Genomic DNA, 127,305 nt, shown 5'->3' with positions numbered 1-127,305 from the left:
TTCAAGGTGATCAGTGTGCTCATGGTAAACTTGAAACAGCACTCAGAACTCCCAGTTCCTCATTCCCCTGCTCACACCATTAGACTACCAACGTTATTCCTGTTGTAAAGCAGGCTTTTTCTGTCCACGGCCTTCACGCATAGCCCATCCTGCCACACAAGGCCCCTCACACAAAACCCAGATACTCAGAGGAGCATGGGAAGCACAATGCAGTTTTTGTAAAGAGAATTTAACCTTACAGGCATCCTGGAACTCAGAAGCACCAGAAAATAGGGAGGTGAGCATAACTAGATAATACCCAGCTGCACTTACAGATAAGCCTCATTTAACTGTAGCTTGACCGGTCTTAGAGGCAAGAGAAAAAGAAAACATAAGGTAATAAAACACAACTGTCTCACACTAACTATGCCGCATCTGTCCTGTCCTGTCCTGTCCACGAGGGGATCACACATACATCTCATCACTAGCCTATCAGGCCCTGCCAAATGCAGAACTAACTACAAAAACTATTTTCTTTTGCTAACAAGTAATTAAGAGCTAATCTGTTTTGCATAATATACACATGTATTTCTTCAATTTTATCTGATAGTAGTTTTAGTTCCTTGCTTGTTTGGTTGCCGAGGCGTTTAATAGCCAGGGCATTCAATTCAAGTTGTTCTCGCATTATTAGATTTCCAAGCATGGCATTAGACACCGAATTTTTGTATAAAAGACCCTCTACCCCTTTGTTCGACGGAGGTTCCGTGTATTGAGGGCACGTGTCTTTTTTTGCCTGGCTAAAGGATTGATCACCCTGAAGCTGCCTCTCCACCCTTCAAATCAAATATTGGGGTGCACGAGTCCTGAGCATGTTCCGAGTTCTAGTGTGTCTTTGTGTTATTATCATTGCTGGATTTGTAAGTATTGCTTAAATGTATTAGTTATTGGTTTTATTAATAGTTAAATTGTGTTAATTTCACTGTGTAATTCTGTAAAGTGAATCCAAGTCCTGTTAACCAAATTGTGTGAATTGTATAATTTTGTGTTGTGTAATAGTGTTGTATTTAAGTTAAGTATAAGTGTTAGAAATAGAAGTCCAGGAGTTGTTAAGTTGTAAAAGTAAATTTATGACTAACTCCACCAGCTGCCCTAAAATAACCATAGAGGGGCTAGCTTTGGACAAAGTTTTTATTATCATTATATGGGCTTTGTTTTTGTATTTTTCGTTAAGCAAAATAGATATAGTAATTTAATATAAGTGAATTGTAATAAAAGAATTGTAATCAGTTAAGTATAATTGTGCCCAAGCTTTTCTACGCTGTAAAAGTATTAAGCAATTGCTAGTTTAAAAAAAACCCCATTTGATAATTGTTAGTTTTGATTAAAAAAATCATTCCACTTAATAAAAATAATTTGTTTCACCATCATCCAGTAGTTTTCACTGGGTAGTCAGCTTTAACCCTTGTGGCTCCCATTACATCACTGAACCAAGGTGTAACAATTCCAAAATAATACTGCTGTGTAGACATAGCCTCAGAGACCATTTCTCTCTTCCTATGGCCTCAGATAGCTGCAGGATTCTGGCTATTAGCCCCCGATTTAATTTGTGTTGTTACAGACTAGATTAAACCTCATTGAAACTGATGAGTATCACAGCCGCCTTTCATTTGGGATAAATGTGAGAAACAATTTTAAGGCCTCAAAACCACAAACTGCAAAGCTGTCACTGTGCAAAACTGAGGCACATATGAGTTCATGCAGGATTTTAAATTATGTGGGTGGAGGAGTTTTGCTGGGTATTTTTTGGTGCAGGTGTCTGTGTGGGGAAGAGAATCACAAGAGAAATGGCAAGGAAAATCCAGAAAGCTTGAACAAGTACCATAGTGTGGCTCTGAGCAAACTCTAGGGCTGTGGTCCCCAACACGGTGCCCGCGGGCGCCATGGCGCCCGCAGGGGCATTTTCATGAGCCCGCCGGGAGCTAGGGGCTGGCCTGGCCCCGGGCACATGGTGCGGCGCTTGCGGGGAGCATCGGCCCCGGGCGCGCAGCGCTTGCGGGGGGGGGGGGGGGTGAAGCGCCGGCCCCGGCCTCGGGCGCGCGGCGCTTGCGGGGGGGGGGAGGAGCAGCGGCCCCGGGCGCGTGGCTATGGGAGGGCCCAGCCCTTGGGCATGCGGCTATGGGGGGGGCGCCCCCGGGCATGTGGCTATGGGGGGGCGCCCCCAGGCGCGCAAGTGTCCCCACCCCCTGGCGCCCAGCAGGCGAACGGCCACGCCCCCTGGCGCCCGACAACCTCAAAAGGTTGGGGACCACTGCTCTAGGGAAAGAATGCTGTGGAGTCTTGAGTACTGACTGAAAGACACTTAGCCCTGGTTCACACTAGAGAGTTATTATGGAATAACAAGTGGAGCGTCCACACTACTAAGCCCATTATTTTGAAATGATGGGCTGGCTATTTCAAAATCTGTACTGCTACTTTCTTCAGGGAATAATGCTTATTTTGAAATTGCGATAGTATGGATGCTCTGCTGCTGCTATTTCAAAATAACTACTTCCCAGAGTAATTCAAAGTCATTACTCCCCAGTGCTTCCTGGGGCTGTAAGTCAAGGTAGCGCATCCACAATAACAGAGCCTGCCTTGGACTAATTTTGAGGCTCTCCTGAGGTGGAGACATGCACTTCGATGTTGTTATTTCAGGAGTTATTTTGAGTTTAGTTATTTTGAAATAATTTCCTAGTGTAGACATGTCCTTAGAGAAGGGAGCAAACCTGCTGTTTAATTCCTTCAGTGTTCAAGGAAACAGAACTTTGTATATTCTTTGCAAACAGGATTATATCAATGACGTGGCTGTACCATTGGTGTCTCCTCCGAATGGAAACAGCCTGCAGTGCCCCAAACTTCGACTAACCACTAGGTCAAAAAGGGATAGATAATAGGTTGCTCTTGATGTGAGGGTTTTTTTTCCCCGTCTCTGTAAGTTACCACCTATCTGTGCCTCAGCGGCTATACAAAGGCAAATTTAGGGGTGCAGTAAGATGTATCTTTTTCAATGGTTTCCTCTTGGATTGCTGTTTTCAGTTGGCTGTGTTTAGTCTATTAGTGACAGTCACCCTGTGCAGGGGACCAATACAAGGCCTGGTGATACTTTAAGATCTTTGGATTTGCTGAAAATTGTGTGGAATTGAAGTTACATTTCCCCCCACCTGCATATCTGTGCTTGAATCTCCTTATTTGTAACGTGTGGCTAATGCTATTTACCTATATCACAGCTCTGTTTGGTGATTACACTCATTCATGTTTGGGAAGCTCATTGGTACGCTCAGATGGAAAGTGTTATGCTCTGAGGCTACTCCTACACTACGAATTTTCTTGGCAAAAAATATGCTAACAAGGGACTCATTTCAATGAGTTGCAATCTCATTTTCATATTTTCGGCCAATCCGTTTTTGTGTTAGGGGGTTTTGTGCAAAAACAAGCAGGCTGTGTCTACACTTCAAAGTAGGAATAAGAGATCCTCCGGAATAGGGCTTTATTCCGGAGGATCGCGTCAGTCTAGACGCTTTTTTCCGGCTTTTCCCCAAGCCGGAAAAAAAGCGGTGGCCATGTTTATTTAAATCCCACGGGGGATAATTAAATACCCCACGGATTTCCCTATTCCCAAGTTCAAAATTAGCATGCCCCTTCCAAAGAAGGGGCCAGTGTAGACACAGCCGCAGTGTGGATGTCTTCTTTTTGCCGAAACCCCCCTTTTTCCACAAGATCCTTATGCCCCAAATAAGGAGGTATACCAATCTTGTGGAAAAAGGGGTTTTTGTGCAAAAAGAAAACATCCACACTACTTGTTTTTGTACAAAATCCCCTAGTGCAAAAACGGATCGGCAGAAATATGTAAATGAGATTGTGACTCATGCAAACGAGTCCCTCGTTAGCATATTTTTTGCTGAGAAAACTTGTAGTGTAAATGTAGCCTGAGTGAACTGAATGGAAGACAGAATAAAGCAAGTTTCTGGCAGAGGGAAACGTACCCCTGATTCAATCAGAACCAAATCACATCAGGCCATGGCCCACGTGAAGTGTGACAACAGTGGAAAGCAGTCTCTGGTAGCCATGTAACTCCAGCTACTGCACACAGCACACACAATGCTTAATTTTGTGCTGGGACGTGCCAGGGCTGAGCCCTGGCATCTCTACGCTTGACAGTTCATAGCTCTGGCTCCTCTGGATTTGCCACATCAGTTGTGAAAATTTAAAAAAATGCTTGTGCTCTTGAGCACCTCTTTATTAAAAACTAAGTCCTGAGCAAAAATGGGCAACTGACCCATGGTGCAGAGAGCTTAGGGAAGGGGGATTTATGTTGGCGATGGGCCTAGCAAATTTGAAACAGCTTTGGCAATGGCAGTCTGGGAGGCAGTATGGCCCAGTAGATATATTTGCCTAAAATACAAGAGACCTGAGTTTTAATCCCAGTTCTGGCCTGTTGAACAAGTGAGACCTTGAGCAATTACCTCACCTCAATGTAAAATTATTGTAAAATTGCAATAAGAAAAGCAAAAAAAGATTTTGAGGAACAGCTAGCCAAAAACTCAAAAAAAAATAACAAAATGTTTTTTAAGTACATTAGAAGCAGGAAGCCTGCTAAAAAACCTATAGGTCCCCTAGATGATTGAGCTATAAAAGGAGCAATCAAGGACGATAAAGCCATTGCGGATAAACTAAATGATTTCTTTGCTTCAGTCTTCACAGCTGAGGATGTTGGGGAGATTCCCGAATCTGCACCGTCCTTTGTGGGTGATGAATCTGAGGAACTGTCCCGGATTGAAGTGTCATTAGAGGAGGTTTTGGAACAAATAGAAAAACGTAATGTTAACAAATCTCCGGGACCATATGGCATTCATCCAAGGGTTCTAAAAGAACTCAAATGGGAAATTGCTGAGCTATTATCTGTGGTTTGTAACCTATCCTTTAAATCAGCTTCCATACCTAATGAATGGAAGGTAGCCAACGTGACACCAATATTTAAAAAGGGCTCTAGAGGCAATCCTGGCAATTACAGACCGATAAGTCTAACTTCAGTACCGGGCAAATTAGTCGAAACAATAGTAAAGAATAAAATTGTGAAGCATGTAGAAGAACATAATTTGTTGGACAAAAATCAACATGGTTTCTGTAAAAGGAAATCCTGTCTTACTAATCTATTAGAGTTTTTTGAAGGGGTTAACAAACATGCAGATAAGGGGGATACAGTAGATATAGTATACTTAGATTTTCAGAAAGCCTTTGACAAGGTCCCTCACCAAAGGCTCTTGTGTAAATTACATGGCCATGGGATAAGAGGGAAGGTCCTTTCTTGGATTGAGAACTGGTTAAAGGACAGGAAACAAAGGGTAGGAATAAATGGTAAATTTTCAGATTGGAGAGGAGTAACTAGTGGTGTCCCCCAAGGGTCAGTCCTGGGACCAATCCTTTTCAACTTATTCATGAATGATTTGGAGAAAGGGGTAAACAGTGAGGTGGTAAAGTTTGCAGATGATACCAAACTGTTTAGGATAGTCAAGACAGAAGCAGACGGTGAGGGACTCCAAGAAGATCTCACCAAACTGAGTGATTGGGCAACAAAATGGCAAATGAAATTTAATGTGGATAAGTGTAAAGTAATGCACATCGGGAAAAATAACCCCAACTAGACGTACAGTATGATGGGGGCTAATTTGGCTACAACAAATCAGGAAAGAGATCTTGGAGTTATTGTGGACAGTTCTCTGAAAACTTCCATGCTGTGTGCAGCGGCGGTCAAAAAGGCAAATAGGATGCTAGAAATTATTAGGAAAATAAGACCCAGAATATCTTACTGCCCCTGTATAAAACTATGGTACGCCCACATCTTGAATACTGTGTACAGATGTGGTCTCCTCACCTCAAAAAAGATATTTTGGCCTTGGAAAGGGTTCAGAAAAGGGCAACTAAAATGATTAGGGGTTTGGAACGGGTCCCACATGAGGAGAGGTTAAAACGACTGGGACTTTTCAGTTTAGAGAAAAGGAGACTGAGGGGGGATATGATAGAGGTCTATAAAATCATGAGTGGTGTGGAGAGGGCCGATAAAGAAAAGTTATTTATTAGTTCCCTAAATAGAAGAACTAGAGGACACCAAATGAAATTAATGGGTAGCAGATTTAAAAATAATAAAAGAAAGTTCTTCTTTACACAGCGTGTAGTCAACCTGTGGAACTCCTTGCCAGAGGAGGCTGTGAAGGCTAGGACTATAATAGAGTTTAAAGAGAAGCTAGATAATTTCATGGAGGTTAGGTCCATAAAAGGCTATTAGCCAGGGGATAAATTGGTGTCAGAGGCTGGAGAGAGATGGCAGAAGACAAATTGCTTGATCATTGTCTTCGGTCCACCCTCTCTGGGGCACCTGGCGCTGGCCACTGTCGGCAGACAGGATACTGGGCTAGAAGGACCTTTGGTCTGACCCGGTATGGCCGTTCTTACGTCCATCTATAAAATGGGGATAATGATATTTACCTCCATTGTCAAATGCTTTGAGAGACACAGGTTCAAAAGCACTGCACAGGATCTGGGCATGGGTTGGAGGGGTTTTTAAATATGAATGATCTGACGACTCAAACATTATGTGAACCTGGCCCTTACGTGTATGTGTGCCACCATGGATTTTCTGTTTAGAGAGAGACCATTAAGGGTTGCATTTTCTGCATTATATAGAGTTATACCCTACAAACTTCTTCTCTTTACTCCACAGGCATCAAGCTCAAAATGAGCTTCTCACCTTTTATGTTATAAGAAAATGAGAGGAATCGGAAGGCTGCTTTCCGCCTTTACCAGACACAAAGGTAGATCAGTATTGATAGCTCTCTGCCTCCATTCAATCAGGAAATGACTCGTATCCATTCATGTTAAAATTATTAAATATTCAGGGCCAATTTCAGCTGTCACAGTGGTGTAGATCTGGCATTACTCCAGATATGCACTGGTGGCAACAATAAAAGAATCTGGCCCTTTTCTTTGGTTCTGACTCGGAGCTGATATTAATGATTCAGTATCAGTGGAAATAATCTTTGCCTATTACCCACTTATGCGTCTGTCACATCTACAGCTAGACTTATGGGGACTTTTTCCTACCAGAGCAGAATTAATGACACATTGATACTGGTAGGTGTCTAACATGGACACCTCATGTAAATGTAGCTGGATGAATTTAGTCTTGTGCCAGCATAGTGGGTGGCTTTAACATAGGACTGAATTTGGCCTATTAGCATAGAAATGCTATGATAATTAGAGGATAATGGATTGTTATAAGCTACAGGTGAGGCCTGAATCCAAGAGGTATATACATCCAATGAGTTGAAAAAAAACCCCTCCAGCTGATTACCCCCTAAATTTGAAACAAAATACAGGACTATGTAGCACTTTAAAGACTAACAAGATGGTTTATTAGATGATGAGCTTTCGTGGGCCAGACCCACTTCCTCAGGAAGTGTATTTTGTTTCAGCTACACCAGACTAACACGGCTACATTTCTACCCCTAAATTTAGTGTGTCAGCAATCCCATTGACTCTAGTGGCATAACAAGCATTTACGATATATCAGGTGCTTTGGGTGCTTTTTTAAAATCCCTGTAGGAACCTTGCTGTGTCATTATGAACGTAAATACGCTTCAAAAACTCCCCCTTTAAGGCCTGATTTTTCGGAGGCATTGAGCAGACACAGTTCTAATGGAAGCTAATGGGAACTGTGGGTGCTCAGCACCTCTGAAAAATCCAGGGCTTTGGAGCGGAGCCCAGAGCTGGAGCGCGGAGCAGTGGAGCTGCAGGTTTTTGCCCAGAGCTGGAGCGGAGCCAGAGCACAAAAAAAATCTTGACTGCTCCAGGTTTTTTTTTTCATTTTCAATCCAAAATGAATGATATTTTAGCAAGAAAGTCCTACAGGTGCCAAAAAGTTTCAGATTGTATAACAATTGATATTAACATCTACTTTACCACTTTACGTAATATGTCACAGTTATTCTCACTTCGGCCAAAATCAAGATTTAATGTACAGATACAAAATTCCAAAGTATTTTGGAGATATGTTTTATTAAAGAATCAGATAATTATCACAAATCCAGCAACACTGCAGACTGCTCCCACCCTTGTGCCAAGGTTAGGCGAGTAAGTACTTACGTAGATTAGTTAGATCGGGGTTCCCAAGCTTTTTGACACAGGGACCAGTAAATCCATTCCCGAGCTTTTGGAGGACCGGTAACAGTCATTTGCATATTTGCGTATTCATTAAACAAATGATGAATATTCAACTAAGTTGTTTCTGGTCCTCCCAAAGCCTCCAGTGCCAGCACTAGCAAAGCTTTTGATATAGTCACCCACAATATTCTTGCCAGCAAGTTAAGGGACTATGGATTGGAGAAATGGACTGTAAGATGGATAGAAAGCTGGCTAGATCAGGGTTTCCCAAACTTTTTACTTTAGTTGGAACCCGAGTTTTTTTTTTCAGTACTGTTTTTTGCAGCCCAAAAATATAAACGCATATAAAAAAAGAATAATTTTCAGTGTTTCACCTGGATGCATCCTCCACCCAGCCTGGGCCAGGGCTTGGGGGACCTGGCGCCACATGGGCACTCCAGGAGGCAGGAACAGATTGGGGGTAGGGTAACTGGCTAGGAGGGAGGGTGCAAGGAGGGGTAGCGTTTCCAGGTATCCAGTTTTGTACTGGATAGTCTGGTATTTAAGTCTTCTGTCCGGGAAACCAATTGAGAAAATACCGGACATATAAAATGTCCAGTATTTTCTAATTAGGTAAGTTTTATTATTATTAGGTGTATCAGTCCTTAGCTGCAAACTGCCTGGCTGCGAGATGTGCTCAGGCTGTCTGAGTGTGTCTACTAGCCAGGCAGTTCGCAACTACTTGAGGGAGGGTATGTGGGGGTGGGGGGCAAAATGGAATCCCCGAGGCCAAACTCACTCATGTACCTGGGTCAGTCCCTCTCTCCCCACCACTTCTCCTCCCGATCTCCCCAGTCCAGCCCTTGTGCCCCTGCCCAGCCTTGCTTCTGGCAGCTGCTTCCCTCCCCGCCCCCCACCCACCCCACTGCCCCCCGTCCAGCCCTGCTTCCGGCAGCTGTTTCTCCCATCCTCCTCCTCCCCATCTCCCTCGGCCAGACCCCCGTTCAGCCCTGGTTCCACCACCTGCCCTTCCCGATCTTCGCGGGACAGCCCACTGCCTCCAACCCTGCTTCCGCCAGCCGGCCGCCCGGATCTCCACCAGACAGCCCCGCTACGCCTAACCCTGCTTCTGGTGACCGCCCACCTGCCACCCCCCATCTCCATGGGACAGCCCTGCTGCCCCCAACCCTGCTTCCGCTGCCCACCTGCCACCCCCCATCTCCATGGGACAGCCCTGCTGCCCCCAACCCTGCTTCCGCTGCCCACCTGCCACCCCCCATCTCTATGGGACAGCCCTGCTGCCCCCAACCCTGCTTCCGCTGCCCACCTGCCACCCCCCATCTCTGTGGGACAGCCCTGCTGCCCCCAACTCTGCTTCCCGGCAGCTGGTTCCCCCCCCCCCCACCCCACACAGCTCCTCCCAGCCTGCCCTGCTCTGTTCCCCTCTCGGCAGCCATGCTGAGGCCCGGTATTTTTTTCCTCACGGCCCATATTTTGGGAAACGCTGAGTTAGATAGATTAGTATGTGTTTATTTTCAACCTTGTAATTTGTAGCCTTGTTACTTCCCAACAATTAATGTTGCAGAACAGCAATAGCACGTACTAATGCTACGGCACATACCAAATTTCATTGATATATCTATATTAAAGAGTTTTTGAGATATTAATTAAAAACTTGGAAAATATTTCGAATATTTTTACAGCAAAATTTCATAAGAAAAACTAACTTGCAATTTATAAATAAAAATGTATATTACTTATGTATATTAAAATACTTCTTACTTCATTAAAACTGCAAGAAACATGTTAAAATATTAAAATATACTTTAACAGTTTTGTGTAAAAAGAAAATGTGATCATTTTTGTCCAGAAAATCCAAAATAAATTCAAAGTACCTTAAGTGGTTATGATATCACAAGCAGGTACATTATAAAAAAAATGTGATGCTTTTATTCATTGCTTTTCTAAGATTATAACAAGAAACATTTGGATGCAGTAGCAGCACAAGATTTGGCCATGGCTTCAACAAAAAAAATCAGATCTGTCCCCTATGATTGATAGCCGATTTACAGAAAAGGATCTCAACGATGTCTTTACTTTTGAATTTGAAAAACCCAAATTTGAGCTTTTGGGAAAAGCAAAGAAGAAATCAACAACGTGCAAGGTGGAAAAGGAAGTGAATGGCGAGCTCAAACCATGTAGCTTCAAGACAAGTGAAGCAAGTGCTGTGAAAAGTTTCAACTTTTGGCAGCATGTAAAATGTAAGAGACCTCAGGTCTCCTGTCTCCTAGTCCTTTGCCCCAGTGTCTCACTGCTCTCAGGATCTTCCATCACCATTCTCAGATTTTGGTTGATTTTTTGAGGTGACTCCTGGATTCCTGCATGGGATACACTATTCATACATTCTCCACTGTGCCCGAGCTCAGCCACTAGAGCAGTGGTTCTCAAACTGTGGCCTGTGTACCACTTCTAGTCTGCAGTTACTTTCCAGGAGGCCCATGGCTCAAGCTCAGCATCCTCTCCCCCTGCAACAGGGAGCCCGTGCTGGCGCTCCAGCTTTGCCCTGCCTTCTACACCTGCTGCACAGTTGGTGCACCAGCTTCCCACTGTGAGGGGGAGGGAAAGACAGCCCTGAGCCTTGCTGTGCAATCCAGCACACAGTGAAGAAGCACTCCTCCTCCCTCTCCCCGTTCCTGGCTGGGGGAACAGTTGCATGTGGACATGTTGCCTGGAGGCTTTCCCCGCTACTTCCATTAGCTGGAATCTGGCCAATGGGAGCAGCGGGAGGTGGTACCTGATGTAAAGGCAAGTAAATGCCCTCCACTCCCTCATACCCAGCCCCCGCACCTCAACCCCCTCACACAACCCTCCTGCCAAGACCCCACACACCCAGCCTGCTCCTGTATCCTCCCCTCGGCCAGACACCCTACCCACGCCCCAGCCTGCTCCTGTACCCCTCCTCCCCAGCCAGACACCTACCCCCAGGCTGCTCCTGCACCCTCCCTCCTGGCCAGACACCTACCCCTAGCTTGCTCCTGCATCCTTCCCTTGTTCCTGCACCCTCCCCCGGCCAGACACCCTACTCCCAGCCTGCTCCTGAACGCTACCTCCCATCCAGACTTCACCCCCTCCTTCACCTCACCTCCTGCCCAGATCCTGCACCCCCAACTCTCTTGCTGTCCCGCACACTGAACCCCTCATTTTTGTCCCAACCACAGAGCCAGGGAGAAAGGAAGTCCACAAAATACACTGACCCCAGAACCCCAGAAGAGTTAATCTGGCCTATGTGGGAAGCCCTGAATCTTAGTTCTCCCTGTCTCTCCCCTTCCCCTGGTGGGGCCGAAGAGCCAGAGGAGTGCAGTGTCACAGCTGGGGGGGTCATATCAAGGTGGGATGGGGATTTTTTTTACTGATTTTTCTGTGGGTCAGTGGTCCCTGACCCAGAAAAGGATACCAATCCCTGCCATAAATAAATAAAACATGGGAACCGTTTGTGTTGGACATAAATTAATATTTGACATTATTTAAAGTAAAGTTTGATTAACATGAGAAAGTTAAAGTGCTTAATCTGTTTCATAATTTAAATTAATATTTCCTTTCTTGCTGGTTAAATTAAACCCTTCTCCCTTGCTGCTGCACTAGCAAAATGGCTCAGATGTAAGTATGTAATTAATGACGAGTTTCCGTTAACAACTGGTGGTCCACAGAAAGATTTGCATTGAGCCAGGCAGGCCACAGACCAAAACATTTCACAAATATTGCACTAGAGGCAAGGAAATCAATTAACAGCATTTTCCAAGCCCTGCTGCTGTTCCTCTCTCCCCCAAGGTGGTGCTGATACACTGTGCATTGACCCTGAGTGAGAAAATTAGATTCAGCATTTCATTTCATGTCACTGCAGCATGACAGAGTCAGAGCAAGCATATGTACAAGCCCTACACAGTAAGAGGAAGAGGAAGGAATGTACAAAACAACACTGTGGTAAAATGAAAATGGTGTCCCTAGCCTCTTTTTGTCTGGAAATGGGTGACAGGGGAGGGATCATGTGAGAATTACCTCGTGTTTCTTCCCTCTAGGGCATCTGGTATTGGCCACTGTTGGCAGACAGGATACTGGGCCAGATGGACCTTTAGCCTGACTCAGTATGGCCATTCTTATGTTCTTAAAAGGCTCAGAAGGTTTTTCTTATGAAGAATGCAAAAGAAAAAAAGAGCACTTTAAAAGAGACACTTTCCAGCACATGAACTCCTATATTCTGCGCATGCAGTCAGGCATGATTGTGCTATTACAGAAAGCTATTGTTTAGCTGATTCGGACCTTAAATGTTAATTTTCAATGTCTGTCCAAATCAGCTTGCACTCTGCAGAGTTGTTGACTCGAGTCCCACGACTTGAACTCAAGTCCAACTTAAATCACCTAGGTGATTCGACTTGAGACTCGACTCAGGTTCATTGTTTGTGACTCGAGACTTGCTAATTTTATTAAATTGACTTGGTGAAAAAATTGTCCGAAAATGCCAATATTGATGGCTTGTACAAAAGTGACTTGACATGTTTTAAATTAAGACTTGAGACTCGACTTGGGACTTGACTCAAAAGTGACTTTAGGGACTCGAGACTCGACTTGAGACTTGAATTGTAGTGACTTGTCGACTTGGACTTGACAATGACAACTTGAAGACAACACTGGCACTCTGGCTTCCACAGTTCCACTCACACAGCAAATCTACATCAGATTCAATAGCCTGAATGAGAGGAATAAGGCCCCAGTTCAACCACAGGTCACTGACCACAGTGTAGAGACTAGTACAACAATAATCTCTGTTACGGAGAAGGTCAGCTGAGAAATATAAAGTCCCTGTGTAACCCTTATGCCAAGTGGAGTCAGCAGCAGCCAGGACCATGTTCAATATCTAGGGGTTCCTCTCCGTCCAACACAGAACTGGCTTGAGCCTCCATCCAGTAACCTGGGAAATTCTCTCTCAGCCTCTGGGTGCCTCTGGGAGGCAATGCTTCCCCACTCACAAGCCCAGAGTCTGAGTGTAGAAAATAAACTTTTAATAAAAGGGAGGGAAGCAACTTGGCATTAATTTGGGAAAACACCACAGAATTTATAAACATAAACTGTGAGTAGCAGTCTCACCCCAGTAGATTGGGCAATGTCCTTTCACTCTCAGGTTCTTAAGTCCAACAATGTAAATGTCCCCTTCACATGCCCAGCCTTTCTTTGCACCCCACTCACAGTTGCTGCCTTTGGTCAGGGCAGAACCAGAGTTCAGAGGTGTATCCACTGAGTTTACCTCCCATCCTGGGTGCAGGGGGGATAAAGAAGCATTTTACTCACTCTGCTGGTCACTCGCCAGCCACCTGCTCATTGCCCTCTGCCACCGCCCTGCTGGACGTTTGTCTCACCTCTCTGTGCTGCCCTGCTGGCTGCTCATTATGCCTCTCCATCGTCAGCCTGATGGCCATTCATCGAATCTCTTTGCTACCAACCTGCTGGCTATCAATCTCCATCCACTCCCATCCATTCCTTGGCTGTGACTTCTGCCCTTGAGTCGCAAATGATTTCAGCTCCCAGTGATTTCAACTCTTACCAAGCAGAGTAGAAAAAAATCACCATGCCAGCACAATTACCATAAGAAGAGAGACACCTTAAGATGCCTACTTAGCTCTGTTCTTTGAACAGTGGTGGGGGAACAAGTAGACCTGTGCTAAATAGTTCCAAATGAAAGGGCTCACCTCACCATTAGTAGAAAGAACCTTGCAAACGCAGCGGCTGGACTTTCAGAGCTCTGTGAAGGGCAACGTGAGGGAAAGTTATTCTGGGCAGGAGGCTGGCTCTCTGACTTCCCCTGCCTTTCAACAAAATCAAAACTATTCCAGGCATCTTACATCCTCTTGCAACTGGCACATGCCTGTCATGTTAAGATGTGCCTACACAGCAATTTAAAACCCAGTGTAGCAAGGGATTCGCAGGACTTGGGTCAAGGGGCTGTTTAATTATGGAGTAGATGTTCTGGCTCAAGCTAGGGCCTGGACTTTAGGAGCCTGCAAGATGAGAGGTTCCCAGAGCTAAGGCTGCATCCCAAACACAAACCTCTGCTCCGCAATTAAACATCCCCTCAGCCCAAACCCAGTGTTTCTACATCTACACTTCTTCCCTTTTGTGCAAGAGGGTTTTTGCGCAAAAAAAAGCGCTGTGTAGACAGCTCCTTTTTGTGCAAAAAAAAAAAAACAAACCCTTTTGCACAAGAGGCCGTTCTTCCTGAAAAAATGAGGAAGAACGGCTCTTGTGCAAAAGGGGATTTGTGTGCAAAAAGGAGCTGTGTACACAGTGCTTTTTTGAGCAAAAACCTCTTGTGCGAAAGGAATCTGAGGAGGAAATGCAAATGCAACAATATGCAAATGAGCACTTCATTTGCATTTCCTCTTGCGGAAAAGGGAAGCAGTGTAGACGTAGCCCTCCTGTCCTCTGGCTACACTGCAGGCAAGAAGGAGTTAAGCCCTAAGGCCCTGCTGAGCACCACAGCCCAGGGAACTTGAGTGTAGGGGCTTCAGGGAACTGGACCAAAATGTGGTGGTTCAGCAGGGGAGGGTGCCTAGGGGTGGAGCAGCCCCATGCTCCCTGGGGGCAGGATCTAGGTCAGGGAACATCATATGAAGAGGGTGCTAAGTGCCCCTCCCTGGAGGCGTGCAGTATCAGGATGCAAACAGGCTTGAAACAGCTTCCTCCCAGCCACAGCAGAGCTAAGCTGAGGGGCAGAGAAGCTTCCCCATGGCAACACTGTATGGTGCTTTGGCACATGTAGGGTTTGGCCTCTCCTGGTCAGTGCTGTGGGCCAGAGGGCACGAGCTTGATACCAGCCCCACCAGAGACAGTGGGGGAAGAAAGGAGCCTGCCAGTGAGTCTGTTTGTTAGCTAATTGATCTGACTAGGGTCTGGTTCTCTGCACAGCGCCGGGAGCAGAATGCACCCACCAGAGGAGGAGGATACGGAGGAGCAGAAAGGGAGGAGAGGAAGGAGGTTCCCTGCTCCTTCCCTCCCTCACTAGTAGGTTGGAAGTGGGTGGGAGGGCAATAATTCAGGGTATGTCTACACTACCCTCCTAGTTCGAACTAGGAGGGTAATGTAGGCATACCGCACTTGCAAATGAAACCCGGGGTTTGAATTTCCCGGGCTTCATTTGCATGAAGCCGGCCGGCGCCATTTTTAAATGCCGGCAGTTCGAACCCCGTGCCGCCCAGCTACACGCGGCACGGAGTAGCTAGTTCGGATTAGGCTTCCTAATCTGAACTAGCTGTACCCCTTGTGGAATGAGCAGTACAGCTAGTTCGGATTAGGAAGCCTAATCCGAACCAGCTACTCCGTGCCGCGTGTAGCCGCGCGGCACGGGGTTCGAACTGCCGGCATTTAAAAATGGCGACGGCCGGCTTCATGCAAATGAAGCCCGGGAAATTCAAATCCCGGGCTTCATTTGCAAGTGCGGTATGCCTACATTACCCTCCTAGTTCGAATTAGGAGGGTAGTGTAGACATACCCTCAGAAGGGGAAGGGGAAAAAGGGAGTAAGGAATACAACTCCCAGCACAGGATGAAAGAGTGGCTCCTCCGGCTGCACTGGGGATATGAGGGGTAAATTATTATTTAAAGAACATGGGGACAAGTGGATCTGTGTGTGTGGGAAGAGTAACTAAAAAGAGGGGGAAGCTCAGGCACCAAACACGAGAAGGGGGGGGCATGGGTACACAAGATGGGTGGGACAAGCAGTGGAAGGGAGGGAGGCAGTGAGGAGATGCCTGCTTGGGGCAGGGAGGCGGGGTAGAGCTAGACACTGCTGGGGGAAGGGAACCCATGGGATCACAGGTGCCTGAGTAACAGGCCAGCAACACCTGCTGAAGAGCTCAGCAGGGCAGAGGAGGGGCGGGGAGGCAAGCAGTGGGGCTGAAAATGGAAAAGGCCCCTACAGCAACTGGGGTTTGGGAGGGAGCAGCAGTAGAAAGCAGGGGAAGGGGAACCAGGAGGAGGTGAACCACCCCTTGTCCCCAGCACCACACAAAACCCACACCAGCCCCCACCCAGGGATCCTGATGAAAGCCCCTTAGTCTCCCTCCCAACACAGGGCAGGCTGTGGGGAGAGAGAACCCCAGGGGCTGCCCATAAGCAGTCTCCTTACCTCCTCTGCCTCAGGGAAAGCAGCAGCATCAGGAATGGAGTTCAGGCCTGCCGAGGTGAAGAAGAAAGGGGGGCCAAAATAGGCCCCCAAGAAGATGGGAGGGGGGCCTCCCCCATCCAAAGGCAGGGCAGCAGAGACCTCCCCACCCCACCCTTGTGCACCCAGCACCCTCAGCAACTAGCTGAGGTAAAGGGGTGGGAAAAAGCTGCCAGCAAAAAGGCAGGTAGAAAAAGGGGGCCTGGCCCAGAATGTAATAGTAGCCAGGGCCCACCTGCCACCAAAGCAGCAACCTCTCTTCACAGACACCCCCTCCCAAAAAGGAAGGAGGGTGCAAGAGAAAGTGCAGCACCCTGAGAGCAGGGTGCTGCAGATATGCGGGGACTATTTGGTGTCCGGGAGGTCCTTCTCCAAGCCTACTGGGACCTAAAGGACCTTCCCCAAGCCTACGGGGAGGGTCCACAGAACCTAGGAAACCAACTGATTATGTGGGACAAATAATGAGAAAACAGGGACAGGTGTGAGGGTCAAAGGGCTAAAACGAGGGAACCGGATTGGGATACCGAGCAGAGAACCCCAGACAGCGCCCACTGACCATTGAAGGTTTCGAGAGAGCCAGTGGACGCCACCTACTGGAACTCTGTCCAGATACGTGAGCAGATACAAGAACAGAAATACAGGCAGTCCCCGGGTTACGTACAAGATAGGGACTGTAGGTTTGTTCTTAAGTTGAATCTGTATGTAAGTTGGAACTGGTGTCAGCCGCTGCTGAAACTGATCAGTTTCAACTGCAGCTGAATCTGGACGCCAGTTCTGACTTACATACAGATTCAACTTAAGAAACCCAGGCGTCCCCAAGTCAGCTGCTGCTGAAACTGATAGGCGGCTGATTCCAGGAAGCCTGGGGAAGAGCAACTCTGCCTCGGGCTTCCTGTAGTCAGCCGCTGGTCAGTTTCAGCAGCGGCTGACTTGGGGACACCTGGGGCAGAGCAGCTGGGGTGCTGCTGGGTTGCTCCAGTAGCACGGCTCCTCGGTGCTACTGAAGCAACCCAGCAGCACCCCAGCTGCTCTGCCCCAGGTGTCCTGATTCAGCCGCTGCTGAAACTGACCAGCAGCAGCTGAATCAGGATGCCTGGGGCAGAGCAGCTGGGGTGCTGCCGGGTTGGTCCGGAGTGGCGCTGCGGGACCAACCCGGCAGCCCCCAGCTGCTCTACCCCATGGGGTAGGCAAGAAAAGCCTGGTCTCCTGGGGGGGGACACTTGCTGCACCCTCCCCCCCAGCAGACCAGGGAGACGGGGGTGGCGGGACTGCCCAAGTCCTCCACGGCTTTGCTCCGTCTCCCTGGCCTGCTGACCTGGGAGACGCGGAGCAAAGCCGCAGAGACGCGGGCAGCGGGACAGTCGAGATGCGCCACGACTGTCCCACTCCTGGCGTGCTCCAAGGCTTTGCTCCCCATCTCCCTGGTCTGCTGGTCAGACCAGGGAGACGGGGAGCAAAGCCGCGGAGCACACCCGCAGCGGGATAGCCCAAGCGCGCCCGGGCTGTCCCGCTGCGGGTGTGCTCCAAGGCTTTGCTCCCCATCTCCCTGCAGACCAGGGAGACGGGGAGCAGCTTTTCTCGCCCCGGAGGACAGGGGCGGCGGACCGCGGCGCATCTGGGCATCCCGCCGCTCCCGTCCTCCAGGGCGAGAAAAGCCCTGTTCGTAACTGCGGATCCGACCTAAGTCGGATCCGCGTAACTCGGGGACTGCCTGTAGGCCCCACAGTCGCAGGCCCCTCTCTAGCCAACCTCTTCTCCCTGGTTTTATAGATTGACAATTTGGCCATTGCTAGGAGGAGGGGGGGGAAGTGCAGCCAGAACCTCAACATGACATTCTGGAGGAGCTGAAAGAGGGGCTGTAACCTGGCACACTTGAGGTAGTCGTGCGCCAGGGTCTCCCTCACACCACAGAAGAGGCAAATGTCAAGAATGGGGATGAACCGTGCCAAGTACACGCCTGTGCTCACCGCGCCATGCAGGATTCTCCAGCCAATGTCCCCGGTGGGCCGTGGAACCAAGGTCAAATAAAGGCTGACCCACCAGGGCTCCCCACCCTCTATTGGTGGTAGAAGGTCCCACCACTTGGTGTCTGGGTGGGACACAAGGGTGGGGAAGTGGAGCGAGTGAAGCACGAGCATGTACAGGTGACTCTTTGGCGTGGTTTGGTAGGGGACTGGCTGTATCGCGTGCAGCCGGCTCGGGTGATGAGGGGCAGGCGGTTGGGAAGGTACACAGGGCTAGAGGCCGATGGAGAGATTGGGAGAGCCAGGGATGAGGGGTGGGTGGGGTGCACCCTCTCGCAGGACCTTGTTAAGATAAACCCAAGCAGTGAGTGTCAAAGCGTCCTTCTCCTCCTGAAGTACACGCCGGGGAGTATGTAGGGTAGAGAGTCCCATGCACTGAGCGAGCGCCCAAAAATCCACCCAGTCTCCCTGGTCGTAGTCCAGGAGGTCTCCGACTCTGGTGACTTCTGCCAGGACCGACCTCTGGCGCACCAAGGAGGACTCCGTCACCTGCACACGTAGATAGAGGTTGTGTAGAGGGGCTCCGCGAGGAGGTTTGCCCCCACGGTGACTCCCAAGCAGATTTAAAGGTAGCCATCCTGCAGCAAAAAAACTTCAAGAACAGACTTCAAAGAGAGCTACAGTTCATCTGCAAATTTGACACCATCACCTTAGGATTAAACAAAGACTGTGAGTGACTAGCCAACTACAAAAGCAGTTTCTTCTCTTTTGGTGTTCACACCTCCACATCAGCTGCTAGAAGTGGGCCTCATCCTCCCTGACTGAATTAACCTTGTTATCTCCAGCCTTATTCTGGCCTGCATATTTATACCTGCCTCTGGAAATTTCCACTACGTGCATCTGACGAAGTGGGTCTTTGCCCACGAAAGCTAATGCTCCAATAAATCCGTTAGTCTATAAGGAGCCACAGAACTCCTTGTTGCTTTTAAAGGGTTTGGGATTCTTTGCAGCAGAAGAGGGTGTGGGATCTGGGAGGGAGACTGAGTGGAGGAGTATGTGACCTGGCGCAGGGGACTAGGGTGCAGGAGAGAATGCAGGGGTTTGGGTTGTGGCCTAGCGCAGGAGGGGATTGTGATCTAGGGGAAGAGAGTGCAGTGCAAGGTCTGGGAGGGGGCATGGACACAGAATGGGGGCAGAGGTTTGAGTTATGTGAGGTAGGGCGCAGGAGCGGGGAGGCAAGGGGTTGGAGGGAGAGACAGGCAGGGGTGCCAGAGGCGGGCAGTGGGCAGGAAACACTTGCCTGGGTGACTCCTGCCCAGTGTCCCAGCAGGTTCCCTGACTTCCATGGCTCAGCAGGTCACCCAGAACAGTTGGCTGTGGGGCTATGTGTGTGTCTGTGTGTGAACCGCTGCAAGCCCAAGGGGAGAGGGGGAGGATTACTTTGCGAACTGCCTGTTCTTCAAATAGGCAACTCCCATTGGCCAGAAACCAGCCAATGGGAGCTGCAAGATTGTCCTGCGGGCAAGGGCAGTGTGCAAAGCTTCTCCCCCCCAGGCTTGCAGCTATTCACAAACAGGGCCCTGCAGACAGCTGCTCTGAGTAGCATGTGGGAACAGGACAGGCAAAGCATCTGACTAAGGCTGCTGCTGCAACTGTAGGCCAGGTAAAGTGGCTTGGTGGGCCAGATCCAGCCCATGGGCTGTATTTTGTCTGACCCTGCTATAGTGTGTGTGTGTGTGTTTATATTCAAACCTATAAATTGTTTTCAGTCTTTAGTGTTCATGAGCCACACACCTGGTGAAAGGAGAAAAAACCAGTTTACCTTTCTCATCTTTCCAAGCAAATTTGCTCTCTCTCTCATTTCAACATGATGTTGCTAACACCCATGCTAACCACTTTTAGGCCATGCAAAGAGTCTATGGAGTTGTCCCCGTATTGCACATTGCTGCACCGTGGAGACATGATTTTTAAAGTTTACTAACATGTTAGGTATTAATTGCCCATGTAGATGATGCTGATGTTCACTAACACTTCCCTAGTGCTTGTAATGAAGCGTTGTGGTACTATCAATGTGCATAAGGGGTCTATAAGTGCACACCAGCAGAATCTACACTGACCAATTAATGAGCTAAATGTTAGTGTGCATTAGAAATCACAGCCCTATAGAGTGCATTGCCTTTCTTTGTAGATGTGCCCTGCGTAACAGGCAGTACTGCTGACAAAGGTCTGGTTTTGAATTATTTCATCTTTCAGCAATTTGCTGCTGTTCATTAATGTTAGGTGCAACAAATATAAAAGCCAAAGGTTTATTTTAGATGTTCTCAAGCGGGTGTGACCAACACCTTGCTGAGACAGGCAGTGTAGCACTCCGAAATTGAACCCTAATGGATTTTCACACCTCCGTCCAACTCTTGTGTGATCTGCAAACAAAGCAGGACCACAGCGCACCCAGCACAGATGTGGGTTTTCTCCCTTAACCATATTTCCCAGCAGGGAGGTATGTTTAGATAATGCTGAAATATGTGTGCCTGCACTGGCTTCAGACCAGCCTTCACTTATAGCAGGGTGGGGAGACCTCAGCGTGCCTAGTCAGTCCCACCCTAGTTATTTTCTGCCACCGCCCTTCCCGCATATAGATGCATCCACTTCTGCATTCTCTTGACTAAGCCAATTTGCCTCTTGACTTCCTGTGATCCTCCTGAAGGTTGGTGTGTGTTCCTCTTTCGCTACTTGATGAAGGTCCCTGGCTTCTGGTGACCTCCCTCTGATGCTGGCTGGCCAGGTGCCAGCTCCTGCCACAGCTGCAGGTGCCAGCTCCTGCCACAGCACTAGCTAAGAATGGACAAACTTGAGGCCAGACCAGTTCACTTGTGTGATTTGAGTTGCTCAAAATAGGCAGCAGTTTTGTAAGAATGTATGTGGTGGTCAGAGCAGGGTTGGGGTACCTAATATCCAGGGGACGGATGAGGCACCTGGATTGCCTAGATCCAGCTCTCAAGGCTTGGGGTCCACCCCCCAACATTGGGAACCTATGTTGGCACTCCAGTCTCCCTCCAGTCCCCCATGGGGCTGGCACACACAGAATCTACTAGCCTGGACCCCCTGGGCTCTGGTGTGCAAGGAGAACATGAGGAGTGTTTTTCTCTCTCAGGCTAGAGCCACATCAGTGAGGGTTTGGTTGTTTTTTTGTTTTGTGTGGGTTTTTTTTGGGGGGGGGGTGAGTTTGGTGGTGAATTCCTTCACATATGTGTGACTGGTTTTTCTATGGGGCAGCAGCCCCCAACCCAAAAAAGATTCCTCACCCCTGCTTTAGATTCTGTATGATGTTTGTTAGTTGCTGCACACAATCTTATACCAAAGAAAACCAATACTATCCATAAGGAATTATGCAAGTTTTTCTTCTTAATTTTTTTGAAAATGTTTGCTTTAAACTTGATAATTCAGATGGAAGAGTCCCTTGCTTGTCCCAAAGAACTACCAAAATCAGGCGTGCCATCAATAACCAGCACAATACAAAAGATTGGTTAATGGCCTATCACACCTTGTAAATACTAAATGCAAGCAATCTCATCCTGTAGGCTTAGTTTTATTTCCTTCACTCAGTCTCTAAGGCCAGGTCTATACTAGACCTAAAAGGTCGGCACAAGGTATGCAACTGCAGCTATGTAAATAATGTAGCTAGAGTTGACGTTCCTTAAGCTGAGCTTTACGCTGTCTCCACAGTGGGAGGTCGATGGAAGCAAATGGTCTCGTTGACTTCTCTTACTCCTACCAAATCAAGGCACCGATGGAGAGGTCCTCAGTGTTCGATTTAGCAGACCCTTATTAGACCCACTAAATCAAACACCAGAAATAATCAGCGTTTCTAGTTATTCATTGCTGTGGGTAAAAATCTATGCAGTAATTGTTTTCTATTAAAAACTTTTCACTCCCCCCACCCTTACATTCCATGACCCCCAAAGGGACCTGTCCCCCAGTTTGAGAATCTCTGGATTAGTCAACGTAATGTCAATACCAGGAAAGATACTGCAACAAATTATTAAACAATCAATTTGTAGAAGATAATAGAATGATAAATTAAAGGCAACATAGTTTTGTCAAGAACAAATTAAGCCTAATCAACCTAATTTCCTTCTTTGACAGGAGTACTGGTCTAGTGGATGGAGGAAGCATTATACATGATATATCTTGATTTTAGTAAGGTTCAGTCACACATGATATTCTCATATGAAAGTTAAGGAAATATGGTCAATTAAATTACTATAAGGAGAGTACACAATTAGCTGAAAGGTTATAGTCAAAGAAGAGTTATCAATGGTTCACTATCAACTGAAGAGATGTATCTAGTGTGGTCATGCAGGGGCTTGTCTGGTACTATTCAACATTTCCATTAGTACCTTAGACAATGGAATGAAGAGAATGCTTATAAAATGCCCATGACATTACCTGGGTGGAGTTGCTAGCACTTTGGAGGACAGGATTAGAATTCAAAATAGCTTTAATAAGTTGGAGAATTGATCTGAAATCACCAAGATGAAATACAATAAAGACAAGTGCAAAATACTATACTTGGGAAGAAAAATCAACTGTCCAGCTACAATAAAGGAAGTAACTAGCTAAGTGGTAGCCCTGCTGAAAAGGATCTATCTGGAGCTTATAGTGGATCACAACTTGAATATGAATGAATCAACAAAGTGATATGGTGGCAAAACAGGCTAATATCATTCAGGAGTGTTTTTGAGGGAGTGGAATGTAAAGCAGCAAGGAGGCATTGAAAGAGGTGAAGATAAGAATAAATAAGGAGTGCTGGAAAAGAAGAGTGTGACAAAGGCTACGTCTATACTAAGTGTTTTCTCAGCAAAAAATATGCTGAGGGACTCATTTGCATGAGTCATGATCTCATTTGCATATTTTCTGCCAATCCGTTTTTGCACAAAAACAAGCAGTGTGGATGTTTTCTTTTTGCCCAAAAAAACCCTTTTTCTGCAAGATCCTGAAGCCTCCCAAAAAAGGGAGGTTTACCAATCTTGCAGGAAAAGGGGGTTTTGTGCCCAAAATAAAAAAATGTCCACACTGCTTGTTTTTGTGCAAAAACAGATCGGCAGAAAATATGCAAATGAGATTGCGACTCATACAAATGAGTCCCTCATTAGCATATTTTTTGCCGAGAAAACTCATAGTGTAGACGTAGCCAGAATGTATATGTGCTTACACTCTATCCTGTTTTGTAACCATCTCTGTACAACATATGCCATGTAAGGTATCATTTGAAAATTCATCATTTGCCATTCATTATTACCATGATAAAATGTTTGTGACAATATTGCATGTCATAGTTTGTTATAAGATTCTACTGTGTGGTGTTTAAAAATACATGCATCCCAACCTCAGTTTGGAACATGTCTATCCCAAACAAAGGAATGTATGCTCTGTTTAATTTGTGTTTAGCAGTAATCACTCTCGGAGCACTGCCAGTCTGCTACTCAACACAGGGTCTGCGCTCCTTGGGCTGTGTGTGCCTGGCTCTGTTGCTGCAGGACTGCTTCTCCACACAGCTTGCTCCTCTTAGCTGTCTCTCAGCTCTCTCCTTGCTCAGAGGGACCCAGAAAAATCCCAGCTCACAGGGAGGACAGGGCCTGGCCTCTCACTTTCCTCACTGGCCTGTCCAACCTGTCAATCAGGCCGAACTGGAGTGTTGGCTGCTTTCCATTGTCTCTGGGGTCTGTCAGTCTCAGGGCCCTGATTTCTCATGGACCCTTCCCCTTTTGACACTGGGAGCTGGCGAACCAAAAACTCTCACGGAGTTCTAGTTAAGGGGCTAACAGTCCCCTTACACATGCCTATTGGAAAAGTAGTCTGACAGATTAAAAGTAGTGACATATGATGGCCAGGGAACGAGGAACATGCTCGCTAAGAATTGCAGAGCTATAGTTGTTCAGTGACAAACAGCTACTGTTGTTTGATGCCAAACGGTAGCTGATCTGTCAGCTTAAGGAAGTGAAACCACAGATCACAACTAATACACAGTAAGATTTTTTTAAAACCAACCTTCCCAGACACATTGATGCATTTCAAGATTTTGGTTACAACTTAATAAACAGTAACCAACTTGGCAACAAGCTAAATAAAAGAGGGGGGAAAGGTTTATGAAGCTTTTAAAATAACTCTAAAATATCTTTGTTAAGAAAACTTTTAGTGTCCTGGATTGCTCATCTATAATTTTTCAGCATTCCCCGTGCATGCAAAATACTCTTGTTGGAGTAAGGGTTTTAGAGCTTTTTATATTTGCATTTTAGGTTTAATCATCTAGTAATGTAATGTTACTCATTTAACATTTTATCAATTAATCCCTTTAGTTAAATATACATTTCTTTGTTTTAAAGTTTAGTAAGTAAAGAGACAGGGTTTTGGTATTGTGCTTATGTTAATGAGATTAGAAATATTGAAGGCCCTGGGCCTTCATTGTGAATTGTTTTGATTAAGGTTTAAATTACAATGCCTTTTGCTTTTTATAAACACTGCTATTTGTATACCTTTGAAGGTCTCTGTCAGAAAGACTTTTTGTGTGAATGAGAAATGTATCATCATAAAGATAAGGTGTGAAGGTCAGTGTCAGAGCCAGATGGCCAGAAAAGGAGGGGGTGACTGAAGACAGACTCATCCGTGTCTTCGTCTTTGTTTCCTGATGAGACAGTAGTGGGCACATCCACCAAACTGCTAGAGACCGATAACAGAGCCCAAAAGGGGCTACTTAGAAGGCGCATTATTCAACTCCCTGTATTCTAACTAACCCATTTGGTTTGACCTTCTGAGTCTGAAATCGGTATTCAAATCAAGGTTCTCTCACTTCTGTTTTAACTGCAAATACAATGGAAACCGGGTTGACACGCTGGCACTACCTGGCTCCTATGGTGACGCATCATAACAGGCCAAACTCTGCACTAAGTTCAACTCTGCAGTGCAACTCTGATGAAGGTTCAACACTGAATTTGCTACAGAAGGATTAAATCCCAGCATGGATTGCAAATACTCCAAATTTAGGGGGTAATCAGACAGAGGGTTTGTTTCAGCTTATTGGTCTAGTCCAGGGTTGTTGGCTTCAGGCCCATCTCTAGATTATAATAAGCAATTGTTATAATTATCATAGAATTTCTATGTTACTAGGCCAAATTCAGCCCTATGTTAAATTCACTCACTATGCTGGCACTATCCACAGGGCTAAATTCATCCAGATACATCTAAAGATATTGGCATAGAAAGTATGCTTATTAAGTTTGCAGATGATACCAAGCTGGGAGGGGTTGCAACTGCTCAGGAGGATAGAGTCATAATTCAAAATGATCTGGACAAATTGGAGAAATGGTCTGACGTAAACAGGATGAAGTTTAATAAGGACAAATGCAAAGTGCTCCTCTTAGGAAGGAACAATCAGTTTCACACATACAGAATGGGAAGCGACTGTCTAGGAAGGAGTACGGCAGAAAGGTATCTAGGGGTTATAGTGGACCACAAACTGAATATGAGTCAGCAGTGTGATGCCGTTGCAAAAAAAGCAAACATGATTCTGGGATGCATCATCAGGTGTGTTGTGAGCAAGACACGAGAAGTCATTCTTCCGCTCTACTCTGTGCTGGTTAGGCCTCAATTGGAGTAGTGTGTCCAGTTCTGGGCACCGCATTTCAAGAAAGATGTGGAAAAATTGGAGCGGGTCCAGAGAAGAGCAACGAGAATGATTAAAGGTCTAGAGAACATGACCTGTGAAGGAAGGCTGAAAGAATTGAGTTTGTTTAGTTTAGAAAAGAGAAGATTGAGGGGGGACATGATAGCAGTTTTCAGGTATCTAAAAGGGTGTCATGAAGAGTAGGGAGAAAACTTGTTCATCTTGGCCTCTAAGGATAGAACAAGAAGCAATGGGCTTAAACTGCAGCAAGGGAGGTTTAGGTTGGACATTAGAAAAAAGTTCCTAACTGTCAGGATAGTCAAACACTGGAATAAATTGCCCAGGGAGGTTGTGGAATCCCCATCTGTGGAGATATTTAAGAGTAGGTTAGATAAATGTCTATCGGGGATGGTCTAGACAGTATTTGGTCCTGCCATGAGGGCAGGGGACTGGACTTGATGACCTCTCAAGGTCCCTTCCAGTCCTAGTATTCTATGAAAGGAGGTGTCCATGTTACACAACCATCTGTGGCAATCTGCCATTAGTTCTACTCTTGCAGGAAAACGTCCCCATAGATCCAGCTCTTGACACAACAGAAGAATCAGTGGCTACGTCTACACTGGCCCCTTTTCCGGAAGGGGCATGTAAATTTCATGAGTCGTAGTAGGGAAATGCGCGGGGGATTTAAATATCCCCCGCGGCATTTAAATAAAAATGTCCGCCGCTTTTTTCCGGCTTTTAAAAAAGCCGGAAAAGAGCGTCTAGACTGGCCCCGATCCTCCGGAAAAAGTGCCCTTTTCCGGAGGCTCTTATTCCTACTTCATGATACCCCTAAATGTGGGAACTGTAAAACATGCCACCAGTGCTTGCAGGGGAGACACCACCATCATTGTAAGAGGTCTCTGAGGAACAAGCCTCCCCCCTTCCAGAGTTGAGTGAACTGAGCTGGTTAAAGGGCTTGAGTTAGCCTGCTTCACACCTACCAGGTGTGAGCTGTAAGACTGGCCCAACTTGCCCCTTTCCCCCTTTGTTTTCAGGACAGACCTAAAGCAGACTCTCTGAGGAGTCTTTTCTTTTGCTAGTCTGGTAGAAGCTGGATTCCTTTGCCAGTCCAGCTGGTGGCTAAAAAGTTGAAGTCACTGAGAGCTGAAATCACTGGTTTGGCTGAGAGCCAGAATCACTGCAGCCAGCCAAGTGGCAGCGGCCAGCAGAGTGGCTGGTGGGAATCACTGGCCCACGGTGTGGCCAGTAGGAGTGGCAGCAAGTGAGGAGCGGCAACCAGCGCGTGGCACAGAGCAGCAGCAGGCGAGGAGCAGCGGCGGGCAACCAGTGGAGTATCCGGTGGCATGGGACGAGACAGCTGATGAAGCATGGAGGAGTGTCATAAGTTGCTCCCTGTCTATCCCCCCATCCCTCATTTCTACCCAGGTTGGGAGGTGAAACCCTGCAGGTGAACTTTGGGACTCTGGGTGGCACGGACCAGGGACAGAGACATTTGGGGTGTCAGACTCTTCAGACTTCAGGCGATTCTTGGCGGGGGGGGGGGGGGCAGGGCTTAGCTCATGTTTGGGTTATGAACTCTGTCTGTGGTGTTTTCCCCAAGTTAATGCCATATGACTTCTCTGTCTCATTAAATGTTTCTTTCCTACACTCAGACTCAGTGCTTGCGAGTGGGGAAGCATTGCCTCTCAGAGGCACCCAGGGGTGCGTGAATTTCCCAGATTACTGGGTGGGGGCTCGAGCCGGTTCTGTGTGAGATGGACCCCAAGATATTGAACCCAGCCCTGGTTACTGCCAGGCCTACCCGGCAGAAGGGTTTCCAACACAATCGCCAAACAATACTGTGGTGAAATGAAAAGCCACAAGAGGTTTGCTCACTTGCTTTTCTACAAATATTGCAAAAGCAAAATGAGCACCTTCAAAAGAAACACCTTCCAGCACACAACATCTCATTTCCTGAGCATCCACACATGCATGAGTTCACAGAAGGCAACTGTTGAGCTTATCTGTGACCTTAAATGCCCTTTTTCAATGACTGTCAATGTCTGCTTGTGCTCTGACTTACAGAGAGTTTCACTCACGCAGCAAAACTGCATCAGACTGTTGCTGAGTCGATAGTTTGCATAAGAGAAATAAGGCTCCAATTCAATCACAGGCCACTGACCTTCGTGCAGGGACTAGTGGAACAAAAATAGTCTCTCTTACACAGGTCAGCTCAGAGGAGCAAAGCCCCTGAACATTAGGGTCACAGAGCATAGGATAGTTTAAGGCTACAGCTGGTAGGAGTCCCTCGGCAAGAGTCAGTTACAAAGGGTAGGGCTAGGCTTAGGGCTTTGTGGCTTAGGGTTGGAGTTAAAGAAGGTGGGATGCTCTAGGGTGGGATCCCAGCCTGCCGTTAGGATCAGGGCTAATCTGGGATAGCGTTAGGTTAGGGACTATAGAGCTCCAGGCTAAGCACCTCTACTCACTTCACCTGTAAAAGGAGAAATCAAATGAGACATGGGAGAAGAAGAAACACATGCAAGAAAAGGAGCCCGAGCTCTCCCGAACAAATTCATTCCTGAGTGATGTGTGCACAGAGATGTCTACACTTTGAACTGGAGGGGTCATTGCTAGTTTGGTAGCATTGGCAGTGCATAGTGGACGCTGGAGGCCAAATCTCAAACCACTGGAGGGGGGAAGTGGCAGTGTTGGGATCCCTGGAAACATCTCCTTCCCCATTATGGCCCTGGGGCTGGAGGAACCCTCGCTACCCATCATGGCCCCAAAACTTCAGCTGGGGCTCAGATCTTTTTCCAGTGCCAGTGCTGCAGCTGGGAGGTGGGGTGTGAGGATATGCAGGAGAAGGGGAGGAACTGGGGAGACTGGCTCAGAATTCTAGCTAGAACTAGTTTGGGGCATTTGAATTTTTTTTTTTAACATGAACTGAGTGAAATGACAAAATCTCAACACTTTCCATTCCAGTAGAAAGTACAATTCTTTGTATCAGCCTTCACAAATAAAAAACATCTCTCTATTTCACACGCACACAGTCACAAACTTCAGAAGCAAAAGCCCCTTCCTCATGCACATACACAGATATGAAAAACTGCCCATTAAAAGGACAATTGAAGATGGAGCCACATGTCAATGATAGTAGCTTGGCTGTTTGATGCTTTATTGGAAGGACAACACTGAGATATCACAATCAGGGCCACGATATAAAACCGAGTTAGAACAGAAGGCTCTGTGTTAGGCACGAGTCTCTGTAAGGCTGAAAGAGATAACCCAATGTTTGTGTGACCTCTATGACAATTTCCTGCATTATTTTTAGCATCCATTGTTTTAACTGAAACGTTTTCATGATTGTGTCCTGCTCCATGGTGGAGGACTACCCGTCAGCTTTCCAGGAACTAAAAAGAGTGGATGGCAATTAAGGAAAATCAACCAGGTTGTAATTGACTCCCCCTCCAGAGAGAAAGGCTCTAACCTGGGGCAGGATCAGACTTGATTCTCCAGAGACCAATGGACACAGAAAGATATTTTTTGATCCACAGCCTGAATTTAAAATGGCATAGGGTCTTTGGTCTCATACAGCAAACAGAAAGGAACTTCTGCCTAGTGGGGGAGGGAAGCAGTGCTTAGGGAAGCATGGGAGAGATTGATATCTACCAGAGCCCTTGAGAAGATGACGGGGGTCAGGAATGATCTGTGGTAAGCTTGTTAGCTTGTGCACAGCAGGTTTTTTATTGTTTTAATAGGTTATGTTTGTGATGCTTTTACCTTAAAAATAAATGTGCTTGCTTAAAAAGAGCTGGGAGGGCACTTACACCATTCACAGCCTTCCAAGAAAAAGCCAAGCAGAGACATTGCCTGTGTAGACTACCTGTCTTGCTGGGGAACTCAGTGTAATCAGGGAACTGTGCAGCCTGGATATACCCTGGTCAGGAGGGAGAAAGATGTGGGTGTTTGTCCAAGAGAGGTGATGACTGGAGACCTGGAAGCTTGAGAGTGGGTGGCTTTGCTGGACCAGGGACAAGGAACACAGGTGCAGTTATGATGTTTTGAAGTTATGATGTTTTGAAGTTTCCTCAGGAAGTCGGTGGTATCGCGGAGGTAAACAAATTAACACTAACACCCGACCAGGAACTTTCTATCTGCTACCCAAAATACACAAACCTGGTAAGCCTGGATGGCCCATCATCATCTCAAGCATTGGCACACTCACCACAGGATTATCTGGCTATATCGACTCCCTCCTCAGACCCTATGCTACCAGCACTCATAGCTACCTCCGTGACACCACTGACTTCCTGAGGAAACTTCAAAGCATCAGTAATCTTCCTGAAAATACCATCCTGGCCACTATGGACATAGAAGCTTTTTACACCAACATTCTACATGAAGACAGATTGCACCTGATTACAGAGCTCTGCGACTTTGTCCTCATCCACAACTACTTCCAATTCGGAAACAATTTCTATCTCCAAGTCAGCGGCACAGCCATGGGCACTCGCATGGCACCACAATGCGCCAACATCTTTATGGCTGACCTTGAACAACGTTTCCTCAGCTCTCACCCCCTAATACCCTTATTTTACTTATGCTACATCAATGACATCTTCATCATATGGACCCATGGAAAAGACATTCTTGAAGAATTCCACAAGGATTTCAACAACTTCCACCCCACCATCAACCTCAGCCTGGACCAGTCCACAGGAGAAATCCACTTCCTGGATACTACAGTACAGTTAAATAATGGACAAATTTCCACCACCCTATATCAGAAACCCACCGACCGCTACACTTACCTTCATGCCTCCAGCTTCCATCCCAGACCCATTTCTCAGTCTATAGAAACTGGCGAATTCATCACTGGAGCCAACAACATAAGCTACCAAATCAAAAGGTCATTTGACTGTACATCCAGTAATTTGATCTATGCCAGCAAATGCCAGCAGTGCCCCACTGCTATGTATATTGGACAAACTGGATAGTCTCTGCGGGAAAGAATCAATGGACACAAATCAGATATACATAAAAGAAACATACAGAAACCTATTGGGGAACATTTCAATCTTCCGAATCAATCTTTAAAAGATCTGTAGGTAGCTGTCTTGTTACAAACCAGTTCTACATGCCAGATCCACAGGGAAGCATTGGAATTAGAGTTCATCCACAAATTCAACTCACGTGCTAATGGACTCAGTCGTGATGAAAGTTGTTTGAGACACTATCAACTTAACATCCATTAAAGCTCCTCTTTCTGTGGACTCCCATGTCAGGAAGGACACTATCTATTGACTTTGATTCTTATCTGCTTTGTTTTAACTACCCAATCTTCAGATACTTACTGATTCCCTCTGCTCTCTGTCTCCCACCCCCCTTTCTTTTTCTTCCCTCCCCTTCCCCTCTCCTATTTATTTTGGGTGTTCACATCCTAAACTCATAACTCCGGACATCTGAAGAAGTGGGCTGTGCCCACGAAAGCTCATGATACCATTTACATGTTTTGTTAGTGTATAAAGTGCTACCAGACCATTTGTTGTTGTTGTTTTTTTCAATTGTAGGCAGGAGCCAGTGTGGGCAGGGAGCAAGCTTTTAAGTCAGCTCCCTGCATGCACCAGCTCCCACAGAGCCATCTGTTCCCCCACCCACCATGTAACCACTGAAATTTTCCAGTGGTTACACAATTAAACACCCCTAATTTCCAGTCTTCATCCAGATAAAATTTACTACCTTCCTTTTTCTTCTAGGCCTTTCCTCCCTATCTCCCTGCACCTCTCTGGTGACCAACAGTTTTTCCTTTGCAGCTGAGTTCACAGAGGCCCTAATATTTAAAGTAACACGTAAGTGGGGTAGAAAGAGCCATGTTGGCTCTTTTTAAGACAGATTTTCTCTCTTATTTAAAACTATCTTCAGTCACATTTCTCTTCAGAAGCTTCCCTTCTCCCTGCAAGCATCCAGATAGGGAGCTGGAGCAGCAGAGCATTTTAAGGCATTCAGCATTATAGGACACAAGGTGGCAGAGTCTGAGAGCATCCAGTGTCCAGCATGAACCTACCATGTCAGCATTATTAGCACCATGCTCTAACCAGCTGAGCTAGCCAGCTACCATGGGTTACACCCCAAAACACAACATCCTCCATACATCATTATTTCACCCTATGACCAGGGACAGACGTGAGCAGAAAGCTGACGTTGCTATGTGGGAGTAAATAAATAGCCTAAGAACGGTCTGCATTTCAACCCAGGAAATGTTATTTCCCCTATTGAGTGGCAGCTGGTTGTATTCTATATCCCACACGAGGACAGCAGAAGAAGCAGCAATATTTACTCATGGTCTCATTTATCCAAGGAACTCTGTAAGTACCATCCTCCTAGTATCTGAGTGACATTTAAGATGCTTAAAGGTTACAGTTGAATGGGTAACAGCCATAAAGCTAGAAAAAGGAAAGTTTAGATTAGTCATTATGGGAGTGGAGGGAGGAAATCTTGCTGTGCAGAATAATTTGCCATGAGAACTAATCAAGCACCACCACCAGAAATCTTTAAGGATGGATTGAAACATTCATGGATTTAGTGTATATGACCATCAGGCACTACAGCAAAGGGACAGAACCAATCTACCTTATAATATGACAGTCTGCAAGGGTTTTGTTTTTATTTTAATTTATATTCAAGATTTCACAAAGATTAAAGCCCATGGTGCCAGGGTAGATTACTGTCCAATAAGATCCAAAACCAAAACCAATGCCTATGCAAGTCCCTTTAATACAGAGAAGATGGCAAAGAGGAGAAAGGAAACAAGTAAACATAGTGCAGAAAGATGATCTTACGGTAAAGACACTGAGCAAAAGATCTGATTCCTGGTGTTGCCACAGACTCTACATAGGACCCATGGCAAATTGCTTCATCTGTCTAGGACTCAGCTCCCCTTCTGTAAAACTGGATTCATTAATACATACAGGCAGGCTGCCCTCACAGGGGGCTGTGGAGATACATGTCTTTATTTTTGTGACATGCTGCTCTAATACAGCGATGTAGATCAAACAGGTACCTGTAATGAGATAGCTGCATCTCCAGAAAGATGAGCAGGTGCTTCCACATATATTCCAGTGCAACAACCCATCAGTGGGAGTAGCACACCCTGTGGGGAGTGAATTGGTTAAGCTACAACCAAAGAGAAATATAGTCGCTATCTACAAATGGATGAAGAATGTTATTAAATTGTCAAGGAGGAAAAGGTGTTGTTTTAAGAAGAGTTAAGGCTTAATACTGGGTGGGTTGGAATGGCCCTTACTGAAAGTTTGGCTAGACAGTTCTGGAGAAAATAGGCTGCAGTGTACTGCACTAGCAGGCAGATGAGGTAGCTGATTTAACAAGTCTTTCATCTCTAATTTTAAGGATGGTTAAGGACACTGAGGCAAATCTCTGTTGCTATGAAAGGTGCCATGGAATCTTTAATATTCATGCAGAGCAGCCATTACCAGCCTGGCTTTCACAAGTGCTGAGCAGCACGGGTCCTGTTTTATCTGACAAGAACTGAGGATGTTGCTCACCTTTGCCGGTCAGGGTACTAATACCAATACATTTCCAGCCCGTCAGGCCAGTGCAATCTGAACAAACTCTGTCTTCAACAGAACACAGAAAAGAAATCTGAATAATTAGAGAGGAGGGACGGCCCTGTAGAAAGAACTACCGGCAGAGTACAGGTAAGGAAAAACTGGGTGGGGAGAGGAACTGAGTCAGTATCAGTCTATTCATCTTAAAGATAGTCAAGGAATCATCTAGCACAATGGTCACCAATCAGTGGATCGGGATCTACCGGTAGGTCTTGGAGCCTCTGACAGGTGATCCTGACTGGTTTGGCCAAGAGACTATCAAGTGCAGCGCTTCAGCTGCCCCTCCTCACTACTGCTGTGCATCTCCTGCCCTTTGCCTTGGAGCTGCCTCCCCCCACTTCCAGGAGCCTCCTGCTAGTTGTGCAGGGCAGGGGAAAGGAAGGAGCTGATAACAAAGTGCCCCATCTCCCAGCCTGTATCCTATTTTCACAGAGTAAGGCGGGGGGCACTACAGGGCTTGGGATGGAGGGAGTTTTCTGGCTGCCTTTGGGAGTGGTGCCGGGCCAGGGCAGGGGTGAGCCTGCCTTAGCCCCCCCTGCACCACCTCCCAGGAGACACCTGAGGTGAGCAGTGCCCAGGCAGAGCTCACATCCTGAAACCTCACCCCAGTCATGAACCCCCTCCTGCACCCCAAGCCTCTGCCCTACCCCCGAGCACCCTGGACCAAAACTCCCTTACAGAGCCTGCACCTAGAATCCTCTCCAGCACCACAACTGCCTGCCCCAAGCTCAGCTCAGAGCCCCTCTCAAATTCCAAATCCCTTAACCCAAGACCAGAGCCTGGCCCCCAGCCCGCTGCCCCTGCCTGGTGAAAGTGAGGGAGGATGGGGGAGGGAGGAAGAGAGGATGGAGTGAGCAGGGGCAGGGGGTGTTTGAGGTAGATTTTGAATTGTACTTAAATTGTGGAAGTGAGCTCATGCTTAAAAAGGTTGGAGACCACTGGTCTAGCAAACCTCTTTACCACAGAAAATTAATTTCTAAAAAATAGGAACTTCAGGGGGGAACTCAGCAGATGAGAGGAAACAAATGTAGCAGGGGCACAACCAGAAATTTCCTAAAGAAGCAGGCCCAGCATTTTCCCTCTGCTGCTCCCCCACCCTGTCCTGAGCTCTCTCACACTGCCTCTGCACCCAGTCTGCAGTCTCAGTCCACACCCAGCTCTACACCCTCCCCACCTACTGACCTTGACCCAGCACCACGCTCTTTTCCCCACATTGCTCTGCACCCAGCTCTGAGCTCTCCCTCACCCTGCACCTCACCCCACAGTCTCTCCATCCCACAGCCAGTCCCTAGCTCTGGCCCAGAGAGGCAATCAGACTGAAGAACACCATCGCAACCAGGGACCAAGCAGTTCTGGGAGCCTTCTGTGTCCCTGTTTCCTCAGAAAACGCTAAAAGCCCAGATCCAACCCTTCTACCCATCTGGGGTTTCCCAAGGCCCCTGATCTGCTTCTCCATAAGGACTGGGGTGCCCAGTGGTCCAGAGAAATTAGCAAAGATGTACAGGGGGCAGCATAAGCACAAGCTAACAATGCCCCTCAAATCTAGTCTGGTTACCCCCTGTCATCCCAGGAGTGAAGGGGCTCTGCTGTTACGACTCCCAAGTTTGGTAAGGGGCCAAGGAGACACCTAGGCCCTCAGGACACCCCCCCACCATCAAACCCTTGGAATGTAGTTCACATTTCCAAAAAAGAACAGAAGCACGAGCCTAGCAATTCTCATCCTGTCAGGCCAACCGCAAAACTCCAGCCACCTTGATGGAATTATCAAGCATTCAATGGAAGCTAGGTGCGGAGGTGCTTGTAAAAACCCCACCAAGGGCCTGTCTGCAGCTTTATGCACCAGTGCAGCATTTGCAGTGTAGCCCTGCCCTAAGTTACTTTTGAAAATGGGACTTTGACATCTAACACACTTGAAACACTCATAGGCAATGGGAGAAGGTAGGGCTAGAGGAGGTAAAACCCCAGCCACACACCTCCTCCAGCTCTGCCCCCTAGCACTACAGGAAGGGAGGAGGAGGTATGATGACCCCAGCCTCCCTGGCCCTAGAGCACAGGTAGGGCGGGTGCAGGGAGCAGCAACACTCTCCCTCAGTACGCTTACAGTAGGCATTCTGGGGGTAAAGTATGAGCTGAGCATACCCACCGAGCATACCCACCACCCATGGAAGCATTTCTGAAAGTTTTAGCCCATGTCTCTGCCTTTGGACAGTAAAGCGCCTTGTAAAAGAGCAGGATACATTTTAGAAAAAAGAAATTCACCACACATCTAGGGTATGTCTACACTACAAAGTTAGTTCGAACTAACAGATGTTAGTTCGAACTAACTTTCATAGGCGCTACACTAGCGCTCCGTTAGTTCGAACTTAATTCGAACTAACGGAGCGCTTAGTTCGAACTAGGTAATCTTCATTCCACGAGGATTAAGCCTAGTTCGAACTTACTAGTTCAAATTAAGGGCTGTGTAGACCCTTAATTTGAACTAGTGGGAGGCTAGCCCTCCCCAGGTTTCCCTGGTGGCCACTCTGGCCAACACCAGGGAAACTCTATTGCCCCCCTCCCAGCCCCGGACCCCTTAAAGGGGCACGGGCTGGCTACGGTGCCCGTGCCAGGTGCAAGCCTGCCAGCACCCAGCCAGCAGACCCTGCACCTGGCACGGCTTGAGCCAGCCACCCGATGCCCCCAGCCCTCCCCCTTTTCCCGGGACCAGGCTGGCAGCTCCTGGGAGCTTGCCCGGGACCGCAAGAGGCGGGCACCCGCCTGAGCTAGTGCGGACATCGTGGACCTCATCCACGATCTCCGCACTAGGCACAGGAAAGTGGCCGGCTAGGGCAGGATAGCTGCCAGCCTGGCCACCCAGGAGCAGGTGTGCATGAAAATCAAGGTGGTCCACTGAGACCCCCGACCCTGAGCCCTGAGCTTACAATGGCCGTCCTGGGTCAGACCAAAGGTCCATCTAGCCCAGTAGCCTGTCTGCCGACAGCAGCCAACCCTAGGGTCCCTGGAGGAGATGGACCAAAGATAGTGACCAAGCCATTTGTCTCGTGCCATCCCTCTCCAGCCTTCCACAAACCTTGGCCAGGGACACCACTCCTACCCCCTGGCTAATAGCACTCCATGGACCCAACCTCCATGACTTGATCTCACTTCCCTTTAAACTCTGTTCTAGTTCTATCCTTCACAGCCTCCTGCAGCAAGGAGTTCCAAGGTTGACTCTTTGCTTTGTGAAGAAGAACTTTCTGTTACTAGTTTGAAGCCTGCTACCCATTCCTTTCCTTTGGTGTCCTCTAGTCCTTCTTTATGGGAACTAATGACGAACTTTTCTGTATGCACCCTCTCCACCCAACTCCTGCTTTTAGAGACCTCTATCCTGTCCCCCCTCCATCTCCTCTTTTCTAAACTGAAAAGTCCCAGTCTCTTTAGCCTCTCTTCATATGGGACCTGTTCCCAACTCCTGATCATTGTAGTTGCCCTCCCCTCTCCCACCCTCTCTCTTCCCCTCTCCCACCTCCTTTTCCCAGTCTCCCCCAGTTTTTTCAATAAAGACAGATTCCATTTTTGAACACAATTGTCCTTTATTTTGTACATCAAGAAAAGGGGCTAGGGAAGGGTAAGTGGAAGGATGTGAGGGAGGAATGGGGCACGAGCCCCCGATGGGGAGGACTGGGCTGGCTCTGCGGGCTTCTGGGGGTGGAAGCTCTCCTGCAGCCCCCCAATTGCTAGATCATCCCTGACAGATGTTTGTCTAACAAACCTGCTCTTAAAAATCTCCAGTGATGGAGATTCTATAACTTCTGTAGGCAATTTATTCCAGTGTGTAACCACCCTGACCCTCAGGAAGTTTTTTTCCCCTCTAATGTCCAGCCTAAACCTATCTTGCTTCAATTTAAGCCCATTGCTTCTTGTTCTATTCTTAGAGGTTAAGAAGAAAAATGTTTCTTCCTCCTCCTTGTGACAATCTTTTAGGTACTTAAAAGCTGTTATGTCCCCTCTCAGTTTTCTCTTCTCCAGACTAAGCAAACTCAGCTTCTTGAGTATTCTAGGATGCATTTCATCAGGCCTTGGGGAACTGGCCACATCCGTACCACTCAGAATAGAGTCACCAACCACTACTATCCTACCCAGAAGTAATCAGCAGCCAGTTTTTTCCCTGTGACATTCACATCCTCCTCCTCCCGTGGTGGTGTAGCAGCAGCCCTCTGCACCTGAGTAGCTTCCTCAGCCTTGGATGTCTCCATATTAATTGTCTCAAGGAATTCCTTGTGTGTTTGGATGCTCCTTAGCCTAGTCACCACCTCCTGTTGCTCTCTAACCTGCTTTCTGAGGGATTCCACAAGCAAGCACCTTTCACAATGAATGGCCGTGTCCCTCCCCGCCAGCCTGGCGTCTGTGAGTGGGAAATGCAGGCCACTGTCTCTGCAAAACCACACCAATATCTGAGTAAAGGAATCCATGGCCAAGTTCTCCGTCTGGATACAGGCGCAGATGAAGGAGATGGTAGTAGCATTGGTGATGAGGCCCTTCCTAACCATAGCAATTATATTGTGTGTCACTCCCACAAACTCCCTCTCAAACTTCCTGCTGTCTTCCCATACCTTAGCTCCCCTTGGTTGCTTAGCCTCTGGCTTTTAAGGCCTTCTCTCCTAGGTCAGCCAAGCCCCCTTGTTAATCACACAGTGGGACTGAGGCGGATAAAAGATGATCCAGGGAACAAAGGTGCAAACAGTCTCCAGACACATAATCCCAACTGACCTTGTAACTTAGATAACCTGAAAGGGAGAGAAAAAAAACCAAACAGCTAAACAAACTTATTTACCCCAAGATTACTACTCTGTCCTCCCCATGTTGTGCTGTGCTGCAGGTGCTGGCTGGATGCCAGACTGCCCCTCACAAATGTCTGCAGTTCAGTGTTGCTCCATTACTGCTGAAAGGTCCTAACTGGAAGGTGAACTATATTGTAATCAGGACTCGACAAATAATGTAATCTACTCACCCTGATTACAACCTGGAAGTGCCGACGCAGAGCGATCTGCACGTGCGCAGAACGCAAAACGGCGCGAAACCGCGTGGCTGGCGAGCGAGGCTTGCTGCTGCTTGCCGAGCCCTGATTGTAATGGTTTTGTGCTGTTAGAAGTTACACTTTCCATCCCCTCCACTCAGCCCGCCCCTTTCAATACAACTGTTTCAGAAATACTGGTTTCACACATGAAAGCCTAAACTGTTAAAACTGCCCTACTCTGCTTGTGAAACCACTGAATTGTGGTATTGATGGGTAAATTGTAAAATGTGGGTTCAAATCCTCTGATCTCTTTGGCCTAAGTGCATTGTTAGAGACCCGTAAACTACCTGAAGGTTCATGCTTGGATTTCCAAAAGTGACTAGTCATTTGGGGTGCTTCAGTTTTTTGGATCCCTAACTTGAGGTACTTTCAAGGTGCTTGATTTTACAAAAGTGTTGAACACTCCCCCCTGAAAATCAAGCCCCTTTAAAGAGTCTTGAGATAGAGACTCAAAACTGAAGCACCCAAAATCCACTAGTCACTTTTGAAAAATCTTAGCCTCCAGCTCACGGTGCAGTGCCGATCAAAACGGCTGCCTGCCCCCTGTGGCTCTCTGTGCTGCAGGGAGGAGAGAGCGAAGGAGGGAGGAACAGGCTTCAGCACATTGTCCCCATCCCAAGCAAAATCTCTCTGATTTTATTGGCCAGAAACCAGACAATGGGAGATTTTTTTGGGGGCAGAGGTAGCACAGCACAATTTTTCAGCTCTCATTGGCCAGCTTCAGTGCATGAAGCCTCTCCCTCCCTCCCCACTCCCTGCAACACAGAGAGCCACATGCACAGTCAGCCAGCCAGCCAGCAGTCTAGGGCTGCTGGCAGACAAGGAAGCCTGCCTGAGAGTGCTATCAGCTGGGCAACCCACTCCCAACTCCCTCCCACACTCCCTCCCTCCCAACTCCCTCTCCTAATCCCCTCTCCTCCCCCTCCCTGCCACTCAGGCCAAAATCCTCTCCTGCACCCATACCTACTCCTGGAACATGAACCCCAATCCTTTGCCCAGGTCACAACCCTCTACTTCACCCAAACTCCCTCTCAGACCCCACACTCTCTCCTGCAGTCCAATCCCTTACCCCAAGCTCCCTTCTGCACCCAACCTCTGTCCCAGACCCTACAGCTCCTGCATAAAAAGTGTAGCCCTTGACCACTTACCAAAATCTTGCCATGGCCCCCCATCACAAATTATTGCCCACCCCGTGTCACTTACATGCACACAAAAAACCAATCACAAAATAGTCTGATTGCTTCTAATTCTAATAGATTAATCACTTACTTCACATCAATCAGTACCCTAGCTCTCACACCAAAAGCACCTTCTGAAGCCAATCCTATAATAAACTAAGGGTTTATTAACTAGGAAAAAAGAAAAAAAATGTGTACAAGTTAAAGCAAGCAAACATGCACACAAACAAGTGCAATCTAACCCCTGATCTAGCAAGTAACAGTGTCTTTCATAGCTAATCTGGGGGAAAACCCTTGGGGCTCTCTGACTTCAGTTTGGGTTTATTAAAAGATAGGATCCAAGAAAAAACCGGCATGGTGCAGAGAAACACAAAATCAGAAGCTCCACTGAAAATAGGCACATCACAATCAGAAATGCCCCTGGAAATGTAAAACAAGCAAGATATGCAAAGACAGTGCAATGTTCCAGTTCTGAGCACTAAACACAGAGTCCAACATCTCTCAGCTACCTATGTAAAACTCTTCCCCATGGGGGGACAAAGATGAGCTGGATGGACTCAAGGTCCATCTTGGTCCCAGAGCCCAGCCCACGCCTGGTGCCACTCAGTTGGTGACCCATTTTTTTCCACCGTGCCAGATATTTAACTGCTGTAGAAATCCAGTTAGCTTCCACGATGGGGAACTGGCATCACTGGCCCTGTGAGAGTTTAAATGGCAAAGAAATTGACAATTTTCCTGTGTCTTCATTTTATTACCTTCATTCAATCTCTAAGGGCTTGTCTACATTACACAGCTTTTAGTGACACAGCTGCATCCCTAAGAGTCGCGCATTGTAGCAGCCATTTGTCAGCAAAATTCTTCCACTTCCAATGAGTGGCACTCACATTTTTGACAAGAGAGCGTGCCTGCTAACGGCATGCTGTTGTCAGCATCCGGCCCCTGGTTCTTAGGTTCCCCATCCCTGCTCTGACCGCTACATACATTCTTACAAAACTGCTATCTATTTTGAGCAACTCAAAGCATATACGTGAACTGGTCTGGCCTCCATCTCGAAGTTTGTCCATTCTTAGCTAGTGGATGCAGCCGTAGAAGGAGCTGGCACCTGGCCATCTAGCATCACTAGAAGCCAGGGCCTCCATCGAGAAGCAAAAGAGGAACACATGCCAACCTGCAAGTGGATCACAGGCAGGCAAGAGGTAGATGGGCTAGTCATGAGTATGCAGAAACAGGTGCATCTGTGTTTGCAAAGGGTGGGTGGCAGAGAATAACGAGGGTGGGACTGACTAGGCATCCTTACATGATGAAAAGTAACAGAGGTAGCCGTGTTAGTCTGATCTTGGTAAAACAAAAATTGACCCTGACAATAAGCAATTTCCTCCTTCCTTGTCTCTTCTTTGTCCCCTCACCCCTCCTCCCACCTTCTGTTCTAGGTAGCTGATGCATTAGTGTGCAATTTCTTTACTTTTTTCATTGTATCCCTCTGTTATATATGGTCATGCCAATTCACTTTCAGAATATAATCTGAAGAAGTGGGTCTGCCCCACAAAATCTCATCACCTAATAAACTTGTTAGTCTTCAAAGTGCTACATGACTGCTTTCTTTGTTTACGCACCCTTAGGTATTCATATATGTCCCCACTATAAATGAAGGCTGGTCCAGAGCCAGTGCAGGCATAGATTATTCAGTATATAAATATACCTCCCTGCTGGGAAACACAGTCTAAAAGAGAAAACCCACATCTGTGCTGCACTGAAGTCCCACTTTGTTTGGATGAGCAGATCAAACAAGAGTGTGAAGAGTGTGAAGGAGGTGTGAAAATCCTTTAAGGTTAAGCTTCTGAGTGCTACACTGCCTGTCTCAGCAAGGTGTTAGAGTCACACCCATGTGAGAAAATCTAAAATATATCTTTGGCTTTTATAGTTGTGGCACCTAAATTAACATCAGCAAATTACAGAAAGATGAAATTACTTACTAAACGGTCTTGTTTTTGACTTGTCAGCTGTAATACCTGTAACTCAAGAATAGTGATAGAAATGTAGCCGTGGAGACAGATCCATAGTCTCCTATAGACAACCACCTAACCTCAAGATGATTCTTACCAACCACCACAGGACATACCACACTAATACCAACCCTGGTACCTTCCCTTGCAACAAACCCCGTTGCCAGCTTTGTCCACATATTCATTCTGCTGATACCATTATTGGATCTAACCAAGTGAGTTATAAGATCAAGAACACATATTCCTGCGCATCCAGAAATATAATCTATACTATCATGTGCCGAAAGTGTCCGTCTGCTATGTACATTGGACAAACATCTCAGACACTTCGCCAAAGGATTAATGCCCACAAAACAGATATCAGACAAGATCACAAAGAAAAAAACAGTTTCTTGCCATTTTAACCAGAAAGGACACTCTCTCAATGACTTAACCACCTGCATTCTGCTACAAAGACCTTTTACATCTGCACTTGAAAGGGAATCCTCTGAACTGTCATTCATGTTAAAATTCGACACTTTCCAAAAAGGACTCAACAAACACTTGAACTATCTCACCCATTACCAAGATAGTTTCCCCAATTATCACCTCTAATACCATTAACTCACAAACATCCCACTCTCCCTACCTCTAATATCATCAGTTCACAGACACTTACCTTCCTTCCTTCCCCCCCCCCCCCCCGCTGCATCCCCCTCCTGTTCTGCAATGTGATTTGTCCTTTTCATATTTGTTCATTTTTTTAATTGTATCCTTTGGTATATATGGTTGTGACTACTTTCTTCCACTATTTGATCTGAGGAAGTGGGTCTGGCCCACGAAAGCTCATCATCTAATAAACCATCTTGTTAGTCTTTAAAGTGCTACATTGTCCTGCATTTTGCTGTAACTCAAGACACATCTAAATAGAGGAGCAACACTCACAGCATTACATTAAAGCACACTAAGTCATTTTTTGTGCACACCAGCAACGTCTACATGGACCAATTAATGCCTAATGTTTTAGCGATATTTAGAAATCATATCCCGGTATTGCACGTTGCTGTACCAGAGAGATAACCCCACAGGTTCTTCGCAAGATCTAAAAGCAGTTAGCATGGATGTTAGCAACAGCATGTTGAAATAAATATGCAATTTGACTGGAAAGATGAGAAATGCAAACTGGGTTTGCTGTCTTTTCAATAGGGGTGTAGTTGGTGGCCACTAAAGATGGCAAAACAATTTACTTCACACTGTAGTATAGAATGATTGAGAATCATTGATGTGAGAAAACAAAAGGAAAAACTATGTAGCACTTTAAAGACAAACAAGATGGTTTAATAGGTGATGAGCTTTCGTGGGCCAGACCAACTTCCTCAGATCATATTCTGGAAGAGAATTGGCATGACCATATATACCAAAGGAATACAATGAAAAAAGTGAACACATTATTAAACTGACAAATCAGATTTAATACAGAAGGTGGGGTGAGGGAGAGGGAGGGAGGGAATAGCTATTTATGAGTCAATGAATGGCTAATCAGGGGTGATAAGTGGGGAAAGCTATCTTTGTAATGGTTAATGTAATTAGCATCTTTGTTAAGGCCCATTTAAGTATCAAATTTAAGCATGAAAGAAAGTTCTGAAGTTTCCCTCAGTAATCTGGTATTAAAGTCTCTTTGAAGTAAGATGCATGTAGTAAGGTCATTAAGACTATGTCCAGGTAGGTTGAAATGAAAAGCAACTGGTTTTTCCTTGTAAAGATGTCTGATTTGTGGGCATTAATTCTTTTGCGAAGTGTCTGAGAAGTCAGCCAACCACAGCGTGCTGCTTTGGGCCCCGCAAATGCTTTGGCCAGGCCTGCTGACTGCAAAGGGTAAGGGAGTGCAGGGAAAGAAAGATGCAGACTGCAATAATATTTTCAGCATCCCATGAGCTCCCTGAATGCCTTTCCGAACACAAATTAAAAAAACAACCACCACCCTATTTAACAAAAATGAGCCTTCTTAGTGGGGAGGAAGTGAATCAATTAGACATTAGCCTAATTTGCACGGTGACCAGTTTCAGAGGAGTAGATGTGTTAGTCTGAATCTGCAAAAGTGGCGAGGAGTCCTGTAGCACCTTATAGACTAACATATTTATTGGAGCATAAGCTTTAGTGGGCAAAGAAGTGGGTCTTTGCCCATGAAAGCTTATGCTCCAATAAATCTGTTAGTCTATAAGGTGCCACAGGACTCCTCATCGCATTAGCCTAATTGAATACAATGTTACAGTAAGACTCAATTTTTCAAAAAAGAAACACTTAAGTTATATACACAACATACTTAGCTGTGTGAGGATACAAGGAGGTGATCACATATATGCACATTTCAACTGCGTGCGTAATAAGGGTAAGTGGGTGTACAATCATCAGACTGTGTGCCTTCAATTTCCCCCAAGAATGAGCATGCCCAACATGAAAGCCACTGTCTGGTGCAAACAGCTGTTTGCACAGTATGGTACTAAAATTTTCAAAAGGAACCCACAAACACAGTGGTTAAACTTGTATGATTGAGAGACGGTCAGCACAGCTGGGGGCCTTGAAGCGAGGGAGGAAGAAATAGAAGTCACACAAGTTCCTTGTCTCAAAATAGTGACTGTCAAACCGCACACCTGGAGATCAAATGCAAGTAACCTAGAGATGAGGGGATAAGCCAACAGAGCTGTTAAACCTCAAGATTCAGCGTCAGGAGCTAGCCATATTTACAAGTCCTATTGATCATACCCCATAGATCAGATTAATATGTGAACTACTGCGCAATAGACAGCTGCCCCAGAGGAGTCTCAGTATGACAAGAGAGACAGAGCAGAGAAGACACGCATTTTCCTATGGAGCTTCAGGGGGTAGCCAAGTTAGTCTGTTACAGAAAAAAAAACAGTGAGCAAACGGTCTGGTAGCACTTTATAGACTAACAAAACATGTAGATGGTATCATGAGCTTTCATGGGCACAGCCCACTTCTTCAGATAACCGGAGTTATGATTAGAGGATAAGGAAACTCGAAATAAATAGGAGAAGGGAAGGGCGAGGGGGGAGGGGAGGGGAGAGAAGACAGATGTTCTGTCGCCCACCCCCCTACCTCTATGCATAAAGTATCAGGAGAAAGGGTCCTAAACCTGAGTAGATAAAGATCAAAGTCAGTGGATGGATAAGACAGGAAGAGTTAGCTAACTACTTGCTAACTACTTTCTGAATAGTATCCTTCCTGCCTTATCCATCCACTGACTTTGATCTTTATCTACTCAGGTTTAGCAGCCTTTCTCCTGATACTTTATGCATAGAGGTAGGGGGGTGGGCCACAGAACATCTGTCTTCTCCCCCCGCCCTTCCCTTCTCCTATTTATTTCAAGTTTCTTATCCTCTAATCATAACTCCGGACATCTGAAGAAGTGGGCTGTGCCCACAAAAGCTCATGATACCATCTACATGTTTAGTTAGTCTATAAAGTGCTACCAGACCATTTGCTCACTGTTTTTTTCCTATGGGGTCAGAGAGGATGATTTGAGCATTACAGTCCTCACTCAACCTGTCACACAGGGTGCTGCAGGGTCCATTACAGAGCTGCATCCAAAATCTGAGAGGAACAAAGCGTGGGAAGTGTCAGGGGGTAGCCGTGTAAGGCCAGTCCTCACCCACAGAACCTGCCAACCTGAAGCAAATTTTCTCCAGCAACTATACACCACACCACAGTAACTCTACCTCAGGAACTGATACCTCCAACAAACCTCGGTGCCAACTCTGCCCACATATCTACACCAGCGACACCTCACAGGACCTAACCACATCACGGGTTCATTCACCTGCACTTCTACCAATGTAATATACACCATCGTGTGCCAGCAATGCCCCTCTGCTATACAAGCAGTCCCCGGGTTACGTACAAGATAGGGACTGTAGGTTTGTTCTTAAGTTGAATCTGTATGTAAGTCGGAACTGGCGTCCAGATTCAGCTGCTGCTGAAACTGATCAGTTTCAACAGCGGCTGAATCTGGACGCCAGTTCTGACTTACATACAGATTCAACTTAAGAAACCCAGGCGTCCCCAAGTCAGCTGCTGCTGAAACTGATCAGCAGCTGATTCCAGGAAGCCCGGGACAGGGGCTTCCTGTAGTCAGCCACTGGTCAGTTTCAGCAGTAGCTGACTTGGGGACGCCTGGGGCAGCCGCTGCTGAAACTGACCAGCAGTGGCTGAATCAGGACGCCTGGGGCAGAGCAGCTGGGGTGCTGCCGGGTTGGTCCTGTAGCGCCCAGAGCGGCGCTATGGGACCAACCAGCAGCACCCCAGCTGCTGTACCACAGGCATCCGGAGCAAAGCCGTGGAGCACGGGGGCAGCGGGACAGCCCAGACGCGCCGTGGCTGTCCTGCTGCCCTCGGGCTCCGCGGCTTTGCTCTGCTTTGCTCCCCCTCTCCCTGGTCTGCAGACCATGGAGACGGGGAGCAAAGCAGAGCAAAGCCAAGGAGCACGCGGGCAGCGGACAGCCCAGACGCGTCTGGGCTGTCCGCTGCCCGCGTGCTCCGCCGCTTTGCTTCCTCTCCCTGGTCTGCTGGAGACCAGGGAGACGGGCCCCGTTCATAACTCGGGGACTGCCTGTATACATCGGCCAAACTGGACAGTCCCTACGTAAAAGAATAAATGGACACATATCAGATATCAGGAATGGTAATATACAAAACCTGTAGGAGAATACTTCAATCTCCCTGGACACACAGTAGCATATTTAAAAGTAGCCATCCTGCAACACAAAAAATCTTTAAAAATGGACTTCAAAGAGAAGCTGCAGAGCTACAATTCATCTGCAAATTTCACACTATCAGTTAGGATTAAACAAAGACTGTGAATGGCTAGCCAGCTACAAAAGCAGTTTTTCCTCTCGTGGTGTTCACACCTCCACATCAGCTGTTAGAAGTGGGCCTCATCCTCCCTGACTGATTGACCTCCTTATCTCTAACCTTACTCTTGATTAGTGATAGAAATGTAGCCGTGTTAGACTGGGGTAGCTGAAGCAAAATGTAGGACAATGTAGCACTTTAAAGACTAACAAGATGGTTTATTAGATGATGAGCTTTCGTGGGCCAGACCCACTTCCTCAGATCAAATAGTGGAAGAAAATAGTCACAACCATATATACCAAAAGGATACAATTAAAAAAATGAACACATATGAAAAGGACAAATCACATTTCAGAACAGGAGGGGAATGCAGGGGGGGGGGGAAGGAAGGTAAGTGTCTGTGAATTGACGATATTAGAGGTGGGGAGAGTGGGATGTTTGTGAGTTAATGGTGTTAGAGGTGATAATTGGGAAAGCTATCTTGATAATGTGTAAGATAGTTCAAGTGTTTGTTCAATCCTCTTTGGAGAGTGTCGAATTTTAACATGAATGACAGTTCAGAGGATTCCCTTTCAAGTGCAGATGTAAAAGGTCTTTGTAGCAGAATGCAGGTGGTTAAGTCATTTAGAGAGTGTCCTTTCTGGTTAAAATGGCAAGAAACTGTTTTTTCTTTGTGATCTTGTCTGATATCTGTTTTGTGGGCATTAATCCTTTGGCGAAGTGTCTGAGATGTTTGTCCAATGTACATAGCAGACGGACACTTTTGGCACATGATAGCATAAATTATATTTCTGGATGCGCAGGAATATGTGTTCTTGATCTTATAACTCACTTGGTTAGGTCCAATAATGGTATCAGCAGAATAAATATGTGGACAAAGCTGGCAACGGGGTTTGTTGCAAGGGAAGGTACCAGGGTTGGTATTAGTGTGGTATGTCCTGTGGTTGTTGGTAAGAATCATCTTGAGGTTAGGTGGTTGTCTATAGGAGACTATGGGTCTGTCTCCCAGAGCCTCTTGGAGTATGGTATCCTGTTCCAGTATAGGCTGTATACATTATCAATAAACTACAGCCTATACTGGAACAGGATACCATACTCCAAGAGGCTCTGGGAGACAGACCCATAGTCTCCTATAGACAACCACCTAACCTCAAGATGATTCTTACCAACAACCACAGGACATACCACACTAATACCAACCCTGGTACCTTCCCTTGCAACAAACCCCGTTGCCAGCTTTGTCCACATATTTATTCTGCTGATACCATTATTGGACCTAACCAAGTGAGTTATAAGATCAAGAACACATATTCCTGCGCATCCAGAAATATAATTTATGCTATCATGTGCCGAAAGTGTCCGTCTGCTATGTACATTGGACAAACCTCTCAGACACTTCGCCAAAGGATTAATGCCCACAAAACAGATATCAGACAAGATCACAAAGAAAAAACAGTTTCTTGCCATTTTAACCAGAAAGGACACTCTCTCAATGACTTAACCACCTGCATTCTGCTACAAAGACCTTTTACATCTGCACTTGAAAGGGAATCCTCTGAACTGTCATTCATGTTAAAATTCGACACTCTCCAAAGAGGATTGAACAAACACTTGAACTATCTTACACATTATCAAGATAGCTTTCCCAATTATCACCTCTAACACCATTAGCTCACAAACATCCCACTCTCCCCACCTCTAATATCGTCAATTCACAGACACTTACCTTCCTTCCTCCCCCCCCCCCCCCCGCATCCCCCTCCTGTTCTGAAATGTGATTTGTCCTTTTCATATGTGTTCATTTTTTTAATTGTATCCTTTGGTATATATGGTTGTGACTACTTTCTTCCACTATTTGATCTGAGGAAGTGGGTCTGGCCCACAAAAGCTCATCATCTAATAAACCATCTTGTTAGTCTTTAAAGTGCTACATTGTCCTACATTTTGCTTCACTTACTCTTGATTGGCATTCTATTCTTATGCCTGTACATTTATATCTGCCTCTGGAATTTCCACTACGTGCATCTGACAAAGTGGGTCTTTGCCCACGAAAGCTAATGCTCCAATAGATCTGTTAGTCTATAAAGTGTGGAAAGTGCTTTTAGAAATCTCAACAGAGCAACTCTATGATATGGAACCTAGAAAACCCAGATCACCAAAATGGAAAATCAGCCTTCTGCTGTGGCATCTGACTCAGGTGATCTCCCTGCCTGCAGTCATCTCCTCCATTCTACCTCCCACAGTTTTCTTCTTCTCAGACTCTTAAATAGCCCTGGGCTAATTGGGCTGGCAGCTGGCTCTCATTCTCCAGTTAGGGCAGCTTCTTTCCAGTCCTCTTTACTCACCTAAATGGGGCTGGCATAGTAGGGGACTGATTCTGAAATCAGTCATTCTGCTTAAGTACCCTGCCCCAAGGAGCCATGGAATGATCGGGCTGTACAAGAATTAGGCTTGTGGGGACTTTCTAAAGTTTTACATTGTTTTATTTTTGAACACAGTTATTTTTTGTAAATTATTCTACATTTGTAGGCTCAAGTTTCATGATAAAGAGATTGCACCATAGTATTCACACTAGATTAACTGAAAAATACTACTTTTGTTTCTTTACAACACAAATATCTTACTATGTATTTTAGAAACGTGTGTCTGAGTCCATTTGTTCAAAACCTCCTCCTACACGGTAAAAGCTAGGACCTCCCCATTTGGTAGGCAGCTTCCTCTTATTGTAACTTCAAGCAAGATCAGGGTTTGGTTGTGCCAAGATAATGGGATGTGAGTGGAGTTCTATTGTGTCTCATAAGTGACAATGGAAGGATCTGATAGGAGGGACAGTTATACTGAAGATTGACCACAGAGAGCAGCAAGGGGATAGAGATGGAGACTGGGACAGTTATAACCCCATTGGCCAGCAGGGAGCAGGGCAAGAGAAAGGGACAACTGCCTACTATATGTTTCAGAGAGTTTTTCTGTTCCCCAGCCGGGAGATGTATACCCCTCCATCAGCTGTGCCCACTGGAGCTGCAGCAGCCATGAAGAGGCACTTCTCACCTGGCCCCAAGCTGCTGCAGTGAGAGAGGGCTGGGGTTGTCCTCTCTCCCCAGGGCAGCCTGCATACTGAACCCCTCCTCCCCAGCCCCACCACAGAACAATGATTTAAATGCAGAAAAATGAAACTTATTTGAAAAACGAGTAGTCCTGTAACACCTCAGAAACTAACAAAGAGTTAGAACCAGAGAGAGATAGTATCATGAACTTTCGTTGGCAAAACCCACTTCCTCAGATGAACAGAGCTAAGGACTTGAGCTGGTTAAATCTTCTATCTTATAATATGAAATGAGCACTGAACACTTTGCATTCTGAAAATCTAGAAAACATCCAAAAATATTGCAATAAATGGCTTTTTATTATTGTTTAACATCGCAATTAATTTTTAGCCACTTGATAACCCTAATCATATCCCTTTAGTAACATGTTCCTATAATTACTCCCACTTTTAAAGATTTACAGCACATTTCCAGCTAGAATGTTTTTAATTTAATTGGATGTCATTTACCTTTGCGAGGATCAGATTTTTTTTTCTTCTCATTTATGTTTTTATGCCATGATCAATGCACAGAGGCAACTGAATTGAAATACAACGATACAGATGGAGCTACTGGATTGACTCTGTAGGTCAGCTCATTGATTTAAATGAGAATGCTGCCAACATTAGCACTGCAAGATCAGGTTGGGGTGATTTCTGCTCATTACAAAGATTGTCTCATCTACTCCCTGGTCTAGCTTTGCAGCCAGCAGCACTCAGATAACCTCATTTTTTAAGGAGTAAGGGTTATTTCAAAAGAAGGGTTTTTTTTCTGAAATAACCCTGTCTAGAGAGAGGAGTATTTTTTCAAAATAGGGTATTTCGAAAAAGAGCCCAGATGCCATTATGTAAATGAAGTGCGAGAAATTAAAATCCATGTCTTATTTGCAGTTTCACTCAGCTGCATTTACATTCCTCTCTCAAAAAAGGAAAGCAATACTGTATAGACATACCCTAAGATACCACAAGACGACTCCTTGTTTTTACAAAATAAGCAATAAACTTCCTGGCATGGCAGAAATCTGTCACGGCAGATTAGTTCCTAATTGCCAATAGTGCATCTTATGCCTTCTACTGAAGTATCTGAAACTTGTGTCTTTTATAATGTTTGTGCACTGCCTAACATAATGGAGCCTAATCTAAACTGCAACCTCTGGGCAACATTACTACACAAACGACAATAATGCAAGCAAATTTGCAATCTGTCTTTCATTTCTGTTTGTCACAGGAAAGTGGAAGCATGATTCAAGGGCTAGCTCTTCTGAGCTGGAGATTGGTTTGAGCACCTGCAAATCGCCCTTCCATCATGAACTTTCATGGGACATTTTCTGTGCAATTTCTATGTCACCGTCTTGTAATAAAAAATTCCTGTGTGTTTCCTACATAACAAATTGGTTATTTGTAGTCAAACAAAAAATAACACACGCATTATGCAAACAGCATGGGCACCACTGGTTTTTATGATTCCCCACAAATAGAACTGTGGGTAGAGACCCTTAAATACTATGCTTACCAGTGCTCAAGGTATCCTACATTTTATGCTGATGAACAGATCTATTAAAGGCATTATTTGTGTGTGTGTGTGTGTGCGTGCGTGCGCACGCGCACGGGGTGGGAGGGGACTCTTCATTGACTGTCTCCAGTAAGAGAATTTGACTCTCTTTCTTAACCGTAAGGTGCAGGTTGCAGGATTTACCTATCTGATGACTATTTTCCCCCTTTTTATATCTTTGCAAGGCAATCACTCATCATGGCCAAAGCATTCCTGGAAGTGACGACTGAATTTACCTATGATGAAGAATCTGCCGTTTGTGACAAAGTGAACATCCATGAATTTGGGAAAGCATTTCTGCCAGTGTTCTACGTTCTTGTGTCTGCTCTTGGCCTGTTAGGGAACCTCCTGGTGGTTTTTGCCATCACGAAGGGTGGCCGACAGAAGAGCATCACAGACATTTTTCTTTTGAACTTGGCTATCTCAGACCTTCTTTTTGTGATCTCTCTTCCTTTCTGGGCTTCCTATGTGATTCGTGGATGGACACTTGGGAACATTGCATGCAAAATCATCTCCTCGCTTTATTATGTGGGTTTCTTTGGGGGCATGTTTTTCATCACTGTCATAAGCATTGATAGATATCTGGCTATTGTGCAGGCCGTATTTTCTTTCAAAGCCAGAACAGTCAGCCATGGCTGTGTTACCTCTCTTGGGGTGTGGTCAGTGGCCCTTTTAGTCTCAGTGCCACATTTTGTGTTCAACCAGAAGACAGAGGAACAATGCACCTCTGTGTATCCAGATCACCTTAAGAAAATCTGGCCCATTTTCTGCATGGCGGAAATGAATGTTTTAGGATTCCTTATCCCAGCCTTTGTCATAAGCTATTGCTATTTTGGGATCATCAGGACATTGCTTGCCTGTAAAAACCACAAAAAAACAAAAGCCATAAAACTAATTTTAGTTGTGGTGATTGTGTTTTTTGTCTTTTGGACCCCCTACAATGTATTGATTTTTCTGGACACTTTAAAAAACTATGAATTAGTTGACAAATGCAACACGTCAATGGACCATGCAATGCATGCAACTGAAGCACTAGCATTCAGTCACTGTTGTCTCAATCCATTTATCTATGCTTTTGCTGGTGAAAAATTCAGGAAGTACCTTCATCGTTTGTTTCTGAAGTACTGCTCATGCCTATGCTTCTGTGGTCCCTGCAGCCAATACCAGGCTAGCTCTCTGACTACCACTCCAGAAAGCATGCTGAGCAGCAACCCAACCCAGAACACCAGTGACCAGGAGGCCTCTGCCATTCTGTGAGAGGCTCAGTTAGCATACCTCTAGATCAGCGCTCCCAACCTTTTCCAGATGGAGACCCATTTTGACAATTCAGGAAGATTTGGTGACCCAAGGCATTTAAAAAACGGGGGAAGGAGGGGAGACAGAGCCACCTGGGGAGACACTTGGCAACCCTTTTGAAATGTATGGTGACCCATACTTGGGTGCTGACCCATAGGTTGGGAAACCCGGCTTTAGATATACACCTTGTCTGCGGGTCGCCATTCAAATGTTTACATTTACCAAGTATGTGTGCCTGAGTGTGCCTGAATGCCAGGTCTTTCTGGGGGTGGGGGGGAAGAGGGCAGCTGCACTCTGATTCAAAAGGTTGTAGGGCTCTCAGTCACCACCACTGCTATCAAGGCAGAATCCAGATCCTCAGGCCCTTTTAATCACCCCTGGAGAGACAGTCCAAGCAGCACTGAGAACTGGTTGACCATGGCTCCACCCATTCAAGGAGCACAGAGTTGGTTGCTCCCCACCCCCACCCAGCATTAACTATTTTTTAAAATGACAGCTTTAACCATGACAGCTGAACAACTTGTCAAGACAATATCGCAGCAGAATCAAGAAAAGAAAGAATAAAACAGCAGAAGAAAGAAAAGAAGAATTTAAGGACTGATAACGTGATAGAAATATGGACAATAAAAGTATGTTTGTGAATATTAATCTATCTGCCCACATATGCATACATACTTTTATAGAAAGAGCATTCTCTGTAAAGTCAATGGGTCAGCTGATTGATTGTAATAATGGGGAATGTTTGATAGACTGTATATTGGGTTACTCTTGGAGTGCAGTGTGAGCCAAGGAATAACTTTCTGGTTTTCCATTTTTTTGATAACACAGCATGTTCTGTTATACAAAACAATAGTGATGTATATAAGTAGATGTAAGCAGCATCTGAATCAATGCTTCCATTACAGCCAGCTGGAATGGGAAAGAAATCCTGGCTCCATTTATGGAAATACAGTTTGCCCCAACTTCGCTTAGATGTGTTAGATATTCAGCTGTTACAATGGTGTTTTGCTCATTGTAGTCAACTTGGCTGGTGTGGGTCACAAATTGTGTTAATACTAATTGTAAAGATTGTAATTATTGGGAAAATACAAAAAAAGAAAGTCTGTGCTTAACCTGGCACAAACTCTCAGTTTAAAGAATGAGATTCTGGGCCTGTGCATGTAAATACAGTTCACTTGGCTTGCTTAGGCCTGCTAGATATCCAGTTGTTACAGAGGTGTTTTGCCCATTGTAACCAATTTGGCTGTTGTGGGGTCACAAATTGAGTTAACACTAAACGCAGGAGTTGTGAGGTATGATCACCAATGCTTGCAGTTATAGTGGGAATACAGCTAAGTTAAACTGTGTTTAACTCAGTTCAAAAGGAGAGACCCTATCAGTGTAAATACACTTGGATGGACAATGGCGCGTCTTCCAGAGCCCTATGAGATTAAGCTGTGGACGGAGGACTCTGAGTGAGTCAGCAGGCTGCATGTCCACCAGGGGTAAACTATAAGACTGGTTCAACCTGTTTCCCCTCACATTTTCAATGTAGAGCTAAATAAAGGCTCCATAAGGACTCTCTTTAGTATGTAAATGTACTCCAGTGGATGCTGGCATTTTTTGTGGCTGGACTGTGCTTTGGGCCAAGAACTGAAAGCGCTGAGAGCTGAAATTACTAGGTTTGACCCAGAGTCAAACCCATCATAAGCCAGTGGAAGATGCAACGAGCAGCAGCATGATGAGTAGTCAGCAGAGTGGCAGCAGAGAGGTGTAAGAAGTGGCCAGGAGGACAGTGACAGCAAGGGGCAACGATTGGCCAGCAAAGCGGTGCCAATGAGCAGCAAGCAGGTGAATGGCAAGTGACCAACAGACTGAGTAAGATGCCTTCTACCTCCTCCCCCCTTCCCACCTTCAGGATGGGAGATGAACTCTGCAGATGCACCTCTGAATTCTGGGTCTGCCCTGACCATGGGCAGCGACTATGAGTGAGGTGCAGAGAAGGGGACATGTACATTGCTGGACTTAGATTTGAGAGTGAAAGGACATTGCCCGACCTATTCGGGGTGAGACTGTTACTCATGGTTTATGTTTATTAACTCTGTGGTGTTTTCCCAAATTAATGCATATTACTTCCCTCTTCTTTTACTCCTAAAGTTCCTTTTCCACACACAGACTCTGTGCTTGCAAGCGGGGAAGCATTGCCTCCCAGAGGCACCCAGGGGTGCTGTGTGAATTTTCTAGGTTACTGGGTGGCAGTTTAAACCAGTTGTGTGTTGGATGGATGGAGAGGAACCCTGGCTGCTGTTAGCTCTACCTGGCAGAAGGGTTAAATATGTATTTGGATTGTAAGCATTTTGGTGCAAGAACCTCTTCTTATGCCTTATGGCTGTGATCTCCAACCTTCTCAAGTATGAGAACTCTTTGAATTTAAGTGCAAGCCAGGATCAACCTCAAACCCAAATACCTTTGCCCCGCCTCCTTTGTGCCCCTTCTCCAAAGCCCTGCCCCCACTCGCTCCATACTTCCTCCCTCTACCATCCTTCCTCCCTTTCATCAGACAGGGGCAGAGGGTTGGAGCGCAGGCTTTAGTCTTGGGTTAAGGGGTTTGGAGTCCAAGAGGGGCTCTGAGCTGAGCCCGGAAGAGGGATTGGGGTGGAGGAGGGGGTTCAGGGTAAGAGTCTGTAAGGTAGTTTGGGTCTAGGAGTTCTCAGGGCTAGGGTAGGGTTTGGAGTGCAGGAGTGGGTACATGACTGTGACAGGGATTGAGCATGAAGGCTCCAGCTGGACACTGCTAGCCATAGGTGGCTCCTGGGTGGTGGTGCAGGGGGGCTAAGGCAGGCTCACCGTGCCCTGGCCCTGCACCACTCTCAAAAGCAGCCAGCAAACTCCTTCCCAAATCTTGTTGTGTCCCCTACCCCTGTTCTGTGGAGATAGAATAGGGAAGTGGTCTCCAACCTTTTTAACCACAAGATCACTTTTTCAATGTAAGTGCAATGTGAGCTCTACCTCAAACTCAAATACCCTTGTCCTGCTTCCTTCCCACCCTTTCTTTGAGGCCCTGCTCTTGCTCCATCCCTTCCCCGAGGCCTCACCCTGCTCATTCCATCCCCCTTCCTTTCACCAGGCTGGGGTAGAGGGCTGGGGTGCAGGCTCTGGTCACGGGCCAAGGAGTTTGGAGTGAAGGAGGGGCTCTGGGCTTAGCCCAAGGCAGGAGATTAGGACCCAGGAGGGGTTTCAGGATGCAAGCTCTGGGAAGGAGTTTGGGTACAGGGGGACTTGCATCTGGGGCAGGAGTTTGGGTGCAGGAGGGGGTTCCGGGCTGGGACAAGGGTTCAGGAAGCAGGCTCTAGCTGAGCACCATTTAACTGAGATGGCTTCTGGGTGGGGGAGCAATGGGGTTAAGGCAGATTTACTCCTGCCCTGGCCCTGCACCACTCCTGAAAGCGACTGGCATGAGGGGCAGCAATGGTTCCATGGCACCATGTGCTGTCCCTCATCTACTGGCCATGGTTCCCCATTATTGATCAATGGGAGCTGCAAAAGTGGTGTCTGCAGGCAAGGACAGCATATAGAGACCCCCCTGCTCTGCCTTTCTCAGGGGCTGCAGGGACATGCCAGCCACTGCCAGGAGCAGCAATTACCACAGGGGTAATGACTCCAACCATGATAGGTTAGACATTTTAGAACTCGCTACTCAAAGAATTAAATTTAAGCAGAAGAGAGAAGTGAAAATTACGAAATGCACAGACCAGTAAAAAACCAAAAATAACCCACTTTGCAAGCAGTAAAAGAAGTTACAACCACCCCCCATGTGTGTGTTGGGTTGGGAGATAAGAGGAAGGACAATGTGTGTTTGTGAGAATGACAGGCACACACAGATTTGCATTGCCAAGCTCCCTCCATCTCCCTCTCTCTGCGTGGAGAGAGGGTGCACATGTGGGGGGGGGGGGGGAATGACACCCTGACATAAGGGCCACCCCTCTTCTGTCTCCCACAAACTGCACAGCAACCAGAAGGTTCCCAGAGGGTCAGGCAAAGGGCAGGAGCAGTATGATAGCGGGTGGAGGGGCAACTGAAATGCCAACACTAGAAAGCTTTCTTGCCAGACTAGTCAGGATCACCTGTCAGAGGCTCCAAGATCTACTGGTAAATCCCGACACTTCTTGCTTCTCTGCCCACAGACCATGATTGATCTGGGGGTGGAGGGATGCATGAAGTTTTTGCTCCCGCCCCTCCAAGAGAGAACCACCAGCTGTTCTGAACAGCTGGTGGTTCCCTCTAGGTTCCCTGCCCCTGACAATGGGAGGAGACTTAGCATGCTCCCCTCTGCCCCCGGCCAATCAGAGCTTGGGGTGAGGGAGAGCAAATGAAGTCTCCTCCCACCCTGCCCTCATCCTGCAAGGAGCACGCGGAGCTTGGAAACGCCGCACCCCTTGCAGGGCAGGGCAGGGCAGGAGAAGACTTCTCATGCTCCCCCGTCCACAGGCCAATCAGAGCCTGAGGGCGAGGGAAGCACACAAAGTCTCCTTTCGCCCTGCCCCACTCCTGCAAGGAGTACATGGCACTCCCTGATTGGCCTGGGGGAGGGTGAAAGCACAAAATCTCTCGCTCCCTGCCTTCAGGAGCACAGGGCTAAGAGTCAACTGCACGCTCCCTGGCCCCTAGGCCCTGATTGGCCTGCGGGTTGGGGAGCGGCAGAGCCTCTGTGGGCTGAATCAACACACTTGGTGGGCCAAATCTGGCCCACGGAGGCCCTTTTGCCCACCCGGGCTCTTAACCATGCCCCACTTTTCACATGGGAATGTTTTTTAAGGGATTAAAGCAACATCAGTGTTACAGTTTTCTGGATACTTGTGGACCCTAAAGTATTTACATAGATTTTGACTTTTCTATATAAAGTCTGTGTGTATAAGAAGCAGTTTACATCTATTGAATTTAAGGCATGTACTCCTTGCCCAAGAGTAAGTTTTTTAAATTTAAAAAAGCCTTCATGAGTATTTTATTTTTAAGTTTACACGACTCTTTTATGTATTTTATTATGCAGTCAGCTTCACCGTAAGCTCACAAAAGGAGAAACCCTGAGATCAGAGGGTAAACAAGCTCAAAAGAATAAAGAAGAGAGACATCTGAGAATGAATACAATGAATCAGCATCAGTGATTGACAGTGGGATGAAGTCCAGGAACTATGCTTTGATTATTGGTTTGGTTGTTTTAAGAGGTTTTGTATTTTAAGTAAATATATAGGTGTTGGTGAGAAAGATGTAAAAGTTTTATAAAATGTTTATTTGACACTAAATTGGATCATCTCTGTTTGTTTGGTTTCCCTACTTAGGCATGTGCTGCTCTCCTGACAATGCTCTGGTCAGAGAGACAGAGACACCTTCACCCAAATCACCAAAGAACCAGGAATCTGCTTCAAGACCTTTAACAGCAGCACTGCCAACGCCCATACAAAACAGCACAATTACACAGATGGAGCATCAGGGCAGTCCAAAGCTCAAGTACATCAAACCCAAGGACAAAACAAGATGGTGGTAAAAAAAGAAACCACACAGGAACAACGTCAGTTCGCACCACAGTGGTCAGCACCACACCAAGCTCTGAGAAAACAATGGGCAAAACTGCACGCATGTACAAAATGTTCACACGCTTTAGGGGTTGTGCATAAAAAACTAAAGACTGGAAATGACATCAAAACTGCCCAAGGTCTTGCGAATGAGTTTGAAAAATATATTTTAGCTTTCCGGGGTGAGTGGTCTCTGAGCAGGCATGACTAGCTATGGAAAAGGGCCTATCAAGGGACACCCTCCATGGTACACATCAGCTAAAGTGTAAACAAAAGGGGCAAGCAGCATTTTGGGGGGAAAGCTGATTGCTGCTAAAAAGTTCCAGACCAGGATCACTGTAAAATGTGTTTAAAAGTCTGACGAAGTGAGGAGGAGAAAGAGAGATGCCCCCTCCTGGAGGCCCTCGAACTGGTTTGTTGAAAATGGGGAGGCAGAATCCATCCTATGGGCTGGTAGTGACTCTCACACACACAGCCGGCCCACGCTACGGGCTAACCGGGCTACCCCATTATAGGGGGCACTACGTGTAGCTGCCGGACCGAGCGGGGACGGGGCCACACATGCGCTGAGCACCCAGGGGTGCCTTGTGCCTGGGGGCAGGGCCGTGCATGCGCCATACTCCCGGGGGCGGCGCCGTGCTCCCGGGGCGCACGAATGGCTCAGGCTGGCCCTGCTCACACAGCATAAGGGCCTAAACCTCACATTTAAACATTTCAAACAATTTTTAAAAAGCATTCTAAAACACATATTCCACAGTAACCACAGTAGTTTTAGACACATCACACCCACAGCTTGCAACAAAATTAAAAAAAAAAATCCTCACACCTATGTCTGGCACATAATTCACAATTTAAATCTTACAACTAAATTTTACATTTAAAAAATGTAAAACACATGCACTCAGACTTTTAAAGAGCCATTTGCAGAAAGTTACCTTCCACCACAGGATAAAGGGGTGCTGGCACATGGCTCTTTTGTTTTCTATCACGTATATTTGAGGCTATGAGTTAGTTAGCATTATTCCTCAGATGCATCAAATCCCTATGCAATCTGTGTAATATCTGGTGCAGATTTTTTTTTTAAATTAATTTAACAGTGCCAAGCACGACTATGGTTAACAATGGGATTTTATCTTACCATAGTGAAATGCGGCTTGAAGTTGTGGTTTCCATGCTAAACAGATCACAGTGCAAAAAATCTGGATCCACTTTTTGAGTAAGGACAGCATGGACAAAGAATAACATTATGTAATATACATTTTCAGAGTCAAAAACAAGCCACATACCATGTCATGCAGTCCAGCAGCAATTCAGTTCAAGATATTTTCTGTTGAAAGAGGACAGTCTTCAAAAACCCTGAGGTTTTAAACCATCTTGACTCTGTTTCAAACTTCAAAGGTCTATAGTCAACAGGTTGATTAAACCACCTCAATTCTGAATTAATATGTACTTTCAGGAATGTAGACACCCTTCCCAAATATCTCCCTTTTGTGACCAAGAAAGTGGAGAATTAAGTTGTCTGCACCCTTGAAAAAGTCATAGCTCTGTAGAGTCTTCTTACAGAATTAAACAATAAATCACCATACACAACAATCTTTAATGTAACCTGAGAAGGGGCCCGTTGCAGATACCAAAGAGTGGCTTAGTTGCTATAATTTTTTTAAACACATTTCTTTCATACTTTAAGATTTCTCTTGTTTTGAACTAAAATGGATGGATCACAATCATATAAACACCTTGCAGATACCCAGAGCTATTAAACCAGTGACAGCTATCCTATGGCTCTCATGAGAGGAACCCTGCCGACTTCTGTTTTGTGAAGTGAAACTCTTTTTCTCCAGCCAGGTCTATACTAGATCTGGAAGGTCAGGTTAAGGTATGCTACTCCAGCTATAGAAAATTCACAGTTAGAGTTGGCTTACCTTAACCCGAGCGTAGCACCATGTTCACAGAAGGAGGCCATTGGGAGCAAACGCTCCCATCGGTTTCCCTTACTCCTCGTAACTGCAAGAAGTACAGGTGCTGGCCAAAACTGCCCTCTATATTCAATTTATGGGTCATAACTAGACCTATTAAATTGAACATTGGAAGAGTGATCTCTGGCATGGTACTCACTTTCTCTTTTTTCTTTTCTTTTTTTCCCCCCTCCTTTATCTCTCGGTTATCAGAGGACAGCTCAGAGAGAAGTTTTAAAATTTTGTTTTTGCTTTCTTCTTTTTTTTCTCTCTCTTTCTTCTCACTTATGTGTAGTCCAGACTGTGGGTCTGTGGCTCCAACCCAAAAAAGCTTCTCTGCCCCGTGAAGATTTGTGAACCCTGGAAACATTTCAGTTTTGGAGTAAGACCCTTGTTTATGTTTTATAAATATATTATTTTAAACCTTCAATTACTGAGTTGATACAACAGTGAGCCCTGGCAATCAACAAACTCCTGAGGTTTTATTTAAACTGCCCAATAGAGTTCTACTGACTCCTCAGGTTTTATTTCATTTCATATTAATCACAGCTTTCCATCCCCAGGCACTCACCTCTCTTCCTGTGAGTGTACACTCATCACATTTAATTACTTACAACTAAACAATTAGTCCTCATTGGAACAAGGGTGGGTAAGCACATCTAGACCTACAGACTGAAGAGTCACCCTGGCATGCGGCCACCCATGCTCCATTAATTCCAATGGCAAGTTGGAGCCTAGGTCTCTTAGATTACTTTAAAATGTTCAGCCTAAATGTTTAAACAAACCAGATAAAAGACCTCTGCCCTCTTTCCCCAAGCAAATGGTTCCTTTTTAAAACATGATGGACACAGCAAGAAAAAAGAGGAAATACCCAGGCGCAAAATGAGAAGTCGGTCTCAGGCAAAGACAATGGCATAAAAGAAGAGGTTAAAAATAAATGTTAGGAAAGCTCAGTGCACAGACATGAAATGTGGTTGGGCATGAACACAGATGACATGCTTCACGTAATTAACTTCCCCTTTTGCATTTATATCAGCACCCAGGGCCTGATTTAGTGCTTGAGTCAATAGGCATCTTTCTATTAAGTGTCAAGGGATATAGGCTCAGGCCCTTCGACTGCGGCAGTACAGACCAAACTGCTGCACTGTAGCTCCCTCACATGGGGGATCCAGGCATGAATGAAAAGATTCATAGTTTGCATTAATATAATCCTCTTCTGAACATAGGGCCGTGATCTAGGAACTTCTCCATCCCACCAGCTGTGTTACATGAATAAGTGATAGTGCAGCATTATGGGGCGTGTGATGGGTTCAATCACAGTGGTCCTCTTGGGATTGTCACTTGATGTGCTAATCATGCCACTGTCTGCCCACCTACCTGCTCTCTGGGGTGCCCCACCACCCTGTCCTGCTGGACCAGAAGCTCCTGTCTCCCCCAGCCACAGCACAGAATCGGAGTAACAGCCCCCCAGCAGAGCAACACAGATGCTGAGCCAGTTCTGGGAGGGCTCCGCTGACAGCATCCAGGAACACAACCCTCAAAAGGGACCAAAATCCCCAATAAATTGGTCTTACTCTGTATAAAAGTTTTACATAGTGAAAGCTCATAAGATGTTTAGTCTCTATCAATGAAAGAGAGACAACATGTGCAGTTGCAGATCCCTCCCGCCCCTTCAGGTAACAATAATTTACATTAGGTTTGATAATAAACAGAAATGTTTTTATTAAGCATAAAAAGTAGGATTTAAGTGACTGCAAGTGAAAACAGATCAAAGGAAGTTACTAAACCTAAACAAACAAAACACGCCAGTTAAGCCTAATATACTGTAACCCTTCTGCCAGGTACAGATAACAGCAGCCAGGGTCAGGTCCAATAACTAGGGGTTCCTCTCCATCCAAACATCACAGTACTGGCTAGATCTGACACCCAGTAACCTAGGAAATTCACACAACAGTTGTGGGCACCTCTGGGAGGCAATGTTTTACTACTCACAAGCACAGAGTCTGAGTGTGGAAAAGAAACTTTTAACAAAGGGGAGGGAAGTAACATGGCAGTAATTTGGGAAATCACCTTGAGCCCCACTCCAAGTAGGTTGGGCAATGTCCTTTCACTCTCAGGTTCTTAAGTCCAGCAATGTACATGTCTCCCTCACATGCCCAGCCCTGCTCTGCATCCCATTCACAATTGCTGCCCTTGATCAAGACAGACCCAGAGTTCAGAGGAGCATCCACAGAGTTTATCTCCCATCATGAGTGGGGGAAGGTAAAGAGGCATCTTACTCACTCTGCTGGTCACTCACCGTCCACCTGCTCACTGTTCTCTGCTGCCACTCTTCGGGCTCCTTGTCATGATGATACCCTGCTGGCTGCTCATTACGCCTCTCTGTTGCCACCCTGGTGGATACTCATCATGCTGTCGATGCTCTGCTAGCCACTCATCATGCCACCATCACCCTACTGGCCGCATGTTGCATCTCTCTGCCACCAACCTGTTGGTTCTCTGTCACCATCTAGTCACTGCTTCTGCCAAAATGTTGTGGATTTGGCTCTGGGCCAAACCTAGTGATTTCAGCTCTTGGCCCAAAGCACAGTCCAGCCCCAAGGTAGAGGAGTGAGCAAGCGGCCAGGGAAAGGACCAAGTTAAGATCCCACATAGGGAGAGGTGGCCATGTCTGGGGGTAAATCCTTTCCAATCCTTTGAGGAAGCACACAACCATGGGGTTTACAAATACTGATTGACCACCATCTATAGGGTAGAATGTGGAAATGTCTGCAAGGTAGAGCCTGTAGATCAGGGTTCTCAAACTTTGTGATACTGTATAAAAGCTCTAGAACTAGTGCAGAAAGAACATTCCACACTCAGACACTGTGTAGGGCTACCCTAACTGTCCTCATGCTTGCCCTTCACACATCCTGCCACAAGGCATTTGCTGGAAGCAGGGCTGGGAATAGGAGGGGAGGGGAGTCCCTGTAATATAGACCATTAAGTCAGGGGGAAGAGGACAACTCCTGGTTGCTTTACGGATATTAAGTGGGCTAGTTATTTCATGTTTATCAAAGCCTTCTCTGTATCTGATGGCACAATGATTTTGTATATAAGCGCTATATTATTTTTATTTATTCTTTACACAGTCGGGCAATCAGAGCCCACTGTAAGCTGCAGCCAGGACTGTACATTCCAGAAACCTGTCTTCCAAAATAGAAGATAGCCTTCAGTTTCTGCAGCAGTATCCCTACTATTTAACATAGCAATGGGAACAACGTGCCACATTATTGTTGATCTAGAAACAATAAATACTATTTCTAAGCAGAGTAATGGGGGTGCTTAAAGATTTCTAATGAAACTGTTTGAACATATTGGAAAAAAATTTCAAATAAAGAAAGCCTTGTGTTTTTTGTTGTTGATCTTTCATCAAAAAACTGAATACCTCAAAACCAAAATATTTTCACTTTTCATCCAAAACCATATTACACCCATATTCCAAAATTTTGATACTGAAGTGCTGCCAGAGTGCCTTGTGGGAGTTGTAGTTTAGGTGCCTTGTGTTCCAATTCATCTGTATGTATCAGGCTCCCTAATCTGACTATATCTCTGTGTGGCACTGTATGTGAAAGATAATGTAGAATCAAATGAAATAAAAATATTAAGTGAATCAACATGTTCCATAGAATCGCTATGGATAGTAATTCCATGCTCCAATAATAAGAAATTAGCAGTAGGGATATATTACCGACCACCTGACCAGGACAGCGATACTGACATTGAAATGCTGAGGGAGATTAGAGAGGCTACCAAAATAGAGAACTCTATAATAATGGGGGATTTTAATTACCCCCATATTGACTGGATACATGTCACCTCAGGAAGAGAAGCAGAGATAAAATTTCTCAATGGCTTAAATGACTGCTTCTTGGAGCAGCTGGTGCAGGAACCCACAAGGGGAGAGGCAATTCTTGATTTAGTCCTGAGTGGAGTGCAGGATCAGGTCCAGGAAATAACCGTTACAGGACCGCTTGGGAATAGTGACCATGATATAACAACATTCAACATTCCTGTGGTGGGAAGAACACCTCAGCAGTCCAGCACCCTGGCATTTAATTTCAAAAAGGGGAATTACACAAAAATGAGGAGGTTAGTTAAACAGAAAGTAAAAGGCACAGTGACTAGAGCCAAATCCCTGAAAGCTGCATGGAAACTTTTTAAAGACACCATAATAGAGGCCCAACTTAAATGTATACCCCAAATTAAAAAACATAGCAAGAGACCTAAAAAAGAGTCACCGTAGCTTAACCACCATGTAAAAGAAGCAGTGAGGGACAAAAAGGTATCTTTTAAGAAGTGGAAGTCCAATCCTAGTGAGATAAATAGAAAGGAACATAAACACTGTCAAATCAAGTGTAAAAATGTAATAAGAAGAGCAAAAAAAGATTTTGAGGACCAGCTAGCCAAAAACTCAAAAAAAAAATAACAAAATGTTTTTTAAGTACATTAGAAGCAGGAAGCCTGCTAAAAAACCTGTGGGTCCCCTAGATGATTGAGCTATAAAAGGAGCAATCAAGGACGATAAAGCCATTGCGGAGAAACTAAATGATTTCTTTGCTTCAGTCTTCACGGCTGAGGATGTTGGGGAGATTCCCGAATCTTCACCGTCCTTTGTGGGTAATGAATCTGAGGAACTGTCCCGGATTGAAGTGTCATTAGAGGAGGTTATGGAACAAATAGAAAAACTTAATGTTAACAAATCTCCGGGACCAGATGGCATTCATCCAAGGGTTCTAAAAGAACTCAAATGGGAAATTGCTGAGCTATTATCTGTGGTTTGTAACCTATCCTTTAAATTGGCTTCCATACCTAATGAATGGAAGGTAGCCAACGTGACACCAATATTTAAAAAGGGCTCTAGAGGTGATGCTGGCAATTACAGACTGGTAAGTCTAACTTCAGTACCGGGCAAATTAGTCGAAACAATAGTAAAGAATAAAATTGTGAAGCATGCAGAAGATCATAATTTGTTGGACAAAAGTCAACATGGTTTCTGTAAAGGGAAATCCTGTCTTACTAAACTATTAGAGTTCTTTGAAGGGGTTAACAAACATGCGGACAAGGGGGATCCAGTAGATATAGTATACTTGGATTTTCAGAAAGCCTTTGACAAGGTCCCTCACCAAAGGCTCTTGTGTAAATTACATGGCCATGGGATAAGAGGGAAGGTCCTTTCTTGGATGGAGAACTGGTTAAAAAACAGGAAACAAAGGGTAGGAATAAAAGGTAAATTTTCAGATTGGAGAGGGGTAACTAGTGGTGTCCCCCCCAAGGGTCAGTCCTGGGACCAATCCTTTTCAACTTATTCATAAATCACCTGGAGAAAGGGGTAAGCAGTGACGTAGTAAAGTTTGCAGATGATACCAAACTGTTTAGGATAGTCAAGACAGAAGCTTGTGAGGGACTCCAAGAAGATCTCACCAAACTGAGTGATTGGGCAACAAAATGGCAAATGAAATTTAATGTGGATAAGTGTAAAGTAATGCACATCGGGAAAAATAACCCCAACTATACATACAGTATGATGGGGGCTAATTTGGCTATGACAAATCAGGAAAGAGATCTTGGAGTTATCGTGGACAGTTCTCTGAAAACTTCCACGCAGTGTGCAGCGGCGGTTGAAAAGGCAAATAGGATGCTAGAAATTATTAGGAAAGGGATAGAAAATAAGACCCAGAATATCTTACTGCCTCTTTATAAAACTATGGTACGCCCACATCTTGAATACTGTGTACAGATGTGGTCTTCTCACCTCAAAAAAGATATTTTGGCCTTGGAAAGGGTTCAGAAAAGGGCAACTAAAATGATTAGGGGTTTGGAACGGGTCCCATATGAAGAGAGGTTAAAGCGACTGGGACTTTTCAGTTTAGAAAAGAGGAGACCGAGGGGGGATATGATAGAGGTATATAAAATCATGAGTGGTGTGAAGAGGGCCAATAAAGAAAAGTTATTTATTAGTTCCCATAATAGAAGAACTAGAGGACACCAAATGAAATTAATGGGTAGCAGAGTTAAAACTAATAATAGAAAGTTCTTCTTCACACAGCGTGTAGTCAACCTGTGGAACTCCTTGCCAGAGGAGACTGTGAAGGCTAGGACTATAACAGAGTTTAAAGAGAAGCTAGATAACTTCATGGAGGTTAGGTCCATAAAAGGCTATTAGCCCGGGGATAAAATGATGTCCTTGGCCTCTGTTTGTCAGAGGCTGGAGGGGGATGGCAGGAGATAAATCGCTTGATCATTGTCTTCGGTCAACCCTCTCTGGGGCACCTGGCGCTGGCCACTGTCGGTAGACAGGATACTGGGCTAGAAGGACCTTTGGTCTGACCTAATATGGCCGTTCTTATTCTTATGTTCTTACATTATCTCCCAGGATGAATTATGGCCTTACAACTGCCATGATGCATTGACTCCCCTTATCAAGGGGGGAAACTGTGATACATCATGGGATATGTAGTCCAGTCAGGGAGCCTCGCCTACAGATGACTATCAGGGCACAACACACACATACTACAATTCCCTTGCCACACCAGAATTAATCTAGTTTACCAATTTTTCATTGAGAAACTGAAATTTTTCAGGGGAGGAAAAAAACATGTTCCAAACAGCTATAGCAAGTATACTATAAATACACACTCTTAACTGTAACTTCCACAATTTTGATGTATTGTAGCTGTGTATTTCAGGGAAGGAAGTTGAGGAAATGAAGCAATTTTTTTAAAAAAGGGAAATAGAATTGCAACTAGATGGGTTTTCCTCTTTGATCACCCATATTTGTTCCTGTTTCAAATCTTGCCAGACCTGGTTACATAACATTTTCCCAGCTAGGCTGTCTAGAACATTGTGGTAGTAACAGCACTTCCTCATTCTACTTGTAACAGGGGTGAGAAACAACATACTTGAATAATTACAGCCAGGACATGCAGAGAGAAATGCATATTTTCTGTTTTGTCAATCTCAAGCATTTAAAAGTCATGCAGCAGGCCCCAAAACTATGACACTGGCTTTCAAATCATGAGATGTTAAACATAATAAGGGGATATGGGGGTGTCATTTGAGCTCCCCGCCTCGGGTGCCAAAATGTTGTGGGCTGGCCCTGGAGACAGTTGCTGAATCAGGACCTAAGACAACAGAAGAGCCCTGTTAATTGGGAAGTCTCCTATGAACTGGGCTTTACCCCTCAACCACAGATTTTATAGGCCCAAAGAGCCATCTCTGCACCAACCTGCCATGTCATAAACGTGTGCTTATCACAGGTCAACCCAAGCCCTCAGAACAGCATGCAGGAAGACCTGATGAATCTTCATTATTTATGGTCTCTCATTCCTATTTAAATTAAAAAGCAAATGAATAATAAATACATCCAAGACACTATTGAATTAATACTTTTTACCCAGTGTAAACTGCCCTGATAATTAATAGACCCCAGCAGAGTGTATTTAAAGTATTCAGTAAATAGTTAATCAAGACGTTGGTGTAGCTGGCAGGATCCCAACAAGCTCAGTTAGGGCCAAGAGACAGAAAAGGGGCAAATCTGAGGCTGAGAGTAGCTGAGGACTTTGTAGACCAGTGCCAGGTCAGGGTCAATTCCAAGAAAGAGAGTCTAAGTCAGGTATCGGGGTCTGAGACAGGAGATGAAATCCACATCAAGCCAAGGACAAAGCTAGGAATTCAGTAGCAGAAACAGGCATGACAGCTGCATGAAATTCACACCATTGCCTGGACACTTTCCAGAATGTGCCTTGGGTTTATGTAGGGCAAGAAGTGAATCAAGCACTGAGGCTGCTGTCCGTCAAACTCTTGAGATGGAACTTGCCATGGTCTGTGCCCACAGTGGTCAAGGGAAGTGAAGCACAAGCTGGTTACCACCAGTGCTAGGTGTCAGCATGGAGAAGTCACTTGTCCCTTGCTCTTTAAGTCTGCATTCTAGACCTGCCGGGCCTTAGAGCAGCTGAATGTTTGATCATAATGATATTTGCAGTGTGTCCCAGCTGTGGCACTAGCTGCTGCTATATCCCCTCTATTGATATTAAATAGAAATGAACCTGAGTCATGTGATCAGGGATCAATCAGAATCCGAATGTTTACAAGTCTCAGAGGGGTAGCCATGTTAGTTTGTAACTTTAAAAACAATGAGTAAGCCTGTGGCACCTTAGGGCATGTCTACACTGGGGAGTTATTTTGAAATAACAAGGTGAGCATAAGAACATAAGAACGGCCGTACTGGGTCAGACCAAAGGTTCATCGAGCCCAGTATCCTGTCTACCGACAGTGGCCAGCCCCAGGTGCCCCAGAGAGGGTGGACTGAAGACAATGATCAAGCGATTTGTCTCCTGCCATCCCTCTCTAGCCTCTGGCAGACAGAGGCCAAGGACACCATTACCAAGTAGCATCCACCCTACCAAGCCTGATATTTCGAAATAAGGGGGCTGGTTATTCTGAAATAACTCCTGCTCATGAAGAAGAATAAGCTTCAGGGGTTAATATTTCAAAATAACTTATTTAGAAATAACCTGGTAATGTAGACATAGCCTTACATCTACACAGCAGCATTATTTTGGAATAACTGATATTCTACACTACAATCCATTGTTTCAAAATAATGTTGAGCTGGGGGACTTTTTACTCTGACTCATGATAACCCACATTTCACAAGGAGTAATGGAAGTCGAAGGAAGAGTGTTCTTCCTTCAACTTCCTGCTGCGTAGACAGCACCAAAAGCTGAATTAAGCTATTTTGATTTAAACTACGCAATTGACGTAGCTGAAGTTGCATACCTTAATTCAACTTTAGCCCTGCTGTGTGGGCAAACCCTTAGGCTATGTCTAGACTGCAAGCCTCTTTCGAAAGAGAGCGTCTAGACTGCACACGGAACTTTCGAAAGAGCAAGCCACTTTTTCGAAAGAAAGCACCTAATGAGTCTGGATGCTCTCTTTCGAAGAAGCCCTATTTACATTCAAGAACGCCTTCTTTCGAAAGAAGCACTTTCGAAAGAAGGCGTTGTTCCTCGTGAAATGAGGTTTACCGCCGTCGAAAGAAAAGCCGCGTTCTTTCGATTTAATTTCGAAAGAACGCGGCTGCAGTCTAGACGCAGGTGAAGTTTTTTTGGAAAAAGGCTACTTTTCCCGAAAAAACCCCTGAGTCTGGACACAGCCTTAGAGACTAACCAAAATGAAGTATATTAGATATATACTATATATTTAGGAGTGTATCATGAGCTTTCATGGGTAAAACCCACTTCTTCAGATGAGATGATCTTGAGGTGTCACAGGACTACTCATTGTTCAGGATTCAAATGTTCAGAATCCAAGTGAGGATGCAGATGCAATTTAGGGCTTTGATTTGAGTCACACTTAGGCAGCAACCTTAATCCAAACTTCCACAAAGTTCTGGGTGCACTGGGAGTAGATCCAGAGCCTCAATTCAGGCCCATTTCAAATATTAAGATTATTGTGAATTTTGTGAAGAAAAGTTAAATTTTTAAATAAAATTATGTTTTATTATATTCTCGCTTACATTTTTGTTCGTTCACATTGCAATATAAAGTGCTGAAAGGAACAATTCATTCAGTAGGACTCTGTCCTTCAAGGCAGTACAGAAGCAATGCCTCTGTAGGGGCACTTTGCTACTGAAGGTGACATCTTTCAGCTGAGACAAAATCCAAATCTCTGACTAAGGATGTTAAAAACTAGTCGACTATCCTATAAGTGTTTGCTTATCAGATAGTTTTTTGACTAGTCGACTACTCTATAGGCACTTCCTCATTCCTCCTTTGAAATGTACAAGAGCCCTTTGTACATTTCAAAGGAGGAATACAGAACTCCGCATACAGCCTGGGACCAGCGGGAAGTCCCAGACTCTGGGCTGCACATAGTGCCTTCTTTTTGTCAAAATCAGACAGGACTCACAGATTTGTCAGACCGTTCTGTTTATTCAGCAAAGCTCTGCTAAAATGCATCCAGAAAATGTGAGCACCACACAAGGTTCAAACCCCTTGATTTATACAGTCAAAAAAAAGCCAAGTTAACAGGATCAAAAAGAGGGGCAAAACTTCACATTATTAGTGTGGTTAAGTATCTTCATTTCAATATCAAGCACACAGCAATCTCCTGTCCATAACTCCCTGATTATCTTGAACTGCTTTCTGCCTAACACCTAATGTTCCTTTTCCTGTTAACTCAGGCCCATCTGGCTAGCACGTTGATCTGCATACCTACAATCAACATTAACATACTTTTCTTCTTCCTCTTAAAAGACAAACAGAATTCCTTCAACTTATTCAATTATTACAGCACAATTCATCTTTCTCTTACAGTATAATTCCTTCTACTTTCACATTTTAAATGCACAAGAGTCCCCAGAGAGGACTTTTGTGCATTTCAAAGCCATGGAGCCCAGGATCAGCAGGGGACTCAGAGTCCCCCGCTGACCCCAGACTCCTTGCTACGCTCCATTGCCACTAGGAGCCCTGGGTCAGCTGAAGCTTCCCCTGCTGATCCTGGGCTCCCCATGGCATTTCTTGGGGAGCCCGGAGTCATCTGGGGAGTCCCCAGCTGACCCTGGACTCCCTGCAGCTGCCCCTTTGAATTGCAGCTGATCCACGGAGTCCCTCACTGATCCTGGGCTCTATGGCTTTGAAATGCACAAGAGCCCCCTCTGGTGCATTTCAAAGAAGGCACCTGTGTGCAACTCAGAGTCAGTGGGACTTCCTGCTGGCCCCAGGCTGTACTCAGAGTTCTGCATTCCTCCTTGGAAATGTACAAGAGCCCCAATGGAGGGGCTCTTGTACATTTCCAAGGAGGAATGCAGAGGTGCCTATGGACTAGTCAACTAGTCGATGGAAATTCCATTGACTAGTTGACTAGTCAATTATCCGCATTTTAACATCCTTTGACCACTTGAGCTTATTAAAGAATGTAAGGGGCTTTTCATAAGAGTGTGAAAAGGATGTGGTAGGGTCTGGCCTGTGTATGTCAAATGAGCACTAATTTAGTTGTATGTGTAAAAGGAAGGCAGCATTGTCAAAATACAGGAGACGTAAATGAAAAAAAAAATCCAGAATTTGACTTGACCATGTAGTGGGTGGGAGTGGCCACCCACTGACCCTGAGGAGGAAGTGCCCCTCCCTGAGCCAGGTTGGGCTCACCTGGAGGACTCACCTGGGAGGAAGTCAGGGGGCGGGCCCAGGGATATAAAAGGACTTCCTCCAAGACCAGTCTGGGCCCTGCCAGAGACAGAGCCAGAGGCACTCTCTCCACAGCCAGCAAGGGAGCCAGGGGCCTCTGCCTCCCTGACCAGTGAGGAGCAAAAAACCTCCCTGGCCTTGCCAGTGGAGGAATCAGAGCCAGCAGAGTTGGACAACTGGCCTGGTCCTCCCAGCCCTCTCCGGGAGGACTACCACGCAGGCCTGCTGTTGTGGCCAGGGTACCCCACCCCTGACCGCCTGGAAGACCTTCCAGGGAATCAGGTACCCAGGACGGAGAGAACTGGAGCCAGCCCAGGGGTAGCTGATCTTGGTCTGTCCAGGGGCCAGTGGGTTGAGGAGTGGATCCCCCACTGACACCGGTGCAATAGGTCAGTGATTTTTGACCCGTATCCCGGCTGACCTGGCAGCTGATTACCAGCTGCTATTAGGGCCTTGGGCCGGGGAGTGGTGGTGAAGGGAGGGCCCCCCCCCCGACACCCTTTGATTGGGTGGCAGTCTCCCCTCCGGCAACGTGCAGCCACAGACAAAGGGCCTGAACCTTCCCTGAGTAAGGAGACCGATTACGTACCTGGGTGTACTGACTGTGACCTGGTTGGTTTGTCCTGGGAGAAGCCCTTCCCCTGCCCCAGGGCTGGGCTACTGGCTACTAACTGTTGCAGACCCTGCCTGTGTTAAGGCTGGGCTACTCACTGCCTGGTTATAAACTGCTTGCTTATTGCAGCCCCTTCCTTGTGTTAGGGCTGAGCTACTGAGGGTGTGCTTATTACCTGTTGATTGCTGCAGCCCCTGCCTAGAGTTAGGGCAGGGCTACTGATTGTTTGCTTAGACTGCTTGACTGTTGCAGCCCCTGCCCTGGATTAGAGCCAGGCTACTGACTGCTTAGAGCTTGTAGTGGGTGGGAGCGGCCACCCACTGACCCTGAGGGGAGCCCCCTTCATTCCCCGAGGAGCACCCCAACGGGTTAGATGACCAACAATAACCCTGCTTTTAGGGAAGTAAAAGTAACAAAAACAGCAAAAGCAACAAAGTGCTGATAACCCCAAATGAGAAGCAGTTAAACGAAAAATACAACACCTGAAAAGGCAGAATGAGACCTCAAAAGCTAATGTCAGCAGAGTCATGTGAGAGGAAAAATACTGAAACAGGGTATAAAAGGTTGAACTAAATAGACCAAAAGCGGAAGGGTTGCGAATCCAAACAAGCCAGGTCTGATCAACCAGGGCTCTCTCCCCGGTGCCGAATCTCGTTGCTGCTCGTAAGCTCCGAAAGGGCAACACCAGTCATAAGTTGCAACGAAAAATCCAAAAGGAAAGACAAAAAAAAGAATATCTCCTGAATCTAAATAGTGCTTCTATTCATCTAAATGTGAGTATTATATAGGTATGTCTGATAACTTCACAAACTGTTCAAAGGTAACTTTGGAGGGTATAGCTGTAGGAGGGGTCATTGTTCTTGTTTTATTTGTACTGTTTTTTCTAGTCTTTATTTGCATGTTATGCTGTCTTAAAAGAATTAAAGATAGCGAATTGATTTAAATGAAAAATTAATTATAAAAGTAAATACAAATAAATTCTTTGGTTAACCCTAAAAAGTATTCCTCTGTATGTGGTTTCAAATCCTTTAAAGAACCAATCATTGGTTACCGAAATGGCATCACAAACAGGATTTGACGAGAACAGAGGGTGCCCCTTTGATGGGTTAAACAAGATAGAAGGTGCAGGACCTCTCAACCACTGGTTATATCATAATAAGGAAGAGGGTGAAGAATACATGCTCAAAATAGGAGCAGTGCTAGCAATCAAGAATCAAACTGAAAGGAATGTGGACAAATCACCCATAACAACTGTGGACGTATTAAATTATTTGGATGGAACAATTGATAAGGGTATAGAAAGTGCAATAGGATGGGGAGCAAGTGTTTGGAACTTTTTATCCACGTTGATATCAGGGAAATAGTTTTGAATTGTTTTTGCAATAATGGTGTTAATAATTGTGATAAGAATTATCGCCCAAATTTGCATCAGTGATCAGAGTACACTCCATTTGGACCCCACTGAAGATTCACACTGTGGACAGACTGCTGAACAGGAGTCACTTTTCTGTCTCACCATGCCTGTCATTAAATGGGTCTAGAAATACTTACCCACTTCGCAAAAGTGTTTGTGGACTTGCTATCTACAAAATGCCTTGAAACCTTTTCGTGAATAATGCTACAGAAATGCAAAGATTTCTACTATTCCATTCCATTTTAAAGAGCCTTCTACCACCTTCACTGTATTACTTGAGGGCCTTCTAGTGGTGCAACAAGGGACATAACTAACATCTGTCTCAGGTGGCTAATTCTCACTGTGGTGGTATTGTGTGTGCAAGGTAGGGTTTTGCTTTGGGTGAGGGAGAGGAGCTGTTTGTTTAAACTTTAAAGTAAGTACATGCTGCCCCGGGTTGTATTAGAGAAGGCAGGCCAACAACATGTACATGGAATTTGGAATGGCAGTGAGTTTCATTCCATACCAGCCCCCAAGATGAGCTTTACTCTAATGGTAGGAAGTTCCACTGTGACTAAGGAGAGACATTGTGGAGCATAGTCCTTAGCCCTAGATATGCTGGGTCTATCATTATACTTATATTCTTATACCAACATTAAAATACTGCATTTTGGCTACCATGTGTGAAAGCCATGAAGCTCTGGCAAGCATACCAGAAGGAAGGGAAGTTAACAATTGCTCTGGGGCAGAGCTGCAAACCTGACACTTCCACAAAAAGCTGCATGTCATCCTCAGATGAGACATCACCTCCAAGGATCCCAAGGACATTTTGGGGAATTATGATTTGGTGGCTTCCTGCCATGAATGGATGAGAAGGATTATGGGGGACAGTTGACCAGAACATGTTTTTAACACAGCCCAGACAGTATCTATAGTGCAGTAGGAATGAGCCTAATGCAGAAGAAGCAACCTCCAGAAAGTATGCAGTTTGCTTTGAAATTACAAGGATGCAACTCTCAAAATAGCAAGACACATTTGTTGATTTACACTTTTTTTACTTATGCTAGAAGAGATGTTGAAATAAGCAATAGTGGTCACTATCTGCTTCTCATCCCCCCTGTAGAGTTAGGCTTAGGAACACTCTGTCTCTGTGTACCAGGTTGGTCCATGAAACTTCTGTAGATGTCAATGATCATGGTGGAGGTAGCTCACAATTCTCTGGCTAAGGTTTCGGGGGGGGGGGCGTGATGGGACGCACTCTCCCCACACTGAGCAGGAGGGAATTAATCAATCCTGGGGAGCTGGGGATGCCACATCCCCTTTGCCTTACTGGGCATGCTTGAGCTGAACAGCTATAAAAGAGAGCAGCTCGACTCAGTTGGCATGGGTAACTGGAGGGAGAGGATGTGCATTGCCAGCCCCAGGCAAACTGCAGCAACTACCCAACCGCTGAGACGCTAATACGCAAGCAGGAGCCCAGATGCTCCTAGAAACCTCATGGGTTCCAGAGCCAAGCAGGAGCAGACAGAGCCCAGATAAAGGGGGGGAGATGGAGATCTGTGATGGAGTTGAAACAACTGTAGCGGGAAGCAGCCCAGGAAAGGCAGCAGCTAGATGGTGAGTGGGCCGAAGCCGAGGAGTCAGCATGTTTCAGACAGAGCTTTTCCTCACTGACTTAGCAGCTAGAGCTACAGCCACTAACAGGTCCCTGGGCAGAGGTCCAGTGGAGCAGGAGAGCCTGGATGCCCCTACCAGGGGACGTAAACCCTTCCCTTATCTCCCATCCCTTGAGAGGGGAATATACACGTGCACACACAAATAGGGGCGAGTTATTGACTCAGGCTATTGAACTGCACTGCCCTGCAAATAGGGGCAAGTTACAGACTGTGGCCATTGGGTCACACTGCCCCACAAGTTGCAGCAAGTTATGGACTTGAGCCATTGGGCCACCTCGCCCCAGGGACTAGAGGGAGAGGTTCTTACAGACTTTGGTGGGTGCAGTTATAGACATGGACTGGGGAGCAAAAGCGGAGAATTTACAAAAGTGCCAGGAGTAAGAAGGGGCCCTCATCCCATGCTTTGTGGGGTTCTCTCCCCACCCACATCACAGGAGGGCTGCCTTATTTATTCTATCGCATCAGGATGCTTTCCCAAACCACTGAGTAATTACTTGGACAGGAGCCATTGCAACACCAGACCCCCTTTTTTCCAAAAAAAATATTTTTTCCCTTAAGATATTTTTGTTAATTTTGGTTTTTAATGGGCTCTAAATTTTGAGCATATAAGGACTTGCAAAATTGCCAGTCGCAATTATGAAAATCATTAGTTAAAACCTCCAAAACCATGAGATTTTTAAAAAATAATATATTTTGGGTTCAGTTTATTTGTTCTCTGGTCATCGAATCTTTAGCGTTCATGATCTCAAGATTTTTTTCTATGACCATTAGAAGCTTTTTTGGTTTTAGTAAAATATGAGATTCTCACGTACTCACCTGACTCCAAAAGCTGGAACTTTAAGAAAAATAGTTGGCAACTGTGGGGCAAACCTAGTTCCACTCAAACCCATTTTTTTCAATGGGAGTAGCAACAGGCAGTGAATGAACAACTTTGTTCAGTAAAGCTCATGTAAAAATGAGATGTGTCCTTAATGTTGCTCTGTATATAGCGCCATGCTAATATTTTAGTTTTATAAAGTTAGTTGCATTGGAAAAGAGCCACATTTAGATACAAGGCATTTACTCTTCTCCTTCAGACCTCACATAGCTCCAAGAGGCTTCTAGTCAACCTTCCTGCATGTGCATCTCAGCTTACTCAGCGCATTCACTCACTTCTTAAGCTTTAGCAGCCCAGGCTGTTGTACGTGCGGAATGCTTTACCTGCACATCAGTTCACATGAGCATATCTACTGGATGAGCTTCACAGGTTGGCTGTGCAAGCCTGACAACTTTAGTTTGACACTGTAGTTATCCTTCTGCTAGGCAGGCTGCCTACCAAGGCTAATGAGCTGCACCTGCCTCAGAGTTATTTTAAGGCAGACTTTACTTACCTTCACATTCTCATCACAGGCCCCAAGTGGTATCTCATAGAGGAAGCCATTTCCCCCATCTACCTCCCTACACTGCTGAGAGAGGTCACCAGCTAGTCCAGGACATTCCTCTCTCCACTACCTAGGGAGTCCTTGACAGGAGTTGGTGGTCAAACAGGATGCATTCAGTTCATGAAGTCTGAATTTGGCCCAGACATTTTCCATTTCTTGCTCTAAGTAAGAATAAGTCACAGCAAACTCAAAAGGATCTGAGTCTCTTCCAAAACTGGTTTTACACTACTGCTTTCCTTTGACTTCAGTGGAATTGCTTGTGGTGCACTTCACACTAGGACAAGAAACAAATCAGATCATCATAATTTCCAAGAGACAAAACAATTTCACATTGTAGTTCTACTAGGGGCCACTGGGTGGCACCATTCTAACAGGTCATATAAACTTAACAAATGGTCTGGTAGCACTTCATAGACCAGGCATGTCCAAAGTCCGGCCCGCGGGCCAATTACGGCCCGTGTTCCGGTTTAATACGGCCCCACAGGTAATTTGGCAATATCTATCTTTTATGGCCCCCAACGAATCCATATGTATTGAGATGAATACACTGTAAAATCTCAGTTAATGTCAGTTGGTCTAAATCAGTTATAAATATATTTGGACACAACATGTATACTTGGTGTTATGTTCCTGTTCATATTTTTTGAACTTAAAAATTGACAGACAACCTTTACCACCATATGTAATGTACTTTACAATGTTCCTGACATATATTTCAGCTTCCTGGATTTTTTTTTCATCTGGCCTTCAGATATGAAAGGCAGAGTGATTTAACACCTGTTTAGATTTGTCATCCATGTGACGAAATGAAAAGTATGCCGTTTGCAATAAACTTTGCATAAAATAGTTAATTTGCGTTTAATTTTAATGGTTCAAAGAATGTCAGGCAAAATGGTCGGCCCTCACGCATGTTCACTTCATAAAATCTGGCCCCCTCTGAAAAAAGTTTGGTCACCCCTGTCATAGACTAACAAAACCAGAGCCAGCCGGCTGACCCGGCGATAGCCTGGGGCCCCCGATTGTAAGGGGCACCACACGGTGCTGCCAGGCCAGGCGGGCCTGGGCATGCACCGCACACCCGGGGCGTAAGAATGGCTTGGGCCGGCTCTGAACAAAACTTGTAGATGGTATCGTGAGCTTTCGTGATATCAGCACTGATGTGTGATGACCAGAGTTTTTAGTTTAGGATGTACATCAGAAGAAGTGGGCTGTGCCCACGAAAGGTCATGATACCATCTACATGTTTTGTTAGTCTATAAAGTGCTACCAGACCATTTATTGTTTTTTAAGTTTATCCTGTACAGACTAACTTGGCTACTCCCTGAAGCTACCGATCATATATTAATTCACAATCTAAATGCATCATTCCTCTTTCTGCTAAAGTTACAACCTTTAAAACTGCTTTCATGTCTAAACTTACTCTGCAATCATCTTCTGTCTTTTCACTTCCCTGTTTGGGGTCAGTGACTTTATATATCTTTTTCCAAATGCCACAATGATAGGCCAAGCTGTCACCCAGACTGGTTCCTCTGAGATCCACTAATACCGAGCTGCTACATGTACTAAATTGGTGGTCTCCTCTTTGGTTGCCTTCTATCCTCAATCCTTGCAAGAAAGACATCCTACTAATAGAGTGTTCCATTCTCCACAGGATGGCTACGTCTACACTGGCCCCTCTTCCGTAAGGGGCATGTAAATTTCAAGAGTCGTCGTAGGGAAATCCGCGGGGGATTTAAATATCCCCCGCGGCATTTAAATAAAAATGTCCGCCGCTTTTTTCCGGCTTTTAAAAAAGCCGGAAAAGAGCGTCTAGACTGGCCCCGATCCTCCGGAAAAAGTGCCCTTTTCCGGAGGCTCTTATTCTTACTTTGAAGTAAGAATAAGAGCCTCCGGAAAAGGGCACTTTTTCCGGAGGATCGGGGCCAGTCTAGACGCTCTTTTCCGGCTTTTTTAAAAGCCGGAAAAAAGCGGCGGACATTTTTATTTAAATGCCGCGGGGGATATTTAAATCCCCCGCGGATTTCCCTACGACGACTCTTGAAATTTACATGCCCCTTACGGAAGAGGGGCCAGTGTAGACGTAGCCGATATGTCCATATCAATGTAGCCTAGCTTTCCCATCTTTAGAGTTTCCACCAATTAGGCCTTTCCTGTGCCCAGGATTTCAGATTCTTCATAGTCTATACCCTGCATATGAAGTTTGGGCTCACTCATAATGCACTGGCCAGATGTTACCTTACAATTGATTACTTGTGATCTGCCTTCTTATTAATTAGGGATCGGTGTCCTCCATTGGCATTAATTATAAGATGGCTTTCTCTAGTCACTACATCCAGCGCCTGGCACATCAGTAAGATATGATCCCCCTCAGAGTTTCTGGCTCTCATGCTGTGCCCTCCATGGACTGGATCATGTTCAGCCTCTGCAGTGCCTACATATGCATTTAGATATACTCCAATAATTACCTTTTCATTAGATGGTATGTTGCTAGTAAGATGTAGCAACTCATCAAAAAACTCCTCTTTTACCTCTCTCCAAACCGTGGAACATAACCACTTACCGTTTGGATAATTACCTCTTCCCAGTGTAACAAATCAGATCTCAGATACCTCCCTACACTGCTGAGAGAGGTCACCAGTTAGTCCAGGACATTCCTCTCTCCACTACCGAGGGAGTCCTTGACAGGAGTTGGTGGTTCCTGCACAAGTGAACACACACACACACACACACACACACTAATAATCCTATACATTCACCACAGTATGGATGGGTGAAGCTGTTCCCACAAAATAAGACCTGTCTTTAATCTTTATCCAGCCCTCGACTGTTCCATTAACTTTGTTCAGGTTCAAAGCAATCAGGAAAAGGTCTCCTGTAAAGGGATGGGATGTGCCCCATCATGGCCTGCAGGTACACCTGGCCTTACTTTACCTGACTGGGTGTTAACAACTACACTACATTGCTTTGACCTTGGCAACAAAATGCAGTGTCAAACTGTGGAACTCCTTGCCATAGGATGTTGTGAAGACCAGGACTTTAACAGGGTTCAAAAAAGAACTAGATACATTTGTGGAGGATAGGTCCATCAATATTTATTAGCCAGGATGGGCAGGAATGGTGTCCCTATCCTCTGATTGTCAGAAGCTGGAAATGGATGATAGAAGTGGGATCACTTGATGGTTATCTGTTCTGTTCACTCCATCTGGGGCATCTGGCATTGGCCACTGTTGAAAGACAGGATACTGGGCTAGATGGACCTTTGGTCTGACCCAGTATAGCCGTTCATATGTTGTTCAAATACCCTGACTAACACAAGTCTCCCTTCGATGAAGTCCCATAAAAGCAACACCTGTGACAACAGTGTAAAAGCCTTTGCCTCAAAGCCCAGGTGCATGCCACCCAAAAGTTCCAAAAGTCTTGGGGTCAGGTCAAACCAGCCTTTAGGGAGCTGGGCCATTCTGTGCCAGTTGTTCTGCCTCTAGTCTCCACACACCCTCGTGCTTGGATTCCTCTTCTTGGTTCAACCCGGTAGTTTCCTGGCAGATAGGATGTTTCTTTGATTATGTGCAGGTGGTTCGGATTGCATTTCCTGGCTGGTCCTTGGAAAAATAACATGCTCCATTGCCTCTCCCTGCACATCTCTACCTTTCCTGCTAAAGTTGTGGGGCTCTGGAACTATGGTAGCATCTTTGACTGGCCCCACTGCTAGGCTGAATGGAGATAACCCCAGCAGTGCATTGCATGGGCTTACTTATCTGGAATGCACCAGACCTTCTAAAAAAGATGGTAAGAAAAGAAAAATTCTATATCAGAATGGAGAGTGGAAGGTTTGTTAGCTTTGAAGGGAAAGAACAGGTAGAAATGGACTTTTAGAAGATCTTGTGATGAAGAGAAAGAGAAGGGAATGTGCACTAGGATGTGGGAGCAAATGAGAAAAGAGTGACTAAAATATCATGCAGGAGTTGGAGAGGACTCTAAGTCCTTATAGGTAAGGAAGAAATTAAATCTAAACCATCCCAATTGAATCAACACAACCTATTCAAAGTGAAACCAATACAGAGACCGTCTCAGATTGAACTAAACCTGCCATCACGACAGAGAAGAAATTCTAGAATTACAGAGCATTCCGGTGACCACACACACACACACACACACACACACACACACACACACACACACACACACACACACACACACACACACACACACACACACACACACACACACACACACACACAAAGTGTTTTGAAGTCTAGAACAACAATTGAAAATGGATCAAGGATGGAATTTTCTGGGTCAGAAATCACAAAAGGTCTGGCCTGGGCAATTAATCCAGGATTAAAGTGAAGGATTTTATTTATAGGCAGAACTTAAATCCTCACTATTCTAGAATCTTGGGGCTCAAGTCTTCAACCTCAATGGGGCGTGCCAGAGCGTGCAACTTCATCTCCACAGGGCACACTTAGGCTCCCCAGGGTTTGAAAATATTCACCAGAGCTCATCCCTCAATGGCTCTGGCTGAATTTAAGCCCCACATGTAGGGCAAGGATCTACATTGCCCGACTAATCCTTCAGATACATTCTCAAAACAAAGGCCCAGAGCTTCCCTGAAAACTCACTAAGGTTGCTCAAGAACCTTAAGAGACTCCACGGGACTTCCTGAGGCATGCGTTGCATCTTCATCAATGAATTATCTTTTCAGCAGCGAGGCAGATTCTGCAGTGCAGTGCCAGTCTGAACTGGCTCAGTGCCAGCTTTGAGTCAATTTTGGCTGGCTTGAACAATGATAATGCTACAGTGATTGTAAAATTTTGTTTCCATTATTTAAATGTGGCAGGGCACTGGAGAGGACTTGGTCTGCAATCAGCTCCCAAAGAAGGTCAGAATTCCAAGAATAAATAGAGTTCTTCAGAAACTGAGTGGTATTGTAATAAAGGTTTCATAGCCCACTACACAAAGTCATTGTCACCCTACTCTTGCAGCCAGTCTAAGAATACACAATTCTTTGCCATTTACTAAGGTTGTAAAGGTTTCACCATGTGGTAAGAGGTCATCCAACTGGTATTTGTTTCATTAGCTCCCTTGCTCCTGAATTTAATACAGAGTGGCTATGTCTAGACTGGCATGATTTTCCGCAAATGCTTTTAAAGGAAAACTTTTCCATTTAAAGCATTTGCGGAAAAGAGCGTCTACACTGGCTGCTTGAATTTCCGCAAAAGCACTGACTTTCTACTGTAAGAAATCAGTGCTTTTTGCGGAAATACTTTGCTGCTCCCGTTCAGGCAAAAGTCCCTTTTGCGCAAAACTTTTTGCGCAAAAGGGCCAGTGTAGACAGCTCAGATTTGTTTTCTGCAAAAAAAGCCCCGATCCCGAAAATGGCAATTGGGGCTTTTTTGCGCAAAAGGGCATCTAGATTGACCAGGGACACTTTTCCGCAAAAAGTGCTTTTGTGGAAAAGCATCCGTGCCAATCTAGACGCTCTTTTCTGCAAATGTTTTTAACGGAAAACTTTTCCGTTAAAAACATTTGCGGAAAATCATGCCAGTCTAGACATAGCCTGACAATCTTACATGAGATCATCAGTGTTCTTGCGGAAATTCAAGCGGCCAGTGTAGACAGCTGGCAAGTTTTTCCACAAAAGCAGCTGCTTTTGCGGAAAAACTTGCCAGTCTAGATGCAGCCACTAGTGAGAAATGTTACATGAGTGGAGGGGACATGGAAGGCCTAAGGAGAGGGACTGTGGCAATAGAGAAACAGGGGAAGTATATAAAGGGAGTCCTGAGCAGCAGCCTGGAGAGAAAGGAAAAGTAAAGATGCATGGAGCTAAAGATTCTAGCTGCAGAAGGCTCAGGGTAGGGGAAATGGTTGGGGCAACTGGGTCTGGACACTCCTGGGAGTCTGAGGAAAGCACTGGATGGAGTGGGAAGCATGAGGACTGCTGGAGCCAATGGAGAACAAAGTTTGGCCATGGGTCCATGTGTGCATACACTGGAGCAGAACTGTGTGAGGAAAAGAAAAAAACAAATGCATAAAGATAAAACGAGGAATTAGCAGACAGGCAGTAGAACTACAGAAAAGGATCTGGGGATTATAGTGGATCACAAACTGAATGTGAGCCAACCATGTGATGCAGATGCAAACAAGGCTCCTCTTGTTCAGGGGTGTGTTAACAGGAGTGCTGTGTGTAAGGCAAAGGAGGTAACTGACCTGCTGTACTTGGCACTGGTGAGCCCTCCGCAGGAGTACTGTGTCCAGACCTGGATGCCTCACTTCTAGACAGATGTGGACAAATGGTAGAGTCCAGTGGAGAGCCACAAGAATAATAAAAGGGTTAGAAAAATATGTTAAGGCTGTTATAAAGAGGCTAGTGGTCTATTGTTCTGCATGTCCATTGTTACCCTGGGTTTTCAGAGCTCCCAAAAGGGCAACTTAACTTTTTCAGTCCTGGCAGGGAAAGGAATAAATCAACAGCAACTCAGCAATACTATCTGATCAAGGTGGAATCCAAATAAGCATGTTCTTGTCTAACACTGCAGTTTATTAGATGTAAGCACACACAGACATAAGCAATAGCATCCCAAATATTTACCTACCCTCTGGAATGGTATTAAATAATTAACAGCAGGTTCACAGTGGCCAGTTGCTCACCTGCTGGAGAGAAAAGATGGGAGATGGAGACAGAAGAGGGAAACATGAAATGAATAAAAGCTGGTTTGAGGGAGTAGAAAAAGTGGGGCAGATTTAGATCAGCACCCTTTTGTTCTAAAGGTAAAGGTGTCACTACTTTTGACCCAAAGAGTTCAAGCCCTTACAGGTGCTAATAGATTCCTAACACTCAGAAAGCTATCTATTGACTTTGATTTTTATCTGCTTAGGTTTAAGTACCCATTCTCCAGATACTTAATGATGCTGTCTCCCATCCCCCTCTCTTTTTCTTTCTCTCCCCCCTCCACTTCCCCTCTCCTATTTATTTCGAGTTTTCATATCCCCACAGAGGCATAGCGAGGGTGTTATGCGCCCAGGGCCAAAGGAAAAAATTGCGCCCCCCCCCCCCCGCCGCCATGTGGCATGGCCCCAAATCTGGTGCACAGCTGAGGGAAACTTGTACTGCATCTTCCCCCACCTCCTACAGTTTGGGGCTGGGCTCCCGCATGCACTAACCCTCCAGTGGAGATGGAAGGTCGGGCTTGGAGCAGAGAGGCAGGGAGGAGACTCCAGCTGCCGGTGGCAGGTGGAATACGAGCATGTGAGCTGAAGGGATAACAGGGGGAGCAGAATGGGATTAAATTGGAGCCTCCCTAGCATGGTGCCCAGGGGCAACTGACCCCTCCGGCCCTCTTGCTATGCCACTGCCCCCCCCCCCTTGCAGATCTATCATCTTATCCATATGCAAGGTCTGTGAGAGCCGTCCCATGAATCTTCAGTTAGTGTCTGTGGCGCCAGCTTCTGGGTGGTGTCTCAATGCTGCCACATTCACCTCCAAAGAGGGAGCTTCCCAAAGCAGGCCCTTGCTGCTGACCCCTAAAGCATCCACAGGTCCAGTCTCCTTTCAATGGGCCCATATCCCAGGGCTCATTGATCTGGCTTCCATCCCCTCTCCAATCTTTGCAACCTTTCACCTTATCCATTCCCACCTCATTCACCCCATAGGGACAGTCTCTGCCTCACTTGTCTTAGGGACTATTCTACCAAGACTTAATACAAAGTTTCCATGTAAAAGGACTCGATACAAAGCTAAAAACTTCAATGAGAGAATGATTAATACAGAGACGTGTCCACATCTGCTGCAGGGAGACACCTCTGCCTGCCTCCACCCCTCTTTCCCCAGAGTCTACAGCCCCATTGCAAGGCGGAGGAGGGGAAGAAAAGAGGCTGAGGCCCATCCAATGGGACTGAAGCAGTCATGAGCAAGCCATGCCCAGGAGCCATTCTCCTGCCCATTGCTGGTGCTGTGTAGCTTCAGGCACGCTGAAATGCAGTCACCTCTAGGGTGGGCTGGACAGCTGTTTAACACCTGCACAAGGTTTCAGGCAGGGAGCAGTGCGGGCTGCCTTCCTGCAGAGCTCCCATCAGAACTATCATGCCCTCCTGGCTTAGGAAAAGAATAAACAGGAGGATTGGAAATTAACCTGCCCAGTCTCATGTCCCCTAGGCAGGGACTGAGCCATCTACATTAGGCCCCAGCTGGAGTATCATGTTCAGTTCTGGGCGCCACATTTCAGGAAACGTGGAGAAACTGGAGAAAGTCCAGAGAAGATCAACACAAGTGATGAACGTTCTAGAGAACAAGAGCTATGAGGCAAGGCTGAAGAAATTCGCCTTGTTTACCTTGGAAAACAGAAGACCGAAAAGGAACTTGAGAGCAGCTTTCAGGTATCTAAAAAAGTATCGTAAGGAGGAGGAAGAAAAATTGTTCTTGGCCTCTGAGGTTAGGATGAGAAGCAATTGGCTTAAATTGTACCAAGGGAGGTTTAGGTTGGACATTAGGGAAAACTTCCTGCCTGTCAGGGTGGTTAAACACTGGAATAAATTGCCTAGGGAGATTGCAGAATATCCATCACCGGAGATATTTAAGACCAGGTTAGACAGACACCTGTCAGGGATGAGCTAGGGCAACTCAACTTTGGAAGCGCCAGGTGCCACATTGATACTTACAGAACATGCTGAGCACTTCAACTTAAATGCGGTTGCATATGCAAGCAAATATACACAAATAGCTTCTCTCACACTGACAAGCATGAATACAAAGATTAAGGCAAGAATACACAACACACAGACCCCATTTAAGTCAGTTCTGCTGATATTAATAAAATGCAATATTTACCTGGTTTCTACCCATGTGACAGCACTTTTCATGAGCAATGACAGTCCAAGAATTTAACTACTGAAACGCATATCAACAGAAGATCATTACACTGACTACTTTTTTGTTTTGGCTCCCAACTGCCGGCCACATATTGATCCCCACATAAACCCAAACTGCACCGCGGGGCGCAAACAAACTGGCCGTGGGCAGCATACCAAGTTATTAATAAATATTTTTAAACCTTTACCTTTTCTCTCTGCTGCCATGTCTTCTCTCCTTGCTCCATCATCTCCCCTGGTGCCTGCTGCACCCCAACTACTCACCCTCCTCTGCTATCTTGACTCCTGCCCTTCTCACTGCCCTCAGCCCTCCTGCGACCTACCCCCCTCCACCAGCCCTTCTCTCTCTCCTGTGCCCACTCCTCCAATAGCCCCACTCTGATCAGGTAAGCTACCCCTCCTCATCCCCTCTTCTAACACCTCCCTCTACACACTTGCCCTGCCTCTCTCCTCTGGTGCTGGTCCCTCCCCTGCAGGTGTCTGCCCTTCTGCTTCACCCCCAGAATCTCCTGGCACCTGCACCCTTCTGGTGCCTCCCCCTTCCCTCACTGCCCCTACCCCCTTTTTCCCTGATGCCCACCCCCTCACCACTCTGCCCCCATTCCCCTCATGCCTCTGTGCCCTCACATCCCCACCTCTCCTTTCAAGCTTTCTCCCAGCACCTGCCCCTTCTCCCTCCAGACCCTAATGCCCTTCCCCTCTCCTTTTCCAGCATCACCCTGTCCCCCCTCCCACTGACAGCTGCCCTCCTGCCCTTTTCCTCATTGTCTGCACTTGGCCCCCTGGCATTTGTATCTTCCCTCTCCTCTATCCCCTCCACACAAGCCCCTTCCTCTCCCACTCTTTCCACCTAGTTTTCCCCTTTCCTTACCTTCTGCCTTCCACTTGCGGGGCTGGAGTCTTCGCTCGGGCCCCAAAAGTCCCCGGACTCCAAACCGGAAGCGAGGCTGGCACCATGCAGCACCAAGCACTTTTAAAGTCCCGGGCCATGATGCCACGTTACACCCAGGCAACTCCCCAGTCACCTGCAAATGCTGCGCAGCGTGCGCAGGCAAGGGGGAGCTGACTGAATGCTGGCATGGGCGGCGAGTTATATGGCTGTCCCTCCCCCCACCCCCTGACCGTCCCTGCCGTGCGCAGCGTGTGTGGGCAAGGGGGAGCCGACTGAATGCTGTGCACGGCAGGGCCGGTCCGGGGCCAGGGCGGGGGGGAAGGGACGGCCATAGAACTCACCGCCCATGCCAGATGAGCTTGCATAGCGTGCTCTCACTCTCATCCCAGCCTGGCACCCCCCTAGCGAGGCGCCCGGGGGCAATTGCCCTCCCCCACACCTCCTTCGCTACGCCTCTGTATCCCCAACTCATAACTCTGGTCATCTGAAGAAGTGGGCTGTGCCCATGTAAGCTCATGATACCATCTACATGTTTTGTTGGTCTATAAAGTGCTACCAGACCATTTGTTGTCTCATTCTTGGAGTTCATCTTGCTCATTTCACCACCCTTTGTGTCAGGTTTGCTCAAGCCCCATCTTCTGTCTGCATTGTAGGCTCACTGTGGTCATTTTAGTGCTCTTGTTTTCTTTGCTCTTCCCCCGGATGCAGCTGCTAAATTCTGGCAGTCTTGACTGCGGTGTTACCTGGCTATTATAATAGTTAATAGAAATCCCTTAAACAAGACACCAGGATTTGGTGCATCTTGTTGTGAGTGATTTTTGCCCAGCTGTATTATTTTTTAAAAAGAGGTGTCTTTATGCATGTAGGAAGAATTCTTCTATCCCATCAACAAAAGCAAAAGATAATAGAAATATTAATTCAAGTACAATTGTAAGAGCATTTGTAAAGTCTTCATTGTCATTCACCTCAGGTAGCCTTAGGTTACTAACCATGGCAAAAGGCTCATTATAGATGCCAGGTTGGAGAGGCAGTATATTTCTACTGTTCTGCAAATGACTGGGGAGTCCACTTGCAATTAATCTTGCACTAGTCAATTGCTTAGAATTACAAAATACATAAATTGCATTAAAAGGCAACAACTTAATACAAAGCATTTCCCTTCATTCCTATCAGAACCCATCATTATGTAATACTGTGTTTTGTGTCTTCTATAGTAAAATCAAATACATTGGTGTGCATATTATTTATCCCATTTTTTACTCCAGCAGAGCTCAAACTGAAATGGTTTTTAGCATGTAACTTCGCAGTAATGTGCTCTGCATTACCACAAAATAAACAGTGTTCCATGACTGGCATCACCCAGGTGATGCCCTGGGTTTTCCATCTGTTTTGATTCACAACAAGTTGAACCTCTCTGGTTAGGGACTTTCTGGTCCAGCAATATCTATAGTCCAGCAGGACCATGATGTTGCTGGACCAGAGAACCCAAGTGGCTGTCGGCTGGGAGTCTGGCAGTCCTGAGGGATGGGAGCACAGCCCAGCTGGCAGCCACAGGGGACCGGGGTGGGGCTGGTGATCAAAAAGGGAGCTGGGGAGGCCAGTGTCCTGGAAGAGCCCTGACCTCCCCTGGTCCGGCAAACTCCCTTGTCCAGATCAAGTCAGGTCCCAAGGGTGCCGTACCAGAGAGGTCCAATCTGTATTCACATTAGTTACTCTTTTTAAATGTAAGTAGGGTCTGAATGAATGCTTCTATTACAGCCAGATGAAATAGGAGAAAAATCCTGGGTGTGTCTATGTACATACTGTTTGCCCCAGCTTCACTTAGATGTGTTACATATTCAGCCAATGGAATAGTGTTTTGCTCATTGTAATCAACCTGGCTGGTGTTGGGTCACAAATTGTGTTTTACACTAATTGCAACATCTGTAATTATCGTGGGAATACAAAAGAAGAAACTCTGTGCTTAACCTGGCACAAAGGAGAGAGACACCATCAGTGTAAATAAACTTTGATGGACAGAAGCTCCACTTTCAGAGCCCTGTGAAATTAAGCTGGGGAGGGCAGGACTCTGAGTCATGCAAGCTGCATGCCCTGGAGGCATAAACTGTAAGATTGGTTCAACCTATTTCTCCCCCACTGTTTCAATGATAGAGCTAAAGAAAGGCTCCATAAGAAGTCTATATTATTATTTAAGTGCACTCCAGTGGATGCCGGAATTTCTTGTGGCTGGACTGTGCTTCAGGCCAAGAGGTGAAATCACTAGGTTTAGCCCAGAGCCAAACCCACCCAAGCCTGTGGAAGATGTGACGAATGGCCAGCAGAGCAGTGATGGAAAGGTGTAATGAGCAGCCAGCAGAGCAGAGGCAGGGAGGTAGATGAATGGCCATCAGGACAGCACCAGAGAGTAGTGAGCAGGTGGATTGCAAGTGACCAGCAGAGTAAGGTCCCTCTTTACCCTGCCTTCCCCCACTCAGGATGGGAGGTGAACTCTGTGGATGCACCTCTGAAATCTGGGTCTGTCCTGACCAAGGGCAGCAATTGTGAGTGGGGTGCAGAGAAGGGCTGGGCATGTGAAGGGGACATTTACATTGCTGGACTTAAGAATCTGAGAGGAAAAGGACAGTGTCCAACCTACTTGAGCTGAGACTGTTACTCACGGTTTATGTTCAACAACTCTGTCTCCAGTGTTTCCCCAAATTAATGCCGCATTACTTCCCTCCCTTTTTATTTAAGGTTTCTTTTCTACACTCACACTCTGTGCTTGTAAGTGGGGAAGAATTGCCTCTCAGAGGCACCCAGGGGTGGGTGTGAATTTCCCAGGTTACTGGGTGGGAACCTGAGCCCGTTCTGTGTTGGATGGATGGAGAGGAACCCCCCAGATATTGAACCTGTTCCTGGCTGTTGCTGGCAGAAGGGTTACTATATCTACCTCCATCAGAGCCTGTCCCCTGCCAAAGATTCCTACTCAATATCTCAAGATAATAAAAATCATGGCACCCTGAACCCCATCTGCTCTTTTTTTTTTTCCACACCAACAATCTCCTGTATCCAAAAAATTTCCAGCTCCCTCTTAAAGAATTAAACTCTCCTGTAGAAAGAGAGAAAGGCGACAGTGAATGAAGTAGACTGACCTCAGACCTAAACAGCATAGCGGCTTGTGGGCAGTGGCTGAGAAAAAAGTTTTTCTGTGGAGGAAAAGAACCTGCATCTCAGGTATTTGTTGCCAATAGTTTGCAGGGGGGAGGTGAGGTAGCTTTTATCTTCCTATCTGCACAGCCTCAGCAAGCCGCCACAAATAAAGATCTGTATGTGGTTAATAGAATTTCACAAGACTACCACTTGTGTTTTTGTCGCAGTGAATTTATATTTTTAGTAAAATTTGGCAACAACAAACACTGTTTACATCTTGTGTAGGACATTAAGCTTCAGGAAGGGAATTTGGGGGGGAGGGGTATTCTGTTTATTTCTGAATACACATCGACGGGCTAATCATCTCATACCAAAAGGTACAAACATCCTTAGTATAAAATTATTCCAGTGTTTAACCACCCTGACCATTTTTTTCTAATGTCCACCATAAATCTCCCTTGCTACAATTACAGTACTTTTTTGTGCACATGTTCAACAGAGGGAAGTGGTCAAACATTTTAGGATCTCCCTACTTCACTAGTTAAATTTCAGGGTAATCTTAAACCTTTTTAATATATTTTATTTAAATTTCTTATACACCATAGCATCATCCTTCTTCCTATAATATAAAACTTGTTCTGCCTTTCCCATTCATCTAATCAAGAGGCTAAGCATCCCCTTACCCCCTGTCAACTTTTGGATCCCACGCAGTTTCTCAAAAGTGGACAGGGACTCTCTTATACACATAGTCTCTTGGGGTACATCTAGGCTACCGTGTTTTGTCAACGGAAGTTTTGTCGACAGATACTGTCGACAAAACTTCCGTCGACAAAGAGCGTCCAGACACATTGAGTTCTGTCGACAGAGCAAGCTGCTTTGTCAACAGAACTCCGTAGTCTGGACGCAACCCTACAGGCAATAACACCTTCTGTCGACAGAGTTCTGTCGACAGAAGGCGTTATGCCTCGTAAAATGAGGTATACCAGCGTCGACAAAACTGCTGAGTTCTGTCGACGTTATGTCGACAGAACTCAGCGGTAGTGTAGACGCTGGTATAGTTTTGTTGACAAAAGTCCACTTTTGTCGACAAAACTAGGTAGTCTAGACACACCCTTGGTGAATTGGGCAGACTTTCTCCCATTCTTTGTGTTGTGGGGGAGAGCGAGGAGAAGGAGGCGTAACTCACTGGATGGAGAAATTCTTTTGCTGCTCCTGTATTTTCAGCTGTGTTGCTTGGGCTTCCATCAGTGTCTTGTGGGTTCTCTCGCCTGCTGTCTTGACTGCTTTGGTCTCCCTGATGCCCCGTTCTGCTATTAGGCTCTTGTGTCCCTGCTCCTTTCAGGGTCTCAGGTGCTGCAGTCAGGCCAGTTTCATTTCAGTGGTCTCTATGTCACTGGGGTAGGAAGGTCCTTGGATGCCTGGTCAGAACTTAGTGCCAGACAGGGGATTTCCTTGTTATGGGCTCTTCACCTAGTCTTTTGCCTCAAGACAATCATATAATAACTATGATTGACTTGCTGTGACTCATCTTGAACATTTAACATTAGAAAGACTTCTTTATTGTTCTGGTTCTTTTCAAAGATTCTTCGGTGATGTTTCAAAGTGGTTTCTATCTATGGTAAAGATTTTTAACTCCCCCTTAAGATTCTATTAATGTTTGTACAGTTTAACCTGTGTTATCTGGCATGCTCAGGGATTAGGGCGTTCTGGTGATCTAAAAATTTCCGGTTATCCGAGGGTCCCATTAACCTAGGAAAAACCAATGGACAATCGTAGTAAAACTCAAGTTTTTAATATCGGTAGTTTTGTAGTGTGAGGCAGTGGGTCTCACATTTGTATTTTGAATTAAAGATGGTTAGTACTTCTTAAATAAAAAATTGTTAAGCCAGTCATGGCAAACCAAGCCAGGCCTGTGCGCCTGAAGATGTGACAATATTGTGGCTGGGGGCAATGCCAGTTAAAGTTTTCTGGTTAACAGAGTGCTGGTTAACAAAGGTTTCACTGTATCTGTGTAGTTCAGCTTACTACACTGCTAAGAATGATGGGATGTGTCTCCACAAGTCTTCGTGCCTCACCCAAGTGAGTTCAGTGCCGCGTGGGCACAGCAAGCCCTGTTACGTCACTATGTGGCCACTCTCAATTATGTTAAACTGGCTCAAGAAAGGTAACTCCAGTGTAGATAACTGATTAACTGCCAGGAAGATATACCCCTAGTTATATTAAGCTAACTCAAGCTAAGTACAAATCCTTTTTATTAGCGAAGACACAGCTAAGGTGCGATTAGAATTTAAGGGGTTGGGGATTCCTGCTTCCAAGCGAGATCCTCTCTTCTTAGAATCTAGACTTCTCATGCCCCCATGTACAGTAGCTTATAAACTCAGTTCATCACACACACATTAAAGAGATACACAATGATAACTACCATAGTGTACATAGGCCCAATGGATGGATCTAGATTACAGCACACTTTAGAGCAGAATTTTCCAAAATGTGGCCCCTGGACAATTTGCTGGTGCTCTGTAGAGAGCACACAATGCTCATCCCCTCCACATTTCCAGCAGAGAGAGAGGGAAAGAGAGAAAGAGAATAGGTTTTGTATGGGAAGGAGGCGGAAGATGAAATGCAGAGCAATTGGAAACACTGATATTAACTTTTTTCCAACTGGGTAAAACACCCCTCTCACATTCTGAGGTGCAAGCAAGATGAGGGTTGTGTAACCACCTGCCCTGCGGCCCTGGGTGTCTTACAATGTTGTGTGACTGTAGCTTCCACATGGGTTGTTCACAAATAGCCAATAAGCCTGAGTGTCTGGAGAGCTGCAGCCTGCTAGCAACATTGCAGCCACGCTCTGGCCTCCACAAGCATTACTACATGCAGAGAGGCCCAACACACCCAGTCCCAAATATGTATGCTCTGCGCTGTGCAGACCTCTCCTGGACATTTCGGATATGTTAGGTTCACTCTGTCGGGGAACAGTATCCTGCAGCTTACAATCTTTAGTTTAAGCACACCACTGCTTTAGTTCTGATTTAAAAAATAAAGCCAATTTGCTTTATTACAAACAGATAGATTTTAAGTGAGTACAACTATAAAGTATTCAAGTTAGAAATGGTTGTAAAAGAAACACAGAGATTAAACGCTTTCTAGAGCTAAAACATTTAAAAACAGATTTTATTCAAGGTTAAAAAAAATCATCACCCCTCATTCCCAGCCACACTGATAACCAATTTTAGAGCAGGATCTCTCCTTAAAGTCAAAGGACTGGCTCCTTTGTCGTCTTAGATATGAGAGCAAGAGAGATGAATAGGGAGAAAAAACATGGGGTGTTTCTGCCACTCACTTTTATAGCCCAGTCACCATCTGAAGCGGGTTCTTCTGAGGACTACACCTCACAGCAGTGTTTATTCAAAGAATAAAGAAAGCAACCTGAAATCTGGGGGTGAAGGTGGCTGCCTGGCCCCATGTTCTTTCCTCTCCCCCGTGCATGCTGAACCGCAGATATATCTTATCTCTCTCTTACTGACTTAAGAACCTTATTCACTACTTAAATGCAAAAGGAGATAAAGCCACATTACTTTAAGATAGACTTAAAAAACAACAGTCTGGTAGCACTTTAAAGCCTAACAAAACATGTACTACCAGGCTATTTGTTGTTTCTTAAGTTTATCCTGTACAGACTAATTCGGCTACCTCTCTGAAGTTTAAGAGAGACCTTCTTAACTGGGGCTACAAGGGTTTGAAACTGTTGTACTATCATCAGCTAGGGAGAATTTTTAACTTCACATAGAATGTGGCGACCTACATTTTGCTATGATATTACTGACCAGCAAATTATTAGTTTTCACATGTTACCTCGCTAGCAGGGGTGCTGACAGCTTCTGTGGGACTTCCCAGGCAAGGTGTGGAGATGCTCACCCAGAAGGAGCTAAGTCTCAGGCCGAGGGGGGCCAGGAGCAGCCAGCCCTCCACAACGCCTGGCAATGGGTCCCTTCCAGCCCTCAGAGCCATGCAGAGTGCATGGGGCAGCACTCCAACAGTGATTTAAGGGGCTTGGGCTCTGGCTGCTACTGCAGTAGCAGAGGTAGCAGTTGGGAGCCTCAAGTCCCTTTGAGTCACCTAGCCCTGGGGCAACTGCCCCCTCTGCCCCACATCCATGTCAGTGGGCCTCCTCACGTGGCATATTTTGCACAAATATTATGCAAAAGAGAGTAATGAATGACTATGGGGTACATTCAGACGCAATTAGCTAGAAATACACAGTAATTTCTTATTATTTTCCATTTAACTAATTCTTGTAGCTGCCAAAACAATCAGATGAAATGGTAAATGAGGGGAAAGTGGTCCCTATCATTATAAATTAGAGAAAGGCAAGCTATGTTCCATACTAGGTGACCCAGAAGACAGTTTTCCTATTAATACATTGTAGACACATGGAAGGTAATGGAAAATCCCCTGCATTAGAGACTTATGCTAAAGCAAAAGGTGGAAAAACCCACATGCAAAGATAAAACCAAACAGATTTTTCAAGAGCTCAAAGAGAATACTCTGGTCACTTTTATCAGCTTTTAATTAAGCTGATTTTGCACTCCCTTTTCCTTGGTCTAGTCCTCTTGGAGCCAATGTTACACTGGAGTCAATGAACTGTTCACATCAGGAAGATCCCATGAATCTGTCATGATCTCTCAGATCCTTGAGGAATAGAAGGAGAAATTAAAACAAGGGAGGAACTGTGCTCAAATAAATTCAGGAGGAGACACAAGCAGAAGATCAATCCCCAGATGGAAATGGAGAAAATGAGAAGGAATAAGATCCTACAACATGACATTTGCAGGACAGCAGTAGTTGTTTCAATACAAATTTTTAAAGGCACGTTATCTTCTTGCTATCATAAGACTGATCGCACTCCCCAGTACACACCTTGTATTTCCTTTCAAATTATGCTACATCACGTTCACTGTAGCAAGTGGCTTGCTCACTGCTCACCAAGAAAACAAGAGAGTCTGCATTACAAGAGAGGAAAAAGAGGTACAATTTACAAAATGCAGTTCAGAAATAGTGATTTTGTGTGTGTTATACGTTTATTTTACATACATATGGTTAAGCAATTATTTGTGCCTTTTAATGCGTTTTCTTTCTGCTATTTTATCACTTTAAAAATTGAACAATTTTCAAACATGGGCAAATTCATGCTTAGTTTTTATTTATTATACATAAGTAGAATTTGCATTTTAATCAACAAAAATTTGTCTGAATTTAGCAGCAACGACTCAACTAATTATTGAGTTATTCAGTGATACTATGTTTTTAGTGCTAGAGTATTATCTAGACCCCTGCTTTAAAGGTCTGTTTATTCCCACTGTTGTTTTATGTAATTTGTACTTCAGCATCTGTCTGCAATAGAATTCAACTATGGGTGGGAAGGAATCATCTCTTGTGAACTTACAAAAGTCACTTAACATTATTGTGTTTCATTTTCTCCTGTTCTCCAAACTCCAAAAATGTGGAGAGACTTAATTCACTTTGGCAAAAAGTTAGGAAGTGGTTGGATGAAAAAATGCTTGCATTGCACGCACATATATATCCTTTTCATGCTGTGTTCATTACCTGAGCAGTGTCAACTTGTTAAAATAATGCCAATTAAACTACATCTTTTAAAACAGAATATGCATATTAATATGACAAATTTCTGCCTTTTGGCCACTGAAGAAAAAGAGTATTGAAAATACATGTATGTTTTCTGGACAGCAAGTTAAGAGTTGTCCGTTAAGTGAGTGAGTGCTTTTGCTGATAGTCATAGACATTGCATTGAAATGGAGGAGCACTTGAAAATGAGTCAGATGCTGAGGTCCTTGATTATTTTTAGTTGGCCCTCATCAACGTTTGAGTAAATACTGTGGATGGAATCCCGACCCTATTGAAGTCAATATGAGTTTGGTCATGTACTTTGTTGGGAGTAGGATTCCAGTCCTTATGATTTGGTTCCAAGGCTTGAAGGATTTCTGTCATTTACTTTGCTAATTAAACTCCACTTCCTCTCTTCTGCTGCAGTTTCTATTGAAAACAATGAGCCCCACTGCATGCCTTAAACTTTTATGTAGCATTGTATGCTGCTAGAACTCCTCGGAGTATCCCTTAACAGTTCAGGGAATGACCCCCATTTTTGTCCTCTGTGGATTTGTAAGCCAGCTAAAGGAGGCCTGGATCCACCAAAAACCTACAGTTCCTCAGATGAGAAGTGCATTAGCAATGCAAAGACTTCCTTCTTATTCAAGTTCTTTTCAAAGCCTTCTTTGACCGATGATGTTTCAAAGTGGCCTTTTATTTTAGATAAAGATTAACTTCCCCCTTGAAAATCTATTAACATTTGTACTTATTGTTCTCAGGATGTGGAATACAACCATGGAATCCAACTACGAGTATACATCTCTGTATGATTTCTATAATGAACATTATGATTCTTCTACAACACCTTGCACTAAAGGCGGCGTCAAGAAATTTAGGTCACACTTTCTGCCCACACTTTACTCTCTGGTATTCCTGCTTGGCCTGGCCGGGAACTCTCTAGTCATTTTGGTCCTGTTCAAATACAAGAGGCTGAAGAGCATGACTGATGTTTATCTGCTCAACCTCGCAATCTCAGATTTGCTGTTTGTTTTCTCCCTTCCCTTCTGGTCTTATTATGCAGCCGATCAGTGGGTTTTTGGGGATGGGTTGTGTAAAATCATTTCTTGGATCTATTTGGTTGGGTTTTACAGTGGGATATTTTTTATTATGCTCATGAGTATCGACAGATATGTGGCAATAGTTCATGCTGTGCTTGCCTTGACAGCAAGAACGGTCACCTATGGCAGCATTACCAGCCTCATTGTATGGGTAGTGGCTATTTTAGCCTCAGTTCCAGAGCTGATATTTAGCCAATCTTCCCAGGAAAACAATTATACCATCTGCAAATCAGAGTACCCTGCTAACTCCATAAACTGGAGGTTTCTCTCCTCTTTGCTGGTCAATATACTAGGGCTCCTCATCCCTTCAGGGGTTATGACTTTTTGCTATTCAATGATAATTAAAACGTTGCTGTACTGTAGAAGCGAGAAAAAGAATAAGGCTGTGAAGATGATCTTTGCTGTCATGATTGTATTTTTTGTTTTTTGGACCCCTTACAATATTGTGATTTTCTTACGATCGCTGGAAGACCTAGGTGTCCTTACAGATTGTCAAACCAGCAAAAATCTGGATTATGCAATGCAAGTGACAGAAACACTGGCTTTTTTCCACTGTTGTCTCAATCCCATTATCTATTTCTTTATGGGGGAAAAATTTAAGAAGTACGTGAAGTTACTCTTCAAGAACTGGCCAGTACCCGGAATGCTTTTTAAACGCTGTGGACTTCTCAACACTTACTACACCGAATCTTCCAGTTCTTTCCACACGCAGTCTACAGGGGATCAAAATGCTCTGTAAAAATATTGCGGTGTTTACCACAGTTACAAGAAAAACTGACAAATATCAGAACATGAAAAGGAATCTCATTTAAGCTGAACAGAGGTGCCCTTAAAAATAACCCCGCACTTTAAAAAAAAAAAAGTACCATAAGCTTTCAGTTCTCTCTCTGGATTTTTTTTTGAACGTAATGAGAAGGGAAAAAAAGAGCGAATGCGAGAGAGAGAAAGTGCTTGAGAGGTGAAACTTTGGCTAAGACTTTGGAATTGCAAAATTTATTTAATATTATTACAAATCAGTGCCAACAAGTGGCAACAACAAATACCTTTACAGTGCTATGCTTTTGGTTTTTCATCAGCACCAACAGTGAGCCCCACTAGGGGGAAAGGGACAGGGAGATCAATGGTCATCGCAAAATGTTTCAGAAATCTTGGCATATTTGAGGATTATCATATCTAGTGACCTGGCTCGACCCAGTTATTGGCATAAGATTTGTTAGATCAGAGTCTTAATATATAACAACTGTCTCTTCAGTATGCTTTCTTATTGACTGTTTCTTAGATAATGCATTTGTTGTGTCTAAAAAAACCGAAAGGTGTATGTAAGAGTCTGCTGTGCATCAGGACCTAAATTGTACATTGTTATACTTATATGCATACTTTTTTTAATACACATATACAGGCATTTTGAATTAACCTGCCACCATGTTATTTCCTAGAATAGCAGTTTTATATAAAAAAAAACATTTTTAAATAAAAATGCTTGGGTTTTTTTAAACCCTACAATGCATCCTGTGCGCATCATTTGAAACAGCTTCTGCCTACTCATATTTTAAGCCAAATTACTTTACTTAAACCCCCTTGTTAAAAAATAAGATGAATAACCCTTTGAAAAACACCCCCTCACAAAATGACATTAAGAAAATAATGTATCCAGCTGGGATGGCGAGAAGCTGCCAAGCACGACTGCACTGAGGAGTGGGGGGAAAAGGGTCCCAGGTGGGACCACCTTTGCCACTCAGCAACCTTTGGACTTCGAGCTATTCAGGAGACTGGACCTCCTATTGTGGCAGCACAAGGACCTAAGGGGGGGGCCCTCTTCCTCCCTCCTCCCCAACACCAACGTGGCCTTGACACAGCTGCTTGGCTACTTTTCCTCCTAAGCAGCGGCCTTTAGACATCCAGAGAACCTGCTTCAGTTTTGACTGGACTTTCTCTGTCCTGTTCAGTTTGCTCCAACCATTCCCCTCCCTCAGTCTCTTTGCCTCAATGACATGTCACACCTGCCCCTCTTCTCCCCTGCCCGTCCCTCTCATCTCCTTCCCCTTGGGCCGATCACTTTCCAACCTAGCCCAACGATGAAAAAAAAATGGTGGAACTGACACAGCATTTACTGTCATCAGCTAAGTCACTCTGACATACTGTAGCGGGGGCCATTCAGTTACATTCAATGGCACCAGATTTAAAACTGATTAAAAGTCTTTAAAACACTTCACTTTTGGTTTTGGGGTGCTAGACTTCTTCTCCCGCCCCTTCTCTTCTACTGTATTTAGATTACAAGCTCTTTGGGGGTAGGGCCCTTCTGCTACTCTGTTTGCACAGTGCCTAGCCCTCCAGAGCTGCCCTTAGGCACTTCTGTAACAAACATAAAGCACATGGGTTGACCCTCGGATGTCATTGAAACCAAGATCTTCACAGAAAGATTATTAGATTATAAGTGATCTTGGAGGCTGGGTGAGCTGCCCGAGCGGCCTGTGGAAACAGGCAGGAGCAACAGCTGGGCCCTGTGAGGAGAGGCCACCGCTTTCTAGGAGAGGAGACTGAAGGTGAGGCGGGGCCCATCCAGGGTGTGTGATGCTTAGGCTGTTCAGAGGGTGGCCCAACCTTTCCACTGTCTCCACACACTATCAAGCTGTACAATTTGGTAGGATAGCCCCTCCCCGCATATTCCATCCATTCTCTCTGCCCTCTCCCACAAGACAGGCTGCCATAGAATCGCCACTTGGAAAGGTCGTCGTCTGTGTGGGGTGGTCCGGCAGGCAGCCCAGCATCAGTGTCTCCTTCAGTGCCCCTCAAGATTCCTTCTCCAGCTCAAACAGGAGCTTGCAACAGGCTAATTTATTAATTTGGACTAGGGATGTTCAATTGCAAGTAATTGACTAATCAAATAGTCGATGCATTTTGCATTGACTATTCAATTAGTCAACAGGGAGCCTCTGCCTCTGAAGTGTAGCCACAGCCCTAGGGCTGTGGCTACACTTCAAAAGCAAAAGTGCCACATGGAGCTCAGGATCAGCTGGGGACTCCCTCACTGACCTCAGGCTCCATGCAGCGCTGCCATGTTGAAATACCGTGGGAAGCCCAGCATCAGGCTCCATGTGGCATTTCAAAGCGGCAGCACCACATGGAGCCCGGGGTCAGGGTCTTGCCCCAGGCTCCACACAGTGCTGCCGTTTTGAAGTACCCCGTCCTCTTCCGCTCCCCCTTGCTGCCTCTTTCTGACAGAGGCAGTAAGAGCAGGGGAGGAGGAAAGAAGCAACTAGTCATCTAGCCTGTCAACTAGTCCTTCACATCCCTAATTTGGACACCTCAGCTCACCAATTGGAGATCAGTTGAACTGACATAGGCACAAGTCTCTTCCCTCTTAAAGAGCCAATGACATTCTGTAGCAGGGGGCCATTCAGTTATATTCAATGGCACCAGATTTAAAACTGATTAAAAGTCTTTAAAAATACTTCAGAATTAACCTGTGATACCCATTACCCTAGGATGTCACTGAAACCAAGATCTTCACAGAAAGATTATTAGACAATTGTAAGGACAATGAGAATTTCCATGCAGTGTGCTACTGCATTTGATATAACATTTTCCTGAAAAAAGGCTATAGCCCTTCATGCTTCAGTGCATTAGCAAGCCACTGACTCCTGCGTTAAGAAGAAACCTCCAGTGTGGGTAAGTTATTTCATAAATGCCCAACATGAAGTTTCTCGCACTTTCTTCTAAAGCATCTCATACTGGCTACTGTCAAAGACGGGATACTAGGCTAGAAGGACTGTGGGTGTGATCCATCTGGGAAACTCCTATTTCCCTAAGCATGGGCAAGATGCCAATGATGAATTGGCTCCATGGTATCAACTCCACAGTAAATGCTGATGCACATACTAATTAATTGACCTTTATCATAATAAGGCCAGCCCGCAAGTAGGACTGCAAGATTGCTCCAGAGAGAATAATCCTAACTCTGCAGCCCTTATAATCATTGGCAGGTAAATCCCCACTTTAAGGGAGCAAGCTCGTTGGCCCTGTCCCATATGCTAGAGCTTTACAGCCTCCTCCCCCCATAAAAGGAAAATCCCCAAGGACTGCCCCAGACCTGAGCAGTCCCAGCCTGCCTACCAGAGCCACATCAGGCCAAGTCAGCATTACCACACCTTCTTCCCCCCAACATTAAGCTGAGCTTCAATTCTGGCCCTGGACCAGTTCCAGGGCCTGACTGAGCTGGCAGCCTCCCTGAGTACCAGGCTGGCCCTAGTGCCAGCACTCGGGCCTGGCCAGCTCCAGCGCTGTCAGAGTTAGGCTGAGCTGGCAGCCTCCCTGCATGCCAGGTCGACCCCAGCACCAGGCCCAGCCAGCAGCCTCCCCAAACACCAGCTCCTCTTGCCCTGAAGGCCTGCACCCCTGTCCCACACTGAGCTGCCGGCTCCAGTAGCAGTCCACCAGCTCTCCGTAACACTCCTCACTCGTACTGGGGCTGAGAAGGTGGTGGGCATGGGTGTCCATTGGCTTAGGCAGGGGAAGGCTCTGCTTTCCCAAGCCAACAGCCTGGCCCCATCCACACTCCGCCCCAGAACTCCTGCTGTAGACGTACTGGGGACGGAGTGTTGCTGCCCTGGAGCACTTGCTCTCCCTGTGCTTCAAGACAGTTCGAGCCTCCCTCCCAGGTGCTTCAGGGATGCTGGAGCTCACGCGCTCTTCCCCCCCTCTTCCATGGTGGGGGGCACAGCCTCAGAGAAGGGGACAGGGCTGTATGTTGGGCTGGGGGCCTGCCTCCCACAGCCCTAGATGCACAGACTGCTCATGGTGGTGGGGACTTTAGGAGGTCTGGAGCATGGTGACGGAGGTGATTGGAGCCCATGACACACTGCACAAGCTCGGTCAAAATCCCATATAGCTGAGGGGATTGGCCTAGTGGCTAGAAAACGGAATTGGGATGCAGGAATTCTAGTTCTGCCATTGTCCTGAAAGGTGATCGCCCCTGCCATTGGCAAAACAAGGATGGTGATGCCTATTAATTTCCATGTAAAGCCCTTTGCACACTGCTCCTGATGAAGCTAGCATTGAGGACAGCTCTGAAAAGAAAGCGCAGCTTTCAAAGTGTCACTGTCACTAAGAACATGAATGAAGTACCACAATAGTTTCCAAGCAGTTCATTTGGTCTCTAGACCTACTGAACCATGAAGGAGGTTCCCCTGAACTGGGAAACCAATTTTCGCCAAATGTGGCAACAGCCATTTTCTTGGTACCTTTAACACATTTTTATAATTAAAGAGGGAGGGCGAAAACCTGCCTCTTCCTCTGGACAAACCCACCTCCCAGTAAAATCAGTGCTGAGTGGGTTTTAACTGTATTGCCTGACTTTATAATGCAGTGATTCCCAAACTTTTTGGCATCATGCCTCCCTTTTCGATTTTTGAAAAACTCTCACCCCTCCCCCCAAAATAGCAGCAAAACTTGTTAAACAAAAACAAAAAAAAGGAACTGAGCGGGGCAGTAAAACTTGATGGGGAGGGGAGGCTGGGTCGCCTCACGCCCCCCTGGAATTTCTTCACACCCCCCATGTTATAATGTATAAGTAAGCCAGGGCAGGGATTGTTGTATGTACATAAGCAGGGTAGAGACCATTTCATCCTCTGTTCTGCACAGCATGGAGCACCTGCAAGTTCTTTTATTCGGATGAGTCAATTATCACACCTGATAGCATGAAAGCTTATCTCCTTATCATGGCTTTGTTTCAACTAATCTTGACGGATCTGCTTGTGAAGTTTCAAGTGTTAACTCGATGCTTCTGAGCAGCACGGAGGATGCAAGGCGGTGTACAGTGACCACACAGTCTAGTTTTTCACACGATTTGAAGTGTCCCAACTCTCTCCCACACATCTGCTTCTCCCCCAGCCCCTCCTGCCACAGCTCTCATGATACTGACATGTGCTAGTGTCTCATTTTCTCAGAAATGACCAGGAGTTAGGGGTTGGTTACTTGGATTTTTTTTCAAAACCTACAAGCTATTTAAGATGTATTGCTACAAAAGAGAAAACATTACTCTCCCTTTGCCAGCAACAGGCATTAGTACAGTAAGTGTTCAGAGTGATCAGCAAAGGCTGAGGTGAAGAGAAGCACTAAAGTGTTGACATTACCAAAGCTGTTTTGAGGTTTTTTGTGTTTGGTTTTGCTCAAAATTTGTATCAGAAACACCTGCTCAACATTTCACATTAAACTTATATACTAAGTAACTGCAAGAAAAGCCTCTCCGTGCCAAGAAATACATGTTGCTGCTGAATCAGAAACAGGCGGTCAACACCTGCAGATATTTATACATGAAGCATACATGGGACTCTGCTGTGAAGTCCCCACAGCAAGGTCCTGTTTTTTTCTTTTCAAAATATGCTCAGTCACCTTACATAATCACTGTGGAATCAACAAAACAGCACTGGCTAACTGAGCCTCTGGAGTGACTTGGCTAAGACAAAACAAGAGGTGGATGCTTGTGGCCAACGTTAAGTGTGCGGGTGATAAACCTAACCTGCATGCTTAGAAGAGTGGCTGTTTTGCTATCAAAGCACCTGGGGAAGTAGCACAAGTATTGGGGCGGGGTGGGGGGGAAGAGAAGTTTTTCTAATACTTAGGCTCAATGTAATCACTGAAAGCAAATGGGAAATTAACAGCATGGAAGTACAGGAAAAGAAGAAACAAGGATATCAGACTAGCAGGAACAAAGCTAATGAACTAAGTCTCCCATAAGCATGGTGGCTAACATCCCGATGCTTATTAAGAATTGTTTCATGTGCTGTAGCTTCCCTGTCCACACAATCTCCCTTTCTACATTTCTCAAAATGCAATCACCTTAGGGTGACCCTAAAAATGATTTGGCAAAAAATCCTCTCCATACTACAGGCAGGGCAAGAAAGGGGAGGAGGGGGAAGAGGGAAGGAGTACACATGCCAATAGCACACTGACTTACATGCCTCTTTAGCAGCATTCCATAATTTAACAGTAGTGCCTTCTTTCTACAAGGCATCTGCCACTGGCCCTTAAACGTTTATACTGGCTGAAAAATCTGACCATTTTCTGTAGGAAAAACAGTTTCATCAAAATCAAAGCCTTTGGTTGGAATGTGGCAATTTTGGCCAAATTTTCAACTGGAGAAAGTAAAAAGAATCATTTTGAATTTTACTTTTTTCTATCGAAGGATTTAACGTGGCTATTGTTTTGATTATTTTTGTTTCAATGCTTATATATTACAATATGAAATATTAAATAAAATGTTGTGACATCATGAAAACCAAATATTTTGCTGTTTCCCAGAAACAATTGTTTTTGGAGTTTCTGTTCTGCAGGAAGTTTTGACTTTTTGTTGCAATTTAGAACAAAACAACGCCAAGCATTGGAATTTCCTGCAGAATGGAAATTCCATTTCCCAACCTGCTCTACCCATTATACATTTACTATCATAATAATGTTCATTCTATGCTGTTTAGAAGGAAGATCAAAGAATAAAAACTACACAAAGCAGGCAGTGCTGATGTCCAGAGGACCACGTAAGAGGGATATGGTATGAAAACTGATAGCTCTTTTTGTGACGACAGGGAAAAGTCATAAGTGAAACCCCTTCATTTGCGAAGGAGGGGCGCTAGAAACCTAGTGGCAAAAGATGCCACTTTGAGGACAGTGGATAGTGCTATGGCTATTTTGATGATAGAGGGCAAAATTGTTAACTGCATATTAAAATTAAAATATATGCAAAGAACATTGCAGAAACTAAAAAGTCAGACCATACAGAAATGGTTAAACGGTCATGGGAGATTGCCATGAAAAAAAATTAATGCCCCAGTTATGTACCCAACAAAATAGACAGAAGACAAATAAATACTTAACTATTTGGTTATCACATATTTAATACTCACATAAAATACCTTCTCAGGTTAAAAAAAAAAGTACTCCTGTCCAATTTTTTGGCTATTAACTTTCAGTGGAAGCTTGATTTGATAACAGTGTAATCAACAGTTTTACTCATTTTAGTAAAATCACTAGAAATAACACATTCTGGATAACCTATAGGCTCACTCAGCAATATGGTAAAAAACTTGTTAAACAGAGATCTCTGATGTATGTTAGTGAATAATGTTTCCACAAACCAAAGATCGCTGTTATCATTTTCTCTCTGATACCTACATGGCAGTAATTTGTAAGCCTGTTAAAACAAATCGGTTTTTGAAAACAGTTTTTCTTAAAAACAGAAATTCTATTTTTATTGTTGCTATTCAATTTGTACAGTGGTGAAATAATGTTATTTCACGGAACAATAAACGCACTAGTAGCCATTTCTATTTATTTTCAGCAACTGTTTTAAGATGACTCATAGGATAAAAACTTTTCGAACATATCTCTTTTTCAACTGAGTGAAGGATTTTCGTGTGGGAGAGCTGAAGAACAGCAGAGCCCCAGACAGCAAATTTAGGATTGTTACCTTTTACCAAAAGTACACCCACTCTGTTTTTGTTCAAAAGAATTTCCTAAGAAAATTAACTTTGCTTAGTACTGCATTGGAAAGTCTCCACTTTGAAGATTCTGTAAAAATGAGACTGTGCAAGAAATTTAAAGTGATCTAAACTTCCGATTAACTTACATAAAAAGATAAAGCTTTAAATAGCTTTGCATTTAGTAGGTGATTTTGTCAAAGCCATAGAAAGCAAGGCTCCATGTACAATTTTAACAACCCCGTGAGATATATCACAATTTTCTAGATCAGCAATCTGGTTCAGAATTTATTTTCCTTATGCAAAATTTCTGTTTCGGGAATGTCTTTGCACGTGTAGAGAGACACCACTAACTATTACAAACAGAGGTATGATAACTTAATTGTGAACCATGTTACAATAAATGTATCCTTGTCCATATTGTACGGTAGCCCAACACTGTGTTTGAACATAGACTCCATTTCCAGTTAGATATATGCCAATATCTGCATGGACCTGTTAAGTGAATTGTGTTGGTGTGTCTGATCTATACATGGGTATCATTAAGTACACAGAGATTTGCATGCATCTAACTGAAAATCTGGTCTAGCAAAATCAATGTAACTAAGAAAAGGAGGAAAGGCTAAAAATCAAAATCAAGCACAAACATTCTGCTGTCAGTGAAGAGGAGATAAGCAGGGCATAGCAGTTGAAGGGAGTTAAAGCAACAGATGTGGACATTTCAATTTCCCAGTAGGGACTCTCTAATCTTTGTCTATATTCAGACCTTCTACCTGCAGCTGACAATAGGTAACAGAAGCAGGTGTAGCTGAAGCAGCACTGCAGTTTAATTGCAAATACAGATAGAACTAAGTGACCCTCCAAAAAGAAGAAAAGCTGAAGTGAAAGCAGAAGACTATTTAAAAAATTAAGATGTGGTGCTCACAACCCCAGTGCCCATCACCAGCTTGACTACACGGCTTCTGTACTGTAAAAATCATTCTTCAGCCATCATCTCTTCTGTTTTGGTTGTAAACTCTTTAGGACTAGACTCATATCTTCCTATATGTCTGTACAGCACCTAGCATCATTTGGGTGCTACAGAAGCAGAAATAATAGCCAAGACTCCAAATATACAGGGAACTGCACAGTTGGGAGCAAGAAGGTGCCATCTTGTTAGTCTTTAAAGTGCTACATTGTCCTGCATTTTGTTCCATTTTATATAGTCACTTTCCAGAATTAAGCTACCCTTCGAGGAAAGGATTGGACCACATTCACCTCCATTCCTGACCTAAAGTTCCTTTAAAAGGACAAAATGTGTGTGCTGAGAGCTAGACTATCCCATCCTATCACTACTTAGGAACAAAGACATTGCCATACCAAGTCAGACATGTAGGCAGACTGTCTCCAGCCGTGAGCAGTTCCCGGTACTTCAGAAGAAAGTGCAAGCAGCTTCATACTGGAGTACTGTAAGTAGGGTGACCAGATATCCTAATATTATTGGGGCCATCCTGACATTAGGAGCTTTGTCTTATATGGGCAACTCGTGCCCTCTCCTCTCCCACCAACATCCATCATGATTTTTCACACTTGCTATTTGCTCACTAACTATAAGAGCCTTCCACTGAGGAAGCTGCTTCCTAACCATCCATCAGTTAATCAATCATCAGTCTGTGCCCTGAAGCATGAAGGTTCATAATGTCTTATCCTATCTAATGTCATTGCGGATGTTCTTAACATAAGGTCTAACCCTTTTACCCTTGCTTACATGCTGCATTGCTCATGCCTGACATTTGTAATCAGCAGGGGGTTTTGTCAATTTGCATGAAGACACTAAATAGGTAATGGGGAAGAACTGAGCACTTTCCTAAGAACACAGAAATGAGTGAAAGCTAAAATAGACAGGGTGACATGGCCCTTGGCTTTCAGAAAAACATTAAAGTTCACAGTACTGGAGTGGTGCACTCTATTCCCAAACAGGTCAGTGAGGGCTTTGCAAACTCATTCCTGGCAAGTGAATTCCTCACAGCTCAATCAGCAATGAAAGCTGAGTATCTTCCACTGAATAGCAGCTGAGAGCACTGCAAAACCCATAGAAGCTCGTGAGAACCCACTGACATTACCTGGAACAGTGAGTGGTTAGTATCTTTGAGAAACAAGCCTTTTCTTCTTCTAAGCATGCATGAGAGAACCACAGGAAATGCAAGCTAGACAGGCTGAAATCTGGCTCTCCTAGGATTTACTATTGCTTTTGTCACCAGAGAGAGTATGTAGGTGCTGAAGATCTTTATCTAAAATAGACAGATGTGCAAGCAACCTCCTCACACTCTGTCAGCGTGTCCAGTCCTGACTTGGAATTACAGTTCCCCAGAGTTGGAGACAGAAGTTGACTCTGCACCCATTCAGTGTTTCGCTCTCTAGCAAGACAGCCAGTGATTCACCGGTGTGGTTCTGATTTCTGATTAAGATACCATCTGACTGGATATTAGAGTGGAAACCATCTCATTTCAGTACAACACATCGCCCAGTCTAGCTACTTTTTGAGCACCTAAAACCATGAAAGGCTCATCGCCTGCACAAGAATTTCAATCAACGTAAGCCAAAGTTGGTAGCAGGATTCGTAGAGATAACGTTTCCATGTCCACACACATGCAGATTATAGACATTTCTAGTTTTGAATAAATTTCCCCATCCCATCTGCAGCCCCGAACAGTTCACCCCATCCCACTGCTCTTGACCTCAGTTCCTCACCCGGGGCGGGAGGGAGGGGAAGGCTTGTAGAAATTTTGGTGGCCCTTGCACACGGCTCTGGGAAAGAGTTTGAGTGCAGGAAGTGGCTTAGGGTGCAGGCTCTGGGATGGAGTCTGGGTTTTGGGTGCAGGCTCTGGACTGGGACAGAGGTGCAGGAGGGGAGTGCAGGCTCTGGAAAGGAAATTGGGTACAGGAGGAGTGAGGGGCCAGGCTCTCCTAGGGAGTTTGTCTAAGGGTTTGGGGTGCAGCTCTGGGACAGAGTTTGGGTGGAGGAGGGGATCTAGAGAGCAATGTCAGAGCAAAGTCTAAGTGCAGGCTCTGGATTGGGGCAGTGGCTGCATGAGGGGGTGGAGGCTTTTGGAGGGAGTTTGGGGGCAGGAGAAGGTGCTGGGGAAAGGGGTGAGGGTGCATGCTTACCTGAGGCATCCCTTCTCATAGCAGCTCCTAAGCGGAGGGGGCAGAGGGTCTCCATGTGCTGCTGCCTTCAGGCACTGTGCCCACAGCTCCCATTGACCACAGGGGTGCTCAGGCGCGGGACAGTGCATGGAGATGCACACACAGGTCACAGGGACGTGCCCACAATAGCGTGTGAAGCGAAAACAAGTGGGAAGCTGCTCTAGCCCTGGCACGCTGCCAGTGGCAGTCGTGGGGGCCTCTGGGCCCTTTTCAATCGCCTAGGGGCAGCAGGTGCAGCCAGGGAAGAGACCTGTCCCCAAACTTTTCTGGAGCTGGGCCCCTGAACCAAGAATATTCCAACTCCCTGGCCCTGTTCCTTGCTTAAAATGTTATTAGAAAACTGCCAAACAGCATGCACCTTCGACCATTCTGCTGTGTTTAAGGCCAGACCTGTGGAGCTGGATAGAAGTCGGAGACACCAGAGAAAACTTTTATTTGCTTCCAACCTGAACTAGATCTGAGCCAACAGGCAACAAGGAACGGAATCTCCAGCCATTACTAATCCACTCACCCGTAGGATTGCACCTCCTCCTGGTATAGCTGCTGACATGGGGGAGGAGAGGGAAGGAGTAGTTGCCCTAGGGCCCGGTGATTTCAAAGGGACCAGGGCTCTAGGACACTACTGCAGCAGCAGCTGGAGCTCTGGGCCCTTTATATCACCACTGGAGACCCCACACATCACAGTCCCAGCAGCACTGAGGGTTGGCTGAGGGAGGCTAGCCCATAACCCCTCCACTTTTGCCCAAGGCTTCACCCCTTCCAGGGGACTGGAGCCACACCACTCCCTACATTGTCCAGTGAAGTCTGTCTGCAGCCCTGCCTCCTGGTCATTCTGCAGAATAGCTTGCGAGGTCAGTGCCCTTTCCTGCAGTTACATGCTCGCTCTCAGCCCCTCTCTCACTCAGGATTCAGTCCCCAGGTCACTATCTCCATTGCTCACGGCTGGAGTGTGAACCTCTTCCTTCAGCAACCCTGGGTTGTCTCCTCATTTCACTGCTGCAGAGCACCACTCCCTCCATGACTGCCTGGGAAACCAAAGAGCTCCCTATATTCCAGGTTCCAGCTCGGGGAACCCCTAACCGGCAATCACAGCCTTGTCCTACCCTCCTGGCTTCCCCTTTCTCTGTGTTTGCCAGCCCAAACGCACCTCCCTTCCCTTGGGAGGGTGTCACGTTTTTTAATTTTAAGGATCATTGCTGCACCCCGGGGGGGGGGGGGGGGAGTTGCCCCAAAAGTCGGTACAAAGGGGGCCATGTGAGGTGTCACATAAAAGCTTATGTTCTACTGATTTTGTATATGCTATTCATGTACTTGTATGATATCTGTATGTGGAGTTATAAATATGTACTCTGGGTTGATGCTGGAAAATTCTCTGTCTGAGGCAGAGCAATGTGCCAGGAATGTTTGTTCAATGTCTATGCTAATTAGTGAGGCTCCATGGATAATAGATTTCTAAGTGCCAGAGACATACCAGAAGGAATGTGTCTGGCTACCTGCAAACCAGCCAGGGCATAATGGCTGCAAGAATGTGAAACAGAGATAGGTCACTCGACCATGTGACCTACTCTGACCAGGAATATGCCAGGGGAGGTATATAAGTACCATGTGGCACCCTCCATCTTGTCTTGAGTTCAGCTCCTGATCCCAGATGCAGCCTTGCAGGGAACAACGAGCCGGGAAGAACCGTGGACTCATCCTGACATGAGATGTACACCAGAGACTTTTAAGATAGCAGTTTATAATGTCTCTGCTAAGAGCCTGTATCGAGAACTGGGTGATTCAATGCATGTAATGGATTATCCTTAACAACCTTACTCTCATGCTTGTCTTTCTTTTAGTAATAAAACTTTAGATTTTTGATTCTAAAGGGTTGGCTCAGTGTGATCTTGTGAGTAAAATCCAGAGTGTAAGTTGACCTGGGAACTGTGGCTGGTTTCTTAGGACCAGAAGAACCCATTTGGGGTAGGTAGGTGAGATTGGGTTCTAGAACCCCTCACTCGTGTGTTAGGCCCGGGGCTGACTGGGGCACAGGAAAGGCTGAGGTGTCAGAGGGGTTTTGCTCATGAGGCTTCTCGCTGGCCAAATTGGCAGCTGAAGCGCTTGGTGTGACTTGTTTGTGGCCTATTTGGGAAGATCTCAGGTCTGGGGCTGTAAGGAGCCCAAGTTTGAGCAATTCGCTCTCAGCGGATGTCCTCAGCTGTGCCCAGACCCAGCCCGGTCCATCACAGAGGGTAACTACAACTTTCTCAGCTGCAGCCCGTTTGCATCCAGCTGCCTGGCTTTACAGGCCCCGCACCCTCACTTAGCCACCCCTCCTCTTCCCTACTCCCATGTGTCCCTGCACCCTCTGCCAATGTTCCCTCTAATCTTTTCTATCCATGTGCAGATTTTTTCCATATACGTGCAGAATAAATTTTTATGTGCACTGAGACATATGCTAGATGTGCATCACCAGCAGAAACACAAAACCAAGCTTTGGGGGCTTGGTTTGGGGGCTTGAATCTCTCCTGAGTGGCTGTACAAGGGCACAGCTTACAGGGAACACTCTAAACCTTCCCTTTGTCCCCTGCCCCCATTCCATGGGTCCCTGAATCCTTACTCAGCTACCTCAGCTTCATGAGTCCCAGCACTCCCACCCCCTCTCAACCCCTGCCACAGTCTGCCCCCTGCCCTTTTCAATCTCAGTCTGTGGGACCCCTCCCCTCCCCAACCAGCAAGCACCACACTATCCTCCCCATCATATCCCTTGCCTCCTCACCTAACGCCACCGTCAGGGTATTATGAGAAAAGAAGCTTCTTATCCTCCCTATCAGCTGCTGGCTACGCTGGCCATCTGCTGTCCTCTGTTCTGGCTTCAAACAACAGCTCCTGATGGGCAAAAGGCATTACGGCAGCACCTCTCTGGCAGAATACAAAATTCCACAGGAATAATTACATAAGGCACTGGTGCAACATCATCTGGAAATGTGTCTTGTCTCACTTGTTTAAGAAAGATGAATCCAGGGGGCTCTGAGGATGATCCCAGGCATGGAAAACCTACCTTACGAGAGGAGACTCAAAGAGTTTGACTTACTTCGCCTACCCAACAGAAGGCTGAGGGGAGATAGAGGGAGCAATCCTAAATACATCAGAGGGATTTAAACGACTAGCTAAAACCACTTTGTTTTCCTCCTAATCAAGAAATGCTTCACATCTCAACCAACTTTGGGTTCCTGTCCCTGATAATCCCACAAACATATTCCCGACCTTCATTATTCACAAACTACCTCTGTTTAATTTGGTGCAATATACTTTGGCAGGGAACCAAATCACACCTGCAAGCCAGGTGGAAAGTCAGACTTTGGACATGCAATTGTCAACATTCTTCTGAAACGTATGGCAGTGATCACAGCATGGTACCCATCCAGTGAACCAGCTCTGAATACATGGGGGTGATTTGGGCAGGGGGGAATTGACACAAATGACTTGTATCAGCAAAGCCTAAAGAACAACTCTTATAATCCTGTATGAGCTCCCTCAGGTTAACACTTGCTAATTTTGGATTCCCATGTGCTCTTGGCTTGCTGAGGCTGAGTTTAAAATGTGGCCCTTCATGCACACATTCCAGGTGCAGACTCTATATGGGTATGTCTACACTACAGCGCTAATTCGAACTAACTTAGTTCGAATTAGTTAATTCGAACTAAGCTAATTCGAACTAACGCATCCAGACTAAAAAACTAGTTCAAATTAGCATTTTGCTAATTCGAACTAGCTTGTCCACACAGAGTGGACCCTGAAGCGGGGTTAAGGATGGCCGGAAGCAGTGCCAGCAGGGCATCAGAGGAGGACTTAGAGCGTGGAGCTGCTGTCTCAGGCTAGCCGAGGGCTGTGCTTAAAGGGACCCGACCCCCACCCCGGACAGACGGTTCTCAGGGGTGCCCCGCTTGCAAAGCAGTCCTGCCTTGGATTGCCCGGAGTACCCACACTGGGCACATCACAGCACTCGGCCATCAGCCCGGCTGCACTTGCCGCAGGCTGCCATCTGGGGAGAGGGGGCAATTGGGGGGCTGCAGGAGAGGTTCCACCCCCAGAAGCCCACAGAGCCAGCCCAGTCCTCCCCATCTGGGGCTCGTGCCCCATTCCTCCCTCACCTCCTTCCACTTACCCTTCCCTAGCCCCTCTTCTTGATGTACAAAATAAAGGACAATTGTGTTCAAAAATGGAATCTGTCTTTATTGAACAAAACTGGGGGAGACTGGGAAAAGGAGGTGGGAGAGGGTGTCATGATTATGAGGGTTAGCCAGCAGCCTGGGGATTAAGGGGTTAACTACACCTAGCCAGGTGGAGTGACCAATAAGAATGTAGGTGGGATTTTTCAAACTGGGACAAAGGAATTTGGGTTTTTCTTTTGTCTTTTTGTCTCGGAGAGTTCTCTGCAGCTACAGAGAGGGACAAGCATGTCTCTCTCTCTCTCCAAGACATCATTCTTCATTTTCTGTAGGTAGGGTAAAGTTTAGGTAGTTTCGTTAGGTTTTATTGTGTTATGGATTGGGTATGGGATCTGAGATCTGGCACTGCTTAAAAGATGTTTTGGCTTTTCTTTGTAACTAAGTTCTAGGCCCATGGAGTTTCTCCATGAGTATAGTTTGTTACCTTCCTCTCTAGTCATTATACTTGCAACCAGAATATTGTTGTAATAATAAAAGTTCTTTCTTTTCTTTTCTTAACCTGGCAGTGGTTAATGGTGTGCCCTGATTTTTGTTTTAGGGGGAAGATTTCCCAAATGATCTTTCCCCTGGTTTCTTTAGCAACATTTGGGTGGTGGCAGCGGAAGTTTTATTCCCAAGATCTAGGTTTTTAAGATCTTGGGGGAAGTTTTATACCAAAGCCTGGTAGATAAGGCTTTGGGGTACACTTGCTGGCCCCCACTTCTGCATTTATCATGCCAGAGTGGGGAAGGAGCCATGACAGAGGGGAAGAGAGAGGCTGGGAGAGGGGAGGGCAACTACAATGATGAGGGGTTTGGAACAGGTCCCATATGAAGAGAGGCTAAAGAGACTGGGACTTTTCAGCTTAGAAAAGAGGAGACAGAGGGGGGACAGGATAGAGGTCTCTAAAAGCAGGAGTTGGGTGGAGAGGGTGCATACAGAAAAGTTCTTCATTAGTTCCCATAATAGAAGGACTAGAGGACACCAAAGGAAAGGAATGGGTAGCAGGCTTCAAACTAACAACAGAAAGTTCTTCTTCACAAAGCAAATAGTCAACCTGTGGAACTCCTTGCTGCAGGAGGCTGTGAAGGCTAGAACTAGAACAGAGTTTAAAGGGAAGTGAGATCAAGTCATGGAGGTTGGGTCCATGGAGTGCTATTAGCCAGGGGGTAGGAGTGGTGTCCCTGCCCAAGGTTTGTGGAAGGCTGGAGAGGGATGGCACGAGACAAATGGCTTGGTCACTGTCTTCGGTCCATCCCCTCCAGGGTCCCTAGGGTTGGCCGCTGTTGGCAGACAGGCTACTGGGCTAGATGGACCTTTGGTCTGACCCAGGACGGCCATTGTAAGCTCGGGGCTCAGGGTCGGGGGTCTCAGTGGACCCCCTTGATTCTCTTGCACACCTGCTCCTGGGTGGCCAGGCTGGCAACTCTCCTGCCCTAGCCGGCCACTTTCCTGTGCCTAGTGCGGAGATCGTGGACAAGGTCCACGATGTCTGCACTAGCCCAGGCAGGTGCCCGCCTCTTGCGGTCCCGGGCAAGCTCCCGGGAGCCACCAGCCTGATCCCAGGTAGAGGGGGAAGGCTGGGGGGCATCGGGTGGGTGGCTCGATCCGTGCCAGGTGCAGGGTCTGCTGGCTGGGTGCTGGCAGGCTTGCACCTGGCACAGGCACCGTAGCCAGCCCGTGCCCCTTTAAGGGCTCCGGGGCCGGGAGGGGGGCAGACGAGTTTCCCTGGTGTTGGCCAGAGTGGCCACCAGGAAAACCTGGGGAGGGCTAGCCTCCCACTAGTTCGAATTAAGGGGCTACACACCCCTTAATTCTAACTAGCTAGTTCAAACTAGGCTTAATCCTCGTAAAATGAGGTTTTCCTAGTTCGAACTAAGCGCTCCGCTAGTTCGAATTAAGTTCGAACTAACGGAGCGCTAGTGTAGCGCCTATGAAAGTTAGTTCGAACTAACGTCCGTTAGTTCGAACTAACTCTGTAGTGTAGACATACCCTATTTGACACCGCTGTTGGCCATTTGCCAATTGCCTGGACCCTACAATTAGTGCCAGCTCTCCTAAATCTCCCTTGTTGCTAGGGCATGCTACTGTTGCATAAAAAGCCTCTGCCTGAGCTCACTAGATTTATATACATGGATTTTCTAAAGCTAAACCAGACTGTAAGGTCTAAGGTTTTAAACTGCAATTTATTATGATCCTTGTCAATCTTTGCAGTCTGTGTAACACTCAAACTTACTGTAAACTGCAACTTTGTAATCTTTGTAACATGCAGCCACCTTGCTTGTAACTTTCCCTAAGCTGCATTCTCCCCTGAGTGAATGGAGAGAGAGTGTGAGTGTGAGTGTATTTGAAGGAGGCTTGGAACAATGGACCACATGGCAATGAGTCATCACAGTCTGGGCATGCTCTCTGCTGGATAAAGGGAAGTCTGGACATGCTCTCTGATGACAAGGTGAATGAGTCACAGGAGCCATTCAGACACTATATAAAGAGAAGGAGCACATGTGAGACTCTCTTTTTCCTTACCCTGCTCCTGAAAAGCTCCTCTCCAGTGTCTCTCTCTCCTGACCAGCCTCCTCAGCCATGATGAGCAGAAAGACCCTCCAGGATCCACATGCCTTGGCTCCTTCTGCAACCCATATGTCTGTGGAAGTGTGTGAGTGCCTGAGGGCAGGAATGAATGGGTGTGAATGAGTGAGTGAATGGAGAGGTGTGTGAGAGAGAGAGTGAGAGATCTTCTTTAGTTTAAACCTTTGGTGGCTGATTTCTCTTCTTTAGTTCTATTTAGTGGAAATAAACCCATACTAGTGTAACCCTGGGTGGTCTCCAGTGAGAATATTTTTATGGTAACAGCTACCTGAGCTCTTCCAAAGCTGAGGATGGACTTGTTTACTGTTTTCCTCATTAGGCACTATATAACAATGAAAGCATGTAACAGAGATTCAGGAAACGGATTTCTAAACACACATACCTTTGAGAGAAAGCATGAAAGTCTTGCAGCTGCAGGCAAAAACTATAAGCAAAATGCATGCAAAACCCTCCCCTTCAGTGGCCTCACCTCTTTGAGATTTGGTCAGCTTTTTTCAAGTGCCAAGTCCCTTGTTGTGCAAGAAAAATAGGGTTCTTGCAGCTTAGCCACCCTTTTTATCATAGCCATTGTATTGCTAGGACAAAGTCATTCTTTGTAAGTGATGACTTTGATCATGCTGATTTATTCAGCCTCTCTCAACACCTCTTGGAATTCTAGTCCAAGATGTAGGCGAGAGACATCAGAGAAGTTGAAGGACAGTCTCACAACCAAAATGATACTCACAAAACAAAATGGATTTTGCAATTCAACATCAGTACATGTAGGTATATACTAAGTCACTAGTAAAAGAGAAATTATAGACCACTAGACACCAGTAAAGGAGAAAGTGAGAGCTCACGAATCAAGGCTTCCGTGCCATCTTTGGCTTGGCAATTTTTTTTTCTTTAAGAAATGATGTGTTGTAGTATCTATAAGCAGTGATGGAGAGGAGAGGGTGAAGCATAGTTATGAAGCCACGGGACCAAAGGAAACAACCTCTTTCAAGTGCAACATCCGTTCTTGTGGGTAACTAGAACAATGCTCAGCGTAAGCACAAGTCACTGAAAGAGTATCAGATTGGTGTCCATCGGCACTGTACGCAGGCAGTTTGTCCAAAATTTGGATCGTGTTCTCTGATTTAAACAGTGATAGCTCTGGCTCTACCTGGGCTCCAAAGGACAAAAACCAATGTTCACGTGATACATAACTGAGAACTGATGACACCTCTGACACATGTAAACCATTAAAATACAAGTTTCTAGTATTCTTGCTGGTGAGCTCTTTATGTCAAAGTGAGCTAGCCCCTTTTCTCTGTACACAAAAGCTACCGGGTGAAGGAAAATACATGTTTTCAGAATTGCTGGTGGCCAACCTTGGCAACACTAGCATCTTATGGCTTGGTGCTATTTTCATTGACAAAGATTCTTGTTCTGGTGACTGCCATTCCCCAAGTATCCAAGCTGCCATCAGCCTGGATTGCAGCAATTATTGCCGAGTCCCAGAGCCCCGGAACACAGGGGCAGCAAGGACCATGTCCCGCCACTTTTACTAGCCATAAGGATGAGTGATGTAGACGGAAAGGAGCGAGTACGGGGGAGGGTCTTGGGGGAAAGGGGGGATAGTGACGTGCAGAGGTGGGGCCTTTAGGGGAAGGGGCGGTACAAGGGCAGGACAGGGGCACATTTTGGGTGCTGGTGGCCTTCCACCTTTAAAGGAAGCTTCTGTCACCCCTGGCCAAGTCACTAGGTTTTTAAAAGGTTAAAGTTGTGGGCTTACTTGAGGTTACTCACCCTATGCAGAAACTGTGGCTCTTTGCTAGCAGAGTCCTTTTGGCCAGCACACTTGACTTAAACAGCCTCATTCTGCACACCAAGCCTTCATAGGTCTGTGCAAGAAAATCACTCTTGCTTTCTTCTCTGCCACAAAGTCTTGCAAAGGAAATTCCATAGCAGAAGGGAAGAAACTCTGAGGTCTTTTTCTGCAGTCAGTTTAGGAAAGCAGCAGCCATGAGCCAAGAAGCAGAAAGTCACATCCTCACTATCCCACCTGAATTGCATTTAAACCAGAGTTTCTCAAACTGTGTGTCACGACGCCTGGGGGGGGGTCGTGAGAAACTTAGAGTGGGGTCGCAGCTGGATTCAGTTTTTCACTTGTGACCCCTCTCCCCCAGGCTGCAAAAAAGTGGAAGGGTGGCAGAAGGCAGCCGCTGGCAAGCCATGCAGCGTGGCCGGGGCCACAGGACTCCCGGAGCACGGCTCAGCTGCAGCAGGAGGCAAGGCGGCAGGAGAGTGAGGCCAGAGCCGATGCAGGAGCGGACGAGCGAGGGGCTGGCCCGGGCATGGTTGCTGGACAACGGAATGTTTCCCCAGCTGGGAGAGGGTGGGGTCCCTCTGGCAGCAGACTGGGGGATTGGGTCGGGGCAGAGGAACTGGAGGTAAATAAGGGCATGTGGGGATCAAAGAAGGAGGCAGAGGAGAGGAGAGAGAGAAGGAACGACCCAAAGGGATGCGGCGCGGAAAAGAGGCACAGAGGAGAAAGAGATGGAGGGAAGGAGCCTGCAGGGGGGAAGGGCGTTGAAGACCGCAAACACCTTGAAGGAACCCCAAGAAGGTAAGGAATCTGGTGAGAAGGGGGAGGAAGTGACCCAGGGCAGTGAGGGCGGGGACGGGGAAGAGGGTCACACAAATTCATCTAGCATTTTAGGGGGTCGTGGTATCAAAGTTTGACAACCCCTGTTTTAAACAATGTAATATCAGGCTGTTGGGAAGACAGTCCTGTCCTAATAGTACCCATCACCACCAGATAAAGAAAGAGAACTGAGGTTTAAAGAAAACTTTGTTTGACAGCATTTTGTTTGGCCAGGGTTCACTTACCTATAGTTGTGAAATCACTACTTCTTTATTGTTTTGTTTGTATGGTCCTCACTTGTATACTATTTATCTGTATGGTTTCTGTCTGATTCTCTGCTTGTGTTACATATCTAATTTTGCAAGGTGTAAACCAAGATGATAGGGTAAAGAATTGTTTCACTGCATGTTAGGATAGGTCAAAGAATTATTTTGTAATACGTTAGTAAAACAATTGTCTAAAGATCTAGCTAAGCAGGACCCAAGTTTCACTATATAAAGTAGGGTCCAAAAGAACATTCTTTGGAACCAACTCCAGGATATAGCACAAGACCAGAGCTGCCAGATGTCAACATCCTGTTAATCACCTTGTAGAAGTGGGAATGGCCAGAAAATTAGATCCTGATGGGCCATCAGGAAAAGTGCGTCTGCCTTATTGGGAGTGGCAAGCACTGTGTGCTTAGTGTGAGCATTCTGTTTTGGTAACTGCTAATAAATAGAGGTTAAGGATATTACTGTGTAAGGCTCTTTCAATGGTGGAAGATCAGACAAAATCGATAGAAAAGTTCACCCTGAGCCCAGGACAGGTAAGGGTGGGTGCCTTTCGCTCAGATCCCACTAAAGGGAAAAGGTAAGGCATCTAAAACAAGCAGGTTATGTCCAGAACCCATGGAAGGGTAAATATGGGGTGTTCAAGAGTGTGCAGTAATGCAATAAGGAGACATCTGGAAGAACCACAGTTACCGCACAGAATGAGTAACCTTATTTCCTCTTCATGTAGTGTCAGACTTTGGATTGCAATTCAGACCAGTGCTGGGTTGTGCCACCTTTTGTGCTATAACCCTCAATGTCCCAAAATGCTTCTGCCAGCAGTTATCACAGACACATACGTGTCTTTGTTAAGACTTGTTTAAATTAGCAGATTGTTGTGTGGTTGACCATCAAACACTTCCACTATCCATGGGCATACGATTAACAGCATCTGCAGAGAAAATATAAAACTATTCTCAGGGTTTTAAATACACCTTCATGGTTTATGAGTTATTCATGTTCCATACCACTTTGCTTAGCTGCCTAGTCTTTAAAATATTACCTTTACTAGCTTAAACCATTACCATACTAAGCTGTTACCATTCACAGGAATTTAAGTTTCCTGTGTCTGCACCTCTTTTATTTGCTACAGTTTCTTTTTTTTACGTACCTGCTACAACTTCTGCTTTACCTACATAGTTTCAGAATCAATTTTAGCAGCTTGCCAAGCCCAGCAAGTTTGCTACAACAACCTTGCCACCGCCTAATCCTTGCTCTTTAGGTGGTGACAGGAGGCGGAGGGGTAGGAAGAAGACTGATAAGCAGGAAAATCAATGACTGACTATTTCAGTATCCCCTCTTTTCTTAAAACAATACATGATAATGCTAGCATTGAGACAAACACCACAGAACAACAAACATATAACACGACATGAGACAACACACAAAACACAATTTTTGTCATGAGAATAAATCCATATTATTCTGAATTGTTCTTCAGCTGGTACCAGCTCTTTCTGATGCTCTGAAAGACAAAAACAAAACAAAACAAAAACATTTTTACCTCTGTGGGGGTGGCACATTGTATCTTAGAATACTTTTTTTTTAAACAGATATTCTTGCTGATTTTTCTCTTTGCCATAAGTTACCCCAATACTTCCCTATACGTTTGTTTTATAAGCAGACCAAGTTTCATTTCCAACTACCACTTCATCATACTTGATGGGTGCATCTAGACTGGCAAGTTCTTCCACAAAAGCGGCCGCTTTTCCAGAAAAATCTGCCAGCTATCTATACTGGCCGCTTGATTTTGCCCAAAAGCACTGACAATCTACTGTCCGAAATCAGTGCTTCTTGTGGAAATGCTTTGATGTTCCTGTTTGGAGAAAAGCCCTTTTCCGGAAATGCTTTTGCGCAAAAGGGCCAGTGTAGACAGGCAGCTAAGACATTTTGCGCAAAATCAGGCTAAACGGAAAAAAGCCCTATGGGCTCTCTGAGGCTCTGTAGCCAGGATCAGCTCCCCGGACTTCCTGATCACGCGAGCCTCCTTAAAGCAGACACGGGCTGCTGAGGTCACCAGGCAGAGCCCTTATTCGGACCTCAGGGCTGAGGTCTGCCACGTGGTCCCTGCGTCCTCAGCAGCCACCCCACAGCAGGATGGCAGCTCCAGGGAGGCACCTGCCACCCACACCCCCAGTGCAGGAGGCCCCCAGGGGCCACAAACGAAGGGCCCCATCCTGGTCCTTGGAGGAGCTGGACAGCCTGCTCAACCTGTGGCAGGAGGAGGAGACCCTCCACGAGACCCGCTCCCGGCGCCGGAACCCAGACATCTTCATCTGCATGGCCCAGACGCTCACCCAGCAGGGCCATTCAGCCCGGACCCTCGAACAAGTCCAGGCAAAAGTCAAGGAGCTGCACCTGGGCTATGTGCGGGCCAGCGAGGGTCAGGAGCAGATACCTCCCCCCATTACGACTGGCTCCATGCCATCCTGGGCCAGCCAGCCCCACAAGCCCCAGAGGTCTCTGTCGACAGCAGCAGGCGCTCCTCCGTCACCAGGACTACCGAGGCGGGGGAAGGAGACGACAGCAGTGCATCAGAGGATGAGGCCAGCACTGCCACCCAGCAGGTCCTCTCCAGCAGCCCTGACGTCTCCCGCACATCCTCCGAGGCCAGGGAAGGATCCACCAGTGAGTCTTGCACTTTGCACTCACAAGGGCGGGGGGCAGAGGAGAAGCCAGGCGCCCGGAGTGGGGAGGGGGAGAGCATGTCACTCAGGCCAGGTGAGCTGCACAGGCTGTGTAGCATTAGGCAGGAAGCAGCACGTGCAACCACGTGCAGCCTGGTGACCGAGCGGCACGTGGCCGCAGCAGGCAGCTGCAGGGCACACCTGGGACCATGCTGCTCTCACACATTTGGCAGGACCAGGGGGAAGGGTGGATGCCGGCTGGAACCGGCCAGGGCCCCAAGGGTTCAGGCCAGAGCCCGCACCTCTGCAAGGGTGCAGCATACAGAACGGCAACACTGTCCCATGCCTGGCCGTGAGGCACAGCCAGCTGCTATTGGGTACACCGCAGCGTCACAGCCCTGTGAGTGTGGCCCCCACTGTGCCCCTCACCTGCTCCCGGTGCCTTGGCTGGCCCCCCGAGGGAAATCCCCACTGCGGCCACACATGTCCCTGGGCTACGTGTGCGAGGGATAGTGGGAGGGAGGAGGGGGGAAGCGCTCGGGCCGCCCCCTAGGGCCACCTGAGTTTTGCTGCAAGAATGGGACCCCCCCCCCCCGTCACTCTTCTGGTTCCATCCAGGAGACATCCCACGCGATGGGGATCTGAGAGCCCAGACCACGTCTGCCAGATGTGCTCCCAGGCACAGTGTAGGGATGCACCTCGCTCCCTGTCAAACACCAGTGATTAGCCCAAAGCCTCACAGCCTCCACCGGCAGGGAGTTCCACAGGTTAACGCAACACAAGCGCCCTCCCGCCCTCCACGGGGCCAGGACCCTATTGTAACCAGTGGTTACAATACATGGAGGACCACCCTACTCCAGGGGTGGTCCTCTTTGTAAACATACAACATGGGGGCAAGGGGGAGAACCGAGTGGGCCCAAGCCACATTACTGTGGTGTCACCTGGGCTCAGGGGTGGAGGGCATGGGGTGTGGGGACAGTGGCCGGCCTGCCTGACTGTCCCATCCTTTCTTCTCTTCCCTGCAGCGGGACCAACCACAAGCCAGGGAACCTCCAGTCCAGCAGCAGCGGCACCCCCAGCTGCCCAACCATGCAGGCATAGGCTCCGCCACCGGGACCAGCTCCTTCGCCAGCACATGCAGGCCATCGAGTGCATTGAGGCAGCGACTCGGCAACACGTTGAGGGGGACCTGCAGTGGCGCCAGGAGGCCTGGGCCACCTCCCAGGCCCAGTGCACATGGATGGCTGACTCCATCGCCACCCTCACTGCCCACATAGCCCATGCCATCCATTATGGCATGGCCTTACCCCATGCCCCCGCCACCCCTCCCCTAGCACTACCCATGCCCCCTCCTGCCATTCCTGCAATGCCCCCTCCTGCTCACCTCCCTGTGCAGCCTGCCCCGCATGTCCAGGTCCACCCCCGCAGGAGCAGTCGCAGGGGCCACCACTCCCAGGAGTAGCTCCTCCCCCTCCCAGTTCAAGGTCTCCTCCCCCTTGTAAATAAAAACATACAAGTTTTTCAGCTGAAAACAAAACTGTGTTGGTTATTGTGTTACTCGAGGTAACTGTAATAAATGATTTGAGATGCCAATTAGCCAACTAAATTTAAGAGGATTACAAAATGTGGACACCAAATTCTGTATCTATCACCGGTCGTTCCTTTAATTGGTGATCGGTTTGTGGAGCATAAATAAATACGGACACTTTTAAGTAAAATTTAAACCACAACTATATTAACATAGATAACACACAAATAAGAAAGGTTAAAAGACACACACAAAAGAATACGTACATAGTATAGACGCAGGGACGATTGTAGTGTTGCTGGCAACCTCAATCCTTTGGTCCTTCCAGGCCTCGGGAGAGGAACAGCCAGGAGATCCCTCCAAAATGACTGGAATCAGGTACGCTGACTCGAACCTTCCGCACGAACCACGAATCCTCTTCCTGTTCTTCTGGACAGCTCAGACAGGCAATGGTGGCCTAAATCCTAGCCTAAACTAAAAGAAAAACCCTAGCTACGTCCAACGCACCTGACGAACATTCACGATGACGGCCGATATGCTTGGAACAGACACTGCCTGACAGAGTCAGGTTTCTTCTATGCAGTATATTTACAATTGGGGGGAGGTAAGGGGAGGGGATGGGAGGGAGTTGTATGGGGAGACCGAGGCGACCCTACTATGGGGCTTGTGCGAACATGTCCGTCAGGGCCTCTCGGATGCGCACCTCATCCTGGTGTGCCTGGTGGATGGCAGCTGTGTGTGGCTGTTCAAACATCTGTGCCTCGGCTGCCATCCATGCAGGGAGGAAGGCCTCCCCACTCTGCTCCACAATGTTGTGGAGCACGCAGCACGCGGCCAGGACCTCTGTTGCATTCCGCTCACCCATCTCGAGACGGGTGAGCAAACAACGGAAGTGGGCTTTTAAGTGGCTGAAGGCGCACTCCATTTGATTTCAGGCCTGGTTGAGGCGGTCGTTGAACCGGGCCCAGTTCTGATCCAGCTGCCCCATGTAGGGCCGCATTAGCCAGGACGGCAAGGGGTAGGCTGCGTCCCCAATGACGCAGATGGGCATAGGCACAGCCCCGACAGTCAACTCCCACCGGGGAAAGTAGGTGCCCACCTCCAGCCTGCGAAACAGTCTGGAGTTGTGGAGGATGCAGGCGTCGTGTGCCCTGCCAGCCCAGCCCACGTAGACGTCCAGGAAGCGGCCCCGGTGGTCCACGAGGGCCTGGAGAACAATAGAGCAGTACCCCTTCCTGTTCGTGAAATGGGCTGCGCGATGCTCCGGGGCCCGGATGGGGATATGGGTTGCATCCAGGGCTCCCCCGCAGTTGGGGAACCCAAGGACAGCGAAGCCGGCCAGCGTAGCATCCACGTCGCACAGGTGGATCACTCTCTGAAGCAGGACATCATTGATGGCATAGATGACCTGCAGAAGGGTGCAGAAAAACACATCACATAAGGCAGGGGTGAGTGTGCGCTCCCTTGTCCTCCCTGTAATTCCCTCTGTCCTCATGCACACGCACACACACACCAGGGGCCCACCCCCCCACCAGCAGGCCTGTGCAAGGGAGGGATGGACCAAACCCCTGGGTGACCCAGCCTGGAGTCTTGGCTGCCCCTGGGCATGGAGTGCAGAACCCTCCCCCCACCCCACTCCCCACGGGACTTACCTCCATGACGATCAAGCTGACGGTGGATCTTCCCACCCCGAATTGGTGTGCCACCAATCGGTAGCTGTCCGGGGTGGCCGGCTTCCATAGTGCCATGGCGACCCTCTTGTTCACGGGGATGGGTGCACGCAGCCGCGTGGTGGCTCTCTGGAGTGCAGGGGTGAGCCAGGCACACAGCTCCATGAATGTCCGCTTTCGCATGCGGAATTCCGGAGCCATTGCTGGTTGTCCCATTGCCCAAGGACCAGCCGGTCCCACCAGTCCGTACTGGTGTCCAGTCTCCAGAGTGACCTCTCCACAGTGGGGTGGGGATGCCACAGGGACTCCATGGCCTCCCTGGTGAGGGAGTCCAAGGTGATCTGTGCCTCCTGGTCCTGGAACACGAGGGCACCAGCCTGGAGCTGCAGGCACTCAAAAATGTCCGATGGGGCCAGAGCAGGCACATGGCCACCTGTGGCTCCATGGCAGACAAAGCAGGGCACAAGAAACCAAAACCAGGAAAAAGCACTAGGGGGCAAAAGGGTGGTGTCCAAAAGGCAGAGGGCAACCACCAAAACTGCTAGGGGCTGTCAGTCCCTGCAAGAGGTCCTAACGCACGGAGCAGGAGACAAACGGCTGTCTGGCGAGCCCCCTTTAAGCATGTGTCTGAACGGAGCTCCAGTCCTGCCCCCGGAAAGGGCTGGTGCCCTTTTGCCCTCTTCAAAATGGTTCCGGGCTTCTGCTTTTGCGCAAAAGTGCATCGTTCTAACGATAACTCCGGGACCAATCTAGACGCTCTTTGGCGGAAATACTTTTAATGGAAAAACTTTTCAGTTAAAAGTATTTCCGGAAAATCATGCCAGTCTAGACAAAGCCAAAAGGTTTTCTTTTCCAAAACAAAATCATATGCATTATACATTGTTACAGGGTTACTTTATAAACATAAAATTTATCCCAGGATTAAACAACAATGTTAGCATAAATTTTCTTGCAAGAGAATATTTACCATGCCTTAAAAAAATATATATATATATATATATATATATATATATATATATATATATATATATATATATATATATATATATATATATATATATATATATATATATATATTTTAGGCCAGCGTATTCCATGTCTTTCTGATATCTATGCATAGGTTTTAATTTACCCTGGAGCTCTAGGTAATTAAAAAAAATAGATGTATCATGGAAGTAAGCAGATACCTCTTGTACTACCACTTGTATTTACACAGACACTTTTTGGCTTGCTCTGATATTCAAAACTATCAGCAGCTTAGGCTACGTCTAGATTACAAGCCTCTTTCGAAAAAGCCTCTTTCAAAAGAGCATCTAGACTGCAACCACTTCTTTTGAAAAAACGAGCTGCTTTTTCGAAAGAGAGCATTCGGGCAGTCTGGATGCTCTCTTTTGAAGAAGCCCTGTTTGCATTCAATAACGTCTTTTTTCGAAAGAGCACTTTTGAAAAAAGGCGTTATTCTCGTAAAATGAGGTTTACTGCGGTTGAATAAAACCACAGTGTTCTTTCGATTTAATTTTGAAAGAACACGGCAGCAGTCTAGATGCAGGGGAAGTTTTTTCGAAAAAAAGGCCACTTTTTTTTAAAAAACCCTTAGTCTAGACACACAAAGTCTCTGACTTAAGAGACACAGTAAACTTTAGAGTTCTGCTTGTTTGCTATTTTTCCAAAAACAAGAATTCCTGAATCTCTTCCCTTAGTCTTTCCGCATTATTCTGATTCTGGCTGCCTTTTATAACAGCCATATCTTGGTCTATAAAAAATATTGAGCACTGAGATACCTTAAGGGCTTAATGCTAGATTCGAAAAGTTAAGCAACACTAGTTACCAATATCTGGCAAAAGTGTTCCGGTCAGATTTGCAATTCCAAATGAAATGTCATTATTCAAACCAAACAAAACCAGTTCATTTACCTGAAACCTACAAAAAAAAACAACATAATTTCATAAACATAAAAAAACCTGATTAGGTCCTAGAAAACTCACATATTTACACAATACATACATACATACATACATGTACATGCACACACTCTTAACTTCTGTTTACACTATTTCCTCATAGCTATACAAAAATTACATTCCCTTATTCTCTTTAGAAAATTCCACTAAAGTATCCATGGCTAAATTATTTAAATCAGATTGCCTGGATTCTTAAGAGACACTCATTTGGGAAAGGGCCTATTTTTCCTCCAGAAAGGCTGCAAAGAAACTAAGGATTCTTTTCCTATAACACTTTTCCTTCTAACATATTACAACAATTACTCAATTCACACACACACACTTATTTGCTTTCTTATCTGTCTGTGCCTGATCCTGCTTTCTCTGCAGAATGGCCCCTTTCCAGGGGCACAGATTTTGTCCATTACTAATTTAGCAAGAAGAGTGGACTCCTTAACTAGTCACCGTACCTTCTGATTCCTTTTACCTTTATTCCTATTGCTTTACAAATGCCAATCCATGTTTCCCCCCGTTTCTACCACATTACTCCACTTCTGACTTGATCCCAGCCAGCCAGCAGCTGAGTTTGGCTTATAAACTGCACAGGACAGTTCAGAGGTTACTTAGAGCCCAACCTGGCATCATCTCCTGGTCCGTATCCCTTCCTCCCTTACATTTCCTGGAAAGTGACATAGTTCCCAAATCTCCTGAACCTGTATGGGTCCCTTGGATCCTGTTCGTGACACCAATTGTTGTGTAGTTCGATTTATTTTAGATCCAAGGGAAACCAATAAACTTCAGGGCAACTTAACCACTTTCTTATTTATTGCAAGCTTTAAGCAGTTAATACAGTTACAAGCCTTACGAACAATTACAATACAATTTAAACCTTAAATACTATAAATTCTAAAGCAATTAATACAGCACAAAGCAATGCAAAAGCAGTTACTAAAAGATCTACTACATACAATAATAAAGCCTAATTCACTTACACTTCACCTGTATGCTCCCTACAGTCCCAGGCAGGAGGTCTTGGTTCCATCTCTTCCCACCCATAGGAACGCCATCACTGACATAGTCAGTGTGAAGGGCCTAATTACTTCTGTTACCTGGAGTTAACCCTGCCCATTCTCTCCCACCAATTGTTCTTACTAAACGCAATTGATAACAAAGCGAGACTTAGTCATTCTAATAATATTTACGAATTGATTACATATTAAGTAGGATACGTAAAATGCCCAATGTCCCTAATTGGGGTACCTCCTGCTACTCAGGATGTTGCTGCTGTGTGTGCAGTTAACAGTTTTATAGCTACATCTGTACTTTTTGCTTATCAGAAACAAGTACCAGTACATGCATCTAAGAGTCTAAAACTTAATTTAGCCGGATACAGGTTTTGTTCATGATGGCTTTTCTCACCCACGCCCTCCTCCCCAAATATCCCCCATGCTTGGTCAAAATATCCTCCAGAAGTGCTAGTGCTTTGTCTTTCTAGATGAAAAAGATAACTTGGGGTTCTTTAACTTTCTTGTATAGCCCAGTGAACCTGAGGAAAGGATTCTTCCAAAGGTTATGCCTCAAAGTAAAATGTATTCAAGTTTTTCTTAAAGGAACATGGACTTTGGTGTTTAAGGAAGCTTACTGTTGTTCCCCACAGCCCAGTCTCTGTGCTGATGTTTCTTAAAATGTAAACTGTTGTGTTTCATGCCATCTCCTCCCCTTATTAGTTTCATGGGCCTGTTTACTGCTTATATGTAAATCACGGGAAACTTACATTCCTTTGTTTAGAAAAGACCTGTTTCCCACTTGCATGTAAGCAAAGCTACCTGATCTTGAACATGTGCTAGTAACATCATATGGGGGACTTTGGAACTTTACCTATAATGCTGTTACATACATTTCACCATGATATTATTGACCAAGATGTTAAGTTTGCAAATGACACTAGGAAAATGTGGCGAAAAGATTGCTACAGAAGCACATAGGGTACGAATACAGGTTTGCCCGGTATCATTCAGGGTGCATCACTTCTGATAACTCTAGAACAGAACCCTCTTAGGAAGAGGTGAGCTTTGGAATTGAGTCCCAAACTGAAGACAGAACCATACTGCCAATTGCCATGTTGGATTTAGAG

General features: G+C 45.9%; 2 protein-coding genes across 10 annotated transcripts; both read left to right on the top strand.

The window, feature by feature from the left end:
* The first annotated feature begins 32,183 nt into the window (after positions 1–32,183).
* On the top strand, positions 32,184–63,613 carry CX3CR1 (C-X3-C motif chemokine receptor 1). Of its 8 annotated transcripts, none has more exons than XR_012901893.2 (4): positions 32,184–32,336; positions 51,501–54,656; positions 57,638–57,794; positions 57,927–63,613. XR_012901893.2 is itself a non-coding variant. In XM_006121756.5 (2 exons), exons 1-2 carry the CDS (start codon positions 32,311–32,313, stop codon positions 52,570–52,572), a joined length of 1,098 nt encoding a protein of 365 aa, XP_006121818.1. In that variant the 5' UTR covers positions 32,184–32,310; the 3' UTR covers positions 52,573–54,728. The 8 variants fall into 8 exon arrangements, 1 of the variants encoding a protein (XP_006121818.1); XR_012901892.2 differs by having other exon boundaries at positions 57,638–57,812; XR_012901895.2 differs by adding an exon at positions 33,572–33,686 and having other exon boundaries at positions 32,191–32,336; positions 57,638–63,612.
* Positions 63,614–72,501: 8,888 nt separating this feature from the next.
* Positions 72,502–99,058, top strand: CCR4 (C-C motif chemokine receptor 4). 2 transcript variants are annotated; one of them, XM_025183943.3, is made up of 2 exons: positions 72,502–72,729; positions 95,716–99,058. In XM_025183943.3, coding segments are annotated over exons 1-2 (1,080 nt in total). In that variant the 5' UTR covers positions 72,502–72,727; the 3' UTR covers positions 96,794–99,058. The 2 variants fall into 2 exon arrangements, with proteins under 2 accessions (XP_025039728.1, XP_006121817.3); XM_006121755.5 differs by lacking the exon at positions 72,502–72,729 and adding an exon at positions 94,257–94,357 and having other exon boundaries at positions 95,716–99,057.
* Positions 99,059–127,305: the final 28,247 nt, after the last annotated feature.

This window comes from Pelodiscus sinensis, chromosome 2 (genome assembly GCF_052426305.1).
Source record: "Pelodiscus sinensis isolate ZL-2025 chromosome 2, ASM5242630v1, whole genome shotgun sequence".
Lineage (NCBI taxonomy): Eukaryota > Metazoa > Chordata > Testudines > Trionychidae > Pelodiscus > Pelodiscus sinensis.
Note: the sequence above shows the minus strand (reverse complement) of the source record. Positions and strands in the feature narration are given on the sequence as shown.

Coding starts and splice junctions, on each gene's coding strand:
- CX3CR1 (XM_006121756.5), top strand. CDS start 32,311: ATGGTCTCATTTATCCAAGGAACTCT. Junction 32,337..51,500: donor TCATTTATCCAAGGAACTCT/GTAAGTACCATC, acceptor TATCTTTGCAAG/GCAATCACTCATCATGGCCA.